Source organism: Plectrocnemia conspersa, unplaced genomic scaffold, assembly GCF_051122295.1.
Source record: "Plectrocnemia conspersa isolate PC_06_02 unplaced genomic scaffold, ASM5112229v1 ptg000004l, whole genome shotgun sequence".
Lineage (NCBI taxonomy): Eukaryota > Metazoa > Arthropoda > Insecta > Trichoptera > Polycentropodidae > Plectrocnemia > Plectrocnemia conspersa.
In genome coordinates this window covers 17,762,843-17,907,021 of record NW_028277168.1, presented here as the reverse complement: position 1 = coordinate 17,907,021, position 144,179 = coordinate 17,762,843, and the positions used below count along the sequence as shown (strand labels likewise).

Below are 144,179 nucleotides of genomic sequence, written 5' to 3'. Positions count from 1 at the left end.
AAATTTTATTTTATGTATTGCTAATAGTGTATGTATGTATGTAATTATTTTTTCAATTTTTTTTTAATTTTGACAATTTTTAATTAGACTGTTTCAGGGTTAACTGATGAAAGTCAAAGTTCGACGCTCTATCGAAAATGTACATAGTATTCATTTCAACAGTGACCACAAAAATCGAAACTTCTGGATTTAGTAGGTTACATTTTTCTTATAAGATTTTATGTAGATTTCGATAGAAATTCAATATATTCTAGAGGTTTCTATGTCATTAATTTATTGCGGTTTCTAGACTCAAACCACTCAAAATTTTAGTTATATTTTTAAAACTCAAACCACTCAAAATGTTAGTTAAATGATGGTTATAGGATCTTCACGAACACTTAAAATATACAGAAATTCGATTTGTAGCTAATGGGGTGTTTAAATATAAGTAATTTTCTGTTATATGGGGCTATTTTTTTTTGCTTGCTTAGGTTTCTTTTCAAATGATCATCTTCAAATTGCCTCGTATCGAAAAATGATTCTTACAATTAATTTTGAAAAAAAAACTACGGTAACTATAATGTCCACAAAAACATTTAATTTTTTTTATGATTTTGACAAAGGGTAGTTTTAGTCTCCCGGTGGTAGTCGGAGTAGCTGCATTGTGAAAGCGCGACATTCGACCCTCGTTTTTTCCAAGTTTCTTCGAGTACTTGCCCGTAACCGCTCAAAATGTTAATTTTTTTATTGAAAAAAAAACTTAAACCGAGATATGTAAAACTTTATTTTTAATAAGAACTTTACAGGGCTTCGAACCGTATTTTTTTAATTTCTGGTTTCTTTCCGGTTCATTTAAAAAAATATATCAGTTCAGGTCCGGAAAATAAATGTTTTTTTTCGGTTTCGGTTCAGCTCCAGTGATTAATTTTTGTAGTTTTCAAATGCTTTTTCGAATTAAAAAAAATTTTCTACCATATTCCTTATTTTGTCATAGGTAGGTTTATCATAATTATAATGCTTTGAACCAGAACAGCTGAAAAAAAGGTCACCTCTAATATTTTTGTTTTTTTTTGAACAAAAATTTCGAAAAAAAGGTCATTCCGGAATTTTTTGTTCATTTAGGGATTGCTGCGGGAGCTAAAAAAAGATTAAATCGAAAAAATTTTAACAAAAGTTTTTTTAGCACCCACCAGCGTTACCCGCAACAACCGGGACGAATGTGTGAAACAGAGACGTATGATAGTCCTACTAATAAGCATACTACTATTAAGGCCTCACATACTAATAAGTATGCGAAGCCCTAAACATGGATTTTATTTTTTACCGCTTATCTAACCTTTTCCTGATCTTCTATAGAGTCAGTTTCTGTACTAAACCTTCCGATAGCTTCGGCCTTGCTGATGATAAAAAATGGTTTAGTGTCTCACAAATGAAGATAATCTATTCTTTAAAAAATACATGAAAATATGCTATAAAAAACAAAACACATTAATTATTCATTTACTTTCATATTGAACTTCCTACACGTTTAGGGCGTACAAAGATCGAGTGAGACATTTGACTGAAATTCTTATTTTTGCATATTAACCAGTTAAATATAGTAATGCCTAAAGTCGTAATTCTGGGTCAAGGTCACGTTTAAAGTTAACAAAAAATACTTAAAAAAGTGTGACATTGGGGGTCACAGGTTTAAACAGAAATATAAGAATATTCACAGTAGTGTGAATATATTACTATTATATATTCATTATTTGTTTACCTAAAAAGTACTAATATCGCGTATGTCCTCCGTTTGCACGTTTATTGCGTGATTATTTTAAAATTGTAAATAGTTCACCCAGAATATATTTTAACTTATTTATTCTATCTTCTAAAAATCGATTTTTTCAATTATCTTTATTTGGAGTAGTTACTGTATTGATATCGGTTTTGCGTTATTCTTTCAAATGTATACTTACCTTTATGTATCATATGTTCCTTCGAATTTTTGATTAAAACATCCACAAATCTATTCACTATGTTTAATTGTTGACTGTAAATGTATTTTATTGAAAGCATTCTTCTGCACAATTATTTTATTAATATAAAACTCAAATTTTGATTCGTTTCTCCATTAGCTCCTTTGCAGTCCAATCTTTATATTTTATAAGTCTGACGCTTTTCCTTACTATTCTTCCGTAGAAGACTTCTTCATGTTTCTTAAATATTTGTCTGTATCTTATTAACTATCTTCGGCCTCCCGCTTATTTTTTTATCTCAAAAAGAAAGTCTTAAAACAGTTGTTTTGATTGTTTGGCAAAATGTCAAATAACACATTGAAAGACAGCGACTATATGTAGACAATACATATGTACATACGATTATAAATTTTGCTAATATGTAATTATTATGTACATCAGGACTGTTAAACATGGTTCATGACATAATATACACGACATAATGTTCACGGACAAAATGTTTAAAAAAATACAGCACACGAAACGATTTTGTTTTAGTGATATTGGAAAATTAATTTATCACATGAAAATTATTTTAGAGAATCGAAAGAATTATTTTACTAACATTTTTACAACCATTTACTAACATTTCCTACAGGTGTGGTTCTTATATTTTTTCTATATTCCCTGTCTGTGAGTTATGTACATAATAATTCTGGAAATATATAATTTTATTTTATAAATTGGAATAAATAAATCAAAAACTCACTATAATATAATTACATATAAATTTTCAAAAACAAGATACACTAACAAAAGAACGTAGTACACTTATTCGAGAAATTTTGGATTCATACATCTCTTCGAGCAGAGCATGCACCTTCGTGATATGGTAAGTAAACAACATTCTAATCGTAGCACCTTCGCAAATCATTATTAAAACAGGGGTAGAAGGATAAGACGTCGACTGATCGAAGGCAAAGCTATTTTAAGTCGCCCGCCAATGGCTGATTATATTTATAAGAGCATCTTCAATGTGTGACCGATTTATCGAAGATTTCTATTGACGCACCGGCACATACGTATGCCACTGCGCCATGGTGTGCACCAGTACCAAGCAAAGTCGCCTTACAAATAAAAATTCGTATGTCACTTTCACGGCTGGATTCAACAGCTTCCAGTCCAATGAATACCATAATTAGCATTAAATCTTTATTTCATGTGTAATAAGAAATAAATTTTGCGAATGGTGCAGAACAATTTTTTTATTATATTTTGTAACGAAATGATATAAAGAGGTCAGTTTCTTTAATAATACAAAATTGTCTGTCTAAAAGTAGTTCTTGTATTCTTATTAAATTAAAATTTATGTATATTATTATTTCGATGAGAACTAAATTTTAAGATTAGCTACCCCTGATTTATAAGTTAAGTAAAATCTTGGTAAAGTTTTAATATAAATTGGCCGACTGCTTGATTTGTGAATTACGTAAAACTGGGGTGGTTAAACGAATGAGGGCGATTATCAGCAACAAATATTTATGGAGGCCATGGCCAAAAATTTGCTCTTTCAAAAAAAGAAAATTATTGGCATTTTATTTAAAAATAATGCCAATCATGAACATTGGAATTGAATGTCGCTCATAATTTTTTATTCAGCGCAGAAATTTGTAGTAGTTTTTGTTTAAATTACGTATATTCACATTGCAGTGTATTTTACTAATCTCTTTATTGGAAATATTCTGTTGTAATATGACAGCCATAGGTCCAATGCGTTAAAATTGATCAATATCGCATTACAGTTTATTTGTAGATTCTTGTATCGTTTTCCAGGTTGAAAGGATAGCCGTATCATTCGCAATTGTTTATCTGTATTTTATTGTATGTATACCGCAGGTAGTGCTCATCAAAAAAAGGCACTACAGCTTGTATTCATTGTAAATCTTATATTGTAACATAACAAACGTTAGCCTAATGCGTCACAACGGGATAAACCCAATAAAAATTACAAAATAGGTAGTGAAACACTAAACTAAAATCAGAGTATGTAAACCAGTGACATATATTTCATTATTTATAAACTATTATCACAACTTACAATCAAAATATATCATTATGTACGACCTAGCTCGATTTATTTTAATTCTACATCCGTGAACTTAAGAAAATCAAATCTGTGATTTCAATCTACATTATTGAAATTAAAAAAACTCGTTACCGAGCGTTCCCACTGTAACGGCGCCAACACGATTTTATTGCTTTTGTCGTGAATTTTTGCCTTCTGAGAAGTGATCATTGTTTTTGCGCTCTCCTATTGACCAAAAGTCGGTTTGAAAATACTTTTACCAATACTCTGATATCAGAAGTCCATAGTAATATTGATAAGGATAGCTATCTTATTTTTAAAATATAGTGTAATATCCAAGTTAGGGTTCTCAATCAATTATTCAAATATTTGATTATTCAATTTATTCACCCGAATATTCGAATAATTGACCGAATATTCGTTTATACTATTATATATAAAATTTCTTAGAATTCAACAATTTGTATACTTTAGACAGTCGTTTTTATCTTAATATATCCGAGTGATTAGTGCCGCTCCAAAATCCATATAACTTTATGCGCCTTTATTTTGTTTCGTAATGAGAGACAATGAAACGTTTATTTTCAACAAAAAAAAATGCTTTTACGCATTAGAAAAACATTTCTGTATAAATTGTTTTTTGGAAGTAGCTACTATGACCGAAATTCGCAGAAATCGTTCGTTGAACGAAACAAAATGTTGGAATGGCCCACCCTTTATTACTGTTTAACGCTTATTTCAAAAACAGCGCCTATCAGTTAAATTATATTTTCGCTATATACATCTATTGGTGAAAATATATTTGGATTTTACTAGTGAAATTATACTTTCAATGAAAAAAATACATTCATTGTAACATTTATGTTATGCATTGCGTGTAAATAAATAACGATAGGTATGTATATAAGTATAGATTCGGGACTGTTTTTTATTAGATTGTTTTTGAGGGATAACCTGAGAATTTCTGGTTTAGAATCAGGGACATAATTTCATTTATATTCAGGAAGTGGAGGGGGGGTCAAATTTTGGCTAGTCAATGGTCGTATTTTTTTATTTCTATTTTATTAAGATTCATAGTATTTCATTTAATGACATGCATTTTTCTGAGCAAATTCTCACCCCCCCCCCCCTTTTTATAGACGTCCCTGATTAGTGCTTGCAGTTAAAAGCAACTATTCTAAATTTAATTACACTTGTCTTTAAATATTATAATATTCCAGATAATCGCCCTCTCTGTTGTTTAAATATACATATTACGTTATTTATGAATATTTCTGACGCATATAATGTGTTCAGTGATCGTAAGAAGAGTAGTAAATAAAAGCATAAATCAAGCTTACTTACAATAAGCTTAGCCAAAATTATGTGTATTCAATTAATTTAATAGCACAGAATAAATAATATATTTATGAGTTCGTAATGCGAGTAATTGAAACACAAATAAACTTGTTTTCCTCAAAGTGATAGGCGGGCGACTTGAAATGATTGTCTTGGCTACCCCTGGTATAGACGTTTTACCTTGTATACCCTCGTCTTCCGCTAATTTATAGTGGTACCCTTATAATCTTGTCGTTCTTGGGGGCGGGTTATACATTACAGAAATATGCAGCATCGTACAAAAAATAAATTTAGATATAAGTTTGGTAAAAATCTCGGCCAAGGTGAGCACATGCAGCCACCGGACGATTTAATCGAAGAAAAAGTCGATTACGGCCACGTAACATTATCAGCTAGTAGCTAATGCGGTCAGGCGAAATCTCTTAATATATTTGGTATCATTAAATAGTCTAAACCTGATTATGGATAAATTAGTCAGTCAATAACGCATCTTTCGTGTTTAGAATTGTATTTAAACTTATGATAATTTATTATAAATATGCTATTTTTAGCTTGGCAATTGACCATTATAACGGTGTTGTTGTCATAATAGTGTCCGTTTGAGGAGCTGCGCAAATTGACTGAAATCGACCGATTTGTGTTTAATATACAAAATAATTCTCTTTGCCAAGGACGATTCGACTGAAAATAGTTTGGCCCGATGTAGCGGTCGACAGTTGCAGTGAATGCAAATTATTCGTTTGACGATAGCGGTGCAGCTTGTTGCATAGTTGCCGGTTTTCAGCTATCAAGTTAGGCATACTTATTGTTTCGATTGCGTTAATGCATCAATTATTATGTTAGGGTTAAACAAAACGAAAAAAATATGTACAATATTTGTACATACAGGTAAGCCAAAAGTCATTTAATTATTTAAAAAATATATTAGCTGCTGTATTCGTATTGTTTTTTTATTTGTATTTTTCACAATATTCTACATTGCATAGTTACTTTATTAACTAAACGAGAAAAATAATATCTTATAAAATATATTCTCCATTAGGCAAAGTACATGATTCCTAACCCTAAAAAATATATATGTATATGTAAGATCAGAATAAAACGCACTGGCCAATGAAGCATAACTGAAAATAAGTATTTATTTTAATATATTTCACTAGCTATTTTTGCTTATCTAGCCGAATAAGCAGCTGATCTTACTGCCACTAAATTCCAAGTGTATTTTCTACAACAATGAGCATAAAATATGGATGTCCCTAATTCTTTATATACGCTGTGTTGTCTGTACACGTTGAATATCTTCCTGGATGCGCCATATCACTGGAGACTTATTTGCTGAACATAGCGCATTTATGTTTCATGGGTAAGAACAACAAAGCGCTGATATTAAAAATAAAATTTAATAAATTTGAAGCACTAAGCCTTCGTTATTTTATCAAATACAATTTTTCTAGGCTATTATTTTTAAAATCTAAAATGGAAATAAAATAATATGTAACCCAGTAAAATATATTTATTTTTAAATGGTATAGTTACTTTTGCCCCACCTTGTGCATTTAATAACGGAAATATGACTATTATAAAATTCAGTCAAAATAAATATGCATCTATGTCTTTGAATATGATAATAGCATTAACAATTTGGGCGTTGCTATACGTTGTGGTATTTAACCTTTAACTACTCGTTTGGGGTCAGCCAACTTTTGATTGCAAATTTGAGATAGTCTCATACATCATAAAACTTAAAGATTCGGTTTTGTGTGATACCATGCAGTTAAATGACGTAGTTGTGATTTTTATTTACTATCACTTAAAACAATTTTAATTTCTAGTATTGTAAATTTTGTTACAATACTATAAATTGAGGAGAGACTATCATTAAATCAAAACCATCATCAGTTAAGATCTTTATCTAGTATATAGATTCATATATATACAATTTCTCTATATATCTGTATAGTTACAGCATTATTTTAGGACAGTATCGTTAAATAATACAGAATTTGAACTAACGATTCAAAAGAAATGATCAGTAGGTGATCTAGCACAAACTAGAGTTGTATAAAGTAAAACAAAAATCGTAAATCATCAACCAGAAAGCGTTCTGCAGAGCTAATCATTACTTGGAGGGCAATGCATATAATTTCAAGTGATTTTAAACTGCTTCCCTATTAACTGCAGTGCAGCAATTGAAACCACAACGCTTAATTATGCTGTTATATTACAAGAATTGGTCAGAAACGAAACTAATTCATTCATTACCTCATAATGGGTGATACTAATATTTTCTCTTGAACGGTTTGCTAAATAGGCAGAACTGCAGATTAAGGCTAACAAATAATTCAATTTACACCTAGCATATGACATTCTTTCATTTAATAACAAAATGTTAATGCTTCTATCCAGTAGTCACTTCAGAAGTATTATTCTAACAAGTTAGAACCACTGCATAAAATTGCCACACAAGGGAAGTAGCATAAATCCAATTCACAGAAATCTTGTAATTTCATTCGTCAGATGTAATTTCAGTCGCTGATTATTTATTTGAAGGAACATCTTTTTTTCTAAGATTTATGTTATCACACTTAGCACTACCGAATAGCTAAAAATATAATCTAGTTAGAGTTTTAATACATTATTTACATATGTTGCGACATACGATAAATATATGTTTTCTCTGAGCGGTGGTGGAGAAGCTGGCGGAGGGATGATGTCATTGGACGATCCTTAGACTTCTGATTAGTGTGGCTGCGACAGTATATTCTCCGAGCAGTGGTGGAGAAGGTGGTGGCGGGATGTGTGCGTCCATGATCGTATGTTATCCGATTGGAACAGAATACTAGCAATACTACCAACGCCATTAATAATGCACACAAGAATCCCAACTTTTTGAGGCTGAAAATTAAAGTTAAAAAATAAGTTATAATTATTTTGAACCACTTCGATACCTTTGGTTTACTCCCTTATTTTATATACATATGAGATGTTCTTTTGCAATCCCAATTACGATGAAAAATAATATTGGATGATACCATGGCTCGCTTATGGCTGTAGCGCTATAGTAGTGAGTGGATATTAAACGTTCTTGACTTGTGTTAAATATGTTTTATTAGTAATAACATATATAATTATCACATAAAATATATAAAATTAAAGTTGAACCATATTATTAAAATAAAGTTATTAATTGGAGTGCAAATGATCCCAAGCGAGTTATTATAATATTATAAAAATACAGTTTTTTAGGGTTAAATCTTTTATTTTTGTATAATTTATATTTGTAAACATATTATATGCTAAATCGTTAAATAAAACTTCATTATACGCAATAGAACAAATTAATTTTAATGACACATAATATTTATTATAATTAAATATAAATCCAATTAAGAAGCGATGTTAAATGCATATTAAGGAATTAAATTACAATTGTTCAATGAAATATAAAAAGAATAACTCATTTACATATATTTTAGTGGTTTGATTAAAACCTGAAATCAAAGATATGAAGATAATATCATGTCAGTTTGGAAGATCTTTTATCATTAAAATGTGTATATTTTACCATTATTTTTACAATATAACATGTTCTACTTTTAATCATATGATAACAACATACTTAAAAACGTTTGTTTAGTATTAAATACTGTTAAATCAGATTTTCATATCAGATTTTCTTCAGACCAGTCTTTATTAATATATTGTTAAGAATATAACGTTAATTTGTATTTTATTAAATTAAGTAAATAATTAAAATTGTTTATAAATAGAAACGGCTGCTATTTTAGTAATATATCATATTGTCGAATTTTGCATCAAAAGCATTGTTGCGAAATGCATTTTTGCAACATTGCCAATACAATAATTTCGAGGAATATTAAGTTGTGGTTTATAGGAAATCGCCTATTGTTGTAGCATAAACAATAAATGATAACAAATACTGTTATTCTAGAATAGTGCATTGTTATTGCTTGCGGAAAACTTGCAAGGTTGCGATACACATAAAGCTTTATGTTTCTAAAAATAAGTTAATTGTTTTTCACGTTATAAACTTACATAGATTATCTTTAATATTTTAAAACACAATATATATTTTATACAATTTAAAGAAACACTGGTGTGCTAGTTTTATTTTTTAAGCGTCCTTTTAGTTGTTCAGTAACGACAGTTTAAATTGACGATAAAGTTAATAGTTTTACTCCAAACCATAATTTTTATTTTGCAGATATTGAATTATATAAATAAGTTTAATGTACGAAGCATTAAAACATATTTTTTAATTATTTTATCAGAAAAATATTATATATATAATTAGAATCTAGGGTGCCGAAAAATCAATAAAACTCGTAAATATAGCACAGTTTTCCATGTTATGAAAACGGTAATTGATTCGGAGTAATGTTTTCGTTTATATCGTCAAAGATTCAGATAAATCTGTATAATAACTGTTTTCTATAATATTAATAAGAATAATAATAATAATGGAGACGAATTACGTAATCATTCACGTACGATCAAATATTTGTTAATAAAAGTTTTATTTGATTTAATGCAGTGTGATAAGAAAGAAATATTGATACATCAACGAGGTCAATACGTCATAACGCTGCACATTTTTTTCTCTCTCTGCAGAGTCAATTTCTAGAGATAACCTTATTATCGTATTAATTAAACTTAAATATTATTGTAAAAGTGTTTTACTTATAAATAATTATGTTGACACTATCGAGTATATTTTTGCTTGGTAACAATTACACGAATAAAACAAAACATATTTATAGTAATTGTGAAAAAATATCAGCAATACATTTAAATTAAAAATTAATATAATCATTTACATTTAAAATAGTACACAGATTGCATAGTAGAAAGTATAAAAATATTTTGTTTTAACTGCAGTAAAATTGCAGTTTTTGTAAAAATATTACAAATCATATATTACGTTTGTGATTAATTGATTAGTTTAAAGGAACATATACATACTTATTATAAGTGTAGGCATACAATATGTACCTAGTTAATAATTACTACTAAATATAACAAATATACATCTTCATGTTTGTTTTATTAACTATCTCCAATTACGCCACAGCTATATCCTACATTGTAGGCAATTGAGACATTGTTGCAGATTATACGCAGTTACGGTGCAAAATAGTGCAATACATACATTTATTACGTTCGAAGAGAAACATTAAACTTATGACGTTGTTGTCAACGTCACGTATTAACTATATAAAATATATGGCGACACTAATTTTTTCTTAACATGTTTTTTTAGCTAAGCAATGATTTATTTGTAAATGTGGCAATAGTATCTAATTATATTTTTGCCCTTGTAACAAATCATATAAAAATAATTATCTTTATATAAAAAAAAGTTTTCCAATTTTAGCTGCGCGGTCTAGTTTTCGTAGAATTTATTTTTATTTAGATACATTTTTTATATATTAAATAATGTATAAATTATTATCCATGGCAATCGTCGCTCCGATTATTAGTTCGCTCATTCAAGGAGTACCACAGGGATCCAATCTGGGTCCTTTACTCTTTATTAACGACATACACGCGGCAATTAATAGCTCTGAATATTTATTACATGTTGAAGACATGGAAGTTTTTCAGAATATTCGCACAGATTCGCAGTGACTCTTTTTACAGTCGCTGTTTGGAGTCGCTGTGAAGGTGGTCGATCGACAATTGACTTCTTTTCAGCATATCCAAGTGTCACGTTGTCATATTTTCTAGATCCCCTTGCTCGGTAGAATTCTCTTACAGTTTAGGCGGAGGTGTTTTAACCAAAAATACTTTAATCGATGGCTTGGGAGTGATGTTTGAGCATGGATGAAGATTTTCTAAGCACATCGCACAAAGTTTGCGATAAGGCGTCGAGGATGCTCGGCTTCATTATGCGGAGCGCGTGTCATTTATTAACGATTCGCGTTCTGTAGTTCGCTAATTTGAAGTGTCCCTGAATATGGCTCCATTGCCTGGAATCCAAGTGAAGTGAATTACTCCTTGTTGTTGAAAAGAATTTCTGAGATATCTCTAAAGGAAGGAGTACGGGTCGCATCCATGTATGTATCCTAGTGCCTATTTGCTAGAACATTGGGATACAAATCATTTCAGTCTCGACGTAGCGTCTACTCAATAATTCACTTTTTTAAGTTGCTAAAGGGCGGTGTCCACTTATAGCTAGCTACCTCTGAGGTACGGGTACCCAACTTTGGAGCGTTCCCACTGCGACGGCGCCGACACGATTTTATTGCTTTTGACGTGAATTTTACGGGGGAGGGGGTAAATACATTCACCTGCCCTCCCTAAATGACGTCCCTAGTACTGGGTTCAGCGGGTATCAGAAGAGGAGACGACCATGACTCTCAAAACTGTTCTGAAACCCAATACTTGAATTTTTCGAGAATAGTTGGATTGTCAACAGCACCCACCGTAAGCTGGAGGCTAGTTACTCCAGCGTGGGAAAGTATAATGAACTTCTTACGAGAAGAAGGGAATCTCTGGGGTTGGCATCCGAGGATAGTGATGACGTCTCTCTCGAATTTGACTAATTCCTTTGTGACGCCATGAGCGTTCCTTGGAGATGGAGCTACAGCCATGACGATAACGCAAGCTAACGAGAACCCGCTTATTAACGCTTAGAAAATATACTACTAAATAGTACTACGGGGAGTGTGACCCTCTATATGGAGGTAAAAATCCAGATGCCTACTCAATGGGATTGACTCGTAGAGTCCCAATACTTTTTTTGATTGAGGAAATCTTCAAAAATACTGCTTTTACACATTCGAAACTTTGGGAAGGCAGCTATCCTAGAGTTATCCACCCGGGAAGGCAGTTACCATTTCGGGGACATAACGCCGGATATGAATTCTTGCCAAGCTGACCACGCATTTTCGTCTCAGCATAGAGAGGACCATGTTTTCTAGGCGACAGTTGTTGTTCGCCTAGAGTTTCTTCAAGGATTTTTCTTCCCACATTACATACGAGGCAGCTAAAAATCACATGGACAGCGTCGTCAGGTTCGTCCGTGTTAGTGGTTGCACCCAGGGATTCTTCTTTATCTATCCTATGTAAGTAAGAGCCGATGCAACCGTGCCATGTGAGTGTCTGAATCAATTCTTGTACTTCAGTCAGCACTCGTATGGTTTGAACTTAAGCTGAAGTACCAGTGCTAGTCCAGCGCTTAAGTGCATGTGTTGGAACTTGTCCTGGGGATTGTACCAGCGCAAGCAGTGGTATCGAAAAGGATTAACTATTAATTCGAATAACCATGGATCGTTTTCACACCACGCATACTCTAATTGATAATACGCATCCGTAGGGACGTCGTACAGTGTGCACCGAAGAAGTTGTTTCTACTGTGAGATTACAAGTAAGTTCGGTGAATGTCCTCTTTGGTGTGCTTTATGTGCTATATATATATATATATATATATATATATATATATATATATATATATATATATATATATATATATATATATATATATATATATATATGTGTATATATATATATATATATATATATATATATATATATATATATATATATATATATATATATATATATATATATATATATATATATATTTCGTTATATATATATAGTATATATAACGAAAATAACCAATATTGGTTCATTGAATTATGTAGTTTTACTTGCAGATTTTCAACTTTTCATCATATTTTAATTTTAATTCTCGCTTATAAATACATAATATGTATAAACATGTTTTTTTTAATTTAAATCGTCGTTCCAACATAAAACGTATTATCTGTAAATGTGTAAGGCCTTGAGGTATTCATATAATATGTATATCAAGAGGTAGGCTTTTTGTTCTGCACGTGGTTGGCTGATTATATTGGGGTGGGAAAAAAATAAAAACGATATATAAACGGTTATTTTGGTATACTTTCGCCCTCGCGACAGTAATAAAAAATTGACGTACAAAATAAATATAGTTATTATGATAATTTCAACATGATTATATTATTTATTGATCGTAGTCCTTTTATACAACATCATTATATAAAACCCCCATAGGTTATTTATTGTGTATGATGCTAATTTAACTATTATCTTGGTTTATAAATTTTATGTAGTCCACATAATGAAGCTAATTCACTCATGCTGTGATTCAAAGATATATAAATACATATTCGCGATGTTTTAGGTCCTTATGGATTATATAAATATAGAGACAAGAATATTACGTGCCGAAATACATGTGTATATATTTATATATCACAATTAATACAATAGAAAATGTATTTTTCGATATTTAAATATTTTCAGATATTTTTTGTTATTGGGAACGTAAATTGACGATCATATCTATTATATAACAAATTATATCAAACTCCTTTGAATTCGTTATCTAACAATAATCTACATTTATTTTCAGTACATGTTGAAGGACATGAATAGGGGAAGAGGGTGAAATAAACAACACGAATTGAAATCTAATAATAATATTTCCAGCGACCGAAGATGTCGACGTATGATATTCAGGGATTTTTTCCGCAAGGACTTTGCATTTAAATGTACACCCCTTGGGACACTCTCAAGGTTGCGCCATCCAAGAACTTCGAATTTATATAATTTTGAGTGACGAAGCCCGTCAAACAACAAATTTATTACGACAAAAAATGGATTATTATATTTTTTTATTGTAGCAAAAATTGTATATATTCATTTTATTTTCACGTACATATAGTATTAGAATTATATTAGGTAAAAATTGCATCGAGCTAGGTTTGGGCTACAGTGAGGTTATGAAAGTGTGGGGATGTTTATGTTCATTAAAAACTTGTTATAGTGGTGTGGTAACATATTATATCTGCAATATTCCTGTGCATACATTAGAAAAAAGTCATAATGGCCAAACACATAAAATATATATATTTTTTTTAAAATACATACAAATATCTATATATATATATATATATATACATATATACGTATACACACATACATACAAATACATACATATAACTAAAAACACGCAAAATGATAAAAGGACAGGCACAAATCACCTCAACAGGCGTGCATTGTCCCATACGAACTGAACCAAATCCCCATATAAGCACAAGAAAATGACAATATCTCGATACATAGTATTAAGCAGAAGGACTGGCAAGTGCTCCAGTCCTAGACTTCACATACAAGAACAGTGGACGCGACCGAAGTTCTTAATGAATACGCATTCAAGACTAAGGAAAGTCACAAAAGCAAATGTTATTTTTATTCAATATATTAAAAAATATTTCCAGCGATGATAGCGACTTTTCGTCAGCCCTACATAATATATTTTTTAATTTTAATTTTGATATTTTTGTAACTGAAAGTTTCTGGATCGTATAAAACGTACAAAATGTACAACACGTGCTTTTTGGGATTTAAGTTAAAATAATATACTCAAATTTCATAAATGCACGCATGACATAACCTCAAATATTTTTATCCTATTATTTATGAAAATATTATGAAAACAAATTCATGTTTTACCTAATTTGTACACAGATTCATGAAACATAACATGTTATCCTTCAAAGCAATAACGCTCTCTAACCTACAGGCATACATATGTAAAAAGCCATTCATAACAAAAACATGTTGATATATCTTATATATGATATGTTTATGGATTTTTATTTATATTTCTCGTTTTACAGAAACATACTTATGCTTAAAATACTGACTATTAATTATAAGATTATTATTATTTACGTAGAAAAAGGGAGCCCAATCAAGAATATGCCAAGGGAGAAAAAAACTTCTTATGCCTGTAGCAATGGCTTCTTTTATCATTTGCTTTTTGCAACTATGTTTGGTGTTAAGCGTGTCTACATTACTTGTCCTACTTCTTTAAATAAAAAATGGTATATTAAGCGTCGATCGACGATTTAATGCCAAGTTAAAAAATCGCATACATTGGTCAGTTCCGTTAGTGCTATTTATATCCTGAATTTACATATTCTACCTGAGATGTATTTTATAATTATTGATTTTTTAGCGATTGATAAATGTTAACTTTCTATTAATAATCTTATTATTTTTTATATTTTCAAATATCCATTATTATACACAAGTGGTGTAGAGTGTATTATAAATGATAAATATTTTATTATTATTATGTTGAACGTATTCATATTTATGATGTAATGATGTTTTCTTCGTTTTACACTCTCACGTTTCAGATAACTCGTATCTATAAGAGATTCATATTTGAAAATATATTGCAGATCAATTTTTTAATATTATTTACATGATAAAAAAATAGCCTGGATATATATTAGAGATCACGTTGTACGTTTATGTTTATTCTAAAGTAATTGTAAACAACTTATTCACCGAGATCTACTTATACACATATCTCAATATATGGTAATTGTACTCTGGGCTCGGAGTGCATTGGAGAATTTGCATTGCAGACCGGATGTTTTGCGTCCGATTTTACTTTTTAAGATTTGAGCTTTTCACAGTGATACTTTTTTATTATGTAAATATAAAATATCTTTTGATTCGTGAAGCTTTCAAGCAACAAGCTTATTTAGATATGCTATGAAATATCATTGCAATAAATGCAAAGCTTTTAAAATCTACTTTTTACGTATACGAAGTGTGATAATTATCATTTATATGAAAAAGTATTTATTTACTCTTTAAAGTAGTCATCATCAGATATAATACACTAATGTCAGCGTTTTCCAATATGTAAACTATTTGTGGAATACACTATTTGGTATAAATTTCAACTCGCTCGTTGATTTTCATATCAACGGTTGCAAAACATTGTATTTTCAAGAATATAAAAAAATCACAGAATTACAAATCTGTTAATCACAGAATATACAGTGTTTACGGCATCACCACAGTGTCTTTTTACAAAATCTTAAGGTTTGCCAGAAGTAAAAGGTGCAAAATTACACATTCATAAAAAATACTTCTCTAAATCATGAGAATTTAAGATATATCCGTATTTCTTGGTTGGATTTCTCAACATTTGGTCGCTCATTGAGGGGTTTGTCTATAATATTTTTGAGTGGTTATCTAGCCAGTTGACCATCAACTGTATTAGTAAAAATATTTTTTATATCTTTAATGCCAAATCGTCCACAATTTAGTTTGAGTAAAAATATGATTGTGTATTCATCAATTAGGTTATCGACAAGACAAATTTTAGTCTGTTGTTTATAACAACAGATAACATCAACAATTTAGACTGGCCGTACAAAATAACTAACCTTGATGAATATCGAGTGATACTATAAACGTTCTTGCATGAGAGAGGTAAAAATAAAAAAGATTAGCAAATTCTTTAATAAAGAAATAATTGTAGACAACCCTTATATGTGGTTTAGAAAAGGTGTAAGCAGTCGTATACTTGGCAAAAATATATTGCTGACCAAAGAAATACATGTAATAGGCTTATAGACATTAAAGCTGGGCTGTTTTAGAAAGAGGAATTGTGAAGAGTAAAATAAATTTATGTGTAAAATGGGGTGCATTACGCCAAGGTGGCAAAATATCTCCAGGAAACCATGCGAAATCTTGAGAGACAAATAATCTGGGGGGTGCTTATTATATTCCTGAATGGAAGGTATTAAATTCATTGACGGATGAGTAAATACAGTGGATTAAAAAACTGTCCTAGAAATTGTTTTCATCCCTTCGATGGAAGAGTAGGTGGGTTCAAGTTTGAACTGCAATTTAATGAATGTTGCAGTTTATTTCAGGCATGGATCGAGTAAAAATAGTTAAATTGATAAATGCAGTAAAGATAAGATAAAAAAATAAATAAAATCAATATTTCAGAACATGTGGAACAAACCTTGTGCTTGCTCTGGAACAGGGTGGATATTTAGGGGGAGGGGGGGTGTAGGTAGGTGCCCCATTGAATTTGTCTAGAAAATGCTTGTCATTTAATTAAATATTATGCATCTTAATGAAATACAAATATTAAAAAAAGGTGAAATGATGTCCCTGATGAACCAGAAATTCTCGGGTTATCCCATAAAGAAAATCTGAAAAAACAGTCTCGAATCTATCTCGAAAATATTTATATTAATACATATCCACTGGTAGATATATATATTTTTCCAGTAAAATATAATTTATCTGGCAGGTGCTAGTAAAACTATATTATTTCATATTTTCTATACGTAGTAATGTATTTTTACATACCTATCATTATTTATTTATACGCGATATAAGGTATATTTTCACTAGTGAAGTCCAAATACATTTTAACCAGTAGATATATACTTCTACTAACGAAATACAATTCAACTGATAGGCGCTAGTTAAATTATATGCAGACCTAAAATGTAAATGAAATTTAATTTGACAGTTGCGAATCGTCCATTTACTGTTTTACCCAAACCTAAACCAATGAAAATCTGAGATGTGACGTTTGTCTGTATTTTTTTCTGATTATTTTCCTCTGAGAAAAAAGTTTACTTATTTTGTATTTTGAACTTGACCTAATGAAAGTTTTCAAACTATAATCAGTTTTTGAACATTTATGAGGTCAAGTTTGGTTTAGTTAATTTGTGTAGGTTAGGTTTCGGTTTGAACAGCAAGTTTATGTTTCGCAATTGTTAAATTGAATTTCATAGACATTTAAAGCAGCATATAATTTCACTAGCGCCTATTAGTTAAATTATATTATATCTACTGGTTCAAATGTATTTGGACTACATAAAAAATATATATTTACTGAAACATTTCTACATTGCATGTAAATAAATAATGATAAATATGTAAATGTATATTACATATGGAAAAGTTGAAATCATGTAATTTTATTAGCACCTGCCAGATATTTTCACTGGTAAAAGTATATGTCTACCGGTGAAAATGTATTCCAATAAGATTTCACTGAAATGACATATTTAAAAAAAGATTTTCGGGATAGGTTCGAGACTTTTTTTAGATTTACTTTGAGGGATAACCCGGGAATTTTAGGTTAAGAATCAAGAACGTCATTTAGCTTCTTCCAGGGGGTGTGGTCTCAAAAGTTGGCCAGTCAGTGGACGTTTTTTTTAATATTTTGATTTCATTAAAATGTATACTATTTCATTAAATACTTTATTTTTTCAGAGTAAATTCAAGCAGGAGAGGGGGGTAATGCCTCCTCCTGCCCCCCCAAATGATGTCCCTGAAGAAGAGGAAAGATTTCTCGAAAATAGAACGGAATATCATAACCTTTGTAATTCGTAGTGTATTATTTTAATAATTTTCATCCATTATATATTGTGTGTTATGTTAGGTTAGGCTATCATATGTTGAGATATATTACTTTTACATGGTTTGTTGTCGGTTTGAAAAACTATCCGTTTATTTTTCAACGGATACTGTGCTAGTTATTGAATATTACTACTTAAATGAAGCATGCATATCGATTTAATCGATATGCTATAAAAATTTCACTTTGAAAAATTTTGCCATTTCTTACTTCATATTTTTTTGCGGACTTACGTATTAGAAAATAAAGTGTATGTAGATGAAATACTGAAAAATTTGCTTGTGAAAAGAACAAGAGTTAAATCTAATATCAGTTAAATCTAGAAGTAACTAGTATTTCTTGCAAAGTTGACAATTATTTGAGTTAGTCAATTTACACCTATGGGCATTAATGTAAATTATCCACAAAATACTGTTTGACTAAATGATAAATATACTACTTATTTCCAACACAATATTGCACACTTAATGATTTTGTCGTGAAAACGTTCTCAAGTGTCATTATGTCATTGAGTCACATTGTCACCGTTCAATCGTCATTCGATAAAATGTACATATTGATAAATAAAGAGTAGTAGAAAAAAATATTTCCGTATCTGCGGGTCGAATTGTTGCATCTGCACGTTGAAAGCGGTCAGATTGCAAAAGTGACGTCACTTGAGATATTTTATATTCCTTCGGCAATGTCAATACATGCGATGGATATTGAAAATTTCCATCTCTTGCCGTATTCATGATCGCATAGTTTTACTTTCGCGATTGGCGCCAATCGACAACAACAAAAGTATGCGACCAAACTGCCGTAAATCGATCATTTTCTTATTTTTCAGATAAAATACAAATTAATGATTACATAAAAGTCTAGATAAGAAAATATGTTATGTTGACAACATTGATTTTTACTATATGACAGCAATAATACTTATTTATAATACTGTTTTTAAAATTAAATTTCATGCTACGAATAAAATTTAATCATACTTTAACGGGTAATAATAGGTATGGAGAATTGTCGCATAAATTAACAGTACAATTTATATTACTTTTATATATATAATTAACAGCTGATTTTTCTATTAATTATAGTAATTTAAATAATAATATTTTTTACTGCTCTAAAAACATACGAGGGATATTCGGAAATAAAATATTCAATATTAGTAACAATTAGGATTCTCAATTGTTTGTAGTTTTCAACTATTCGAATAATGAATAAAAAATGGACGTAGTATTCGAATATTCGAATATATTCATAATTTTTTTCTCGGTCTTTCAGGATATTAAATAAATTATTATCACGAAAAACTTTCATAAACGTTAATTTTTTTGTATATTATAAATAATAATCAATGTTATGCGAATTACTTATCGGTAAGGGCGTCAATTCCTAGATTATTATTTTATTTACTATTTATATATTATATTTTCAAATCAACCGAAATAAACAATTAAGCTGCGATTGAATTAATTCTGTAAAATTTATGGAACATTTTAAATACATAATTGTATCAAATTTATTGTATATACAATAACTAATAACATTTGGAACGAATTTGATACACATAGAGATCGAATTCGCACCAGCGTTTGTTATGTGCAGATTTGCATATAAATTAAATAACTGAAATAAAAGCGTGGGAGCGCTCGGTACCGAGCGTTCCCACTGCAACGGTGCTGACACGTTGTCCTGAAACAACAAATACAAAACACAAACTTTACAAAAATTTGCGCTGCACACCTGTTTTTGAGATAAGCGTTAAACGATAATATAGGGTAGGGCATTCTAAAATTTTGTTTCGTTCGAACGAACTCCGCGAATTTCGGTCTTGGCAGACACGGACAAAAAAATTCCAATCACAAATGTTTTTTGGATTTGTAAAAGTATTATTTTGTTGATGTTTCGCATTTTTAATCAAAATAGAGGTGCATAAAGTAACATGCATTTTGAAGCAGCATTAGTCATCTGTATTGCTTAAGTACACAAATTGTTCCATTCTAAGATTTTTTTTAATTTTCATTCAAGATTGTATAAACGAATATTCGACTAATTATTCGATTATAATTATTAATTAAGAAATTCGATTATAATTATTAATTAAGAAAGGAAAGTTGTCACTGAGGAACTAATTAAACAATATGAAAAATATGTTCCTTATGCGTTTAATTATCAATTAAATTTATGAATAATAGTATTGACAATTGTTTTTTATGAAACGGCTACCAAAATAGAGAATAGAAGAATAAATGGTTGTTACTAGTCAATCAAATGTGTAAGTCAATCCTAAAACATAATTCTATAATTATATTTTATGGACTTTGTAACTTTAAGTATTCAGTATGTAAACGAATATACAGATTTTTCTCATTTTAAATAATATTTACTATGTACCAGGGCTTAAAAATCACAACTCATTGGAAAGGGGGAAGATCAAAAGCCATACTCTCTTTCTCGACTCCTTGACTAATATAAATGATTAGAGATAGATCTGGAATCAGCATTTTTATGATTCTAGCTGCTTTAAGAGGCATCTGTTCAGTAACAATAGAATTTGTAGACCTGATTCCCACACAGCTATTTGTAAAATGAATATAGGTCTGGTTTTTGCGCTAATTGCTTACGGCAAGCAGGTGTATTACTGGCGTTATATTATCTTCAACATTTCTTTTATCCATGCCGCTAAAACGCATTTTCTTTGCTAATGCAAAGAACAAAAAAAGATTTTATGACATTTTAACTGATTTTGCTTATTTCCTTTAATTTAGGTTATAATAAATTATAAATAAAGTATTATAATAATAATTAACTATTTTACTAAAATAATATATTACAATTAAATATAAAAAAACTGATAAAATATGGATAAATTCAAAAGTAAACGGGGGACACCGATAATGTAAACTATAAATAAATTATGTATCTTTATAATTATTTTAAATTAAAATAACTAAATATAGTTACTAAAATAAACGAAATAAAAAAGCGAATGTTCTTGAGATTTCAACATTTAGAAAAGATATCTTTCATCGCATAGAGGCCGGAGAAATATCTTCTTATTAGATAAGATCCCACATTAGCTGCTCAATATATTCAAATGATATTTAACAATTTGGTGAGTTGCAAATACGGAGGTTCAGAAAGCTAAAATCCACGTCAAAAGCAATAAAATCGCGCCGTCGCCGTCAAAATTCGATTTGAATATGCTTTCATCAGCACTCTTATATTGGAAGTCCATAGTAATATCGGTAAAGATAGCTATCATATTTTTAAAACATAGTTTGATATTGAAGTTCGGACAAACTATGAAGCAAATGAAGCGAAATGTGACATCTCTGCTTATTTTCCCCTGAGAGATGAGTTGACTTAATTTATATTTTGGACTTGACCTAATGAAAGTTCTAAAACTATAATTAGTTTTGCAACTTTTATTATGTCAACATGGGTTTGGTTAATTAATGTAGGTTAGGTTTAGGTTTGAACAGTAAATGTACGTTGCGCAACTGTTTAATTGAGTCTCATAGATTTTAGAGCAGCATAATGTCACTAGCACTTTGAATTATATTTTTGCTAGTAAAAATGTATATCTACTGGTTAAAATATATTTGACTAGTGAAATATATAACTTTCATGAATATTAAACATTCACGGTAATATTTATACTTTGCATGTAAATAAATAATTATAACTATGTAAATGTGTATATTACTATTTACTAGCAATACATTTTTGCGATAGATTCGAGACTGTTTTTTTTAGGGATAACCCAACAATTTTGGTTTAGAATCATTTCAGTTTTCTTACCTTTATTAATATTTCCATTTCATTAAAATTTGTAGTGATTATATGTTCTTCTCAAATTCAATTGGGAAAAGGGGGGGGGGGAATGCTCCCACATGCCTCCCCAAATGTCGTCCTTGGCTTTCAGAAAGGAATGTTTCGAAGGCTAAAAAAAAATATTGGTTATTAATCTTAAATTTATATTTTCTCCGATTCTAAGACTCCTGGACTGACACGAGGAACCAGAGACCAGAGAGCAAGAGGTAATATTTATACTTTGCATGTAAATAAATAATTATAAAGATGTAAATGTATATATTACTATTTACTAGCAATATATTTTTGCGATAGATTCGAGACTGTTTTTTTAGGGATAACCCGAGAATTTTGGTTTAGAATCATTGCAATTTCCTTACCTTTTTAATATTTCCATTTCATTAAAATTTGTAGTGATTATATGTTCTTCTCAAATTCAATTGGGAAAGGGGGGGGGGGGAATGCTCCCACATGCCTCCCCAAATGTCGTCCTTGGCTTTCACAAAGGAATGTTTCGAAGGCTAAAAAAATTTATTGGTTATTAATCTTAAATTGACATTTTCTCAAATTCTAATACTCCTGGACTGACACGAGGAACCAGAGACCAGAGAGCAAGAGGCTCTATGACTCTTTCTACACCTCCGATCTATACTAACACCTGAATTTGTATTGTATGTATAAATGCTATATGTGTGTGCAATAAACTGTAAATAAAAATGGCTGTATAAGCATACAAACTCCGAAATCAATATAACATAAAATGTTAAAGTGATAAAAATCACTCGGATAAACAAACAACACTTTTTAATTACTTTTTATTTTTGTATAAAAATATAGGTAATTAATTGTGACGCAAGTCGTGAAATAATTCACGTAAGAATTAATTAATTTAGTAATTTAATTCGATATTTCTCTCCGACGTGTAGGATTTAATTCAGAATCTAAAAATGTTCAGTTTAGATTTACCTGAAAAGGCAATCTTTCTGGTCCTTTGAATTCTTATTACACTTGTGTTACTTACTACGTACTTACTTTACTGTTTATATTACAATGAGTATATATTATATTGCGTACATAGTGATATTAAAATAACGCTTATAAATAATTAACTATTTCGAGGTCATATGAAGTGCGTTTCTTATCTATATTAATTTTTATTGATAATTGTAACGATTTGCAGCTATTGTAATTGAGGTAGGTAGTAAATTTCATATAAAGCATTTAGCATACGAAAGTCTGAGTATAAAATCATTGATTCCAATTTAGCAAAGCTTTAGATCAAGTTACTATGGCGAAAGTGAGTTGGCCTTGATCGTGTCACAATAATCGATGAAATTATTGAAATATGTGATATTTGAGAAATGTCAGCGTCCTCTTTTGGAAACAGATATCGTTAATTTATCTTATATTAAGTATTCACATACAAATTTATATACCTTATTCAATCTTTTGCGATTAAATCGACGCAAGCGATAAAATTAAATCATGTATATGTACGCTCATATTAGTATACATGATTTATATGCATTAAAGCATAAACAGTATAAACAGCCACGATAGAAGAAGATTACCCGAAACAATCTAAGTAACGAAGTGAAAAAGCGTGGGTCTGCAATTTGTGTATTTTTATACATGAAACGACCGTAAATAAACCCGAATTTAGGTCTAATGATAAACAATGTTAATTTGCATTATTATCATTTGTCTTCTTTATCATTGTTATTGAGCCAATTATTATTATCATAATGATAAGCAAAATAAAAACTTTAAGCGGTAAAATATGCGTAAATATTGCAAAGATAAATTTTAACAATAATATTTATCTGGTTGTTTGGGTAATGTACATTGAAAGCAATAGATGGCGTTGGTCTCGCGATATATTAAATAAATATCTAAGCTGTAAACCAAAATGTTTGATACAGAATCAAAATAGTTTCACAAATCGCCAAATAGATGTCTCGCAATGCTCGCGCCACTGTTATTTAAAAACTATTAAAAGAATTTCCTCTGCCATTCAAGTTCCAGATGTAATCGCGTGTGGTCTGTGCTGCGCGGTGTCACTTCTAGACTGTTGTGTATAGTTCAATTCTAATTGTTCTCAAATGTAGCCCCTGGTTTTTCAACGGTCAGAAGTATATTTCTCGATTGTCTTCCCTGACCGTCGTTATCTAGCGAGGTGAGTTTCATTTCATGATTTTCACGCAACGTGGATTTTTGCCATTACGCGGTCGCGTACGTATTTTACGAGTATTTGCATGTGCGAAAACGTGCATATATTAATTTAGTAAAATGGTTTAAATAAATATTATAATATTTTTTCTAGTACGTACCCTAGCTATTGCACAGGTGAATGCATAGTAGACTCGTTCTACCTGCGACTGTATACTATAGAACCAGTGTCTAAAGTCTAGACAAACACCTGAATTGTTTTATTTTCTGAATTTTAATAATGTATCCAATTAATTTCTTATTCATTTATTATATATTATAAAACAGTATAAATGTGATTTGAACAAAAGAAAAAATATTTAAAATAATATCAAAATTATTTTCACAAAAATATAACCGCAATCCAATTAAGATTATGTATAGCAGTTAATTATTAATAATATTACTATAATAAATAGGTTAACATATTTGAGTATCGTAGCTTTATGTATCGTATGATAGATTTCTCATCCAGACCGGTTTCAAAACAGGCGCGTATTGGAGTTTTAAATGTTTCAATTTAAAATTGCGAAAATTTGAGGTCAAGTATTGCAGTTTTAGTTTCCTGACCTTTTCGTCTTCTGGTTTTGCCAAGCCTTCAATCTTCGTACTTGACCTAGTGCATCGAATTAAATGATCTCTTCCTCATATTCATTACAACGCTTTTGTGACCTTAACGGTGCAAAATCTATTTCTATCTTATTATATATATATATGTATATATTTCCTGTCATATTCATGCGCACATCATTTTGGCACATTGGCTTTCAAAATGGCTCGGCTTTGCTTTTACTTTTTAGCTTGTAAAGAACATTGCGATTTTTTCAATAAGCACACAAAGAATTGCTCGTTCCGGTTGCCAAGCTGACGAAACACCTATGCAAATTAAAGAATAAAAGATCTTTTATTTCAATCGTTATTTATTTTTCCCCCTTCGAAATGTGTATTTATAGTTATATTTATAATTATCAAACCCGTGATATGTTTTATCGTGATACATTCGTAAATTATAAATCATATTTGTGGGCATCACAATCAGAGGAGTGGGTTACTTTTTTTATATGATGTTTGATACGTAATAATCATACTAGGAAGTAACAATTACACTGTTATTATAATGGTTTAGGCAGGGCCAGCGCTAAGAAACGCGGGACCTGAGCAAGGACGTAATTTGAGTGGGAGGGCAGGTGGGGGAATTTGCCACCCCTTGAATTTTGTCAGCAAAATAAATCTTTATGAAATCTAAATATTAAGAAAAACGACCACTGACTTGCCATTTTAGCACCCCACCCCCCTTGAAAAAGCACAAATGACAAAACCAGATTATCCTTAGAAGAATCTAAAAAATCAATCTCAAATCTATCTCGAAAATGTGAAATCATATCGGAATATAATATTACCAGTAAAAATATAATTTATCTGGCAGGTGTTAGTAAAATTATATGACTTAAAATTATTCATTTACGTGCGATGTATAAATGTTGCAATGAATGTGTATTTTTCGGTAAAGTTACATTTTCTTTGGTGAAGTCCAAATACATTTTTACCAGTAGATATATATTTCTACTAGCGAAAATATAATTTAACTGATTGGCGCTATTGAAATTTTATACTGCTCTTAAAAGTCGATAAAAAAGGCAATTTGCTGTTGAAACCCAAATATATTATAACCTAAGCGAATTAACCAATTGAACAGGGATGGCATTTCAGATTTTTAAAATGGGGGTAAGCAAAAATTGGTTAGTCAGTAGTTGTTTTTTTAATTTCGATTTCATTAAGATTCATAGTATTTCATTAAATGACATGCATTTTTCTGATAAAATTCTACGTCAAAAGCAATAAAATCGTGCCGTCGCCGTCGCGATGGAAACGCTCGGTTATCTAAGCGTTCATATTAAGACTTTTTATAACAGTATTACTTACAATAACTGAGAATTAAATGAAGCATATCTAAAACTGAATTTTTCACGAGATCCACGACTAAGTACGTCACAGTAGGAACGCTCGGTACGCGATTTTGACGTTTTTAATGTGATTTTTTTTAAATTATCTCGTTTTATTAAAACTTATATCGTTTTATTTTTTCAAAAATAGTTTATGAAAAACTGAACCTCAAAATATGATATTTTTAGTATTAAACAAATACAAAATAATGTATTATTTTATTACATTAATCTAAAACTTTTGAACTATTAGTTATTTTTTATGACTTTTCCCCGTTTCATTCATTGTAGGCAATAAAAAATTAGTTTCAAATAAAATTTCTAAAAATCAATAAGTTGTGTTTTAAAAAAACTATATCGTTTTTGTACTTTGTCCTCATTGAATACTACTCAGTACCTACCCACATACATTTCTTTAAAAAAAGTTGCGTTATCTTATAAGTACCTACCTAGTAAAACGTTTTGAAAAAGTCATGTCGCTAGAGACCATTCGTTTTTAAGGACTAACTTTGAGAATTAATGGTCTTATATCAAAATCGGAGTCACGTTATAATTGTACATTAAAGGATTGTAAATAAAATTGACACGTTAAAATATCTATTAAAACCGACGTTATTATTATGTTTTGCCATTGAAATGTTCAAATTGCTATACTTTAAAATATGAAAAGTATTAAGAATGACCGTAATGGAAAAAGAGGAGACGTGTGTATTGTCAATATTGTACTACTCAAATATCATACACACTATAATGAGCAAATTTATGTTTTGTCGAAAGTCGTGTTTTTTCCATGACAAAATCCAAGAAACGATCAGTGAGTCACGTCACATTGCTAATTTGTTCGCGGTATGGCGAACGCGAATGACGCATTTGTCTTATATTTTTTACGCTAATATATCTAATCGCAACGATTTTATCGCTTACAGTAACTTTAAAAAATGCGATTAATTAACAGCGAAAGGGGATAAACCGCTTTAACGAACAGTGGGTAAAAAGTGACATCCCTTGAGCGGCGCGATTTTTTCCTTAATTTGAACATAAAACTCTCACCAAGCACAAATTTAATTTGTTATGCTATTATTTGCAATACAATTTTATTGAAATTGATTTGTTATTATTGGCATTGTAAGGCAATTAGTGTGACGTTCAATACAAATATGTTTATTGTGTATCGACGAAATAGAGACAGGATAAACAATTGTATTTTGTGGAATCGGAAAATTCATGAAAATTCCGATGGAAATTTTAAGAGGATAAATAGATTTTTTCTAATTTTCCGGGTTTTTTCCCTCTTTAGTTACCATTTCTAGTATACATTCATTAATATACATTTATGAAAACATTTACTCGATAAATTAACATACATATAGGCATAGTATGAATTTGCTGATCAATGTGATCATGAGAGTATTTTTAATTTAAACACAAGTTTAGTATGCAAATATTCTATATTTTATGTATATAATTTATTATTGATGTATTATAGTTATCACATATTTTCTAAAGGTCGAGGTTAGGTTATTGTATCGCACATCTTTTTTGGTCAAATGCGAACTAGCATTTGAGAAATTTATATAAAATATAAAACCAAACTGACATAGTAACAGCGACATATACTTATGTTCTAATCTAAATCTGTTCAATTGATCAGACTAAATAGTCAGCAGTAGATATGAGCTATACGTAGCTTTTCATTAAAGTTAATATTTATTTATTTACTAGTATTACAGTATTAGAGCCTTTTTACACAAAATAAAAGACATACGTATAATACATATATGTACATATATACTATATACATATTATTAAAACATTAAGTTAAAAAAATAAATAATTAAAATTCAAAATAGCGTAAAAAAGAAAAGAAAACTACTTAAATTATATAGCATAAACATGTACTTGCAATAAATAATAATTACATACGCTATTCAACAATGTGTATGCTAATAACAGCATCGATAATCAATCCAATAAAAATGAATACTGTCCATCATAGCAATGTCAGTACAAAGTCAACAATGTACTGTATATTAGTAGTTAAGTTTAGAAATAATAAAATACAATATTTGTTTTTATGTATATAAATTATCTAATATTTTTTTAAATTTTATAAATTATTTTTATTTATCTCTATCTACATTTTTGCATGTGTATAATATAGTAATTATAAATAATGTAAATATCTGAAGTTGATTTTTAACTTTATATAATTATAAAGATAAATAATTGTATGAATAATAATAATTTTACATTATTGGCCGAGTCAGTCTGAGTAATTATTTACACTTGAAAAATAGATTAGAAGTTTAACATGGTTGTTATACAGATAAAAATCCTGTGGTTTTACTTTTGTATGAAATCGTATTTTTTTCTGCGTTTTTTTATATAATTTTAATTAAATTAATGAAGATATTTTATCGCAGCTAATTCGTTGTACATATACCGTTGTACCTAAGCTTTAAGTAATTCAATATTATTTATATATAGTAATCTTTATTTTTTAAGCAACCATATAATTTTTCGCTCACGTGGCTCTTTCTTGTGAAATTCTTTACAGTGGATAACGTGCAAATTTGTTCTATAAACACAAACAATCAATCATATTCGGTAGCGTGAAAAGTGGGTTTTTCTGACATATTTCAATATATTAGTTCCGAAAACTATTGCGATTTTTTGTATTTGCGGATCTCACGCCGTCCAAGCGTGAATGACAATGGTGTCAAAATTCACCGAACTATAGATGTACTTTCCAAACAGTGTGTCTAATTTAAAAATATATCGTTTCGGTGACCTGTCAATTTATTTTAATAAGGCTTTGTCACTCCTGACATATTGACTTATTATTTCAGAGTAAAGTATTACACCATTTTATGCCTTTTTAAAAAAGGAATTTTCCTCTCGTTAAACTATGTATTTTGTTATGAAATAAAAAACTTTCTTTAAACTATTGTATATAGTAAGCAAAAATAAGTTGATAATTAGTATTTTGATATGCAAGACTCCTTTAAAAAGGCAAACGAAAATTATTTGAGTATTTTTAGCTTAAGTTAGGCTACAAAAGCGCACATTTCGTAGTTTAAAATGACTTTTGTTAGGGCCAACTAGCAAAGTGACGCAGCAGAAAGCTCATAGCCATTGGTTTCTGAGCGTGGCGCCGACATTCTTAACAAGTAGAAAAAATATCACAATAGATGTGGTTGCGAATTTTCAGAAGGGGAGGGGGGCAAAAATTGGTTAATCAGTAGTTGTTTTTTTAATATTTCTATTTAATTAAGATTCAAAGTATTCCATTAAATGACATGCATTTTTCTGGTCAAATTTTACGTCAAAAGCAATAATATCGTGTCGTAGCCGCGATTAAAACGCTCCTTATTTAGCACGGCGCTGACACGATTTTATTGCTTTTGACTTCTTAGAAGTGATAATTGTTTTTGTGTTCTCCTCTAGACCAAAATTCGGTTTGAATATACTTTGACCAATACTCTTATATCAGAAGTCCGTAGTAATATCGGTAAAGATATCTATCCTATTTTAAAAACATTTGTCTCTCTTTGTAAGTGAGGGATCGAAATTATAAAACCTTTGTTACACAATTAGTTATTGCTTTTTAAGAAATAAAATATTTTATATTTTTTCAGAATTTTAATAAGAGCTGGATAAGCCGAGTTGGTCCTGCTTGCTGTTTCCTGATGGGTTGAGACGCGCTGAATTAAAATAAACGTGGGAGAACCACTGGATCTGTAAGTATATTATATATTTAATTATTTATAATATTGATCTTTATCAATTCTTGGAAAGGTGTTCATAATCATATTCACTCTCATATTTTTTGCCAGTATCAGTTTACTTAGAAATATGGTGTGTAAGATCCACTATCTTAAAAACCATATGATGTCAGTTTTTGGCGATCGAATTTCTGTATACTTATTGTGAAAAAAAATGATTCCGTTACCCAGTGCAGAACTGTGTCACGACAGCATAGTAATATTCATTTTAACCGAGTGCATTATGGTGGACGCTCAGATCCTTACCCCATACGAATTCCAAAAGGATCGTTGACCTCCTGTAACATGTCGTGCTTTCCGCAATGCTTCTTGGGCTAGCCTTTTTAGGCAAGTTTAATAAAGCTTCTAACCACAACAGTGAAGATTAAAATTAAAACGGAAACTAGCGGCATGCCATAAAACGACATACCGTCAAGGTTGACTGGTTTTGTTATAAAATATGATATGGTAATTATCGTTTCCTATTGTAGCAAAAAATGATTAACTGTTTTATTTATTAAATAACAACTCTCACTTTAAGTCACTCAAGAGCAATTAAAAAATATTTTTTAATATTGTAAAGATGTGACAACCCTATTAAATTGAGTGTAGGGTTGCCACTTGATGTTTAAATATTATTATTTGTGTAGTAAATCTACATAGCGATCTTTATCTAGTTCTAGTGTATGTGTGCGGCGCCTGATTTATTTATTCATCTGTGTGATCTTGCACTTGTTGCTTTGACCTTAATGTTTTATGTAAACGATAGTGCAATTAATATTGTGAAATGGGATGTAGTTACTTCAAGTCTAGAAATATTTATTTACATGCTACTCGGTATAAGCTTTTAAGTATCATCTATTGTATTTTGAAGTTATTATTGTATATTGATAATTTTTTTTAATACACATGTAATGGTAATTTTCCTGCACCTGTCAAAATTAAAAATCTTTAAATGCATATAATTCGTACGAAGGTTTATCGCTGGTAATATTTTTATATCAATCAACGCAAATGTAGATGAAAAATTGTTTTTTTTTTAATTAATGGATCAATCAAAATAGCACTGTAGTAGATAAGCAGCAGGTAAAAACGCACGCAGTCCAATGACTAAAGAAATAGATAAATCTGTTTCTCAAGTCATTGGTGCAGACGAGCTCGGGTAGAGATACAGTTCAGTTCTGGTTTTGTTAAGTGACCCCATCTCGTTTGGATGTAGTACTTAAATATTTTTAACGAGTGAGAAAATCTGTAAGTGTAGTTTATGACGGGTGCGTAATAAAAAGCAAGTACCTTTTCCACATTATCACATGACATTTCGAATATTAATCGGGCGCGATAGTGTTTCAATTTCAACTATTTTAAATTAGTAAAACATAAATTAAATTCTTTTGTTTGCATAATATGTTTTATTCTTAAAAATATTTAGACTGTTAAAAAATATTCGTCACGCAATTACCAAACAATTATAAGTAGTTCCCGGCGTCAAAATCACACACAGATGCCTTTTTCACGGCAAACAGATAAGAAAATTATTTTTATGCTGAAAACAACGCAAAACCGAGTAAGACGATTCATTCCACTGTGAAGTCTCGTAGGCGTATGACAGTGGAAAGATTTTACTTGTTAAAAATAAAAGGGGATAAACTAAATTAATAACTGAATTAAGTCATTTATAACTAAAATGTGAAGCAAAAACTGTTGTGTTTAAATATTCATTGATTAAATTATAAATAAAATTTACAAAAAAATGTGTGTTAGTGTTGAATATTGAAAAACTGGCGTACGTTTTCAAACACAGTGCTAATGATAGTTCATATACGTTTTACAAAAGAAACCATGAAACGTGCAATCTTGCAAAGAACTAGAAAGATTTACAAGTATCAGTGTTTTATAGCAGTCAGCCAAGTATCCTGATGAACGTTTAATCTAGATTTCTGTCGAGTACCTGATTTAATCGAGCTGCTTCCGTGACTCGCCTGCTGATCTTCATATTTATATAGCATAATTTTACATCATCATAATAGGTATTTATATTTTAATTATTCACACAAAGCAAACGTAGACGCGTGTAGAAGATAAATGCAATTCTAACTAGTTTTTGTGCCTGAAAAACAGAAGGTCAGTACGTAATCTCTACTCAAACAGCATTCTCGCTGCAAAGAAAATTTTCTCGGTGAACAGTCAATGTTTGTGTGCTAATTATAAACTTCATGCGTTAAAATGTACGATTGTGTAAATACGCTTATTTGTGTTGTATTATAAATGAGAGTTTGTGAAGAGAATGTCTGAAAAATATCTCAATTCCACTAATATTAACTAAGGGTCAAAGAACCATGAACCGTTTTTGTGGAATTTCCGGGCATTATTTTTTTGTAGCAAAACTCATATTTGATTGGCTTTTCGTGTTGTTTTTATTTAGTTGTTGTTTTTTTGTGGTTCCAGAGATAGATTGTTTCGTTTATAAATGCAACCGATAAACGAAATATTGTATAATGATTATACAACTTTTAGAATACACGATCTAAATATTATTAAAATAATAAAAACATGTTATACTTCTAGATATCTCTCTCTACTAATAAGTCGCCTTGAGTATAATTTACAAACAAACTATAACATCAAACGTATGAGATAGGAAGTAAAATACTTACATAAATGTCAATGCGAGTTTCCTTTGCCCACAATATTATCATATAGACTCACTGCTAATCGTTGTATATTAAATGTTTGTAAAAATAATTTAACATATTACATCTGTAAATGCCTAAATCTATGCACGTGTTTACGTATATATATATTTATATATGATATTAATGTACAGCACTTGGCAGGAGCTAGTGGACCAACAACATAGTTTTCGACCGCTCGTTCTATCTTCGTCAAAGTTTTTAATGAACTTATTTTTCATAAATTAACCAACTTGGTTTATTAAGCGGCATTGTTAGCTTTTTTTTAGAGTAACTTAAAGTGAGCTATTCAAATCGTCGCTCTGACGAATATTCTGGATTACCACAAAGATCCAATTTAGATCCTCTGTTCCTTCTTTTCTTTGTCAACGAGATACCTGCAGTAATCGAGAACTCAGAATATTTATTGAATGCTAATAATCTGAAAGTGTCTTTATAAAAATACCCGGAGTCCCCACGAGGTTATGGAGATTTAGTAAGCAAATCGCTGAAGTTTAAAATAAGGCGTCGTTATGCGAAGCGCGTATCATTTTAACATTTTATGACGATTCACATTCTGTACCATATTGTAGCATCCTCGAATATGGCTCCATTGTATATATTTCTTGCTGTCGGAGAAGGTACAGAAAAAAATCTCAGAGTATTTACATGTATCCTGATTCCTTTTTGCTAGGGGCGCTAGTATACAATTCATTGCGTTATTAGGGTAGCGTCTATTCAATGAATCACTTTTTGAAGTTACCGAAGAGCGTTGTCGACATTTTTAGCTACGAGCTATAGTCGCGATTGCGTCCCTTATTGATAATTGTCGCAGCCAGGACGTCAGCGCTCGTGAAAGCTTCACTTACACGAGCCATCCTACTGTTTCTAAACGAGCTTGTCTTAAAAATTGTCTATTTAATAAGCATAACGAGTTTCGTTTAGCTTCGTACTGAGAAACTTTGATGTGTTATTAAAAATTTAATTTTACATGAGTATTATGGGGTTCATGCGGTTTCATTTTCTTTAGAATAAAGCTATATAATTTACAATTATTATATTAGCAGTGCAGAAAAAAAATACTGGAAGAATATAACGCGATTTACTCAGCTGCGCAGCAGGAAATTTTTGATAAAATTGAGGGAAGGGGACATTAAAACATATCAAAGGAAGTTTAGTAAGCCAATATTTTTTCATATGAAAGGCTGAATTTTAGGGTTCTATAAATAGTTTCAGGTAATAGATACATAATTTAGCTGAAATTTGAATGAATAATTAATTATAAAATGCTTATACTATACAATATATAATGTTTTAATATTATTATTTCAGTACTTGAGTAACAGTTATAGTACTTAATATTATCACCATCATTTGCTTATATAATAATTACATTACGGAAAGTACTGATAAGAATAGATATCATATTAAACTAGACAATACAATATTACAAATAGCAAACAATCATTTTTATATAATTGCATTGAAACATAATAATTAAAATTTTACTTATTTTTTTCAAATTACGTTATCTTAACCACTCTAATTAAGATTTATTATCAAATTACAAAGTTAGGGCTAAGTACTGTAACATGAGCATTATTATGGAAATAGTCGTTATACTAATTTGACTATTTTCTAGTTTACTTATCTTAACTATTTTAAATTGTACTAAAACTAATGGGTATTTTTAATAAATGTGATGTTTTTATTTGTTTCAGGATCTGAAAATAAACTATACTATAAGATAGTAAAAATATAATATTTTTTGTATTTTCGACGTCCGGCTTCCGAATGAGAAAGCCTCCGTAATTTTCTTCAGCCTTTTGGCGCCACAGGGCGACCGAAAGTCAACTTGAATCAAACATATATATTTTTAAACATTATTTTATCGTCCTCTTTAGAAAGACTATATTTTTTCCCTTTATTATTGTATTTATTTTCGATGGTGTTCTTTATCTTTGAGAAAGTCAAATATTCTCACTGTCACTTCAAGGCAATCAAATTCCTTTACACTTTCTTCATCTTGTAGATTGAAAAGATAAACGATATCTTTCCAAGTATCGTTTCTTATTAAAATAATATTGAATGTAATTCTTTTATTTGTATTCTGTGGCATTCAAAAATTAACTTAACGTATCATTGTAACGTCTATTTAAAATATATATTATTAATAATGTTAAAAGTAGTAGGAGCGTCATGGCTTCAGACCAAAATAAGTACTTATATCATAGTAGGAATGGGTATTCTCGGTATTGTGTCTCTCTTCATTGGTGAAATTGAAAGGTTAGTTTATATTTGTTATAACAATATTATAAGCGGCAATTTAAAATGTATATACATATTTTAGAATTGATGATGATGGCAATTTTGCTGCTACTGTTTACTGGTCGGTAAAGGGTGGCTTCCGTATTGAGTTTTGGGGTCAAGGAAATGAACTGGAAGAAGTGCCTCGCGGAGCTTCAAGAGGTTATTACCGCTCTGATGTGAAAGAAACGGGGTAGATATAGCATTTATATTTTATTTATAATAATATATTCATAATTGATTTTATTAATTCATGCTTTCTTTTGAATATGAAGGGTATGTGTATGGTTGGAACAAATTTAGTTTTGTATATTATATCATAATTAATTAATACATATCTTTTTAGATGGTCTCAACTGGAAATAGAATCTGATTTTACTTCTCCGGATTGGGTACAAGCATACGCTTCCGGTTTATTGGAAGGTGCTTTAACTTGGCAAATGATCCATTGGCAATGGCAAAACACAATTGGTATTTCATATATCTATTAATACATTTATATTAATGCATATGTGTGTTTATATTGCAATGTAATGTTACAGAATCTCGTTGTTTAAAGTATCCAAATGACTGTAAGAAAATTAGAGATCTTTTAAAGAGCAACATGAAATCTGTCCGTGCAAGAAGCATTTCCATTGAAGATACATTTTGGCACCAAGTATGTATTTTTTTTATTTATTTTAGTATAATAAGATGTTTGCCAGCAATTAATATGTTACTATGTAATAATAAATCATTTTCAGATCAATTTGTTCTATCATCAATTAGAGGGCTTATCGACCGGTTATAATTATATTGTTAAACGTAACCATAACGAGGACTTTGAAATATCTCTCGAAGATATTGTTTGGATGAATTCATTCACTGATGTCTCCACTATCGAAAAAGTGCATAACATAACAAACGGAGCACGTTCAGGCGGAGATCTTCCCGGTTTAGCCGCAGCTTTCATAAGACTGGTGCCAGATCAACCGGCAAATAAAGGTCCAACCAAAGAGGGAGTTATCGTAGGACACAACAGCGCTGGAAGGTATTAAAGCATAATAAATAAATAATAAAAGTCCATTAAATAAATAATAATAATATATTTTAGTTACAACACAATGCTGCGGATTATGAAACGCTATAAATTTCATTATCATAAAAATGTATTGCCGACGTCCGCATTAGTTCCTGGTAATACTGTCATGTTTGCTGGATATCCTGCCGCCATTTCATCTTCAGACGATCTCTATTCTGTTACCGGTAGAAGCGACCATCGCCTTACAATAACGGGAACGGCTATAAATAATTTCAATTCTGAACTATGGGCGAAAGTGAATTTAGCCGATCATGTACTATACATAAATACAGGCTTGACCATAATAATGGGGCACCCAATAAATGTGTTATATCTTAAAAATCGTGAAAATATAACTAAAAAACCTATCAAGGTTGTTTAAAAGTATTTATTTTCAGATTATTTTCAATATTTAGTAGGCTCACCCTTAGTTTTAATTACAGCTGCAATCCTTTTTGTCAATTAATGACTTGCAGGTGGACGGAGATAATTTTCTCCATTCCATCTGCAATTTTTCTCGCAACTCAATTTTGGATTTGCAGTTCTGTTGGATAACGTTTCCTTTTAATTTTGTGCATAAATGCTCTATAGGATTTAGGTCTGGTGTTTGTGCAGACCATTTTAAAAGCGTCAAACCCTTTGACGCAAACTAATCCCTGCTTTTTAGAGAATTATGGCACGGAGCTTTGTCTTGTTGGAATCGGATGATAGTGTGGTCTGTGTTTGGAAATATTTTCCAGTAGGAATCCATTAAAGTGGATTCCAACAGTGAAATATAAATGTCACTATTCATACTACCCTCGTAAGTGTACAGGTTTCTTACCTCTGCCACTGCCATGCAACCCCAGACACTAACGCTTCCGCCATAATATTTGACTTTGGGTACTATACAATCAGATAGATATTCTTCTTCGACTCTTTGACGCACATGTACTATATAAAAGGTCCCAAAAACTTAAAAAATATGATTATTTAAAAAATATTACTTAAATATTTAAAAAAAAATTATGTTTTCAATATTTTTTATATTAACCAATTTTAGTTTAAAATTATCTTTATCTTTCAAAGTTGGATTCATCAGAGAAATGACTGTCGCCCAACCTTCAGATGTCCAATCTCAGTGTTTTCAGGCCCACTCCAGCCTTCGAGTATTATATATTTCTGAAAGCCACGGTATGTGTCAGGCTTTACAACCTCTGAGTTCAACATCATTAAGCCTTCTTCTCACTGTCCGTTAAAAATGGATGGCCCTTCGCGTGCAAAAACTTCATCAGACAACTTTAAAGACGTTTTTTGAGTTGCAAACCAGCATTCGATCTTCCTGGGCAGTTGTCTTTTGTTTTCTTCCAGTTCTTGACTTTAATTTGAAAGAACCACATTCGTTGAACTGTTTCAAAGCATTAATGACAGTGTGTCGTGAACAATTAATGTGTTTACTAATTTCCGATGTATTCAGTCAATAATATGCAATGTTCTAATGCAATAAAATTTTATTCGCTTAATTCTCATTTCAAAATAAATTATTAAATAAAAAAAATTAAAACGACAAAGGCCGAAATCACTTAACTGAACATAATGGTCACCTAAGTGAGACTGAACAATTAGATCTGCAATCCCTTTTTAAAACTCAAATGAGCAATTAAAAACGACAAGTTCCTTTGTAGAGCTCCAAAAATTACGGATAAAACTACCTGCTAAAATATTTCGGTCAGACTATGCATTTGTAAAGTGTTACCCACCATTTTAAGGGGGGCCCCATTATTATGGCCAAGACTGTGTATAAACTGTGTTTTAGTATCTTATATGTAAATATATAAATGTCTTTTTTAATTAGGCGTTAATCGGTCCTCGGGTGATGGCTGCGAATCGCTTGGCAAACAACGGAATAGAATGGGTGAGGTTCATAGCTCGTGTCAATTCTGGTACGGCACCGGCTCAATGGAGTATTCTCAATCTTGCTAAATTGACGCATCTTAATGCGTCTACCGCTCCTGCTCCTCCAGTTCCTTCACCGACACCGGAACATTCTCTACACAGATTCATATTTAGTACAATAAATGGAGAATTGAAGTATATATTATTCATTATGTCAATATAAATGAATATTATTATATTTAAGTTTAATTTTATTTGTGTTAAAAGGAGCTTAAACTTCAGTTTATGGCGAACTTTGCGTCGTAGGATTTTAACTCAAAGCGCACCAGGATTACTGTGGACTGCCGAACAACTTCCAGGTCTAACGCACGCTGCCGATCAGTCAATTGTGCTTCGAGCAAAAGGTTATTGGGCTGATTATGGAATACCTCATTATCAGGTATTTAAAAAAATAAAATATGTATATACTGAAAATATTTAATAATTCTATATATGCAGGATATGAGAGAATTATCAGGAATTAAGAAAATGGAAGCAAAATATGGAGAAACTTATTCTTTACTATCATCACCAAGAGCTCTTCTCTTCAAAAATGGCTTTGAAACGGCAAATGACGTAGAGACTGTCATGTATCTAATGAGAAGTAATCATTATGTCAATAGCAATGTGGTCAATAACGATGATGTAATACCTTTTAAATCAGAGGAAATCACAGAAGAAATTGAGCCGGACGATATTGTTTCAAATTCAAGAGAAGTAAATCAAATCATTCAATCGCTGAAAACAGTTAAGAGCCATGTAGAATCTAAGGACGCTGACAGTGTAGCGTCGATATTGACACTTCAAGAACAAGAAGCGATTACTGCTCAAGTTAACGAGATATTGAAACAGCTCGAAAGCTCGGAAGATTCAAGCGAAGAGTCGGAAAGTGAATCAAGGGAAAATTTGAACTTGGATTCTAATAGTGTTGAAGAAATCGACGATAAAGAAGTCGATGAGGGTTCTTGGCATGGTTTGGGAGCTAGGGGCGATCTGCGAGGATGGCTCGGAGAAGAAAGGTATGGCTTGCTGCCATTGGGAGTCATAGACACAAAAGTGTTCAATAGTAAGCATTTCTATTTATTATTGTAATACACAAATATATGTTAAAATATATATATTATTATTGCAGCTACCATCGGAGGATCCAGCGATTTTATTGCAATATCGGGACCAGCGTATACTCAAACCTTAGAAAAACCCATTCAATCGCTTTTAACACCAGTCACTAGAAATAAAGCACAATTTGGATTGTCAGAGCTACTTCAAAAATTCAGACAGAGCAATCTTAGATTCGTTTCAGACGAGGAGTCCGAAGAGAAAGAAGTTGAAATATTCGGCGAAGAAGAGCCACTCGATTTTGAAGAAGCGCTTTACAGCGTCGTTAATAAGACTATTCAAATATACGCTCCAAACGCCGTTCCACCGTTCGAATGGGGTAGCAGCAATTTTACTAACATCACACACATAGGCCATCCGGATAAATGGAGATTTGATCCAATAAAACCATCGTGGGTATGGTAGTTCTCTGGCTACAAATATTTAATAATCTTGAATATTTTTTGCAATATAATTGATATTACATTAACTTTATATGTATTTAATGACTCAATTTGCATATGCATATATATATATTTATTCTTGTAATATTTTTTAGGTATTATATTAGATTTTGTAATTCGATAACAATTTTATTATTTATATGATATTTTTGTATTTTTATTTTGAGTTTTTTGAATGCCATTAAATACATTGGAAACTTACGGATTATATAATTTTTTATTTATAATTTTAATAAAAATAAAACTGGTGTTTTATGTTGTTGAATATTTTAATAAATAAATAACATTTTAAATCATCCATAATAATTTATATATTTAATATATTATAGAAAATAAATAGTCCTATTATTATTGCATCAGCTACAAAATACAATATAGAAGTACCAACTCATTATCACTAATAGTAACCAAATTATATAAATAATAATTTTAAATATCATTTTTAATACTTATGCACTTATAACATATCGGAGTTAACTAGACAGTATTATTTAAGTAAATATATATTCTACAAGTTTTTGGAATGTCAAGATTACTTTTAATGCAGATAAAATTGTTTAAATTGTGCCGAGAACAATTTTCAATTTTTTACATTGTCAGATTATTGACAAATAATTAATATACAAAAGATTACAGGAACATTCAGTTGCCATATACACACATGGTAACTATTTCGCACAATTCACAGTATCAAAATGGAAGTATTTATTAATAATAAATTTCAACAGAAAAAATGGATAGTATTTAATACTGTTTTACACTAATTACAATATAATATACAAATGGTGCCATAAAGTTTTAAATTTTAAGGAATAGGCATAAAAATATGCTTATAAAATAAACATAACCGTTAATAAAGCACACGAGTTGTTTTTTAAGATAGGATTCATTGGCACCTTTAAATAAATAATATTAAAAAGAAATTTGAAATACAACATATTACCTATAATAATAAGTACATATTAAGAGTACAAAGTTGTACGTTATTGTATAAATTTAAGAAATATTACTAGAAGGTAAGTAAGTCTAATTTTGCTATTTAATTTGAAAGTTGTACGTTAAGAAGTACTATGAGACAAAATATAACACAATAAGTTCGTTGAGTTAAGAGTATGATACATTTAACAATTAAGATATTTACATTAACATAATAATACTAACGATTAAACAAAATATTATTTAACTGCTGTTTGTGATAATAATATTTTTACAATGTAAGTTTATACATTTCGTTATTTAAGATTGGTAAAAATTTCCTATACAGAGTAAAAACATTTTATAAAATAAATACGTGTTTAATCATTTGACTAGGGATTCGTTTTTTCAAGTTATTAAATTCATTTAATATATATTCGTTACGGCAGGATTTCTTATTGTTACATAATATAGTGCTTTATTAATATACACTTGAAAAATTAATAATTTGCTACAAATTCTGATAATATACCCTGGAAATAAGTCTTACAAGTGGTTATTAAAAATGAATTAACATTAATAATACTTAGAATATTTTTCAATCTTTATAGAACAATTTTGGCCAGTATTAATAAGTAGGTACTGAAGTTATTCATAAGTGTAACATTCTCAATGGCAATAATAATAACTGCAATATTTAACTTTTATGATATTAAAGAATATTTTACATATTACGTTATCTAGAATCTTCGTTAACTCAGATTATATAATGTAATACATATGGCAGTGGACAATAACAATACATCTGTAACTTTAATAATCAATTACGAATCATATGAGTACAATAAATTTTTCTATATATTTTCTTCGAATTAATAATAATAATAAAAATTTAACATAAATATTTTCGTAATAATTAAATGCATTTTTGGTTTTAATCATTATTAAATTATTAATATCGTATTTCCAATTCATGGAAGACCATTAAATGCGTTTAAATGATATTTATGCTATCTTTTAATCAATTATTTCAATAAATATGATAAACTACAGTATAATCTATATTTTAAACTTGAAAGTAGTCTCCAACAGATGCGTTCTCTTGCGTGTAGCTAAGAGAAGGTCCGCTTGTTCTGTTGTCGTTTTTATCGTCAACATCCGACTTCAGAGCCGGTTTTACTCTTTCATAACTCGAAGAAGAGTTGGTTCGTTGAACAGAATTTTTATCACTTTTAACGCGTTCATACGGAGGTTCGTTTCTGGATACGTCGAAATATTTCACACTCTCGTAATTCGGATCTTTAGGCCCTACAGATTCGTAATTTGGATCGGACTCACTGCCTGTATTATACATAGCTTCGTGAGGCATCGATTCGTAGTTCGGTTCGGAAGAAAAATCGTTGTTATTTGACATCCAATTAGATTCCGATGCTTTACTTTTTTTGCTAATCACCGAATAAGTCGGAATACTATTTTGAGGTTTATTTCTAATCGATGCATAAGGAGGAGTCGGGTTACGCGAACGAAGCACTTCGTAGTTTGGGTCGGAGTCGGAAGCATACTTTTCTAATCGATTGATGTGTTCATATCCTGGATCGTTGCTTATTAAGCTTTCAGGACCGCTCGGCACTGTTTCGTAACCCGGTTCGTTCGACGGACTTCCTCTTCCGTCGTTGGAATTATTTTGTAGCATAAGACTGCCAGATACGGTTGGAATAGCTTTATTTTTTTTACCGTCACCATTCTTAACAAATTCTTTGACAGTTTCATATCCGGGATCAGAATTTCTGTCCTTATGCGGTCTACCGTTCTTTTCGATTGTTTCATATCCATGAGACTTAATTCTCATTTTATCAATTGTTTCATACCCTGGATCTTCTTTGTCAGCAGTCTTAGCAGATTTGGCGTTGTTTTTTATGGCATCCTGAGATATGTTAGTTGGACTATTCCCAGAGTATCTCTTGGTCTCGTTAGACCACGATAATCTATCACTGTCTTGCTGTAAACTCTTTTTCCTCATTTGTGGATTGTTATAGTTTTGTTCGATTTTAACGGAGTTTAAATCGTCATAGTTTGATAATCTGGACGACGGCTGAGAACGATGATCGGGTGTGGAATGTTTAGATTTTTTGATTACTTTTGCGTACATTTCTTCTACGTTTTTTATCGGACTGCCCATTACATTGGGCTGACTCTTTGCCAGATTTTTTATCGACGGTTCTTGATCGATGGCCGCGTAAATGTCGTTCGAACCGTCGATCGTGTTGTATATTGCATCCGAGTTTTTAGGATTATATTGAGTATCGAAAGAGAAACTGAGTTCTTTAGCCACGAGGGGTCTCACCAGATCACCTGAACTAAATCTATGCTTATCGACAGGATAATTGCATCCATAAAAATCGGAAGAGCTCACGCAGCTGTTGTTTCTTTGATGCTTTTCGTTGAGGCTTCGTCGTAATTTGTCATGATCGTGGAGATTACCCGTGCTTGATATTTTATGATGTTTACTAGGCTTGTGATGATGAGGACTTTCTTGAGATTTTCTGTGAGGTACGATGTTACTTGTCGACGGTTCTATCGTTGAACTTGGAGGCGGGGGTGGCAGAGGAGAATTTGCTTGTCTTTTTTCAGGTTTTGGTGATCCAAGCGTAGCGATTAAATCAGAATTACTCGAATTTGAATCTATTAGACAAAATTAAATTTAAGTATTCATAAATATATTTATTGAAAAATCATAAACTTACGTTGTCGAATATGTTTTTGAGAGGTATGACCACTCGTAGATGATTCTTGTACAGAATGTCTACAATAAAACAGTAAATTTTATAAAAAAATCTCAACAAAATATTAATGTGTAATTGAAATTATATTTTACTTAGGAATTGGATCTTTTGCTTCAATTTGTGCATTGTTAGATTTTTCAACTGTAGGTGCAGTTATGATTGGATTGATTTGTGTAGTCGTAATAGCAGTCGACGTAGATTCAACAACGGCTGGTGATGGCTGAATATTTGGTTGGATTTGTGCATATGTTTCAGATCCACTCGTATACAATTGACTAGCAGGTTCTTCGATTGCAGCATACATCTCATCTTGATTAAATAAATAATATAAATATCAATATATGAATTATATATTAAAATATATCAGATAAATAAGTATACCTGAATCATCAGAAACGGTTGCATAATGTGGTTGCGGTTGAATAATTGGCAGATTAGTACGAATCGTACTTAAAGGTTCGAGTACACTAATGCTAGTATAACCCTCTGTAAGAACATTTTTTGATTATAGTTTTTTTATATTTTTTATACGAAATTTATTCAATAGCTTACTACTAGCTGAGTCGACTGAATCGCCACTGAAGTGCTGATTAGGTTGGCGCTGCACAGGTTCTTCACTTCCGGCGGTAACTGGAGCTACAGTCACAACAGGAGGGGTCATATATGGTAAATCTCGGCTCGAGGAGACTTGTCCGCTAATGGCATTGCTAGCTGTTATAATAACAGCACCATCTAAAACAATATGTATTAATCACTTATATTGACATAATGATATATCCATAGATGAGACCAAATATACCAGAATTCGATTGTGATTCTTCGATGATGCTTAATGGAAGACCACCGTTTGCATTTCCAATTTCGTTTTCCAAAATAGGTTGATCAATTCTGAAATATATCTGAGTGTTATTAATCATTAACACTTAATCGACGGGATGTTTCTTCACCGCCAATGGGCATGAATGACAATGGGCAGTTTTACAAGAATTTCACACAACGCAGTTGAAAGAAAAAATATGAACTTTTGAATTAGACGGAATAAAAAAAATTGGTATTGTTAAATTTGTTAAAATGATTTTATCAAGTTTTCAATTTATTGGTTGCGTAAAATGAAAATTAAAAACTAACTCATTTACGTCTAAAATATTTTTAATTTTTATTTAAAAAATATATTTACAAAGAAATTTAATAGCATTTTAACCCTTTCATTTTTGCGCGCCATTTCGAAATTTACTAATATGTAGGAGAGCACCTATTTATACCATAAGTTATTTAAATAAATTAAAGTGTTTTTCAACAGTAAATTATACAAAAAAAAAAAAAACATATTACAAAGCTTAAAGGTTCATGACACATTTAGGTATCCAATGCATACTGGTGATTTTCTTGATGACTTCTACAGGTGTCATCCGAGGTCTAAGGGTTAAACTTCAGTCGTCAGTGGGTTATAACAGCTAATGTGGGTCAAATTAAATTTATTACTGTCACGCCGAAAAAATTACAGTGTCATTTTATGATCTCCGTGTGTGTACAAAAAATGTTTTGATCTCTATTCAAGGGGAAAAACAGTTGTAATATTTTTTTTCATGTATTACATTCATTTTGTAGATGGTATGCAAACATGACAGGTAGGTACTATCTAACTCGTCGGATAAGTGTTAAGATATTTAAAAAGTATTATATAAATATAATACCTAAGACCGTCTTGGAGTCGTGCATATGCATGTTCATAAGGATGATCCGATCTCCGAGCAATAATTGGTGAATTTTGCTCTGATACTCCTGTCAATCAAATAATTTATTTATTTAATGTATAAATATAATAGTATTTCTAAATTGTACAATAATTTACGTTGATTAGCACCAACAGTAGCATACAGTCCTGAAGCTGTATCGCCACTGTCTTGTCTTGGTACTGACGGAGGAGGAATCTCCGGAAGACTTCGATGACTGTTCTGACTAGATACTCTAAAAAATAATAAGCAATTAAAAATATATAAATGCACATAGTGTATTCATCAATTGTATAGTTATAATAATAAATATTTTAAGATAAATATCTAATAAGTACCTCTTAGCAGATAAAGGTGATATTTGAGTAGGCGATTCAATCTCTTCCTCTAAATGCAGAGTTAAAATACCAGCTGTTCCTACTAATTCATTCCTACATAAACAAATAGACAAAAACAAACATTTACGTAAAACAAAACAAAAAAATAAAGCAAAAACATGAAGCATAAAATAAATAAAGCATGATAAATCTACCTACACAAATAATTCACTTTGACGATGATAATATTTAAATGTTGCAATTTTAATTTGCACAAACATTGAAAATATAATAGTTTAGCTGTACGTACTTGTGAGGATCTTTCCGACAGTCGCAAATACATCCTGCAACGACGACAACGATCGATATGCATCCAGCGACGGCTAATATTACGTTCAGCGGTTCCAACATCTTTGAAAGGCTCGATTGTCGACGATGCGTTCACTTTAAACCTTTTCCTTACATTTTTTCATCTGCAAAAAAATAAACATTCAAGCACGACTAAAAACATAGTTTATTAATTGCAACAAGATAAAATTTCAATATAACTACAAGTCAATCACTATATACCTATTAGTATGACAATTAGTATGTGACATTAATATTGATAGATGACAATATGTCGAGTATTTTACGCATGAAACTAATATTAGCATTCAAAAGGCATCAAATGCGAAATAATTAGATTGCACAATCGACATAAATAAGGATGTGTGCATAATAATGGATTATAATCTAAAGTTCAACCAAAATTGTGTCAGAAGTATTAAACACTCCGCATTAACCTTTGAGAGCCATCCGGAGGAGAATTTGCACATCGATTCTTCACCATCGCATACTTTTCAAGGTTAATAATAAATACGCATTCTTAGCGACACTTATTCCAAAAGAAACGACCAAAGAACACCGTAAATAGAAGAATGTAAGTGCGCATGCGCAGTGCGACCTGTCAAATGCTTCAAGGCACGCCTCTTGCCGCTAATCTTGGCTGCTGAGTGATTTGACTTTTCGGTTAATTATATTTTAACGATTATTAAAATAAAGTTAATTATTTACTGAAAATATCTTAAACTGCAAAAATTGCAAAAAAATTATAACAAATTTTGAACATAAATTAAGAAATATTAAATTACTAATACACGGATTTTAAATTCTTAATACATAACAGCTTAATACATATGTAATATTAATTATAAATGAAAAGCATGTTACTGTAATTTAATTATCAATTGACAAATTTCACGTTAATAATGGTTTACCGGTAATTTTTCAGAAGATGAATTAAAGTGAGGTTTTTGGAAAACATAATATGTTTAACGTGTCATCATTTAGACTGGGTCAAATTATTTTAGTACATATTATACTTTTTGAAGAAATATTTCTCTCTGATTCTATATTAGTTAGCTGAATTGTTGCAAGATAATTAAATGCTTATTGTCAATATTTCTATTGATTCTTATTGACTGAAGACATTATTTATTTTCTTACTGCCTTTGCGATATCATGTGATATGTTGTTTGATACTACTTTCTATTACATTTTTGTTTATAATTTTCGTAATTTTACCCTTTAATAATACTTCAGCAACTGGCGATTTATCGAAGCTAATAAATTGTACATTTTTATTTTAACTAAAATTAACTATCTATTCATCTTGATTCCTGTGACCGCGGATGGCATCTATAGATGCCACCAATAAAAGTTCCAGTATGCATTAGACACCTAAATGTGCAATAAACCTTTGAGCTGTGTAATATGGTTATATTATATAATTTAAAGCTGAAAATTATTTTAATTTATTGAAATATAATATTTATAGAATTTACGGTATAAATACCTAGGTACCTACTGTATATAAGCAAAGTGAAAAACGGCGTGCAAAAATAACAGAAATGGTCTAAGGGCTATAAACCAATTGTTTTATAAGCTTGATAATTTATTTCATAATTTTATTCTTACTTTGTTGGTTAAATATGTCATACATGTTGCTCCAATTTGCGATTTTTTATGTTGGCAGCACTGTTACAAACAGCTGTCAACGGAGGCGTACCGATGGGAGTGGGGGTACCCAGGCGCCGAATAAGGGGGGAAGCAAATAGGCGGCAAATATTTTTCGAAAAATCAATTTGTTGATGAACAGTTATATATGTAATTATATTCTTATACTACGATATATAATTTCGATATTTACAATAATTGTAAATATCGAGATAAAATATCGTAGTGTAAAAATTAAATGATATAAAATATTTCTGCTAGTTTAGGACGCCGGTTTCAAACAAAAGACGAAACACGTGCTCTCTTTGTTAGTGAATGGGACACATTTCTACGAAATTTTAGATAAATGAACCTTACAATGAAATACTTGGGTTTTTAATTTAAAATTAATTTCTTGGTGAAATGGCATTAAATGTTTCTTGTTAAAGTCCTTTTCCTTTTAAAATGCTTTAAAACACATCGGTAACACTATTTATACCATCTCGTGAGTACTGCTTGTTTTAGCGTATTAGCGCCTTTAACCTAGGTCATATAATAACAAATGTATCAGTCATATATGTATGTATTTTTAGGGCAAGTTCAAGACTTTTTATTTAAAATTCAGTTAGAACGGTGACATTCCATCGCTTTTGAAAGCTTTGTTAAGTCCGGCAAGTAGCTACTTGTTTTCAATTTTAGGCAGGCTTGTAAATTATCGCCTATTAAATTGCTTCTTAGCTTTTTTTTATTTGATTCAAAGAATATAATAATTGTTCGCATATATGTATATGTAGAATTAAAGATTGTGAAAACAGCAAATGCTAGATATTTTAATGCGTCATACTTTTCAAGCCAACTATTCTATGTATCAAATAGTATCGTTTCTATTTTAGGCAGTTGTTTCATAGCTGTCCACTTGGGCTGAGAAATTAAATTGGATTTTTATTTTTCGAGTTCTTCCAAGCGGCTGGTCAGATATGTGAATTTTTTACTCCACAGTTCCTTGCCTTGTCATATATATATATATATATATATATATATATATATATATATATATATATATATATATATATATATATATATATATATATATATATATATATATATATATATATATATATATATATATATATATATATATATATATATATATATATATATATATATATATATATATATATATATATATATATATATATATATATATATATATATATATATATATATATATATATATATATATATATATATATATATATATATATATATATATATATATATATATATATATATATATATATATATATATATATATATATATATATATATATATATATATATATATATATATATATCTATTAACTGCATCTGAAGTGAAGCAATATCCGTGTCGAACGGTGCCAAGTTAAGTTCGTTGACATTTATTTTAAGAGGACGTACGATGAAAGCTAATGTAGCATTATTTGCTCTGAATTGCTGAAAACTAAATACTGTGCCAAAATAATTTGCATAAAAATGAACGTTTTTCGTCGCGATACTATTTGAAATAATTAAAGGAAATTAATACACTTTTTTTTATTTCTTCGGCGAGAAATGGTAGTTATTTACAAAATTTGAATTTTTAAAAATTAATTTGTATAGCCCGTAGTTTGTTTGTGCGTTTCTTTTTTATAATTTTTGTTCAATGCTTACTGCAAATATATTTAAATATACTGCAAAATATAGTTTACAACGAACTTAAATAACAAATTTAAAACACCTGTCAGAAAAATATGGTAGTGCGTAGGCGTGGAAGATAACTTCAGGTCTGTCATAATAACCGTGTCTATGAGAACGAACTCCTTCGATTGAGCAGCACCAGTTAGCGGTTGCTGCGCTTGTGCGAACCTCCTCTTCCTAGACTCTTCTAAACCGAAGATCGTTCGCCCTCCCGCTTCACTCGTAATGAACGAGTTGCGGGTGAGCGAAGCATTTTTATGTTGCTCTTACGTCCAATTGCGCAACCTTAGAGCCTGAGACAGTACACTGCTGAATTTGTCGATGTTTAAGGTGAGCAAATCGAAATCTAAAGTGATTTGTGTAAAATTTAAAAATGTATTTACCGTGGTCTTGGCTTTGCGGCTAGAATGTTTAAACAGTTGCAAAACAATGTGATTCGTATGAAGAAGAGATCGAGACACGATAAGCATCGACTAAGCTCGAAGCTTAACTGCTTGATCGACCGAACGAACGGCGATGGAGTGCGTGAAGCAGAAGGTGGACGGAGAGAGAAAAAGCAGCACGTGTGAGCACGTGTGAGATATGCATGTGTGAGATATGCTGTTCGAGTCTAAGTTTGTTCGGCGGCTCCATATTATAAGGCTGGTTGAATGGATGTGAAATAGGAGGACGCAAACGCGTGTGCAAAAAGTTACATGCGGTTCGCGAGCTGCCATATGCTGAAACCTGATCTAGGCTTCCAACATTTATGTACAAAACTCTAAACCAGGACAGCTTAAAAAAGGTCATTTCGGAAATTTTTACATTTTGGGATGCTGAGATATGCTAGGTTAGATGAGATGCTGGTGAGAGGTAAAAAATATAATATACAATATATTTGAATATTTATTTGCTTTAATAATTCATAATGGGTAACCAATTCATTTATTTTATCAATATCGTCAGCAATGTATTCTCTAGTGTGTTGCTTTGATTCAGTTTTTATTGATTTGTAAAACAGAGAAGTTGTTATTTTTAGAATATACAAAAAGCAAATAAACAAATAAATAAAAAACATATGGACAATTTATTGCGCGTTATGAGTGAAAAAATGTTAGTCATCGTCGGGTGACAGACAGTCCGCGACGTATCGACTACGAAAGTGAAATGTCTCGATCCGGGGCTCCGCCTTGGTCGGGATGGCAAGAAGCGGCGGGGGTGGTCGCTACCGCCGTGGGGGCAAGCGTGACCACCTCGAAGGATATCGGCCCAGCCGATCTGCAGCGTTTACTCACCCGAGTCGCTGAAAGGTGCATGTCTATTTTTGCCCCCCTTATTTTCAACTCGTGCCTACGACTGCTAATATAATCTTTACTTATATTTTACAGCGAATCCGAGTTTGAAAAATGCGACGACACTACGGATTACTTTTATACACCTATGGCGATTTTATCAGCGCATTGTATCGCAGCGAACGCATCTACCCGTGAGTATTGCGCAATGCGAATACTACAGTTTAGATCCATTGAGCTAACTTTGCCTTGGTTATAGTGACTCCGGATTTGTTTGGATATGTTCGCGATTCGTGCCGTATTTTGATGCGGCATATTATAAAGAAGCTATCGGAGGAATCGATTATGAAGAAAGTCTTGGAAGAATCCGGATCTTCGAGTGATGGTTCGCAGACAACCACGTACTCGCTCACACAGGTATGTTTGTACCATATCAACTAATTTATTGACAAATATATAATGACATGTATTTTACAGCTATTGTCATCTTTGGTTGAAATGTGCAATCCAGACAATGCGCTCACCTCGCATTCAAACTACTCAGCTTTGGGTGTATATATTAAAAATATATTCCCAGTCAACTCGAGCTTATGTATGATTGTTATTTATACATATTACTTATTACATCCGTTAAAACAATATCTTTGATTTTAGACACGGAGATGACTAAAAGCAGTCAATCATCGATAATAATCGATAAAAGTATATCTCAGGGACGAATGGAAGGATATGCCGAAATTCTGACGAGTCCTCTTCGTCCTTTTCCATCTGCCATGACAATTATGACTTCGACCAATCAAACGTCGGCTAGTGTGACAGAATCGACTACTACAATTGTACCGCCGACTGATAATGTAGCCGTTGAATCCACTACGGCTACCCCTACTCCAGCAATAAATATACCCACCTTAGACACAAAGGTAAATATTTATTCAATTTTTACTGTCTCAAATAATTAAATTTATTTTATTGCATATTTTAGAAATGGCTAAGTGAACTGTGTACATCTTTACTTGGAAAATTGCAAGCTGGAATAGTGCTTTTGTCTCTATGCTCTCGTCTGCCGAGTCTTCAGAGATACATTACTCGCGTAAGAGCTGCTCAAGAGAGCAACGCTGCAGTTTGTCAATACAACTGCTATGCTGATTCGACAGCGTAAGAATATGATTATTTGCTTTGTATACAAATATAAACGTTATAATACATTGGTTATTACTTTCAGGATTAATTCGTATATAGTAGAGGTCAACATTTGCCGGACTGCTTTATCGTTGCCTTGTTTAGAATTACTGACTGCTGGTCGTATAAATACTTTATGCCAAATTAGCGCTGCTTGGCTGTTGTGTGCTACGATTCAGGTGATTATTTTGTTATTAATTATATTTCAATAAAACTATTACTCTAAGAAATACATTTTTAATGAATTTTTAGGCATCGTCACATCTAAAAGACGAAGATGAAAGTCAAACGGCAACTCTTGTTGAAGGGGCGCTCTGTTTATTCAACAGTATTGGTGAAATATTCATGAATTCTACGTGGGCTGGTGGTTTTGTAAGTGAATACAGTAATTTTCAAAAGTCTTCGATACACAAAAAAGCATTTATTTGCTGTTATCGCGAACAAAAATATATTTTGATTTGAGATTCGTCAGTATAAACTGTGCGAAATTATTTTTTCTCACGTTCCCTAGTTTGGGGCAGGCCATGAAACATCATCTTTATATAATTATAATAGTAATAATAGCTCGATTATTATTCTCTAAATGTGTTTTTTTTTCTTTATAATTCGCAATTATAGGTCATATTTAATTTCTGGCTACTTTTTGGGTTGAATATGTATTAAAAAATCTTGGCAGGATATTAGACGATGCATAGAGTAATAAGTTAAATTAGATCTTTAAATAACAGTAGTTGTACTAAAGACTCGCATAGTACTGTATTTAATTTTATTTTCTTATGTCTTTTATTATGATATTTTTATAGGTCTATAAAAATCATTTAATGATCGGTACATGGATACTGCTCGGTGGTCTGCATCAAATTTTAATGGGAGGCGGAGTCGTACAACCATCTTCTCAACAAACAGTAGGAAAAAGTCCTGCAAAAGGTTCTCACAGATCTTACAATATATGCAGAATGTGAGTATTTTCATTATATAATATTTCTGTACAAGAAAAACAATCTTATATATATGTATTTAAATTATAGTATACAAGGAATGCACGTACTTTGGGTCGCCCTCGGTACAAGATGTCTCGATGGAACAAGGATGCTCTTGACAGATGCTCGTTTAGAAGATCAAATCGAAACTATGAAAACTGAAAACGATAATACGTTTGTTGTCACTCCGGGATCTTTGGATCCGTTGCATTTGAATACGGCAGCTCAGCGAGTCTCTAGATTGACAGCTTGCGTTCCACTTCATCAGGTTTGTTTAATAAACAGGTTCATATATTTTATTTGGATTCTATCATATTTTTTAATTTAGATGTTAGTCGTTCTTGGAGCTGCTTGTTACCGTAAAGCTACCGGTTTGAAGAGAGCTATTATTCAAAAACACGAACAAGATGCTGATCATTCAGATTCGACTGTTTATTATCAAGACATGATTATGTGCTCTGAAGATTCCGAAACTGATGAGGGTAAATCTATACAATATATTGAATTAAATTAGAATTTGTTTTATTACAATAAATTTTTATTTATAGAAGACAGTGAGCCGCTATTGGGTCTATGGTTTGAATCTACACTTGTCGCTCCGGACGGAATAGACAATTGTAATTCTGGTAATGTCGGCGGTGATGTACAAGATCTTCCGCGAGTTGCGGGTTCCGGATTGGTACCTGATAAAGCAGAACCATATTCGGTACGATTATATACTATTGCTAAATTTTATATTTATATTTTATATCATAATATATTTTTAGTACATAACTTTGGCGACGGAAGTATTTTCACTGTTGGATAGTGAAATCATAAATTCGGGAAAATATCTCAGCGCCAATTCGTGTCAACTTCAAGAAGCCGCCGTAGTCTTGTTGTCAGTCGTAATCAGAGATTTGGATAGAGAAACCGCCAAGACTGATACAGGAACTATATCGCAATGTTACGGAGTCAGACTGGGAAATGTTTACGGAGAGTTCAGTTCGGTGTTGGTGCGCTATCTCCATTCTTTGACGAGCTCAGTGCAATATGTCGATCAAAGACAGATGTTACTCGAACAATTCGATGCTGTACCACCTTCGCCTTTGGATCAGACAGGAATGGTTCCTTTGCAGGTGCTTATTCTTATGTTTATTTTAATGGTATCTTAATTTAGTGTAAATTAAATAGTGTAAATTAAATAAAACATATTATTTATTCGTAATATATAATTAAAATTTAAAAATAATAATCTAATCCTAAACATTTATGAAAAACTAGAAAACATTGTTTTATATAAAATCAATAGTAAACTATTTATTATTTGACTAATGGATGTAGTTTTATATTAATTATTTGGTTTATATTATATGATTTTTTAGATTGGATGTCGAGTTCTTAAGTTGATGGGTGCAACGATCCTCAGTAAACCAATAAATGATCGGGAACTTACTATACTAGGCCTTTGGACGAAAACTGTTACAACTCTAGTTGAATTGGCTTCAGAACTGATACCTTCACAAGACTATGAATATGAAGGTACTATATCTTATCTTATAGGTTTATTTGTTTATTATAATAATATAACAAACATTATTTTAATTTACAGATATGAATGTGGAGCATGCCCAGTTATTAGTGTATCTATTCCATTCGTCAAGTCTGATGATGAAAAAATCAGTCCTTCTTTTAACAGCCAATTCCATCATAAAGGTACATATGTCCTTAGTAATTAAATCTTATTCCTTTGACACAATCCATCCTATTTCATAGTTTAGTTTCCTATAATTACATAAATTTTTACTTAAAAATGGAGAAAAATATTAAGCAGTTGAAATTAAAAGTGAAATATATTTGACAAACAGTGACCTATATTCAGAATTTTGTGGAATTTTTGCGGCACAATTTTCGTTTGCGTAATCATCCGGTCACCCTATCTCATATGGTTCTGACCAGGGCCAACCTGAGGATATTCAGCGCCCCGGGCAAGAACTAAAATTTGTCCTTCCCCCTGTTTTCATTGACACATGCGACACAAAATGATTTAAAAAACGGATTACACATAAAAAACAATACATATTTCCCGTTGTTAAATAAAAACTTGGAATTTTGAAAAATCAACTACAAAATTGTTATTTAATTAATAATCTAATTTTTTTTAAAATGATCGATTTGCTGAAATATTCTAGTAAATGTAAGAGAGACTAATATATTATCTAAAACTATGTTAAATATCTTATTTTTGATTTTTTATTCCAGTCCATTGCTACATTTATATACTCATTCATAATCAAACATTCCTTTCTTTCTACGTGTCATTTTTTTTACAAATATTTTCTGCAAACTTACATCAGTGACTCACGAGCTTCTGGTCTGCTGATCTGTGGGTTCATGTGCATCCATTCATTGCGTTTTTTCCATCTAGCCTTTAGAAATCCATTTTGTTATTAGCCCAGGCGGGCTAAATGAACAATCACTTCACCTTTCCATTCTAGTAATTAACATTTTTGACAGTTTTTTTTAACGTTTCTTTGAAATATTATTAATTTTTATAGGTTACGTCTATTTTGGGAACGGGTGAACAAACATCTTATGCACAAATAGCGCCTCATCAGCTTTTATTGATAACGAGATTGTTGCTGTTGTTGGAGTACATAATGAAGCATTTGTATGATCCACCTTCATGTTTGCTTCAGCAGGTATTGTATTATGATTAAAGGTATTTAAATGATTATATATTGTACGAATAATATGTTTAATTTAATAGATTAAATGGAATTTGGTGATGCTGCCTGGAGTCGTTTCGAGCGAAGTGCAGGGATCATCTGTTGCGACGAGATTGTTTTATACAGTTCCGCACGTCGAACAAGCGTATAGGCGTTGCATGAATCAAGACGTCGATTTTTTCATGAGACCCAAGTTTTACGCCCTCACCAACAGCGATATTAACAATCAGGAAACACCGAAGTTGGACGGATTAGCGTGCAATTTCATTCTCGGTACACCCGATAAATTGAAGTATCCGATGCTATTGGACGCTCTGTTGGATTTGATGGGATGTATAAGCATATGCGATTGGTGTCCGGGTCCGTCGAAGCAAACTTTGTGTGCTGCTCATTATTGCTTCCAAACTGTTTGGAGGTATCTAATAGTTTTATTCGTTTTTATTTTATGTGTAGCTTTTATGGTAAAATTAATATTGATCATATTTATAGACTTTTAATATCTATGCCGCCTTCGACTCCGCACATTGAACAAGCGGCGATGGGATCTTCGATTACGCCTGAACAGGAAGGGCCTAAAGCGTCTCCTTTGCACACTTTGATTTGGGCGCCGAGAGCCAACAACCAAAAAACATTTGGTCCTTGGTTGAAAGATGCACTTGTAAAACAAGGCATGTATACACAGGTATGTATCTGCTATAAAATATAATAATTGACTTACTTATTTATATAATTATAATATAACATAAATAATGTTTCAATTGCAGGACGCTGAAAATCTTTTAGGTAGCATTAGCAGTGCCTGCGATAACATTACTTATACTGTGTGGCTAGCAACTAAGACTATCAAAAATTTGAAAGATAATATTCCTGGTATGTATATTTTGAGACAAATTACTTAAAATTAGCAATCGATTGTTTATTTTGTTGAAAATAATTGTAGAAAAAGGCTTACCACATCTACTCGATGTCATCATAGTTGATTGTGTCTTAATGAGATTGCGAGTGTCCCTTTGCGATGAATCGCAAGTCGCAGCCTTAGCCGCTGCTCACGCCGATACTCAGCTCACGAACCAATTTATGCCGCACTTACTTTATCTTATTGATACACTTTTTAATCATTGCCGGTGAGTAATATTTTGTGTAATTGTTAAACATTGCATTATTTTTATTGTTAATTTAAATTTTTAGTGAGTGCGTTTTGCGCGAAGCTGTAGCTGCTTGCACCCTAAGCAACGAAGACGCTGCTAACAGCTTGGAAGCAGTATCGGAACTTGCAATTGAAGCAGTGTTCCAATGTTGTGGACCACGCGGAGCTACATGGCTTCGTACCCATTTGCCGCAAGCGGCAAAGTCCATTCTCGAGAAAGCAGCAACGGCGCCCACTTGTACTAAACAACCAGTATGTTTTTAATTTTAATATTAATATAATATACATCATTATTTTAATTTTACATCTTATGCTTTTCATCTAGAATGAATTTTTGACCGATATTATACCATCGGAAAGTGCCGTACTTCAATTGATAATGTTGCATAGTCAGCTTATGAGCGGCAGTGGAGGTATTGCTCCCGCTCTGAGATTACTAGCTACCAGTGCTGTGGAACTGCTAACGACACAGGTCGTTTCATTGTTGGAGCCTGGAAATGAATCCGATAAAGAGAAAGCCATCTCGTTGCTACTCTCGGCTGTGGTAATTATTCTTTATTTGTAGAAGTAATTACAAAAGTAATAAATTACATACGTACATATACTTTTAGGTTGACGGTAGATTGCAATTCTTGCAAGAAAGTGCTTCCACGGCTTTGGCAACTTTATTACCGACAGTTCAGAAAGTCGAACAAATACAACACGAACAAGTGTTGAAGAATTCTTATCCGATTATGGTCAGTACTTTATCGCCAGCGAACGATAAAATATTGAGAGGAATGGTCAGTATCAAATATTTTATATTCTTTATTTAACTTAGATATATTCTCTATAAAAATAATAAATATTGTAGGTTAAATGCTGGGAGAAAATAATGGAACGCCCCACTGGTCGTTTAGCATTCGATGAAGTATTCGGACCTTATAAAAGATGTCTCGGCGAGGTGTTGATTAGAGCGCCCAACAGTAGACAGCCTTGCTGCTCACGCATTATAAGGTAAGTTTTTATACTGTTTTGTTCCCATTTATATTGAATCTTTCAGCAGTTTTTATTAAATTATCATGACATTGCAACATAAAATTGACCATGAAAGAGGCATTCATATCAAATTAATTTCTGTTACATTGACTGACTTATTTATTGTCATTGCGGAATTGAAACCGCTGATGAAAAAAAGCAAATCATAGAGCACATGATAGAGCTACTAACCTTAAGCGTTACTTTGTGGTGTGATAATTAATCCACTTGAATCCAAGGAATTTAATAACTCAACTGAATAACTAAGAATTATGGTACAGATATGTAAAATTTGAAATACATTTATAAATTGCAGGCTTTTCAACAAGTTTTTCATGGGTTGTGAATCAACCGATGGAGCTCCTTCACCGTTGTGTGTTTCTGTTTGTCAATACATTGGTTCTTCATTGGGAACCACTTTGACGCCTTGGTTCAGTCATATTTGCCTTGGAGCCATCGTTCCGCCTCAAGCTGCGTCAACACCTTCCGATAGCGATGCGGCTACTCCTACAGTACCTCCTACAATTGCTCCATCTGGATCGGTGACCATTCCCACTTCTTCAAAACCGGAGAGTGGAAACGAGGGATCAAACAATTCGTAAATATCTTTTAAAAATATATTACTTTCTTTATGTATGGTTCTAAATAAAAACAAAAAATTATAGATCACCAGCACCAAGAAACGGACAGTCAGAAAATGCTCAACAGTCAGGTAATAAAATTATATAAAAAAAAAAAAACACTTAAATTCTTACCTTAAATATAATGAATATCTTTTATCTTCAGATAGTTACAGTTGGTGCGGAGGAGGCAGTAAAGAAAGCGTAGCGAATCCTTTGCTCTCTGAATCCGTTGATAATACCGATAATGCCACATTATTATCAAACTTGACTAAGCACATAATTATGCATTGGTAATTTACTAATTTATTTTATGCTATAAATTTTATCCCATACTAATTCGTTCTATTATATTTGTAGTGATGAAGAAGCGAGTACAAATTTACTTAAAGCAGTAGTGTCTTTAGTTTCTGAATCACTCGCACCATCTTACGCTGGACTGCCTTTACCTCATCTTTTGAGAGAAGCCGCTCATCTAGCTGATGCTCATAAGGGAGAAGGCCATAAGATACTTTTCCCTGCGGCTATGCAATGGTTGAACACTTGGTATTTATATTATAATAAAATATACGTTTATTAATAAATTTATATTTCACTTATAATGTGTATTATAGCGTCGAAGCTTTGTGTCATGTTGACGTAATTGAAAGATTTGAAGAACCTCGTCGGCGGCCTCAATTAGAAGCAGCTTGTCACCTTTTAGCTTATGTAACCGATGCATTACACGCAGGAGCTAGCGAAGATATTAAACCCACCGGTGGATTGTTACCGCTATCTTGGGATGCGCCGGCTGATTTATCTTTGGATGCCGAATGGCCCGAAGATCAGCAAGATGAAGGAGATACAAGCGCCGATGATTCTGTTAATATTTAATATGATATATGATATAATAAGAATATATAGTTTATCTTTATATCTGATTATTTTTTTTAATAGGATGAAGACTCAATGTTGCATTTGAAATTGTGCACATTTATGACGACTGCCCGCGAATTTATGAATCAGCATTGGTATCATTGCCACACTTGCAAAATGGTAGACGGTATTGGCGTGTGTACTGTTTGCGCTCTGGTGTGCCACCGTAATCACGACGTTACCTACGCCAAGTTCGGAAATTTCTTTTGCGATTGTGGCGCTAAAGAAGAATCGACGTGAGTTTAGAGTGTAATTTTAGGAGAAAGTATGTATTTAATGTTAATTTATTTTGTAGATGTCAAGCTTTAGTAAAGCGTAGTTCGTCACAATCGCACATACTGAGCAAACGATCAATGAACGAAGGAGAACAACCGCCTCCTCCGTCTCTGCGACGTCGTCCCTCTAGCCCGTTGAGAGCTGTGACTCCGCCGCCTCTTCGACGTCCTTCATATGCCACTAATCTTTCCGGTGATTGTTTATTGAATAATATTGCTATTAGTATTTTTGCAATGAAATAATTACTATTTTAATTATAGGTGTTCGAGATTGGATTTTCACGTTTGATGGATGGCAAGATTGTCTACAACGTCTTCAGAGCCTCTTGGAATTGTTGCCAAGACCTGTCCGTGCAGCTTGCGAGAGAAGTGCTCCTGTCGGTCGACATGGTCGTGCACGACGTGCTCTCTCTCAATTACATCACGGCGATAAGAGATTCCATATTACTGACCAATTGATGGTGCCCACACTAGGTATGAATATTTTGTTTACGCAATTTATGGGTATGTGTATAATGTTAAATTATATTGAAGGATCTCAAGAAGGAGCGTTTGAGAATGTCAGAATGTCTTATACTGGTGAGCAAGGACAGACTATCCGTCAGCTTATCAGTGCTCATATTTTACGTCGAGTCGCCATGTGCTGTTTGGCTTTGCCGCACGGCCGACGCCAACATTTAGTTGTTTCACATGAAAAAGGTATGTATTATATATAACTTTTATTCATAATTATTCTGCAACGAAAGGTTGAGGCATGATAGGAGATGATCGAAATATAAGGCATTGCGCCAAAAGATGTTACTTTTGAATTCAGACACAGCTTTTAACCAGAATTGGTTAAAAGCTGTGTCTGAATAAATGAAAATATAACCATACTAGTGTTTAAATCTACACCACTTTACAACTTAAATCCGTAGAATCCCAATGAAAATTCTACATATGTATATATTTTGATAAAACGGTTTCATCTTAATATCTCTGGTTTATGTATCGTATAAGTGAATAAAATGTTTGTTTTTAAGATATTTACTTTAGACTAAACTAAAAACAACAATTACATTTTAGGTAAAATTACAATCTATCAGTTGTCTGCGTTGTTGAAGCAAGCTGATTCTTCTAAACGCAAATTAACACTAACGAGACTCAATTCTATACCGATACCATTCACTGTGCTCTCGTTGAGTGGTAATCCTTGGAACGAAGATTTATTAGCCGTGTGCGGTCTCAGAGAATGTCATATTATTACTTTTACTGTAACTGGTGAGTGTTTTCTTCTAAAATCGATCTATTCCATACTACAGAATTATAAATGTTAATGTATTTTATGAATTATTTTAGGTTCTATTTATGAAAGACTGGTTTTGCAACCATCTCTCGATACCGGTAACTTCATAATCAGAAGCATTTGGTTGCCGGGTACTCAGACACAATTAGCTCTTGTCACGGCTGATTTCATAAAAATTTATGATCTTTCCAAAGACGTGCTGCTCCCGCAGTACCACTTCCTGGTGCCCAGTGGAAAGGTACAATATATTATTATTTTTTAAAAAGGCAATTATTTTTATACAAGAATAATTATTATAGGTTCGTGACGTTACATTCGTCACTCAAGAAAACGCAACATATATGCTTTGCATGGGTAGTGCTGGTCATATCTATTGGCAGCCCATGAATGAAGAATCACATGTATCTAATGGACCATTTTATGTAACCAACACACTTGAGGTGTTCCACAATGATATAAAGGTATATATCTAAATACTTTAATTCTATTCTTCTTTATATTAATATTGATCAATTTAATTATTTTAGGACGTAACCGGACAAGTTGGCGGCGGTGGAGTGTCTATTTATTATTCACACACTCTTAAGATCCTATTCTTCTCCTACGCCCAAGGAAAGAGCTTTTTAGCTCCACTGATATCTGTTGAAGAAACACTCAAAGGAATTTCATTAATTACCGTTGGATCTGCGAGTGGAAGTCAGAAAGAAGGCGCCCGAAGCAAAGGAACCCAGTCTCTGTGCCAATGGCAAGAAGTACCCGCTCATCCTGGACTTGTAACGGCTGTTCTACAAGCCTCAAACAATCCCGTCGTTTTAATGTTGAAGCCTGGCTGTATCGCAGTTCAAGAGATTAAAGTGAGCGTCTTGTGTTATTTAATTTTAATTTCACCATGTTATATTACGTAATGCATATTATATTAGGTGGTGCCCGCAAAAGCCAAGATTACGGATATGGTCACAGTGAGACACACGGCTGGGCAACAAGAATTGAAGACGACTCTCATTCTCTTGTGTGAAGACGGTAGTCTGAGAATTTATGCAGCTTCACCAGACCGCACCGGCTATTGGCTGTCTCCCGCTATAGCTGCTCCGTTTGCATCGCCGTTCTCCGAACGTACCCGTCGTCCAAGAAACAGCACACGTAATAAGGTTGCTCAGGTAATTTTTGAGATGAAATATAAATTAAAACGATGATTTATTGCTTTATAAAATATTGTCGCAATATAGACATCTGGTAAAAATAATGGTGCTCCAATGTTCCCGATTGACTTTTTCGAAAATTGTGCTCAACTCGATGATGTTGAATTTGGTGGAAATGATCTACTACAAGTTTATCACACCAATCAAATAAAACACAGACTCAACGCAAACGGTATGTATTTTTTTATAATACTAACATTTATATTGCTGTATTATAAATATATTCTTTATATTCTAGGATTGTTCGTTGTGTCAACTAAATTGAATGGATTTACTTTAGAAATTACCAATTCTGATTCCAGCACTGTTATTACAGGCATTAGAGTGTTGCTTGGTAATCAGGATGTTGCACGAGCACCTTCGTTTATTGAGGTATTATTTGTTGATTTTGTAATGATATTGATCATGTAATATGACTAATTCATTCATGTTTAGGTGTGTGGTAGAAGAATACAAACACTCGGTCAACGTAACAGATGGTATGACATACCATTAAGTCGCGAAGAATCTTTGCAAGCCGATAAAAAAATATCAGTTTCATTCAGTAGCTCACAAGATCCTGAGGGGGTCATTATGGTCGATTCAGTAAAGGTATATATTTATTTATTTATATAAAAATACAGTTTTATTTCACGTTAAATTAATCGATTGAGTTCATAGGTTTATGGCAGAAACAAAGAAGCATTTGGTTGGCCTGAAGAAAACGAAGAAAACGGTGCTTGTACCTCGACTAATAAGAATTCACAAGTATTGTTTTTTTTTATTATAGATATCTATTGTAGATAAAACATAACTAATATCCATTTAATTGTAGGAATTGGACGTTCAATCAAAATCTTGGAAGACAGCAGGTGTTGAGAGATTGGCTTGCGCTCTTTTGGAAGTCTTGGAATTAGCTCTGGCAACGGATGGACCTGGAGTTGGATCTATCAGTTCTCGCCAAGTTGCGACTCGTTTATTATGCTTACCATCTCCGCCTCTATTGCACACTCGGTGCAAAGCTCTTTTGAAATCGCTTCTGGGTCCACAATATCATCAGCATAAGGATCAAGCCATAATAACTTACGTTACTGAAGAACTAACTGAATTGCGACAAACGGAGGATGCTCGCAACATTGATCCTGAAAATTACTTCCGACTTTTGCTATTAGTTCGCGCTGTAGCAGTTTCGAGGCCGTTGAATCTTGTCAAATATGCTGGTCCATTGCCAGTTATACAGCCAACTCCAAGTATATATTGTAAAAACATATATTTTTAATATTGTTAGCGAAAATTTTAATCAACGATTATTTTAGGTGATTCTATTGTAACTATGGAAAACATTTTGACTAAATCCGAAGCAACTCAACACTTGGCTCCATTACTTGCGAGTGTCTTATGGTCTTTGGCTTGCGTGCGTCAACCTGATACTCCACTCGCTCTATCTCCAGTCGATCGATGTGGATTAAGACACGCGTCTCATGCCCTGCATGCGTTGGTCGATGTTCTTCACGCCTTTATGATGAATTCTGATCAGGTTTACTATTCTACATTTATCGATGTAATATTAATCAGTAATTTATATTTTTTTTTTTAAAAATCCTTATAGGTTAATTTAGGCAATTGGATTTATTTATCGCTACTATTAGCCGAAGATCAAGCTATAAGTTTTGGCGCTAAATCGGCAATTGTTCGAGTGCTGCGTCCGCGAAGTAAGAGACGCCGAGTCTATATTCCATCCCCGCCTACAACTCCTGGTTTGTATAAATCTTAAGTACAAATACACTTTAAAAATATGTCTATTAAAAATTTGGATATTATTATATTAGGTGGCATTGTTCCGCCGCCAATGGATACGTCACAAGCCACAACACCTCCACCTGAACACATGGCGGAACAGACCGATCACAGTGATTCTGAAGTAGGACATTATGGAGATGTTGACCAAGTTGTTGATATGAGTCGAATATTGATGTCGGGATCAGGTATGTATCAAAAGTAATATGTGGCGTAGCTGGGGGGGGGGGGGGAGACCGCCCCGGGAGGCACTTGCTTGGGGGCGACATTTTCACGATGAGAGGATAGTTCGTGTAGTGTGGAATACTAAATACGCTAAAAACGTTCTTCAATAATTCTATTTCACTAAACTTGGCGTAACGAATAATAAATGTCGTTTGTTTCTTATGGATCTGGAGTTGCATCAGCAACAATGGCAAAATATTTAGCCTTCTTAACTCTTCAATAATCGCATTTTGAACAAATGAGCCGTAAATATTAATAAACTCGTTTTTTATTCTGAACATGTAGTGATAAAAATGTGAAACCGTATGATTATACGACATTCCTGTCCTGTGGTGCTCGTATTTTTCCAGACACGAATTATGTTTTATAAAGATTCTTTCGAAGGGATTTAGACAATTGAGTTGCCTAATATTGCGAGGCCTGGGGCAGCTGCTCCTCCTGTGCCCCCCTTCTGATTGGCCCTGCCCACCATGCATATTTTTCGGACATTCATTTTGTTGGCCGCAAATCGAAACTGAGCTATAATTTTAAAAGGTCATTATAGTAAGGTGACCAGACATCCTCCTCAAAAATGTTGTTCTTTTGACCTTTTTTGTTCTCCTTGAACAAAAATTTTCTAAAAGACCGTTTTTTTTTGAGCTCAAGTAGAAATTTCTCCTCAAATAAAATATCTAAGATGGTTTTTGAACAAAAAATTCCATGAAGACCTTTTTTTTGGTCCTATAGCAATTTGTCCTCTTAGAAAAATTCTGAGGTGGGCCTTTTTAGTTTTAGTGTTCTTTGTTATTTTCAAAATCTGATCACCTTAGTTATAGGGAAAAGCCATGTAGAGAGGTATGGGTGTACTATTATATAATTTAATAATATAAAAAAATAGTTTTTTTAAATAACATTTAAAATAATCCAGGAAGTGGTTAAGTTACAGATTTTTAGGAATATCAGATTTTATATTAGATAATTGTATGAGAGGGGGGAAGGAGTTAAGAAACGAGCGGTACAAACCCTATGGTAGTTTTATAAATTATTATCCATTTACAGGACGCTTAGAAGCTCTCTTAGATATTCCACCGGATGCTGATGATGAAACAATGGTCGAGCTTGCCATTGCCTTGTCGCTCCAAGAGAGATCCACAGGAACAAGCGTATCAGTTGCAGCTGGTAGTGGAGCTCCATCTGATATAACCGCATCTGCTGCGGCTTCGGACGATGACGAGACTAGTGGTGTTGTCGGAGCTCCGCCGGCAGCCAGTCCCGCAGATTTGCCTACGAGCGAAAGTGGCTCAGGGGCTGACAGCATCGGAGGCATTTCGGGACGAAGTTCAACATACGGTAAATAGTTTTATTTTTAAATATCTATAAAATTTATCCATACTTATAAAAATAAATTTTCAGGAGAGGCGGGCGTTAGAGCTGCTACTGAATCATCAGTTGGCACTCGCTGGGCCCAAGATGCTATAATAGGTGCTGAAACAGCGCCAAGACTGCGTGCATTACGTTTATCATTACTTCATCTATTGCTCGATGAATTACCCCAATTGCGAAATATTCGTGGACATAGATCCATACCTTTCATGCAGGTACTATTGATAGAAGAATGCATATTTATTATGATATTAATCAACATATTTTTTATATATATATATTTTTAGGTTTTATTAATGCTTGCTAGTGCATTAGATGCCAATATTGAAACTGATCGTTTGGCTTTGCATAAATTCTTGACTATTATAATAGCAGAGTTGCAACTCGATAACGTCGACGAGCTAACATCACCAGAGTGCCGCACCGCATTCAAAGAAATGCAGTTGCTCATAATGCGACTCTTGAGTGTTCTTATGTCTCGAATGAAGCTTACTGGCACGCCGACAATTCCGTCGACAACACCTTCGACTTCACGCGGACCGAATGTATCTAGTAGTGGAGGAGATTGGCATGCCGCTAAGGCGGCCGCTGGTGCGTTGCTAAGCGGTGGTGCTGTAGAACGTTGTCGCGTATTATTGAAGGCACTATTGCCATATTGGAGAGAGCAAGGAGCTCGTTCAGCCACTGATAATGCTGCTTCTACTACTCAACTGCTTCGTCCGCAGCCACCGTACCCGTTACCTGATATGACACCATTCTTCTTGAGACATTACGTTAAAGGTAACTAATACCAGCATAATACTCATTGAAAGATAACCTAACTGAAAATATACATAGTTAATAATTATATTACATACATATTATACATACTAGTATACTATAGATATAAATTAAGTGTTGAGAGTGACATCATCACACTAAATAAATAATGATTAATTACAAAAAATTTTGCATGGAAAAATATGAAATAATGATTTGGAAAATATATATTATTTTATAATAGGTCATGCTTGGGATGTTATGGAAAATTATCCATATCTACTCACTGAAATGGCACTTCGTTTGCCATATAAAATACATAAGCATTGTGATCCACCTGCACCGCCATTCAGTGATCATTGGCATCCATTGCTGTGCGAATATATGATGAATCAACAAACTCCATTCTTGAGGTAGTATTTGTTATAAGCCATATATTTTCATATTGAGATCATCTGTTTAATTTTTACGTACATTTCAGAAAGCAAGTTCGTAAATTACTCTTAATGATGTGCGGCACCAAAGAACGTTACAGACAATTGAGAGATGTGCACGCACTCAATACTCATATGGAAGGAGTTCACGAATTTGTTGAATCTCAAGATTTGTCATATGATAGTAATGTTCAATTGATTGATCATTTGAAGGTGAAGTTTAAGCTTTAAAATAACTATTTTGTTATATTATTTATTATGTTTTTTTTTTCTTAAACAGGCATGTGTCGAAATTGTCGTCGCTCGTACTGGAAATTGGCAGCATTTGTGTTCGGTGCACTCACCAAACACACTATCATATTTGATGGTAGCTGCGTGTATATTGGAGGAAGGTGTAGCACCGACAGTGTTACAGCTGCTCCAGTGTGCTTTGTGTCCTCCTCAACCTGCCACTAATGCGAACAATGCTAAAACTTCCGCTCAACCTAACGAAAGGACAGATCGGGAACGTAGCGCCGATAGTGAAACTTCGTTAACTGTGAATTCGAAGTTCCAAGAGCAAATGGTGCCACAGCTGGTGTTGCAGATACAACAAAAGGTTGTATGAGATACATTCATACATAATTTAATTTAATTTTGTTTTGTAACATTTGAAATATCATATAGGTGACTTTGGATGAGTTTCGACACTTTATTCGTACGTTCCTCTTGGAAACCAATTCAACTTCCGTTCGTTGGCAAGCTCATTCGCTGCTACTTGCTGTTTACGAGTAAGTTATTAAATAAAAAAATTATACTACAAGAATTTGCACTTTTTAAAGACTTGATTTATATGTAAATTTATGCCTTTTTTCTGTTATATCATGAGTGATACAAAAAAAAATATTTTAAATAAAAGGATATTTTGAAGGAGTAGAAAGTTTTGTCAAAAAAAATCTACATATAAATAAAATCTTATCTTGGTGAATAAAAGTTGCTGCAAAATAATAATATAATGTTTATGTATGAATAGAAATTCTACACCTACTGAGCAAGTGCGTTTAGTGGAATTGATTTGGGGATTGTGGCCGACGTTACCACAATATGGACGTAAAGCCGCTCAATTTGTGGACCTTCTTGGTTATTTCTCACTTAAAACGCCCAATATAAAAATGGAGGTTAGTATTAACTATTTTTTAATTAATAATTTAGTTATGTAATATTACATTATATTATTTTTATTTCAGGAATATTTGGCCTCAACTGTTAAATTATTGCAAACTCAAAATAACATTTTGGTATGTCACGGTAATGCTCCCATTTATTCGGCTCTTTCAAATTACGTAGAGCTTGAAGGATATTTTCTCGAGTCAGAGCCGTGTCTTGTGTGTAACAATCCAGAAGTTCCAATGACCACAATTAAGCTGTCCACTATAAGGGTTTGTTTTATTTACGCTTCTAGTTGACATACGTTAATATGATATTTATTATTATTAATATTTACTTTTTAAAGATTGATTCGAAATATACCACAACCACTCAAATTGTAAAACTCATCGGAAGTCATACAATCAGTCACATTGGATTGCGTATCAGCGATCTAAAGCGCAGTAAAATGGTACGGGCCATAAATGTATTTTATAACAACAGAACTGTTGCCGTTCAAGAACTCAAAAATAAACCAGGTATGTAAAATGAATACATTTATAAATATACAATATGTACTGAATTATTGAGTTTAATTTTTCAATATCTAGGAATGTGGCATAAGGCTAAACAAGTGGTTTTACAATCGGGTCAGACTGAAGTTCGCATCGATTTTCCACTTCCCATCGTCGCTTGCAATTTAATGATGGAGTATGCCGACTTTTATGAAAATACTCAAACTACGGGTGAATCTTTGCAATGTCCGCGTTGCTCGACGGCTGTTCCTGCCAACCCTGGAGTGTGCGCGAATTGCGGAGAAAATGTGTTCCAATGCCATAGATGCCGGTGATTATATTATTGTTATTTTATCTATAAGTGTTGATTGTTATTAATGTAATAATATATTTAGGGCTATTAACTACGACGAGAAAGATCCTTTCTTATGTCATTCTTGTGGTTTTTGCAAGTATGCTAAATTTGACTATTCGTTGACGGCTCGTGGTTGCTGTGCAGTTGATACGATCGATAACGATGAAGACAGAAAAAAAATGGTAGCTACAATCAGAACTCTTCTCGACAAAGCCGATCGAGTGTATCGCCAGCTGGTAGCCAGTAAGCCGGCTTTGGAGGTATGTATATATTTAAGTTTGGTATATTATTATGTATTGAATGACTTTATTTGTATATTTATATTGTAGGGACTATTGCATAAGATCAGCGAGCAACGCACTGAGGGAAGTCCCAGAAGCATGGTCGAGGAGTGTACTACTGTAACAACAACGACAGCTGCCACTAGCGGAATTACTATTGGAAGCACTCAAGTGAATCGTGTAATACAAAATCTCGCTCATAAATATTGCGTCGAGACTAGATTGCATTTCGACGAATTATCGAAAGTTATTCAGCGTGTTCTCACTTGCAGGTAAACATTAAGAGTTTCGAGACTGAGAGAAAAATTTTATTTATCTTTTATAATTCAATTTTCAGACGTGAACTCGTATCTTACGATAAACTGCAAAGCGAGCAGTTGAAGGGTGATGTTCAACCAGCTTACACGATTTTGTTACAAAATGAATCGAGTAAAAAACGAAGTATAACATTTTTTTGTATTGAGTATGACAAGTATAAGCTATAGAATAATTTTATTCTTATACACAGAAGGTTCCAAGAATAACTGTTACGGATGCGCATTAGCAGCTGCATCGCATTGTTTAACTTTATTGCGAGCTCTGGCTTCATCTTCTGAACACAGACAACAACTTTGTCAATTGGGTCTCGTTGAAGAATTGGTTCAACACAATCTAAGGAGAGGAACTCTACAGGTTTATTTTTATTCTCATCATGATAATAATATTGTAAAACATTTGACTGTTCTTGAACATATTACATACTAATTTCAAGGTTTTACTTGTTCCTTTTAAGGTCTTGTTTTTTATTTTATATAATTCTTACTAAAATTATCTTTGTGTAATATTTTTTGATAAATTCAACAGAGTCAAGAAGAAGTGAGACAATTGATATGTGTGGTGACCAGAGATAATCTTCCGGCAACAAAAGCTCTTTGCAAACTTCTTACGCAAAGGATAACTTTAGGCCTTATCGGGCATGCAGCTGCTCAAGATCATACAAATGCTGTAATTTTTGTTTTATCTTTTATTATTTATGTTAATACCATGATGTTTATTTTTATATATAAATTTTCAGGTACGTCCTTTGGTATTGTTATTGGGTGGATTAGTAAAAGTTCACGATTCAGTAGAATGTTGGGAAGTGCGATTAAAGTGTGTTGTACGATTGTGGATCTGGTTAGTATTTTTTTTTCATAATAGTTTTTTATAGTATATATTAATTTATAAATGTGGTTATTTTAGGTGTTGCCCGTACTTATCGAATATCATCGGTGGAGTATTACCGATTGAATCAGACGATGCTTCAATGCCTAATCCGCTGCCTTTACCACCGAGCGCAGCACAAGACTCGCACGCATTACAACAAGTGGCTCTCCCTTGTCTACAATATCTTCACCATCTGATGCAATTGAGTTCAAATACAAAGGTATTTTGTGTTTGTATCATCGAACGAATTTTCAATTGTAATAATCACTATTTGGTTGTTACAGGATAAGCCTGCAACTGACACGAATAACGATACAGTCTTGAATCCACCTCTATCGGGCGCCGTGCTCGATTTAGCCGCTTGGCTATCGGGAAAAGTGTCGTTTGCAGACTGGAAAAAGGTGGCGGCTCCTCGTGCGACTGCCGCAACACAAGCGCAGCAAGCAGTTCAAAATCAGCCACAGCAACCACCAGGAGCCGTTCCAATGCTTGCAATGATCAAAGTAAATTCTAATAATGCCGAAATTAAAGACAATCAATTGGCACAGAAGTATACTACATACTGGCGTGAAAAGGTAATATAATATTTTATATTTGTATATATATATTTGTAAACTAACGATGTATATTCCTTTCAGACTCTTCGCATTTACGGTCTTAAAAAGTTGTGCCTCGGTGACGGTGGCTGGTTAAGACCTGTGATGTTTAATAATAGCAGTAAAATGGCCAGGGATACAGCGTGTCAAATGGTCAAAGCTTTGTGCACTGGATATGAAAGGACGAAAGCTGTAATTGTTCATTTTTATATGAATATTATACATAATATAGAATCGTTGATAATTAATGTGTTGTATTTTAGATTTTGGTTCAATTAACAATTTTTCTACCAGAGATTGGTAACGCTGGTGAGTCAAGCGAGCAATTTTTGCAATTGTATCAGAGTATTGCATCTGATGCACCTTGGAAGCAATTTTTGGCTCTTCGCGGCGTGCTTACGCTACTAGCAGACTTCCTCACTAAAGAAATTCAATATTTACATAAATTAGAAGAGACGACTCTTACTTCGGATTTAGCTCAAGGTTTGTCTATTATCAATATATTTATTTGTGTGATTGTTTTTAATAATGTTTTGTTACTCATGTAGGTTATGCACTTAAGAGACTCACAGAGCTGCTATCGATGTTTTTGGAAGATGCAGGCATTCGTAGGGCATATAAAGGTCGATTAATGGGAGCCGTGTTGGGCGGTTATTTATCTCTGAGGCGTCTCGTGGTTCAGAGGACCCGCTTAATTGACGACACTCAAGAGAAGCTCTTAGAACTTCTTGAAGAAATGACAACTGGAACTGAAGCCGAGACCGCCGAGTTCATGGCCGTCTGTATTGAAACAGTGAAGAAATATCCACTTCACGATTTCCTCACGCCTGTTTTTATATTTGAACGATTGTGCTCTATCATATATCCTGAAGAAAATGATGTGAGAGAATTTTTCTTGACGTTAGAAAAAGATCCTCAGCAAGAAGATTTCTTACAGGTGTGTAATAATCGATTTGTAATGGTTTATTATTTTATGTGTGGTGTTAATTGATTTTTTGTATAGGGCCGAATGCTGGGAAATCCTTACTCGTCTCTTGAAGCCGGCATGGGACCGCTCATGCGAGATGTTAAAAATAAAATATGCGCTGATTGCGAGCTTGTTGCTTTATTGGAAGACGACACCGGAATGGAGCTGCTTGTGAACAATAAAATCATGTCTTTAGATTTGCCAGTGAAAGATGTTTATAAGAAAGTAATATTACCATTTATCATGCGTATTTTATTATGTTTATTATTGAATTAGTTGTATTAAATATTGATTATTTAAGGTGTGGGCTGTATCTGGCGAAGGCGACGCGATGAGAGTAGTGTATCGCATGCGTGGTCTATTGGGTGATGCTACTGAAGAATTTGTGGAAACATTAAGTGTACCAAACGTTGAGGCAGTTGACGATGAACAGCTTTATAAAATGGCGAACGTATTAGCCGATTGCGGTATGTATCAATTGTTACGACTCAAGTTATCATATTCTAGTTTTAATCTCATATTTATTATCAGGCGGTATGGAAGTAATGCTGGAAAGATTGGCAGCTGCTGGAGGCGCAGGAGGAGCAGCTAGACCCTTAGCTCGCACTTTACTCAGATTGCTATCGCTTTGTGTTCGCGCACGCCGCTGTGTTGCCGTTCTGACACGTCCCACTACTGGCTCTTTACCGGCTTTGTTGAGAGCTTTACAATTGGTCGCTACCGATGAAACTTCACGTCCGAGACTCGAACTCACTTATCAACTATTAGAGGTTATTATCAATATCATCAGCGTCTCTGGAATGTTCTCACAGTATCGATGATAAATTTAATATATATTTTGTATAGATCATGGATCGTATCCTATCTGTTGCGGCCAGTGAGTCGCTCGAGTCATTTTTACAATTTTCATTGACGTTTGGAGGACCAGAGTTTGTGCAAGCGCTCCTCAATTGCACCGAGTGTCAAGGTGTGTATTTATTTAGTTATGCATTTGATATGTAAGATTATAATTTATATGTTCCTTTAAGGTATGCGAAATAATCAAGAAGCTTTAAGTCATCTAACGCGCGTTTTAGCTGCACTTGTGTACGGAAATGAATTAAAGATGGCTCATCTTTGCCAACACTTTAAACAAGTAACATTATTTTTATATTTCATCTTAATATTATATTGATCTAGTTAATTAAACTATTTGTAAATTTAAGGTTTTGGACTTTAATAAATTTGATGCCGAGCGTTGGGCTGAAGATGAATTCAGAATGGAGTTATTCTGCGTTCTTTGTAGTGGTATTGAAAGAAATGCGATTGGAGGCACACTGAAAGATTACTTCATCTCTTTGGGCATTGTTCAAGATGCTCTCAACTACATTATGGTGAGTAAACTATATTATTAACCAGGGCTGTGGAGTCGCTAAAAAAAAAACACAACTCCGATTCCGATATTTACCAATAACACGACTCCACTCCGACTCCGACTCAAAAAAGTTTAATTTTATCAGATATTTTTGGTGTTCTTATACACGTTTAATATTCATACGCTACACACATTCATTATTACGCAATTAAAATTTCATAAATTTCGTAATTTAAAAAATGCATTTTATAAAAAAAATGGTCGGAGTCGCTCACGACTCCGCAACTCCAACTCCGACTCCGACTCCACAGCCCTGATATAAACACTAAACCGGTAGATCAGGTAGTATCTACACGTCATGTTTGCTGATGGTAATCCGCAGGAATGATAGAATCTACCTTTTTTAATTTCTAATGTTTAACGAAGGGTTCGACGAGTCAGTACTTACCCTCAAAAAGTTTTAAATACTATTAAATTTCTTTTGTTCATATTTTTTTAAATAAATATAAAAGCTATTTTAAATGTAAATTAATTAGGTTTTAATTTTGCTTTTAGTGACCCACATATTGAAAATGTTCATTTTTATTTATTATTATTTTTAATTTAAAAGCTTTCATATTTTTTCTTTTAATTTTATGTTGTGCAAAATTCTTGTGAAACTGCCTGTTGTCATGCAGCAGGCGGCGAAAAAACGATCCGTCGATTAAGTGTTACTATTTTTATTATGATTAGATGCACGCTCCATGTGTGAAGCCAACTCTGCTACGTACTGATTCCGATGAGCTTAAAGAATTTATAGCGAAACCTGCTCTTAAATATATTTTGAGATTCCTCACTGGATTGGCCGCTGATCATCAACCCACTCAAGTATATCATATCAAATCTATTTATAAATATAGAATATATTATTATTTATTATGAACTTGTCATTAATAGATGGCCGTGTGTGAGAAAGTGATTCCTATTGTGCATTGTTTGGAGCAAGTTTCTTCCGATGAACATGTCGGTAGTCTTGCTGAAAATTTGCTAGAGGCTCTGATGTCTGAACCTGAAGCGGCGAAGAAAGTACAAGAAGCGAGGGATTATACTAGACAGGTTATTTGTTTAACTGTATATTGATTATTTGTTAATTGTACGCATGCATATTAATACAATATTTTTTTTATAATAGGAGAAAAAGCGGTTGGCTATGGCTATGCGTGAAAAACAATTGGGCGCTTTAGGTATGCGTACAAACGACAAAGGTCAAGTCACCGCTCATTGCAGTCTGACTCAGCAAGTACAAGAACTAGGCGAAGAAGCTGGTGCCGTTTGTTGCATTTGTCGCGAGGGTTATAAGTATCAACCGACTAAAGTGCTCGGTATATATACATTTACCAAACGATGCGCCGTTGAAGAGTACGAGGTGAAGACTAGAAAGACTTTAGGTTACACCACTGTAACTCATTTCAACGTCGTTCATGTCGAGTGCCACATGGCTGCTGTTCGCTTGGCTCGTACAAGGTATAATTTGAAAAGCTTATCTTTATTTAAGCAAAATTATTACACATATGTTTTAACAATATTTTAGAGATGAATGGGAAAGTGCGGCGTTACAAAATGCTTCCACTAAATGCAACGGATTGTTGCCGTTGTGGGGACCTCACGTTCCTGAATCTGCTTTTGCCGGATGTCTGGCTCGTCACAATACATATTTACAAGTATGATTTTCAATATAGTATATGAATATAAACAAAAATATTTTGTTTAAATTTATTGTTAATAACAGGAAAGTACTGGCCATCGCGATATAGGATATCAATGCACGATTCACGATCTGAAATTGTTGCTATTAAGATTTGCTAGGGAGAAGCAATTCCATGAAGATACTGGTGGCGGCGGACCTCTCTCTAATATGCAGTTAGTGCCGTGCCTAATGCATATGGCTCTTTACGTCATCAATACGTATGTTTAATAAAAATAATATTTTGCTAATTTTGATATATTTTAATATTAAATTGTATTTATTTTAGTACAAGGGTTGCTGCAAGAGAAGTAACAGCAATTCAGACTTATTTGGAATGGCCCACGGCTCGTCAAATTGAATCTGCTCATGATGCTGAAGGTCCTCTGTATTACGCTGTATTGGCGCTACTCTTACATCCTCCGCAGAAGTATGTTGTATATTTGTTTTACAAGAAAAAAATAAAACATTAATTATATAATTTTATTTTAAAGGTGGAAGGAAGAACGATTAGATCATTTAAAACGTCTGCTGATCATAGCACAGGTTCGATCTTTGATACCATCGGGTCCTTCGATTCGTCAGTTGGAATCAGATCAAAGAGATCCTCGTTCATACGAAGATTTCAAACCATATCTGATATTCTTCTCTCTTATACAACTCATTTACGATGTGATGCTTAAGGTAATGCTACATTTTATATTATACATTTTTATAGTAAACATAATTATATAATTTATTATTATTTTCATAGAATATACCAACAACCACGACGGATCAATGGCCCATAAAACTCGCTGAAACTATTCGCCATAGTGACGAGACAATCCTCAGGAGTTCGGAACGTATATTGTCAACTTTATCCGAACAGTTGCTGCCGTGCACCAGCTTCGGCGAATGGTGTGATGCTGCGGAGCTTTTGGAATTCATTACGGATCCCGATGAATTCTTGACCTCTGCGTTGAATCAGTAGAATTGCTTAAATGTGGCGTTTAATACGTATGATGAAACTAAATTGTATTTTTCAAATTCAAATTTAACGTTAAAAATTTCATATTAATTAGTAGCCCAATTAAAAACTATTGCTAGTCAGTGTTTTATATGCATTTAGTTTCATTATAATATGAAAACTGCCATGTTCATTCTCAATCTTAATCATATAATTGATATTGCTTTTCGTTAACATTTATAATATATTAAAATCGTATAATTAATGTGCTTAATTTATAGTACGTGTTTGTATTGCACGGTAGAATTTTTCGGAAATTTTGATGTTTAGTGTAGTAATGCTAATATGTAATCAACATATTTGTGGTTAAAATAAATTTTTGCCTTTAAATAAAATTGTACTTTAATTATCCTATCAATTTATTTATTGAGAATCTATAAATTTGGTTATTAGAAAATTTCTAGTATTTCTTAATAAGGACCGGAAGGAGGAATCGGCTGGACGAACGATTTGCTAAAATGAGCACTTTTGTATTGGCTCTGGCTGTCACTGTCTCTCCGAGTTCAAGATCAAGTGCTATCTCTTTATTTCCTTCCCATATACCTGTGACGCATTTCCTTATGACACATTCCATAAGGTAACAAGTACACCATTGATTCGTCGCTTCGATCTATGATAAAATACTATGAATCTTAATGACATGAAAATATTGAATAAACGACCACTGACGGCTAACTTTTGCCCCACCCCCTCCCTGGAAAATGCTGAAATGATGTCTCTGTCTTCTTGGAAGAAAAATAATTTTCCAATATACTGAAACGCGATATTGACAAAATCAACAAATGGGCTAAGATATGGCGTATCAAACTTAATCTCAGCATATCAATTTAACAAGTATTTGTACCATATTCTAATATCACAAATTATTTTGACGTGAGATTGGATACGAAGTTGCGATCGAACGAACACGCATAAACTAAACGTAAGAACTAAATTACTCATTTAACGAATTGTACTGGTGTCTCGGAAGATACTTTGAATTGTTAATATACGATTTACCAGCGAGCTATAAAACCTATTTGGATATATGGTATTCGCTTATGGGGATGTGCGAATAAATTACACATTGAATCTATACAGAAATTCAAGAACATAGTGTTGCGTTATGTGGTGAAAGTACCGTGATACTATAGAACAGATACTACTGTCTTAAGTTGCATTTGCTTCAGCATAGGAATGCTGAATGCTGAAGATCATTTATGGATGACACTGGTAAGAAAAGAATATTGATTGTTACAAATTATATGTATTTTAATAGTTTCATCTGAAAGACTTCCACTGCGGAGTATATTAAAATATATGTTTTTGAAGCATTCATTTTTGTTGGTTCGCAAGACTAGCCATTCTGCTTTAACCGCAAAAGTCTTAATCAATGTTATCTTCGAAAAACTCTTCGCAATTCACATGCGTTGGCAGTGACTCAAAACGTCCCACTTAACAATGAACTTCAACATCTCAACAATTATTTTTTGTTGCATTCACTCTTTGGTTGAATTGCTGCAAAAATGGAAACAGTATTATCCATTGTTTTGGAACTTGAATTGTTGATCTAGCTCTTGATAAAATCGGTTGAGACATTCGAACATATGAATACGGCCTGAAATTTTGGGTCATATCGCCAGGCAATGTTAATTTATTATTCGTTCTTCATCGTTTCTCAATCTAACGTCCAGGTCGTTGCACGTTTCGATTGCATAATGAAACACTCTCTCCATTATTTTGCCCCGTTCGTTTTAAAAAAATGTTTTGCCCGCTTGATTTTTCCAACGCAATTGAGTCTAAATGCGTTTCTGTAAGGTTCAGTTCATTTAAGATTTCACAACAGAAAGTAAGATAATAAAAATGTAAAATCACACAAACTAGCTACAAGTACGTAGGAATATTCTAATAAGAAATGAGATCGGGAAAATGACATAATATGGCATTTTTTGACATTAAGGGCAGACGGTCGATGAAAGCCCATTTCTATAAAGAATTTAAATCACTACGTAGAGAGAAAAAGTTCGTAGCAGATCAAATACATTCAAGCAATTTTAAATCATTGGCATATGAAAGAAAATTGGAACCCGTAACTGTCGTATTTGTCATTAATGAATAATGAGAAAAGCAGAGGGATCAGGTTGGATGCTTGAGGAAAATATTCTTTCGACAATCGTCCACAATAGGTTACTGTCCCTATCTTCGATGGTTCAAATAATTCATTTCTGATAACCCATATCAAACTGTCGAAAATTTTTTCAAAATCAATACATACGACTTAATGGAATTCGCTGAAATATCTCACCGTACGCGCCTGAACGATTTATTGCAATAATTTACTATTTTAGCAAAATTATTACTGATTGTATAGTATTCGAAGCACCTGTGGCTGAGTTTTGTTGTCCCAGTAAAACTTACGTCACATTTAATTTATCGGTGAATTTAATAAATTAAATTCATTACTGACATATTTTCTAAATAAATTAAGCATCTTGATTTGCCTTTATGTAATGAAAAAATAATCGCTAATCATTGAAAGATTGATACTTTGTCCCTATTTTTTTATCTTTTAAATTTCAATAATGGCATTTTATATATTTTTTAAAGTGCTATTTAACTAGTAATTATTTTGAGAAATATGTGCATTTAAATAAATACTTTGTTCCATAAAACGAATTTTTTATGCATTTATGTAAGGTACATCTTCGGATTTTTTCTTTTGAAAAGGATTTGTTGCAGAGAGTAATTCATAAGGTGTTCACTGTTTTAATCAATGCTCGTTCGCACCTAATCTGTCCAACATTAATGCACAAGTAATTCGTTTTATGGAACAATTATTTTATACATTGCTCATTTAAATTATCCTCTTTTTTAAATATATATTGTTATTATTAATATTATAAATATATAATAATGACGATAATACTGATACATTCATTGGTCACAATATGAAGATGTGAATAATAAATTCGACTTCGATGTTAAAAACTTTTTAGATGCCTAAAACAATAGTAAAAATAAGATTGAAATGGCGTTTTTTAAAAATAAGTGCAAGTAGTTGAATAAAGGAGTTATCGCTGATTTTGGATTGCAAAACGGATACATGTAAAATGATCTGAATATCGACAATATGTGGAATAAATAATTTGTTAAAAACGCTGAAATTTTAATTGTAGCGTTACAATCCGTTAGAATATCTATTGAATATTTAAGCAGAGAAGGTTCGATACTGTTAACTGTAACATATTTTTATTGTCTAAAAATTTACGAAATATTAATAGTGAATTGTATTAGAATTATAAATGAAATAAACAATGCCGTCATATCACCTTATATTATAGATTTCTTTGTCATCGAGAAAGATGACAATAGCAAAAAATAAATACATAAGTAATATACAAAATAGCCAGAACAGACTTTTTATAAGTAGCTAAAATATTTCTGATTCTGACGAAGATTGTATAGAATAAATTACAATTCATCTAAGAAAATATATCTCTCTTGCAGATCAGTTAAATTTGTTTTATAACAGAAAGCTTAAGGAAGTAAATTTCAGAGATGATGGTGTTAAACAACACTTTTGGCGTTAATCAGCAGCTTAAGCTCTCGAGTCAATGCGACTCGAGAGAATCATATCCCGGCATAAATTATAATATTTATATTCTTATGGTATTTGATAAACCGTTCATGTACATTTTCTATTAACAGTGAGTCGGTTGCATTATTTTAACAATTAGATCAGAGAAGCATGCTTAAGGGTACTAGGTGATTGTACAAAGTACACAGTTCCCTCGAGCCCGTTAATTGATGGCAAAACGAATCTCAACATTTTAGAGGAGCTACTGCATACGTTTTTTATATGCTGATAAAATCTGTAGTTCGCTTGAAATAGGACACCACTTCTGTGCGATGAAGCATCCATTTCATAATCAAAATTAATTGGTGTTCTTGTTCTAGAAAAAGTCATGAAATACTATTTTTTTATGCTCAACGGTAATCTATTAACGGATGACAACGCATATAGATTTTTGACATCAAATTTAAATTTTCTACAATTCTCAATGGAATATATTTTAAAGAGTACTTTAAGGCAGTGGAGTTAAACACGCGGCCTGCTTCTCAAAGACAGAAGCTGCTTTTACAAAAATACTTTTTCTGTAATTATTATTAATTTAAAGAATTTAAAACAATATATAAAAAAGATATTGCATCAAATCATGCCAGTATATTGTAAATGTGTACACTTTTTTCGGTCATTTGTATACTATATATTCGCCATTTTATGCTTTTTTACTACTAAAAGCTATAATAAAAAGAAGAGCCATAAAGCCATTGTTTTAACCTTATTTTTACAATTTTATTTGTAAATTAACTAATTTTTTGAACTCATACTCCGTTCCTAAACTAACATATTTTATGTTTTGTTTAAACATTATAAAGAAAAGAAAAAACTGTTTTTTACCTTCGTTAAAAACACTACTTATTGCTAAGCTTCAAGGACATTTCAGCTTTTTACAGGGAGGAGGGCAAAAGTTGGGCAGTCATTGGTAATTTTTTTGTATTTGCCATGTATTTTTATTTATTTTTATGGCCAAATTTAAGGTGGCCTACCCTCTTTCTATTTATTTTTAATGAAACGTTGAAAACAAATAACAATGAATGTGCAATAAAGTCCTGAATTTGGTTAAGCTGGAATAAAATCAGGTTCTGTCAATTTTTTTGCCTAAAATTTCCAAAACCACCGATCCATAGACATCCTGGTGTATAATATATATTTTCAAAAAGTTGTCGTCTTACTCTGAACTTGTTGGATTGCGTCGAATGAATTATATATATTGAATATCATATTAATCAGAAATTTGAACCGAATTCGTTAAATTGATTGTTTGATTCATGCGATAATAAGCTAGTAATACATATTTACCGTTTGCTCGTCGATTCGTTGAACTTTCAGTTCAGAACGTTCGAATTGTGCGAGTGATCATTCGATCCGACGACATTTGATCGCGTATATGACCGTGACCATGGCCGATAAAAGCCTTCAAAGTGAACTTCATATCCATGACCTAATCAATCCATGGCTATTCAGGCGAACGCCCACCGTCGTAATGTGCAAGAATCGCTAACGGATCTCGTTTTCGCAAATAGCGGAAGAAAGTCGCGTTGCCGCAATCAACCTTTAGTCCGTTGACCTTGACTCGAGTCTAAGCGACCTTGACGGTGTGTACCGTACAAATTAAGTCTTGACGAGGGTGCGAAAGATAATTATGAGCGTAAGGACCGAAGCGCGGGTACTGTTACTTGCCTTGCACACTCGGAAGTGAACTCCTTCCGGAAATGAAGAAGATGTCACATGCCGATCTGCTGCCGACAACGGTATGCGCAATTAAATCGAAATCTTACACAGCTAGATGACACCGTGGCTTCGGATGAGCATGGATGAAATTACACGGCTGCTGAAGCGATCGTTTGATAAGCTGTTATTAAAAGCGTCTTGTTAGTTAAAAAATACAACGCGACAATCAGAGCCAACTTAAGACATTCGTAGATTACAGATTTTGCCATCCCAGAACTTTTCCAAAAAGAAAATACGATTACCCACTCAGAGTGAAAATTCGGCTTATTTCACTTAAAAATTGCTACCACAATATAAAATAAACATGTTTAAACGTTTTATTTTTATTCTTTTATTATGAAATTAATAAAATATAACAAATACAAATTATATTTTGAAATAAATGAAGTTTCATTTGTTATTTTTTCCGTTAACGCAAAGACTGTCAAACATTTACTCCATTTGCAACAAGGGGTAAGTTACTAATTATTTTTGTAAAATCATCATCTTCGTCCGCCTTTTTCTACTCTTTTCTGACGAAACATTTACATGTCATATTTATGTTTTGTAAAAAGTAAATATTCTTAAGAAACGTTAGGTCAGCCATAAAAACGTAATTTTAATAATTTATAAATTGTATTTATGAATTTAAATAAAATATTTTTATGTATTTTGTGTTAGGCGCGGTAGATTTATCGATCTTTTATTTTTTCTCGCCCACAAAATTTTTACCAATTAGCGAAAAGCGCTCGATGTAGCGGTGGTTGGAGTGCTTGCCTTTAAATTGATGGTCGTGGGTTCAAATCTCAAATAGACCCACTATTTTTTATTTTTCTTGCTTGTAGTAAATAATTATTATTAATTATAATTCCGATCGATCGCCCAGATCGAGATCAATAAGTGTAATACATATCTTATAATGCATATTTATTAATTTGGTCAGTTCTCACTTTGTGAGAACTTACCCAATTCTGGTGACGAAAAAAATAAAATTGTGACACATCTATTAAGAACTTAGTATATATAGAATTTTCAAAAATATCATTTTAGGGTTGACATCTCAGTGTTGGACGTGGACGCTGGTTATTAAAAATTTTCGATATTGTCTTATGTAGAACTGCAAAGCACAGCATAGAATTCATAAATATTGTCAATTGCAAATTTGTGATTCCTTGTCGGTGGAATGTTTACGTATTATGTTCAGAGTTTGTAAACAGTTGTTATCAAACTTTATTCGAGAAGTATGTGAAGAATAAAAATAATTGACGTTGAGTTGATTTCATAGTCTTGATGCTGGGGGTGCGCGTAGTTATTAAATTCGTAATCAAAAGTACTAAGCCGATCAGATTGATTAGCCATATGCAGTTGTGTAACGTAGTGTTCCATTTGCATTATATTAAATAATTATCATTATCGCTCCATTTGCGGTTTATGGCTACTTCGTAGTGAAGCACACACACACTTTCACCAAAAATGGGATCTTCGTATTTTAGTACCTTATCCGTTTTCGAACGTTGGTAATAGTTATGGTCATATTTATATTGTTTATTCATGTCCCAAATGAAGAGGTAATACACTTTCCAAACTAATTCCGCAGGTTCTTCAGCCAAGCTGTTTTTACCTTTCCTTGTAGATTGACTTGTTCAACTACGACATCACAGAGCATGCATATTTCGAAAGAGCTTAATCGTCTTCATTATGAGCTCCTTATATTGCACTATTAAAAGCAAGCTCAAGTTAGGTCCTCAAATAACATTATTCATTTGTGTAAATGTTTTTCTGGTTTTCTCGTTCGGGAATTTGGTGTGTTTTCCAGTTACAAGTAGATGTATTTTATTGTATTATATATAGGAACTCGTCTACATGCCAAATTAAGTCATTTGTGTTATGTTTGCATATGCTTATTAATTTAATTTTTATACCGTATAATGACATACTATACTCAGTGCCGGCGCTAGATTTTATTCCGCACTAGTGAAATTTGTAAGTGATTTTTAGCAAATAAATTATTTAGTTTACTTAGAGCTAATCTAAAATAAAAATTTCGGAAAATTTTCAATGCACAAACTCTTTTTAGATGATATATATTTTTTTATTTTAATTTAGCAAATAATCAGCACGATATACGAGTGGCATAAGTTTCCGACTATTGACCTGTAATACCTGGATTTTAATCCGATTTGGATTTTTAATTTTTTATATGCTCTTTTTATTCCAGATATAGTTAATATCTATTTTTGCTATTTTAGGATAAAAATATGCTTGATACTATCAACAACCTTTTTGAAAAAGTTTTAGATCTTTCCAGTGAGTGTTGTGCCAAACAACTATTTCCACAGTTGAAAATAGTAATAATATTATTATTAAGTACAATTAAATCTAAAATATGAGCACCATTAATATATTAAAGTAACTCACTCGCCGCAGCAACGGTGAGACAAAGATATATTTTTCTGTTAATTTTAGGGACATTTACATTTAAACCATTTCCACTTTAATTGTTTAAGAAAAATGTAATATTTTTTGTCCAACGACTGAATCAATCAAAATTATCCTGGGACACGACATTCTCCCAAAATAGAAAAAGGTTTTTTCACTCGGACATCGTGACAATACCTTGACGAATAAATTCCGATCTTCAGATAAATTTTCAAGTGTGGTTATGTCATCAATAGCAAGTCGAGTACCACGAATCGCATTCATTTTTTATAGAGCATCTTATTGAACAGCGCGTTCGTTGTTATTTCTTTCGAGCACATATATTTTTATTGAACATATTCCGACGACCCCAGGATCTTCGCGGCGAATTCACCGGATAGATATGCCATTAACAGTTGTTCTTCCGAATACGCGGCTGATAACAGTTCTTTAATTGGTTACGAGCGAGTAGTAATAAAGCGTGAATAATGCTGGTAGTTCGTCTCGACGAAAGAAATTAAACTGCTGGCTCAAAAGTACGCGACAAAAACTTAATCCATATCCGACAACTTTTCACCGTGAAATTTTCAAGGCGCTCGACTCGTTAATTGTTTGCGTTTTGATTTTTAGATAATATTAGACAATGAGCATTCTTTTTCTAAATGTACAGTAAATTATTTTTAATTGAAAAAATGCTATTTTATATCAATAAAAAACAATTTTAATGTTACTATTATTTTCACACGTCTTAAGCTTCTCGATATGGTGTGAAATTTTAAATTGTTGTACGTCATTTCAATAGAATACTTTATGGATCATTTTTCTCAAATGAAAACACAGTTAGTTTTGGAATTTATGATTTATATGATGAATCGTTGTCTTATAAGTCTGGGCGTATATTTTAATATACATAGTTTCACAGTTATCCATGTAGTATAAACAATTAAAAATATATATGTACATTTAATTGTGTACTATAGAGCTTAATTTGCGTGAGGTAGGACGTTAAGCCATAAAAAAGTTCAATGTTAAAATTACCAGTAAGGTTAATACTGTACTGCGCGTTGAGGTCTCCGGGAAACTAATATATTTATGATTTTCAGTTTTAAGATTTTTTATTATTATGATAAATTTGCATTATTATATAACGTTATTATATATAAATAATGTTTACTATTATTATATAATTTTAATACATGTGTATTTAAAAAATATGCAACAATCGGTTAGAATCTCACGATTAGCGATTTTTTCCTTAGAGAATTCGTATCAAAGTTCGTTTAAAATTGTTGCGTGACAATGATAAATACATTGCTAGCTTAATAGCTTTAACTAACACAAAAATTGCTTCTACTTATTATAAACTCTTCCTTTCTGGTTATTACGTGTTTTCTTCTTTCTACGTGAAGATAAGTGGACAATATAATAAATAATAAAATAGGACTAACATTACTTTTCCTCATTAAGGTATTGTTTTGAGAAATAAGCGAACATATTTTTTAATTGATTATTGTAAATTATAATAATTGTACACATTGAATTTATTAAGAGCTAAGCTATAATAACTTATGATTTTATGGAGATTTTCAGTATAAAAAATCAAAAACTTAACTTTATAAAAAAATATAATTAACATACGTATTTTCATTCGGCTAATATAAAAGCAAAAGAGTTAATATATGATTTAAATTTACCTATATATTTTTTTTAATATTCTACAATATCTAAAAAATGGGAGAAATCGCTGTGTATTATATTTTTTTAAATATGTTATTGTAATAAATAAATAAAATATAATCTTGATGACTGAGTGAAAGCAAAGGCTTTATTATACATATGCCTAATATTAAAATATTAATAACATTTATGTTTTTACTCTACTGGTTGATCAATTTTTATATATTAGTGAAAGCCATGACCTTGACGTGGTTGCGGTCGCGAAAGTCATATTCGACAAATCCATTTTTAATGATCTAGTCTAGAGATGATTGTAATAATAATTGCAAACAATTCTGACTTCACATTAAACTGCAGCACCCGCAGCATTAGATCGCATTCTAAACATTTTAGATGCAAGCGCCCCTCGCTCATATATTGCATGATAACAGAATCTGCTTAACACAATGGCCAGTTGTTCTTTATTAATTAGCAATCTTGCCCCGTTACTTTATCACTAGTCGCTGTGCTTTGTTTATTAGTATTTTTTTCGCCCGTTCAGGTTCACGTATAAATAATTATATTTTTTAGCGTCATGTCTGAAAAAATATGCTCTTCTGTTAAATTCAACTAAAATTTGATTACCATAGCATTATATAGCATGTTTCTTTTGACGTTCGTAATGTAATTGTTCGGAGCTATTTTGTGAATTAAGATAAGTGTCTTTTAAAACCGTGGGTACGACGTGCATTGCGGATGGCTTACTGTAATATTATAATAATATGAAAATAAATCATAAGATGTATGTATATTTAATACTGATTTCACATCAATTATTGTTTTTATTTAACGTAACTTAAAACTTTGCTTTATAAAGCAAAATAAAATAATAATAAATAGTAATAGATTGATCCTACATGTGCCGTTTTAATAAGCAATTAGCGATATATTTGCAAATTAATAAATATTTTTTAGTGAACAATTCAATAAGAAATCATAAAATACACTATTGTGTGATTAATTGGAAAATAATAAACGTACTGTTACGAGTGTTACATAACAGTACGCATGAGATTGAGAAACATTTCTTCAAGTTTACTGTATGTAGTGCAGACTTGTATTAATTCGTTTACATCTACTTATATTGTAAAAATAGTCTGTATAGTAATTTATTATTTATTGCAAAAACTCTTATAATAAAAAAGTTGTTTTAAAAATATTTTAAGCCACATACATACATAAACCATACGTTTTTCAGAAAACATAAGGGTATGATTGAACTTTGAGTACTTGACTATACTTAATACACTTTATGTTAATAGTAAATAAATTTTAATTGAAATTTTAAATACAAATAAAAAATATATTGTACTAAATAATTTGCTTAAGTAAAATTTTATTGTTTCTTATTGAAATTTATAATATTTTAGTCTATTTACTAGTTTTAGAATTCTATTTTAAAACATGCTAATTATGACTTATATCTCATGAATAAAATCTCAAATTAAGAACCTTATTTTTATGTATGAGCTCAACGTCATAGTATCAGTGTAATCGGTAAACTAATTGTTGTACTTCTGAGATGTCTTGTTGATATTTTTGCTGGTTTTTGATGATAAGCCGCAGTCATTTTTTTCCAAATATATTTATAGCTAGTGCTTATTCTTGATAATTATTTCTCGATTTTTTTTCAGAAAATATGATTCTTTTTTGAGAATTCTCATAGAATGTTTCATTTTAGTGAAAAATATTTTCTTATGAATATGTTTAAGTGGTTTATAAGTATTGGTTGAAATCTGATAAATTTTCAGTTGCATTCAGAGCAGGTAGTATCAAAAGGGACAGGAATCTTTGATTAACACACAATCTATTGAACCTCCAAAATTTGCCAACAAAACATTACGAATGCAAAGTATAAATATCAATATTAATAATTAGGTATCAATGAGTTGTGAAAATGATAGTAAAAGTGACCATTATTAACCTTCTCTACCCTGAATTTTAATTTTTTGTAGAAAAAACATTTCTTGTAAATTCGTTTATGTATTATACATTAAAAATATTTATTAATTTTTTTTTGTATTTTAAAATAATATGGTGAGTTTTTAAATAATATAGTGTACACTATGATGTACAAAATGTCTCGGTAAAATAAATCGAAAATGGCTTCAAAAACAAGCAATAAATTATTGTGCTTTAAGCTTTGAGAACTCTAGGGAGTGATAACTTCGTAGCCAGTGATACTCGGGGTGGAATCTAATTTTATTACATTATATTTACTTATGTTGCGACAGACGATAAATGGCGAAATGTTTTCTCCAAGCGGTGGTAGAGAAGCTGGCGGAGGAATGACGTCTGCGGGAGTTCCTTAGAGGTATAGCATGTGGCGTGGCAGCGAGTGTACAGCGGAAGTTGATTCCTCTCTGCTATGGTGGTGCTCGGTATGGAGGAGTTCATCTCGGGATATGAGCGCCCATGACAGTATTTTGTCCGCGGACGGCGTGCATCTAGTGGTGACTGTAAATGCAGCGATCATCCAGCCAATTAATGCAGTCGCTTCTTAGAACGGCGAAATAGGTATACGCTCTTAGAAAGCGACGTTCGCTTGATGGACATTGTCCAAGGTCGTATTGCATTGCAACCTAAATCTTGAGGATCGGTGATTTATCATATCCGTGATCGTTTTGTAATAAAGAAATATTATTTCAACGACGGAGAATATTTACAGTAAAAACAAGTAATGTGATTTTTTTTGGTCGTAACGAGGGATGTGTGGGGTCCCAATTCTTTACGCTATTCTCTTGGTTCCTTGTTGATGGGTGATCATTTTGGTCACAGACAAAGACCATTTCAAACGTGGTCATCTGTGTGATCGCCACAGTACACTGCAATGTGTACTAGGTCTGACGAGGTTAATCTAAAACTATTGGTATGTGTTTAAATAAACATACACACATCTCACTGTTTTAAATTCACAACAATTTGTCAATTTTTGAATATTTATAATCTCATCGACATAAACAAAATCAAGTTGGTAATTTATGATTTTCAAAGGTAGTTTCTCATTTGCCATACTTTTAACTGGGTTTAAAAATTGCTACGGTTATTTTTAACATACAGCTACTACTAATTCTTTTTCGTCAGAAAATAATAGAAAAACACTATATTTCCGTTTTTATTTTTTTTATGTGAAATATCTGAGATTATTCTGTAGATTTAAGATTTTGTTTTTTATAATATGCTTTACAATATTATTATAATTATGATGTTATTATTATTACAGTGCATCCGCGAAAGCTATCGTGCAAAAGCTCATCAAAAACGGTCTATGAATTTTACTTTCGTACGTTTTTCGCCCGGCGCTTGAAGCGGGCGCTCGCTACAAAACTTGAAGAAGTCCAGGCAGTGTAGTTCTGTGTAGTTCTGGGCTGGTGATTCCGTTAGGTCTGGTTTTATAAAGAGCTTCGCGAACGTTGGGCTCCGCACTTGCCGCGGAACGTCGCGACGCGTACCACACACGGCCGCAGCACACAATAACGGAATTTTCGTTATACGCGATCAGTGTCGACTAAAACTGTGACCGAGTGCTAGCACGAGGAACATTTGGAAACCAATATCAGACGTGAGTACAATTATATTTATCGAATTATAAAAAATTAAACAAGATCGGTTATAAAATATTTGCGGCTTATTTAAAGGTCGTACATCTCCATGGGTTGCAGCCCTTAATTTTTAACCTCATTATAGATAATTTTTGATTTTTGATAGTAAAGAATAATTGTTGTAATACAATCTATTCTAAACTAAATAATCTATGAAGACAATCGTATGAGTTTGAATTGAAATATATACATATATGCAAATCTATCTCTCTGCGTATAAATACTTTATTGAAGTCCAGAATATTAAATTATTTCAAAGAGTAGTAAAAAATTGACCAAAATTCAAAAGGCAAAAAATATATCAATCTAACAATTAATGCGTACATTCTCATTCTCCAACCATTCAATAAAAAACATTCGATGGTTTGAGTTTCCCTTAATATTATATGGCACTTAATAACTTTGTAGCAGATTATCTCAAACATGCATTTTTTGAGTTCGCCTAAGCCAGTATATCAGTTTTTTTAGATAATAAATTTTATGCGTTAATTTATTTCTATTTTATATAATTTTTGCTATTCATTTTTATTAGAAATTATAAGACAGTTTATTTCACGTAACCACAAAAATTTGATTAAAATTAAGAAATTGTATAAAATTTTCACGCCCATGTATATACGTACTTAGCAAGTTTTTGCGCTGTCATTTCTCCCTTATTTATTATTTTTTTTAAGTTGCATATACCACTATATAATATATTATATATTTATGATTGTACTTAATTTATAACACATTTATAGGTAGTTTAAATTTATTGTGCAATCATGTTAAGCTGTCTTACATATAGGCCTTAAAATAGCAAAATATTTGTTTTATCATTAGTTATGGATTATAAATTATTTTAATGCTATATTCGTTTCGTTAACATCGACATAAATAAAATTAAAGAAGCGCGAGTCCAGTTACTGGTTCAGCCTCATCTCGTCCGTATTTTATCGAACGTTTTAAAACTCATCGCTTACCGCATTTTATTACTGTTAAAACACCGTTAAGAGTTTAGTGTATTTAACGATCGATAAGTTTTAACGATCGCCCGTGCGTTTTCGCCCAATTTCCACCTAATAATACTCGTCCGGTTAAATTTAACTGGTGCGATAGCACCGAGAGTTTATTCGAAGTTGCATCTGAGTCAAATGAGACTCCGACAAATAGTTCCCATCAAAGAGGTTAATTAATTGCATCGAACAATCGTTGCATAACTGGCCGTTTTTTTCTCTCACGTACCGGGTAATTTTCGACGCGAATATATTAATCGGTTTGTTTATATTGTTGTAAATAATTATTTTCACACGGCGCGTTAGATAATAATTCCGATTGAACATTGAACTCGCCGGTTAAGTTTAAGGTTAAATCGCTTAATTTATTATAATCGTATGCATACGTGTTGTTGCGAACGGTTTCTCTCTTTCTAACTTAACTGGCGAACAAAAAGCATACTTTTGTAACACAAAACTTTTGTGCATAACGCTCGGCTTATTGTTCTGAAATTGAATATGGAATTACGGAATTTACACAAGCGATAGTTATGCGTAGATTACATACGAATGTAAATTATACGAATCTCTTCTGAAGATAATGGCATTGAAACCGAATCTTAGATATATTCTTATTATAGCTCGTTTTGCCATATTTGAATAACATGCCTCAATCCTCATACATATGGTTTATATATCTTATTTTGGTGTCATGTTCGATTCTAGACCTGGTTGATTAGTTTATAAGGCTGTCATCCTCGTCCATAAGCATATATTTCGCGACCATTTTTACCTTCCCATTATTAAGGTGTGAAGAAGCTCAGATTTCGAATATCGAATATGTGGCAGAGATACTCCATCTTCTTTCATTTGATGCTTGAAAGCGGTCCTCGATCGTGTCCAATCATAAAGTCCAGGTCTCGCATCAGCACTGAACGAATTTAAGTGCTTATTTGTGAGACGGACTTTAGACTCTTACATCTCTACGTCGGGATCCATTTTATCGTTTACTCAAATACCCATGTATTTAAAATGCTTCACCCTCTCACTTTTATCTCAATATAATAATAAGTTTACCAGGCCCATGAGAATGCTTGCTTATAACAATAAATTTTATTTTGTCGATGTTTATTTGTAGGCTCTTTTTAAATACTATCTTGGGATTTTTGAAGCTCGTCTAAGGTCTCAGCAAGCATTGCCGTGTCATCAGTATATTGATCAAAAATTATAATTTTTTATTTCTTTTTGTCATTGGAATGCAAGTTTAAATTTAAAAGCGTAGGAGAAAGAACACTTACATGTCTGAAACCTATCTGTTTTGGAATATTTTTGGTTTGATCTCCTTCAACGCTTATTACTGTTGATTATTATTACTTATTACTTATACTTATTACTGAACAAAACTTACGAGGTCTCACATATCTATTATCTATCCCGATATAATTTAGGCCGTCTATCAGTCGAATGCTTTTAACCAAACGTAAGCAGGTTTATGCACTTCATAACATCTCCGAAGTAGCGTTTGGATGCAGAAAAGCGCTTCTCGTGTACATATACCTTTTTAAATCAAAACTGTTCCTTGCTAATAGGTTTTTCGCAACGTGTGTGAATTCTTTCTTGTATGGTTTTAAATCGCTGCACACGTTCGAATTGTTGATTTTAATTACGGAATAAATATCTATCGCAACCGGTTATGGGGTATTTTTCCAGAGACGTATATTTTATTGGGGAATTATCTTCTTAGAATTTCAAAAATATGCATTTTTAGTCAAGAGCTTTTTTTAGGTATAAGTAGTTGTTAGACTATGATGTTACATTTTTGCTATTAAGTTTCGAGTATCTTATATGGATTTGTATTATTTTAATATGATGATTAGACTATGAATAGTGAACTTCATTTTTTAACAGAAGTAATGGAAGCAAAAGTACAATTACAGTGTTTAAATCGGATGCCATACTAGTGGTCAAATTAGCTAAATATATATAAAGGAAAATTTAGTTTATGTATAATACAATACATTTTAAAATATTAACATTATTCCTAATACATACATATATAAACTGGTATGTTTTTATATAATCAATTCAATTGATTATGAATTATGATATTATTATAGATTTTGATTACTTGTGTTAATATGAATATTTAAAATATTATTTCAATCGAGTAACTTCAGAGCTTTTTACATTGATCTGGGTATATTTAAAGGTTAAAAATATTAGCTATAATATTTTGATAAAATTATGGAATAATACAAATTATATCATTTTTTAAATTATGTTTCTTAACTATATGTATTAAGTAGCTTTCATCATAACTAGATTGTTTATATTGTATATTCCGAAAGACCTGTATCAAAAAAATATTAGCAGTCATTAAAAAAGCACATTTTTAATGTTATTGTCTATCGCAGATTAATATGCGTTAGCCTAAAATGTTATTGAGAGGGTAAAAATACTTAAAATTAACAATTAAAACTTAGCGACTTGTAAGCTAATTTAAATTGACAAATGACTTCTGTATATGTTCGGGTAAGCCCGGCACGCTACTGTTACGCTATCACAATTACCAAATATAATATCATATATATCTATTGGTCTTAAGTTAACAATAAAATACAATAAATTGTAGAAAAAAACATATAATTATATTATTTGTAAAAATGATGAAGTAAATATTAATTCACCAATGACATTAAATAGTTAAGTTAAAAAATCCAACTACTACATAGTTATTTTGCACAAAGCATTTAAAAACTACTACGTAATAATAAAATATATTTGTATTCCTTTTTATATTTCTTTCTTCATCATTTACTTTAAATATACTAAATATATTCCCATAACAAATGATTAGTAAAAAATATACGTATATTTTTATATTTCTTAATATTAAAATTTATAATAATATATTTTTATGTATTAATTATTTATATCAGAATCACTGCTCAATGAAATATTTTTATTTTCGTAGAACTTTAAGTAGGAAACTATCTATACTTCTTTTTGAGGATTTGCCGAAAATGTGACATTGCATTGACATTGAATAGATGAATGGCTCGCAATTCTATAGCTTTTTTCAGGTGGTGATTTTCCACGAAATTTTTCCCATATTTTACTGATATCCTTAATCTCATTTAAAGTAAGGGGCTTCTCAGCCTCTTTCTCCCCATCTTCAAATGAGATCTCTTCTGTAGCCACGTGCTATTGCTCACGAGTCAGATCTATCAATTCTTCGGTGGATGTCTGATTTATCAATTCTTCGGTGGATGTCAGATCTATCAATTTTTAAATATGTCCTCGTTCACCAGCAATTTCATATTCTTCCCAAGGACACAATTTCGTCGACAATTGGCGGCTTCCGTTCAACGCAATTAAAGCACAGTTTCTTTAAGCATAATTAAGGGAATTTCTTTAGCATGCTTTATCGATGATCTTAGGGCAGCTCACATTGTGTAAATGATTTTTACAAAAGTCCCCGAGCGTAAGATTTATTCCTTTGGTCACTTTGAAGCATCGCTGAAATTGTGATCTGGTGTAAAAGTTTTTGAAGATTAGAATGACCTGCTGATCCATAGGTTGTAATTGAGTGGTATTGAAAAAAAAAATTGACCTTAATGAACTCGTATTCTTTCAGTAATTATCAATAAGTAGTTGCATTATCTATAACCAACAAGACTTTTGTGATTTTCGCTCGTTTTTTGACACTCGTCAAACTAAGTTACTCGCAATCAAAGGTATATCATGAAATAACCTCATGATGAATAAATATTTTTCCTATCACTATAATTTATGTGTTTCTGTATTGCTTGAAAACTTTTTTTGTGATTTTAATGTGCAAGCCAAATCTTTATTTTAATTTAAAAATGTTTTTTTATGATTGATAATTTTTGAATGAATTCATTCATCATGTTTTTGTGAACCTTTCACATGGGATACGCGTTAACGGTAATAATTTAACCCACTGGCGCTGTCCATTTATTTTTTGACGTAATTTTCAACTGGCACATTTTTTCCCGAAACAATAACTCCACATTCCGTATACGGACCATACGCATCAACAGACATCGCCTCTTCGCAATTACACCATTCGAAAGAAAACGATCGTGGGTCGACTTTTTTTCGCTTCGTACGTAAATTCACGGATAATTGCCGGGTCAGATTGTACCGTTCGTTTGTCGGATGTCTCGTTTCGAGAGCAATCTCCCATAAACGATCGGAAAACGAGTGACTTTGGCACGCACGGGTGCGGAGCCAAGGAGAGGAGAGCTTTTTGATTTGGTCACGCGCATAGGAAGTCGCTCGATCTGCACTGGAAGCAATTATTTGAACTGTTCTTGGAGAACTCACTGACACTTCCCTACTATGTAACGCAAGGTTTCGTCATACTCGGCTTGGTTTCCCACTGGACGCGGACAATGCTATGTTTTACGCTTCCACACCAAATTATATGGTTACACAAAGGATGCATGAAATGAAATTATTATTTAAAACTGTGATAGATTGTTGAACTTACAGACAAGAGTTAAGATTTTTCATATTTCTTAGTTCTCGTTTATTTTTAATTAAATCATATTTATTTATAGCTTTGAACTAGTTTTAAATTTTAAAATAAATGTCGCGAATTTTGTACATTGATAGATTTAGATAGATATATTGTAGAAAAAAAACATTCAACGTTCTAAAAATATTATTTGATAATTTTAAGTTCAATGAACATTCTTTTGTTTTAAATGGAAGTTTGTTTTAAATCATACCATATATTAGGTAGATCATTATCAAATATCGGCCAATTTTAAGGTATGTATTATATGTAAATATATAATAATATATGAATAATCTTACCATTAAAATCAAAACATGTAACTTTCACAGAATTGATTCACTAAATTTAACGTTTCACATGCTTTAATATACTATAGATAAATATATAAATCCATTATAAAATTTAATAGTATTCCATAAAATTTATTGTTGGATCATTAATTATTTTTAACAATTGCATAATAAATATATTAGCAATACAAGAGCTATACTTAACATTTAAATTAACAATAGACAATGCTACTTACATTATTATAAATATAAAACATATTGTTGGGCTTTTGGTGCACTATTGTTAACTGGCTGGTATATTCAAATATTTTTTTAGAAGTGCAGAATCGTGCGAAAGCTCTAGCAAATCAATTTCCATGATCGTGATTCGCTCCATTGAATGCAAAACCTGCATCCGATGCAAAGATGGCGATCGTAAAAGACATTATCCGTAAAGTTGTAATATATAACGCAATAAAATATCACTCTTTCATAAAACATCTTCGAGATAATGGCATTCTATAAATATAAACATGTAATCTGCGAGAAAACAAAACGCGATCGAGATGACTAATACATATATTTAATGTGACGTATTTTTATACGTGTACTATCAATATAGAAATTTAATTGAGAATGACTTAATTTGATCGATGGTGTTTTAATAAAAAATATATGCTAAATATAATAATAGATACTTCTCAGTGAACTAAATGATTGATCGTATCAGCTAGATTCATAGATAAAAAACGAGCACAAAGCAGCATAAAAAAATAATAATTTATCAAATTATTTTTAGCGTTGGCGTGCTTTTTATAATAAGCTTCTTTGATTTGTGTTACTTTACAAAATATACAGCTGTTCATTGTTGACAAGATGCCTGTGGTCATCTAGGTCACGATTGACGGTATGGCTATTGTCATCGATTTTGGGCATAGGTCTGAAACGCGACCATTTCGAATGCACGATTTAGATAAATCTGTAATTATAGAAAAATAAATAAAATTAATATTAGGTTAGGTTAGTTTTACTAGATTGACTATAAAAAAAAATACTTTTTTCTCGGTACCATTTAATTGTAATGGATTATAATTCAAGAAAATTTAACATTTACCTTCTGGTTATAAAAAAATAACCTTATGGATTTTGCTATAGATATATTATTTATAAGCATTTCATAACATTAATAAAAGGGCATTTGCTTAATAATTTTCATTATTTAGGTCAGATATACATAAAGTGATAAATTTGATGACCTCAGTGCATTCTTTGAAAGTATTCAATGCTAGAAACGAATAGTTGTTTCAATACATTTTTTACTCTTTCTATTGAAAAATCGGATAAAATTGATTCGAACGTGACCCATCGTTGTGGGTCTCGCTTTTTCGGCAATAGCTCCCAATTTTACGGGTCGTCGGAAAAAGCTCAGATGCGAGCGTGAAATATGTTTTCCGCACGAGGGACGCGAGCGCCGCAACAACCGGAACCCAAATTATGTCAACGCTCAAGAGGTCCGTTACCGGAGCGGCGCACAACCGGCGGCACGCGGGCCGAGCATAATGCGATTCGCCGTGAAATGCCCTTTTGTACTCGTAAAACGAAAATAAAAAATAACAACGTGATACCGTCAAAAGCTGATGTATTGGCGAAAAAACGTATCGAGGTTGTAGCGTATCAAATATTCTCGATTCGTGCGATGCTGTTGTATTGTATTATATAGATATCATTTTTTATCTCATTTCGTCAGACATTAGTTACGTTTGAAGAAACCTTTCTCGTGATTATTTGTAATAAATATATTTTTTAGATGCAACAGGAATAAACCACTGGCAATTTCAACAAACAAAAAGATAAAAAAAATGATTAAAAATAGAAATTTAAAGAAATATATTTTTTTGCTCGTTTTCGTCATTTGTGTTGATTTTTGAGGATAATATAACTACCGCAGTTTTAATATTATTGCCATAGAACTTCTTTTTAAAATAGATTTTGATTTTAGGAAAAAACCTAATCTCTCCAACTCTAACTGTTATAAAAAATCCTAGGGAAAAAATACGGTAAAAAAAATTATGTACTGGAAATTAAAATGTTTTTTTGTCAACAATGTGAGATACAACAAATTTAAAGACACGCCATATTTTTAATTACCTATTATTTATAACTCATCTATATGAAACTTATTCTAAAAATAGATCTTGTAAATATCTCAAATTAGTTTGTTAGTCAGCCTGATCCATCTTATATACTAGTTTAAAAATTGCGACTACAAGCATTTTCAACAAGGTTTGCTTAATTTTTTTGAGACAAAGACTTTATTAGTTTAATTGTCGCGATATTAGGATCTTTAGGCAGTTAATATATAATATTTATGTTGCAGTGAATGTGTATTTTGCAGTGAAGGTATATTTGCACTAGTATTAATTCAAATTCACTAACTATTTCATTGAAATGATTTTCATTAATATTTCTAGCTAAAATATAATTCAACTAATAGGTTTTTGTGAAATTATATGCTGCGCTAAAATTCAATGACATTAGAGAAACGTCTATTTACTGTTTAAACCCAAACATAACCTGAACGAATTAACCACACCAAGCTTGACCTAAGAAAAGTAATAAAACTTTTGTTATAATTTTTGAACTTTTGCCAATATAAATATATATCTCAAGTATTCGGATATAATTAAACTAAAACGTCAGTTTTATGCGGATATATTTAAACTAAACTTTACTATTGACACATATTCAATGTTATAGTTTTTTTACAGCAGTAAATATATAAATCATCACAATAATAAGAATATGTTGTTTTTTAAAGTGTCAAGCTATTTTATTTTTACTATTTCTTTATTGTTTAAAAACAACAAATTTAGTCAATAATGTTTATTTAGTAAGTCTGCTGTAATCAGTATGACCTTTTATTGAGTGTAGCAAAGTATGGTTTTCAAAATTATTTAATTTAAAGTAAAAAAGTTTGTAAGACACTGTATAATAAAAATTCATCATAATTTTGAAGACGTTGAGTTGGAAATTATGTTTAAATACAATTGCCTACAATCTAATAAGTATACTAATGTATTTAAATTACACAGAGTAAACATACTATTATATAATTTGACTCGAATGGGCCTTTAAAACATAACAGTCATATAATTTAACCACGTAACGATTCACGATCTTGACACGATAGGCGGCATTTAGGCTCAAAATTCGCACTAACAGTAAATTGCCAAATGACTCATTTATAATATCTAATATCACCCGCATGAGCTTGTTCTTTTTTTAAAAGTTGACTATCCCTGTTTTGTGTCACATTCTCGTCGGTTGCAGCCCGAAGGCATCTGACCGTAAAGTGTTTGCGTCATCTTACGAAATACGTAATATATCACTTACGATATGCGTATAAAATAAATGATATAAGTTAATAAGTTTCGTGGTCATGGCCTTACCGGTCTGTGACCTCACTGGCGCGGCCTTAACAATGTACTTTGACACACTTTTTCAACTCTATCTCTCTCTCTGGTCGTTATGCCCATTCTACCAAACTACTCACTAATTTCATCTCGTACAGACGCGATTTTTTTACCTAAGCAAAATAAAACACAATGAGCGTGTGTGGCGAAAAAAAAACAATGGCGAAAAGTTGTCTGACGATTTATGTCCGCTAATGGTGGCGGGCTAGCTAAATAACTAATTGTTAGATGAATGTATTATCTTTTTATAGTGCACAGGTTAAAACATGAGCTTAACGAGAATTGTTTCAACGCACGGGAAATTCTTAGCGTTCCTACATGAATAATTTCGGATGAAACAAGACAATGATAATAAAACGCACGAGCTGTTCACTCTGAATTAAATGCGATATAATCTTTATGTTGTGTCTATGTGTGTTTAAAACTATGATTGGGATGTTATAAATGCGCAGATTACTTTGATGAGAAATCACAGTTAGTAGGAAACACTTAACAAAAGTTTTCGCCGAATATGCCCCCTTCATACACCTAAAACTATATTATTGTTTTAACGATTTTCTTAAAATGTATTTTTTTTAAATACAGATTCTTTTGACTGTGTAATGCATTGTTTCCAGATATGTTTTTATTGCTGTGTTATTCTTTTTAAAAATAATATAAAATGCAATAAACGCGATTTAGTATGGTAGTAGTTTTGATGATTAAAAAATATTATAATTTGTGTGTTTCTATTATTTTATATGCATACATGTATAAAAAATACGAATATATAAGAATATTGTTTTAAAATAAAACACATTTTACTTTTTCTTAAAAAAAAAGCGTTGTAAAACTTTGCTTTACAAGAAACAGACACAACTTAATTGCTTGTTAGTTTTTCTTCATATATGTCATCTCATCTGTTTTCAATTTTATGTGGATTTTATCACTATTTTTAGTATTATTATTATTTACATTTACGATTTAACATGTATCTTTGAGAAATTGAGATATTCACAACACCTTTTCGTCAATCATTCAACTCGCTCCACAGCTTCCGGCGCGCGTTACATAACCCCAATCTTCTCGGGTTTTTTCTCTCAGACGTTCGTCTCATTGTTTATTTTTTTTCACCCATTGTCGTGCGAAATCGAACTCCGATACTTTCACGTGTTGTTGGATGACGGATCGTAACGGTTTACTGCATTATAATATTTTTTCGGGTCAGCGCGCCATGACGATCGTGCGGCGATCACGTTTCTGGCCATCGCCGAGTGTGCTCCTTGGAGCATTCGAAATATGTACACAGACACTTTGTTCGGCCAGAGGGCCCTGCCTGTCTTATGGACCTTGAAGAGGTCCACCGTCCACACTTAGGCGCCGTTATTGCATGCATCATTTAAACCGTCCAAGTCGTGAGAACGCGGCGGGCTCTTTGACCAGAAGCCTTTATCGGCATGTTTCCTTGTCATCTGCATGCTGGCACACATATGAATGAGATTAGCATTATATATTAAATATATAACAATAAGCCACCCATAAACATAGATACATTTGATTGAAGCAAGAATTTTGGTCAAATTCAGAATATATTATTAAAATATTTTAATCAGATGCCATGATGTCAGTGAAAATGATCACATAATCGAGAATGTATCAGATTTTCTTGTAATTTTATTTAAAAATATGCCCAACGCATTTTTTCTCACCCATATACTTAAATATGCAATATGATATTTCCATACCTAATTTTAAACGCCGTTAGTTATGTACATTATGTATTCATATGCTTGAGTAAAATATATATAAAAACTAGAATCGATTCAGAATATATCAAATTCACATTATTTTGAGTAAATGCAAAAATGCATCAATAAATGAAACCATCTTTAGAGCTTGATTTTATGTCGTTGTGGCTCTCCTTTATTTGATAAAACATACGGTTATAAAATGTTTTTTTAAAGAAAATGTATTGTTTGATTTCACATTTAATTTTATAACTACACATATGCACGACTTTTGCATATGAATAGATGAATCTTAATAACTGTAAAATATGATCTAAAATGGCATATTATATATACATTTTGGGTGCATGAAAAGAAATATTGTAATTATTATTTAATATAAATATATTTAAATAAAATATTAACCATAGACTATAAATATATTTATGTATTTAATGGAAATGTTATTGTTCTGTTAATATTTTTTTCTAATACTTTTCTTATCGTGTCGTTCAAAGTGTAAACTAAAATTTACACTTAAGAAATGTTATTTGATTGTTGACACACAGCAAACAAAAATCGTTAACATATTCCAAATATTGACAATATTATTTGTGCATGTAGCTTTAAAAGGTGTATATTATACATTTAAGGTCGTATATCTGTAAATCGCCATATTTAGCGGTTCATTTGAATAACTGTCTTCCGTTAGCCCGAAAGTTAGACAAACACTAATGCGGAAACGTCATCGATTTGCAATCGAATTTAAAGGAGGTTAACTTTAACATAAAAATCTTATTTCGGCTAAAAAGCGAAAACGACACCCTGATTAAATCGTAGACGGACAAAGATTCTTCTAAATTTACATATTGGATATATAAAAAAAATATTATACAACAAATGACCCACGCGATAATGGATTGTGTCAGTGGGTCGGTAGCCGATCGTAAAATCGTGACAAAAATTTATATTAGGTCCATATAGTATATCCAGTTTTTGTACATTTACTACTTAATCTAGAATATTTCTTCACATCAAGCGTGACTAATCCACAAAAATATTACACCGTGTACATTTCCATCTAATCTACCACTACCAAATTTAATTTAATTATATTATCGAACGTACCGGTGCTGCTATTGTTGTTGCTATATGCATTATTTTCTACTTTTTTTTAATGTATAAAAAGGCTAGGATCGGAATGATCGCACGTAGCAATCTTGATAAAAGTACCATACTTTCGTACGGTATTTTCCTCTTAGATGAACAAACACAATACGGGGTCACGGGACGGAGAAAAAGCACTTTGAACGTCTCTCGACAATTAGATCGGAAAACGTTTTCGCGGATCGACTATACCAAGTTTTCCGAAGAGTCGGATATTTTTTTTGCCGATTAGCTACACCGATTCTCTGTTAATGAAATTCGACGAATAAATTATTTTATTCCTTGGTGTACTTTTCGTGAAGATGGTGACTTGCACGATGTACGTGTATCTAATGTTACCATTAGTTTAACATCCGTGGAATTGATTTTTATGTGCGTCTCTTTGTGTGAAGAAATTTTCAGAACCTAATCATTTTAATGACGTTTTTTTATATATTAAGATTAAATGCGTTTTAATTAAAATAAATTACTTGTGAATGACAGTATAATTAGATAGTAATATACAGTAGATAAAACCAATCATAATATTGTTATATATACTTTTGAATGTTTGTTAATGTTAAAGTAATATTGTAGATACAATCGTACAGGTTAAAAAGGTTCTTCTTAACGAAATCTTTATGGCAGCATCACACGCAACTTTGCAAAACTTCCGGAAATAAAGTTCTTAGGATTGCGTTGGAGTGATGTGAAACACGCGATTAACTAAATTAAGTATTTAAAATATAAAAATATTAAATTTATCAAAAAATATATTGTAAATTGCAATAATGTATGTCATCGTTTATTTAAATATTATACTGTACTAATATAAAATAGTAGCATCTAAATTAGTTCCTATACTGGTTTTTAAAAACAGTTATTTTCTGTTGGATTGACATTGACAAGACTAACAAAAATTATATGACAGATGCTTACCATTGCTTTAAATTAACTGTAAATAATTAATGCGCTATTTTATCATATATCTTAATTCGCTGTATCGCATTTTTCAAGATTATGATTACGATCTTGGATTGTAAAAAAATCGGCGTTATCAATGCATCTATAAATGCATACATTTTAAACTGATTGGGTTCCTATCATAAGCTTTTAGACGCAATTTGATATTTTTTTATCCGTATATTAATTAAAATAAGTAGTATAATCTAAGTATGTAAAAATAATGGCTTAAAAAATTTCGCAGATTTAAAATAAGATATTAATTGCAGTAACTTAATTTTATTTAATTGTCAAGATGAGCTCTTAAATTCCAGGAATTCTAGTAAATAAAATAAAATTAAACTGCGCATTGTAATCTCGTTGATTATATAGATATTACATGCATATGCGATTAATACAGTGCTATTTTATTTTCAATTAGATTTAATTTACAATACCACATAATAATTTATCAGTCACAAATATAATTTGATGTAACAGGAATTGACTTCTCTCGTGTTGAATTTTATGTCAGATTAAAATAATTCGATTTTAACATTCTCTGAAGGATACGATCTAGTTGAGAACGGAATGCGAACGAAGCCGGATGCGAAAACCATCAACGTCAAAAAAGATCATCCTTTAAAATTGTACCCGTGTTCAATATCACGTAAATTGTGCACGTTCTGAGTTGAAAAAAAAAACAATTACTGAAGTCGACACGACAGTTTTGCATTTCAGCGCGATTATCAGTGTCGCGGGCCGTGTCAACAGTAGAAATGTATTTTTAATGCTTCGGTTCGAATGCGGGACGGATGCCGGGAGTTTGCCGTACCGGAACGATTACTTCCACGGTGTAAAGCTGTTAAATATAACGGATTCGCCGCGGAACTGCTCACCATGTGCAATCTTGTGTGCAGTTCTAATAGCGGTGGGTGACGCGGAAAATGCCCCCCAAGAGACGCAGAATAGGTGGATCAACTTGTCGTGTACGGTCTAAAGGCGCTTGCGACGTTTTCCCACTGGCTAATGGATCTAAGTTGACAGCTTTTGACGTGGAAATTGTCTGTGGTTAGTTGTTGGGAAATTTATTTCGTTGCGACTCACGACTCGAGAGATATGAATCATATTTAAACATATAAAAGATTGGCTGCTAGACGTTTGAGCTTCGTTGGAAAATCGATCTTGTTTTGTAGATGTTTATGAGAAAATGGGTTTCAATTTAAATCATAATTCTCAAGACTAGTAAACAGTCATTTCTAGATGAATCGGGATATTTTTTTAAAATAAAAAATCATCTTCAGTGTCAATGTAGCAATTTTATAGCAAAAGTCTGTGGATATATTGTCTGGATTCAGACAATTGAGCCATATTCGAGAACGCTACGAACTACGTGTATCATACAGAACGTGATTCGGCAATAAATTAGTGAAGCAACACGCGCTCCGCATAACAAAGCCGAGCATCTACGACGCCTTATCGCAAATTTTGTTGATGTGCATAGAAAATCTCAATCCCTGCTCAAACGTCATTCCCAAGTAGGACTTCCAAAAAAAAGTCCGAAATGGTTTTCGTTTTTTTTACAAATCAAAAATCGGTTAACCGACTTCATGTAGGGGGAGGGGTAGGTGGAAGCATTTGCATGAAATACTATCTTAATATCTTAACGAAATACTAAATATCTTAACGAAATCGAAATTTAAAAAAAATAACCACTGACTGGCCAACTTTTGCCCCCACTCTAGAAAGAGTTGAAAATACGATCCTGATTCTAAACCAAAAATTCTTGGGTTATTCCTTAAAAAAAGGTCTCGAATCTTTTCCGAAAATATTTTTTTAAATATGTTATTTCAGTAAATTCATAGCGGAATATATTTTCACCGGTAGATATTTATATTTTTACCAGTGAAAATATAATTTATCTAGCACGTGCTAGTAAAATTATATGATTTCAACTTTTACATATGTAATAATATATACATGTACATACTTCTCATTATTTATTTAAATGTTACATAAGTTAATGTGTATTTTTCAGTGAAGTTATATTTTAATACGTTTTCACAAGTAAATATATATTTCTACTAGCAAAAATATGATTTAACTTCCGCTGGGCATTTGGAAAATGCGACAACTTAGCGATGCTAAAAGATTGTCGATTTTCAATCGAACACCTCCACAGCGACTATATAATATAAAATTTGTTTTAAAAAATCCAAACTTATGCAAATATTAAAATAAATTATTGATTTAAAAAAACTTAATTCATCTATACCAGTCATTGAGAGTCCACAGCTGCATAATTTTAGCTCGTAAATATGAGTAATTTTTGGAATTTCGGCAATTACAAAAGGTTATTTCTTGTTTATTATTTTGTTTAAAGGCTATGTCTGATGTACATTTTTAAATTCCGCATTTCAAAAACGCGCATATTAGGGATGTAGAAAAATTATTATCTGTGTTGCTATAATAGAAAACTGTATTATATGCATTTTTATGATTGTTGTTATTAAGACGGTGATTGGATATTCTGTTGTTAAACGCTCGTCTGATCTATAATTATTTATTTTTACTTTTATTCTTTTTTGCGGCTATTTCAAAAGACTTTTAATTTGTAATAGTATTGCTCCCGTAATTATTTTTTTAGTAAAATAATAACTGAAAATGTTGTTTTAAAACATTTAAAATCGATTTTAATCTCTAAATTTATCGTTATTATTTCATAGAAATTACCAACAGTGAAATCGCCTAGGTTACATTTTTTTTATCGTGTCTGCCAAATATGAATTAGTTATTATTGTATTAATATACATATAATTATAATTACTAAAGATCATTACAGATTATGGTTTTTCTAAATTTACTTATTATTATGGTTTTTCTAAAAATACTTATTATTTTAAGATATATTATATTGGTGCAGAAATAATTAATATTTCAACGCCATAAAATACGCGGTTGTCATTCACATAGTCGTAAAAATAAAATAAAATAAATAAAAAACAAGGAAATACACACACCATGCGGGTATAAGATAAAAGCGACGGGTGTTTGCATTATATGCCTTTTCAGACTTGATTCGCTAAAAGTATCGTGTAGAAATGCAAAAGTTGACAAATTAGCACCTAGGTGATTTTTTAATAAATGCAAATTATTATTATTATACATTATAATGCATTCTTGTGCTAAAATAATTTCAGTTATTTCCAGTCATAACGGTAATAATATTGCGAAATGAGTCGTAGAGCGATTCAATTACCCGTCTCTTATATTGATCTGAACAATTTACAACGGTCACGATCTCGAGCGAATCGTAAATGTGTATGTACGCAAATTTTTATGCGATTTTTAGATATACAATAATGAGTAAACGCCTCTTTGATCCGCCGTGGAGGGTGCTCCAGCGAAAAATATTATTTATATCTTAAACTACAGTTAGCAAACCGATTCGGCATCCGGATCAAAGAACCGGTCGTATGCATTAATTTTTTTTAAGAAAAGTACATCTTTCGCGTGTCACTCAATTATTAAGGCATTTTTCATCTTGCGCATCCTGTCGAAATGTAAAGTTTGTTCCACTTTTGAAAATATTTTTTTAATTTTATCTTTATCACACAAATCTTTTTTGTCTTCCCGTATTTTATCACAAAAGCATAGAATGTGTGCTTAAGGTGTTAACAAACAATCTTGAATGTTTGACGTCTGCAATCAAAACGTTGAATTTACTTCGGTCTAAATTTACTTTTGTACTGTTTGTTTAGGACAAAGGGAATTGAAATATTGAATTAGTTATGGTCTTTCTCTTGCGATTTGCTAGACACGAACTGTGTCTATTGATCTTGAAATGGAACACCTTTTCAGTATTTTTGGGGCGATATCAAATATCTAGATCGTTTAGATTGAATCTTCAATGGCATATACGAAGATAATACAATTATTGATGTCTATTGAAATGTACATATATAATACTATTGCATTAAAAAGCTTCTGTTTTTCTTGCTGTTTTTTTTTAAATCACGATTCAAATTTAATCACATTAGGTAGAAACTCAGCATGTAATTTCATTATATAAATACAATACATGCTTAACATCGATTACTTGAACCTAGCCTCCGCATTATTCATTGATTTAACAGCGCAAACTTAAGCTTTAAAGCTCTTAGTCGTGTTCGAGTTTTATTGTTTGACCTACGACCGCGCAGGAATTCGCACGGGGAAATTGCACAATCATATCACGTACAATAGATTAGGTACAATATTATCGTTATATTATTTTTTGTCCATTTTGGTCACATTTCGGCCGCGGCATAGTGACCCAAATGAGCCGTGAACACGAATCGGGATCGCAATGAACGAATGGTCATGTTATTTTAGGAAAGACTGTGATAAAGTCACATCTATTTTTTAGTGAAATATTACACGCGTAATTTCTGACGTTAGATGATTGATGAATGAAAATATGAATGTGTTTGGTTGTATGTAATATATTATACAAATAATACGCTCGGAGCGATTGAACAATGACGTGGCTTTTTTCTTAAATTAATTTTGACGTTAAAGGAAACAGTGCCTGTGGGTAATTAACAGGTGAACATTCTCAGGTACACAATTACGTGCCGAAAATTCACCACGCTTTTGAACACGACATTAGCTTATGTTAATTATTGTCCAAATTGCTGTGTATTTGATTATACAATACAAATAATTTAGTAAGCTTTTTGGTTAATTATCAATGGTATAAAAATATGGGATAAATATATAAGTTAGAGAGAATATCATTACATTTTTATTAGTTTACTGAAAAATTATTAAGAATCTGACATTATTCTATGAATATATTTATATAATACTGTGCTATTAAGTATCTTAAGAGTTTTCGATTTAGACTGCGCGTTGAAGTCTCTTATAAAAATATTTAATTTAATCAATTTGTGTAGATTTCATGTGTGAACAATATTAAATTAAACTTCTACATTAACATCATATTGTAAAAAATATTTTTCCACAAAGATAAGAATTATTTATATGTATACTAACAAGCTGATTTAAAATCTCAGGTTTTTCTTATCTTTTTTTTTATTATAATTGTAATTTAGTATATGATACTAAGAAACATACTACTCACATAAAAAATCTTAAATTTATGGCTTTTGATTTTTATTATATTTTTTATATAAAAGTTTTTGTTATTAAAATAATGAATTTTTATAGCACGTGTAGTTTTATTTATTATATTTATTAAACTGAACTTACATTTATAAATATCAATTTTATGTTGATTTAAATATTGATTTTATATATATTTTTTTGATATATATGATTTCATTAAATTAAAAAAAATATAGTACCGCATAACAGTAGTATAACTAAAATAAAACAATACCATAAAAAACTAATGACATTATTTTGTGGCAAAAAATAAATTAAGCTCTCAGCTAAGCTAAGCATTTTTTTATAGTATCTATAGAACTGCTAAATTATTTAATGCTGTTGAGAAAAATAATTAAAGAATATATAGTTAATATGTTTTACCATACATATTTTTCATAACTATTATAAAATAATATTATTTTTACAATAAGGCAGGTTGCGTATGTCATTCTTTTTCATATATAATAATAATAAAAAACTTTGATTTGTAAACTAGTCTTGACATCTAAACAATCGCATGTTTGCCAAACTCACGTCTCATAAACGCCTCTAGCATTGTTAATACATACCAAACACGATAATTGTTCTAAAAAAACAATAATAAATAAGAAAGCTCACGTTATATTACATAACGGCGCGTTTGCAAGAGCGAGCCGAGTCGGGGAAATTGCATATTATGAATTCAAATTTTCAGTTTGAACGTACATTGTTGTTCGTGAGAAAGAACAGCCGTCCCTAACGGTGCTACGAGCCAGAGAGTCAGTATCATTGTCGGATGCTTAACACGCGACCTTATCTACTGGCCGAGGTCTAGGCTAGGGTCATTCGGTGCACTTAATTCGCTCGTTTGCATTAGGGAACAAACACACAATTTCGCCGTTACTGCAATATTTCACGTTTTGACGTTGCGTGATGAGAGTGGGTATTCGATTTTTTTCGGCGGATCAATTTTTCAAAACACTCGTATACCGTTTCGTTATTAACTCACTTTGATGATTCTGTGATGACCGTTGGAATAATGGGTCATTTTTTCCGCATAGACACACAAAATTCGGCTGAGAATAATAATTCGTTAAAAATGACCTTTCTGGCATCTAAAAGTATAGTGATATAATTAAAATTATATATGCTGGCAAGGCACATATAATTGAGTCAAAATAATAAGGCATTGTACTCAAATTACTGTTTACTCATATCAGACATAATACTTAACGTAACAATAGAGAGATGCGTCAGATAACTATTATTTTTAGGAGCGCTCCAAATTTTGGCCTCGAATGCGCACCATTATAATAAAACATTACTGGCCTTTGAACTCTACAACCTAGATAGAAATAAACTTGCAAATAAGCAAAGGAAAAATGGCATAGAAACCCGTTATTCTTACGAGATTTAATACGGCACAAAATATTTTTTCTTAGTGTCATACTTTAAAACCGCAACTATTTATGCGCAATAATATTTTTTTGTACATCTATATAGTTTTACTTTTAAATAATATGTATAGAATTAAATGGTTTTGTTCTCTCCCATGCGTTAAAGTCTTTTCAATATTTTTCAATAAATGTGTAGCTTAGTATATATTGATTTTTAAAACACATGATTTTAATTAAATCTAACATTATAATTACTGTTTTTACTATTTATCTAATTATTGTACGTATTTTTACATAGCAATATCAATACGTACAAACCTTCGAAATCAGCATTCATTTTACGTATAAATCAGATCATCGTATCTTTGAGGCAAGACGATTACTATCAAGTGTAATTTGCTTCACACGTAGTTGTTCATTAAAATTGTCTATAACAAAAATAATTAACATGACACTAAAGGTTGTAATTTTACATATAATTTTAAATATATTTTCTTTGTGGCAAAAATACACATTTTTTTTACTTTTTAAAACAAATCAAAAATAGTTCTTAATATATTGTAATTATAGTGAATAATATGTTCACTATTTTATTACGTAAATAAATATGTTATATGTGAAGAAAGGTTTGGCGCTTATCAGCGTCGATGTCTATTCGATATATTGACACAGAATTCTCAATTTTGTATATTTGTATCCCTTTTGTATGTTTCTTAGGCACGTATAAAATATTTGAAGTGCTCCGTATTACTCTATGATTGCTACTAGGCTGCTTAACGGTCCTCTGGTTAAAGAAACTCGCTCCTATTGCAAAGCTCGCTCCAATCCAAAGGTTGACATTAGTCGATGGTATTATTTGTTCAGCGGTCGCTTAACCGCTCTCTGTGCAGAACAGAACGCCTACCGCAACACTGCACCGAAGCGTCTATCGTTTCTTACGGTAAATCTCACAGCCGGAAGGTATATGGCCGGATGATAATCTGATAATAAATCGATTATTGATTTGACATACCAGGTCGATAGCTTTTATTAACAAATTGTACGGAGAGCTAATGTGTCCTGCAATTTCAAGTTCCCATCATAATTCAAACACCGTCAGTGTTATGAATTTCATCTTGTGGGAAATCCAATTTTTGCATCCTGACCGGGCTCGATGGATAATTACTGTGGCGGAGGAAGCATATTATACGCACAAAGGAAGTCTTTGATTATAATACTGAAAATATTCATAGTTTAACTTGCGTATAATAAACTGGCAGCAACGTGTTATGAGGAAAACAATTAAAAAATTTTTATTGTTTAAGATAATACAATACTATACGATTCTGCTTATTTTAATTTTAAAATTACATTACGGAACTTTTCTTTATTGATTACAGATTACATTGTATACTTTTACACTCAAAAAAAGGATCGATGCCTTAAGAATGATTGTATTATTAAAAATATTCAGCAGCAGTGATTTCTTTGTCGGCTAAATTAAAAAAGTGTTAATGGTTTCATATACATGCTATAAATCGTACGATTAGATTTTTGATAAAATTAAAGGGAAAATGTTATGGGATGGAATGTGACTAAAAGCATTAAATATCTTAGTCAGAATTATAATAATATCTGTTTACATATAATATATGCACATATTTTGATACATATTGTACTAAATGAAATCAGTAAAAAGATTTTCCATATATTGTAATAATACAAAATATACTGCATATTACAAATATTTTATCTCATTTCTTAATTGATTAATCTATTTATAATACATTATGTTTTATTATAGAGCAATAAAATACACTATGTCATGAAAAATACATATATATGAAGAATATCGTGTATTTTATATTTTAAAAAGTGACACACTTCATAATTTATTTTTAAGTAGAAGAAAAAATGTGTGACAATGCGCTGTTTCGCCTACTTTTTCATGCTTTTTTTAACACTGATGCGCCTTGTCAAATTTTTAATTTCATTGTTTCTACTCATAATTACTAAAGTCGGCGTTTCATTGTTGCATTATGTCCGTGGGAAATAGCCAAAAATTATATGTATTTTCATGATCTCGCACAATTATTTAACGGTAAAGTATAATTTTGACACGGCCAATGTCTCTCGTGTCCGCATACCTTTAGACGATTGTCTTCGTATCGTTATGTGTAATTTCACATACTCTCGATAAATAATTTTTCGTCAAATTTAGTTTATCTTCAAATATAATATTTGGGCTAATGACTGAGTTAATGATCAGTAGTAGTTTCTGCTTTTAAAGAGTGACGAAATGTCTGTATTAAAATACCCAAGAGGTAATAACTAATTCACCTTTCAAAGCAAACCATTTGTACAATTACAAGCGCTCACTGTGTAACATCTTGTATTACACGATGTGTTTTTGATTTTTCTTTTACGGAACGCTTCTGTAGTAATCAATTTTCATTCAACGCTCGCTTTGGTAAGATTCAATGAAAAAAAACACACGCCCTCGGTTATTTGGTAAATTAGACACGGCCTAATGACATCTCGCACCTGAAAGGGATCGTCTGTTCGATCAGCGTCACGTCTGACGAGCACGTCCGTCGCATGCCACGTCGAACCGTGTACCTCTGGTGCCGTTATATCAAATGCAACAATCGACTACTGTAAAACTCGGTGCATTCTTCCACCTCGTCCACCATCTCCACCTTATACGGAATACTGATGATGAATTCGTGGGAACGGAAAAATGTATCATAGATGGAAAAGTCAAGCGATCTCACCTTGACTTTTCACGCTCCAAATGCGATTCGATAGATTCGACGATCGTCGAAATGAAATTCCGATTGAGTTTGCGATTCGCTGAATCGGCTTTTATCGATTCCCATCACAGCACAGCGCAATGGAAGAGACGGTGCAAATGAGCCCACATTGTGCGATTGGAATTTTAATCGTGTCCATTCAGCGGTCCGTCTTGTCATTTTTGAGTTCTTACACGACCCATGTACATAATTGGCGTGCGTTAACACACATTACTGGCCAAAAGTGAGTGTTTACATGCCCTGTAATCGATATGGCCAAAACCATTTTTTGAAGACGTTTAACACGTGTTAATGTTATCGATTTTGACACAAATTTTATTGAATTTTTTCATTTTATAAGCTCAAAAGTTATGATTCAAACCACAAATGTATGTGTAGTATTGAATAAAATAGTACAGTTTTATCTGTATGCACATGTAACGTTAGACTGGATGAAAAAAATGTAACCATCAGTCTTCAGTCGGTGTATAACAGTGCTACGAGTCAGACGTGCTTGTGCGTTCAATAACTTGATTTGACCGAGCAGCAAATAGGCATGTTTTATATTTTATTTATTATTGAATTGAGTTAATAATATTTTATAAAAATATTAAGTTATTCTATTTATTAAAAAAAACAATTATTGTTACGCCTTAATACTTATTTTTATATCGTAATAAATTTCAGGAAATTATATTAAATTTTTTCTTAGGCATTTAAGATATAGTTATATATATATGTATGTTCATGTTATATTTATTAATTACTACTATATGGCTATTAATTTACTATAAGGATTATATCTAAATTAACATCGCTTTTTTACAAGTTCACTTTTAGAAAATGTATATTTAGGTACATAGCTCACTTAAAGATGAGTTTTTGGTTCTAGAATATAAATAACAAATGGGTTTTAGGTTATTATAATAATGTGTAAGTGTACTGATATGTATTTTTATTAGTTTTTATAGTTTATTCGACACAGTGGGTCTATCTATATTATTTTCTACTATTGTTTTATAAAAAATCAATATTTTTAACTAGGATCTTATTAAATAATTAAATGGGCTTTATCAAAAATATATTTATTTATATTGTAAAAGAAGTGCTAACTTTAATGTAGACTACAAATCTCAAAAGTATGTTTATTAATTAGAGACTCTAATCGAAATATCCTAATATTCCAAAACCATATTTGTGTAAATATTCGTTTATTTTTAAAAACACCAAAAGCTAACAACTTCTAACACACAGTTGTGTAATATCTGTAATTAGATGTATTAACAAAGCAGGTATTGTTTTATCTTCGATGTATTGCTGCATCAAGTATTTTTTTAATGTTATTTATAAGTCATAATCATAACAACTAACTGCCGTTAAACATAATAATGAAAAAAAAGTATTATGTAATTGCAGAAATTCTAGAAATTACTCATATTTTAGAGTATAATTAAATTTTCTATCTCTTTTAAATAAATATATATGTCTGTATATGGAAATATTTTTTTACTGATATAAAGTTTGAAACATCTATTTTTATAATTAAAATAAATAGTCTTAATTCATATAGTTAACTATTCCATATTTAAATATGTTACAAACTCTAGTTGTAAATAATTTAATATTCTATATTTAATTAAATACATGTCACCGATTCCCATACTTTTAATTTAATCTGAATATTTGTGTAAACACAATTGATTTTAAGACTTATAACATAACTTCACGAATATATTAAAATATTGGAATATTTTATCGCTTATTATTCGATATTCGAATAATTGTTGAATCTAGTCTAAATATATTATATAAAGTAATAAAAATACAATTAAATTAATATTTAACAATAATTAATATTTTATCGAAGTACAAGTGTTTAAAAAGAATTGAGAAAATCTATATTTATAATCAGAATTTATTAAAGGCTTACGGAATTAAATTAATCGAGAGCAAAGCAGATGTGTCAATTTAATAAGTGGACATTTTATGTGTATGTCATCCGGTGTTTTGAACAAAATTGATTCTTGAAAGTATACCGGAATTAATTAGCACATTCTATAACAGCTCAATTGATTGCGTATAAATGCCTAATTTAGAAACAAATATATTTACCGTAAATAGTAAAATTTATCTAAGATTTTGATCTGAATACCGATTGAATGCAAATAGATAACGGCTTTCTTAAATTATCGCATTGGATTAGTTCATAATTTAATATCTATATAATAACTTAACAAAATAAATAATCCGTAATAACCGTTAACGTAAAATTCATACTATGTTTAACATAATGTGAAATATAAATAATGGGTTCGTTGATCACGCTGCGTCACGGCCACTTTAATTTTATTTGACACACCCGCGATGACTTAATCTTACATATTTTCATGAACGTGTCTTTAAAGAACGTCCAGTATTTGCTGTGTAATTATTTTACAAATCGCATCAACTTTTTTTGCGCAATACTGTACGGTACCCGCAGTTCCGAAGATTACCTCAGGGAAGCAAACGTTCGATTTTTTCAACATTTTTATCTTAAGTTAATTTATATGGATAGTTCAGTTTAATATTACCGTTCTTGGATATGATTTTTCCCATTGCTCATTGCATAATCGAGTTATCTTCGTGCGACGGCAAGTTCCGTTCCATTGTCACGTGATTATCAGAAGTGAATGAGCGTATAATTAATTTTATGTGAACTATATTAGCACGCAACGACGGTTTATTTTAAGAAAAAATCTATTATTTATATGATAATGTATTCAAGCAGTACCGTTTGTGGGTTAATATGGCTTTAACAGTTCATTTGATGAGTTCATATATCGGTATCAATATTGAAAAGAAATGTACGCACACAATGGATTGCATGTAACGTAATGAGATTATTATTATTTTTCTGTATATGTATTCATCACAATGATGACTTTTCTTTCAAAATGATATAACGATCGAAACAACGGCGCCTCGTGGAAACATTACACGCGTACACCGTTATCGTCAATTTAAGAATTAAAACGCCTCATACATCACATCAATTCGTTGGTAAATTACGACCGTTAGCGTGGGATAACGAAGCAAAATCGCTACACAGTCGTTATGCATTCGATTCGCTGAAAACTGTCGTCGAGTTCCGGTGAACAATTTTACTAGGAAGCCGTCTCGGTGCTTGATCGAAAATCTCTTTGAACTTAACAGTAAACCTCATTGATTAAAACGACAAACATGTAAGGGATTTCCTCGACATGTCAGAGATTATTTCACGTCCAAATGAGACAACCGGAAAATCGATCTTTGAAAGCAATTCGTGCGGAAGATGTTAAACGAGTTTTTTCATTCTGGAACATTAAATTCACGCGTGATCCATTTGGACACTGGAAATTATAAGGAGCTGATTTTATGAGTGTTTCTGCGCGAATATATTTTATTATTATTATTAATTTAACGTGTTTGGAGATGTGTTGATTCCGCGTAATTTGGGTAGAGTTTCTAAGAATGTGTATAGTAATGCTGATTGACGGTTATAAACCCTCACGATCCTATCTACCATGTGTGATAATAGTGTATTTTATGTATTCATGCTTTGAAATATGTATGCTCATATAAATTGTAACAAAAAATATGTTATGTGGTAGTATGCCTGAGAATTTTCAGTCAATATAGAATATAAACAATTTTAGAACCAGCTAAAATTTTAATGTCTTTATTATTCGTTAGTCAAAAATAATTATTAAAAATTAATTAATAAAATTCAATTTAATTGTTAAATTTCTAAATTATTTATTTAGTTGAAAGTAATTTTCCTCATTAGCCTAGACCTAGACGATTAGAATGGAAAGCAGTAATGTTTATAATGAGATCTACAATATTGTAAATGCATTTATTATTTTCTAAATAGCTTCTTAATACTACTCATTTTACTATGAGATAAATAAAGGAAAAAGCAAAGAAATAAAGTACTTAATCAGAGTATTTATAAACCACATTTTGCTCAATATGCATAGAAAACGCGACTAATTATCAGCTAAATAATATGAGTAGAAATTTTTAATAATTTTTAATGCCTAATTAAAAAATATGTCGCAATGGTATCTAATTTTTATATTTATTTGTAGCATAGGTTAACTCGTACATATTATTATTTATTTAAAAAATTATATTACGATGTTAAAAAATATATGAAATGCCATTTTTTGTCATGAGGTCCGGAATCATTGTTTTCACATGGCCCAGGTTCGCTTTCGGCGGCCCTGCATATATGTATACATTTCATTGACAAGAAACTATATGTTGTTACATTGGTCAATATATATCTATGATTATAATTATTTATTCATAGCATATGCTTTTTAAGGCTTAAGTTATGGCAGTTAAAGTGACTTATTTATATAATTTAACTACGTTACTTTTCAATTTATGCGCTACATAAAAATGTACTGTATATTGAATGGAGGCTTGATGACTTCGACGTGATTTATTAATGAAATCAACACAGGCGACTATCCAACGCGTAACATATAATTACGAAGATGATGATGATGAACTATGGACACCTTTTGATGTTCTGCAATCGACGATTTGTATTCGTTATAGGAACATTCATTCGTCTGCATTTTATTACATTTATTTTTCTTCGAATCGTAGGTGTTTTTTGGTTCATTCTTATGCAAAGTGTCGCGGAATGAAAGTGTGTCAAAGGGCCGCAGTACATTGGAGCGACAAATGTGTGTCGATTGTGTGTGTGTGTGACTTGTGAAGATGAGGCTTCGATATTCTAATCGCAAGTCGAGTTAGTTGGCTCACCTAACGGGCCACGGCTCACTGCCGCCGGTACAGTTAACGTTCCGACGGTTAAAAGCTTGATCTGGTTTGAAAACGGCAAAGCAAATCGCCCAAAGACCCACGCACGCTTTTAATATTAAAAATTAACTGTTGGGTGCATCTTTAGCATAGTTCAGGTTTAACCCTTAGTACACTAGAAATATTTTTTTAACATAATAATTATGAAAAAATATAATTTAAGCACTGAAATATTAACTAGCGATTTATTTTAAATAATTATTGGAACTCGTAGTAATGTATGTAAATTGTACGTACCAGAAAAAATCTTGTAACTAAAAAATAAGCACACAAAAACACATAGTTGACGACACTGCTTATTGAAAAAACTAAAAATGGTTGAACAAGTGTTCATATTCTTCTCTTTTCCGCAAACATGTGTATTTGAAAGGAAAAGACTTTCATCTATATCCGTTTGTCTTGATTCAACAATAAGTTGAGCAACTGTGCGTCAAAATAAAAACATACACACAGAGAGCTAAAATGGTATAGGCTCGATCATTGGATCAAGGACTTCTGACTAATAAAATTATGACTAAACAATACAAATTTGAGATTTTGACCGCAAAGATAAAATTTATAATTAAAACTAAGTCGTTTTTTTTATATCGTCGATTTTATTTTAAAAAAAATTTTTTCGACACTTTTACCTTGACAAAATTTTATGATTGATTGTAGAAGGCTATAAAATATTGTATATTTTAATTCATTTATGGCTTTAATTAAGTATTGTTCTTTACAATATTGTTATATTTTTTTATGTTGATAACGTAAAAATTAATTTTATTAAGCTACAGAATTTTTTTATTATGTGTAGATGATTTATTAAGTGTTTATAGCTGTAATTAAAATTATGTTAAAGTTTTTTTTTTATTTTTCAAAAAGGGTGTAAAATCGGAATATGTAGGGTACTATTAATTTCTATTAATTTAATTTGTATCTAGATATGATTGTATATACTCAAGTATTAATCTAGTACATAAGAAACTAGAATGAAACCGATGACCGTGTCGATCGAATTATACAAATTATAAACTAAAGATTCGCACTCATTTTATTTGAGCTAATAAAATACAACATCGTTAAAGCAGCTATATATTATTAATATAAATAGTAACAAGAATAAGTAAACGTTTAAAATAATCGACAGATAATTTTATGGTATTACTAGGGTTAAATCTTAACTGCGCTTTCTGACTCAAACGTGAAGAATTTATGGTAGTCAGTATGAACTTATACCGGCATAGAGACAGTACGTACACACTTAACTCTGTTAAATCTTTTATTGGTATAGGGCCTTAAGTTAAATGATCATCTCAAGCGTAACAAACTCGTTTGGCGATTAGGACCGCATTAAAAATATATTCTTTACATATAAAAAAAATTATGTTTATTTTCTGCATAAGATTGAGTGATTATATGCATACGTATTTATGCGGTCATGCTTCTTCAACCTGGTTAATGTTTGTACGTATTCTCGTCGCTTATTCTGGTTTTAAGTTCTTATGCGAATATCATAAATAAACCTCCTCGTCCTGATGATATCTCAGACGAGAATTTGTCAGATTATGCGAACGCATAAAGTTACATAATAATCTTGCAAATTGCAGGTTGTTCGTTGCTCAAAATCGATGCAACGTCGAGAGATGATTGTCCGCTAATCTGTGGGAAAATATTTTCTTAATTGAGAAAATTACCCTCGGAGAATGCTATCGTAACACTTTTGATACGATTTAACGTATATGTTTTTATTGTTACAGAATTTATAATACAAAATGAGGGAATCAATCCAGAGGATATCTTTATTCTTCCTGATGACGGCCGTAGCAGTTCACGGTGAGTTTTAACTCTTATTATATACAGAGCTACTTTTGAGCTCGTAAGAAAACCACTACTGTTGTAAATTACGTTATTAGTTATGTCCCACATGTAGGTGGGTCAATAGGCAATAGTACACTTTCGAAGCGCTATTGTGGCAACAGCGAATGATTTTTGTTTTATACCTTATGGCTTTCAGGTCGCATAGCTTTCGAGAAGCTCACAGACTACGACTTTCCCGGCACCACGTACTACACGGTGAAGAATTTGTCATTATACGAATGTCAAGGATGGTGTAGGGAAGAACCTGATTGTCAAGCGGCCGCCTTCAGGTATTATTCAACTACATCTTGTACATATTCTTGGATGAAATATTTTTCTGCGGCACAGTTTATATAGACGTATAATTTAGATTAATCAATAGGCGCCAGCATGCGTGTAACTGGTTTAGGCTACCGTTTGTTGACGAAACGAGAGCACCTCTCACTTATAACGTACATGATCGTAAATTATATAATTTTATTATTCTTCCATTACATATATTGTATTTAAAGAATGCTCTTGTACCTATATACGGACATTATGATTTTTTATAAAAGGACTTTAAGTCGCTTATAAGCTCGTTTAAGGACCTAGACATGGACTAGTTACCAAATACGGTATTTTAGCAGACACGTTGTATTATTTGTTGTGTATCGTAAATGATTAATTAGTTTTATTTCGCAATATATTGATGTAACATATTTTCATGTCACTTAAACGTAACGGTTACGTAGTATTTTAATTGTAGAGATCTACAATATAACTATATCTAATTAATTAACTTGAATATTATTTTTGCACTTTATAATATCTATTTTTATATTCGATATAAAAATATGAAAATATTAATATATTATTATGATTTATTTTACACTAACAGTCAGGATTAAGGTTTTACACAAGTAAACCATTGTATAGTTTTACATTTAAAATTATAGGTTAAAATACAGATCTTTAGAAAGAGTAGACATACATTATGTGAAAATAAAAATACTTTAGGTGACAATTTTTTAAATATATTGCACATTTACATCAGCTTTATGATATTTATTTACAATTTTATATACATTGGTAAAAAGCTATTTTTAAAATCTCAATATTAGAGGCGTGAACCCAATGTTTTACAATGGGGTAATCGATCAATACATACAAGTATTAATTAAGACATCAGACTAAAATAGAATTCTTGGCATTGTTGATATCTATTTTATTAATTATAAACTATTATCATAATTTACAACTAGAATTTCTGAACTATTTAAATATTGAATAGTCAACGATAAGTATCAACATTATTTATTTTAATTTAAAAATTATAGAGAATTGGGTATTTCAAAATATAACAATAACATTAATTATTCCTGTTGACAAAAACACTACAATTCCAAATGATAAAAAAAATATTACCACAATAAATTATTTTAGAAAAATAGTATTCTTATTGATTTAAAAAAATTGTCATTAAAAAAGTCCACAGCTGCAAATTACTAACTGGTAAATATGTGTAATTTCTGGAGTTTCGAGTATTACAATTTTAACGAATATATTCAATAGTCGACTGTTCATATTGGAGTCTCTATTTACAATAAATTCATTTTGCAGTTTAAAAATCGAGTCTACTGCGAGATTCGAACCTGCGAAATTTTAACCATGTTTAATGCATAATTAAAATATTTCGCATAAAATAAGTTTTCAGAAAATTTTTATTATTATTTGTAGCATAGAAATGTTTAACTCGTACCTATTATTATTTATTCAAGAAATTATATTACGATGCTAAAAAATATATAAAATGGCATATTTGTCATAAGGATCAGAATCATTGTTTTCCCAGGGCCAGGGCTCGCTCTTGGCGGCCCTGTTGACCATACTGTAATATTTGGTACGATAGTCAATAATTAATACCTGAAATACCTAGGTGCAAATTTCATATAAAACTCTGTGTTTTTCAATTTAATCGGAATTAGTGCTTATTATGTAATTGTAATAAATTCTGACGATACTCACAGATTAGGTTTCCCTAGATTTTCCTAATATCACGGATGAATATGACTATTATCAAATCGATCTAGGTTGTACATATTAGGTATTATAAATTAATAATTAAATAATGTGCTATTTTAGCTCATATAGAATATAATATATGTAAAAAATAATGAATACATTGACATTTGAATAAATTTGACGTACTTTTTTCCTTTTTTTTAAAGCGTTTTTATTGAAAAGATTAGATCTTCATATTCATAGATCAATGATTCGCCCCTTTAGCAATTTTTGTTTATGGTGTTGTTTATGTTAAAAAATTAAAAACAGTTATGAAACAAACTTATTTTATACTCGTTTTGTGTATAAGTTGATACTCGTTTTGTGTGGTATAAGGTGGTATAAAAAGCGCCAATGTTCTAAGTTGCTCATCTCTCTTGTTATCTAATATGTCTTTTTAAAATTTTTCATTTTGATGTAGCATCCTCAGCAAAAGCACTACTCGTTGTATTTTATTACATTTTTTTAAATTTAAAATTAAATGCAAGTTCTTGTTTAGCCATTTTTAAAATAAATTAATCGCTGAGCGTGATAAAATGCGTTGTAAATACTTGGCTATCAAACACAAACTACGTGTCTTATAATATTACGTAAAATACAAAAATTGTCGTTATTTCTTAATCACACTTCGTATTTATTTCTTTACATATCATAAAAAAAGTAATTTCATGTATAATAAGTATTTAATCTTTATACATTATTATGCACAATTGTGTAAAGTTTGGCCTTATATTGATTTTTAATTGAAATAATTAGAATGATAATGTTTACTAAGTATTACATAGGCAATATTTCCTATTGTACACCCTGTATATATGTATATACCTTCATTTATACCGCGAAGGCATTTGCTGATGTGCAGGGATGATTGTGTGGAGAATGCACTTGCATTAACAATAATAGACCGCTAGTGGTTGCTGAGGCCGAAGACCTCAGAGGCCGTGGACCTCAGGCCAACAACGTTGGTTCACCACGAGAGGAACACCTCTAGACGACCTTGCCTCGCGTATTCCTTCCGGCGATACAATATCAACAATCGAAAGCGATACATCAAACTAAAAAATTATCATCGACGACATCGTTACATCATCTGTTAGCGCCCTTTGATTTCCTTTTCGGTACAGCACATAAGCTCTATTTCTCTCTTTTGACTGACGCATTAGGTGACGATCATTTTATCTTTTTCTTTCGTTGGCTTTTGCTTTTTTTTTCTCAGAAAATTCACGGTGAGTCGTTGCGTTAAAATCGTGATGGTGCATCTCGCTGCAACCGCAAGGGAAAATAATAATAAAAAAGGGTATTCGCACATCCATAAGCCAAGCTCGCCTTTTACGAAACGGTCGACTCGGAACCGGTTTTAATAACATAGGAACCCTTTGATAGATTTTAAATCGCAGCTAAGTTTAATCTCGTTAATACTCTATTGATCGTCAGCGATGTTTAAAATTACTATAATTTATACATGCTAATCTAATTGATTTTAATGCACTATAAACGCTAAATTTGAGGTTAATCAATCAATTTACTGTTAAATAACACTATAATTTACAACAACAGCATTCAGAGTTAAATTTTAATTTATTACTCCGAGCAAGTTATACAAATAGTTTTTTTAATTTTTACACGACTATGTATCGATATTCTCACGAGAAATCTATAAAACGCGATAAAATCAAAATGGATAGCACGATCTTCAACATTTTTTGTTTGTCTCCGAGTTGTGTTGCGTATATGGAAATCTATTTTATTTGTATACAGAGGATCTTCTTTGTCCAATCTTGGAGAATAAAAAGTATATGATGAACGATGGTGCAGAACCGGTGCAAATTCTCCAATTACTTTGCTCATCATTATCAAAGGCTCTTTGCTGTACCATTTTTCACCTCGAAGAACGTTCTCACGGGTCAGAGAGTAAATGACCAAAACACGATCGATATTTTACCGATTCGACAGAAATTTAACCGTTAGCGATGTGTTGTGCAATCGGAAGCGGTTCTTCATAAAAACGCGTATGAATCTGGATCTCACCACGAGATCATATCTAGAAAGTGCACCGCAATAAATTGCATTGCGGTAAACGATCGTTTAACTCGAAATTTAATATTTATACTTGAATAATGTTAATATAAAAACTTCATTTATGGTATTTTCATTAACGCAACGCTTTAGTTAATTGCTCGGTAAATTCATTAAATTATTAGGTTAATACTGGTATGTAGTCGTATGTTAAAGAAAAACATAATGAATACTTTCATTCAAGGAGGAAAATTATATATAAAATATAATACTGTATTTTTTAAATAGTTATTTTATCAAAATTTAACTTTAAAATAAATTAACTGTAAGATTAAGTGTTAATTAACTAGATAATGTGGGAATTAAGCGTTCAACGTTTAAATTGGTAGCAAAGGTATATTTTGTAATCAAGTTTATGGCTATTGCCAAACGGTAAATTATTAATACATAGTAAAAGATATTATTAAAGAACATATTTCATGCTTTAAAAGTGATAAATAAGGAAATACGCTATAATTTTATGACGTTATTTTAGGTTGTTAGTTAGGCATATATAATTTTAAAAGATACAACTCATTTTGTATGAAAAAAATATTGGTATTAAATATAGCTACTTTTATAGAAAACATGCTAGCCCTTAAGGGCGATGTAAATATTATACAACGCAAATGATAAAATTAAATTTGCAATTTAAATTTTAAAACTAGTTCTATAAACGTGACAATGTTTCGATTACACGTACAGAATAATATAACCGGGAGCTGAACATATTACATTAAATAGTATACTCATGTATTTAACATAAGTTAAGATCGTTTTATTTACGATGCAATATATGTATATAAGTAACACTTTTATTGGGAATTACTTAAACATTTTTACTACTTACATAGTTCATCCGCGAAGCGATACAACGGCTTTGATGGTATCGATTTCACGGTGGTTTGTTGCGGTTCAGTGCAAAAAAATAACAACAGCTTCTACAAAAAAGTGCCTCAAAACACAATTTACGACATCGTCGTCGACAGCGTTTGCGTTACATATTTATGGCTCCGGATGAACTACAAACATGGGATGTGTGTGCTGTATCTAATTTATTGTGTATACGGTGGTGAACCAGGAAGATTTGCCCCATGGCTGGCTCTGTCGGCACAGATACCTCTCTGTTACACCACAGGAGGTAATTACATGGAATGCCTATAATAGGATAACGCCTAGAGTAATTTCTGGTCTTCGGAGGTAACTAATCATTACGCGGCTTGAACGCCGTTTCAGTGCGCGTAAACGCGATTTTTGAGTGCCGGAAATTGTCCGTGACCAACTTATTACTATCCTCAACGATTTTACGACCGGACTAAAGCACATGATGGTGCTGTTTGAGATTTGCTCTTAAACGAATAGAGAAAAACTATTCTTTAACTCTTGTTTAAGAGAAAAAACACTACTGAACTTAATCTAATCAAAACAGATTATATTTAACAAGTGTTTCTAATACTTTTCATATTCCTTCTAATGTATGTGTAGCAAAAACGTATAATAAAGTCAGTCATATGAGTAAAAATACCCATAAATATAAATAGCTATCAATAATAAAAATATAAATGAAGAGCATAAATATATTAAAAATATCACTGTACAAGATTCTAATCATAAACATAAAATTATTCGCTGCTTTATTTGTATCATTACTTTTTTTCTTATTTAATATACATATGTATGTAGATGTTCTTAATTTTTTTATTTTTAAAAAAAATTTTTGATTTTCGTTTTATTTTAAAATACACAAAAAGCATTTGTAATTATATGTTTAAACTTTCAAACAGTACTTATAAAACGTTCAGTTTTAAACAAGTTTTATTTTATGAATCACTGTTGACAAAAATAACAATTCGTTATGCTCAAAAATATATTATCATAATAAATAACTTTAGACAATCTTAGATTTAAAAGAGGTAAAAAAAAGTCCATAGTTGCCAATATTAACTAACAAATATAAGTAATTTCAGAAATATCGGCAATTAAAAAGTATTATTTCTTTATTGTATTGTACGCCAGTTATTACTTATTATGTCTATATCTGTTATTAATAACATAAATATAATTAGATAAATTTCGCGCATCAAAAAAGGCCATACTTGAGCTGTTGAAATTGACCTTTAATACTACCGATATTATAAAATGAAATACCGGTATTACTGAAAAATATCAATTTTTTTCAAATTCGTACATTTTATTCGTTAAAACTATATCTCCATGGGTTAGAAGTACAAAAACGGCCATGCACAAAAAATTATAAAACATTTTTTTATATATTTTTAAATTTGCCGTTGTAACCTGACAGGTGTAAGCCCAATGCGTTACAACGGAGTAAATCTGTATCAACTGGGTAAGGTAATCCAACATAACGAATACCTATAAAATAAGTATTGTTAATTATATATTATTATATGTAATATAATTAAACTAAATTGTTACTTTGCAGTTAGGACCGATTTTTATTAATAGTGCATTTTTATAAATAAAAATTCCAGTCGCTGCTGGGGCTTGAGACTTTGGAAAAAGTTGGCTTAAAATATACTAACGAGTGAAATGTATCTATTTACAGTATTTTCTCACATATTATTAATAACTAGAAGCTTCTATAACACGTCATTATAATCCACCTTAAGCCTTTACATTTTCATCTTAAGCAGGATACATCAGAAATGTATTCTCTTACTTAAAAAATAACATTTTACAAATATTTCAACTATAACATTCCATTTCCTGCAGCAGCATCTGCTTTTGTGGAATCTGTGTGGTTTAACGAAAAAACAAGCAAGCAATTTCTCAGGACATGTTAAGATATTATGTTACACACAAAAATTAAATAATATAAAAGCAACAGAAAACCGGCACTGCTCTTTCGAAGCACGTACTAGCTGTATAAATACTATTTTCAGCTTTCATCATAATCAAAGAGTACTTTCAAATGCAAATCGCACATAAATAAATTATTTACGCATTCATACTTAATGTGACGATCAAAACCTGATATGTTATATACCTCAATTATATAGTAATTTGTTGCAATAAATTAACCGTAGCAAAATAATTGTGATATTAAACCTTGTTGATGTTAGTGGTTAAATTAGCGATCGTGTTTAATATTAATGCCATTATTTAAGAACGACGCCCAGTTAGAATTTATAATATTTTGATAACCATTAGAAATATTATTGTAACTAAAATATTATTTATTGTATTATATTATTTTTAAATCAATAATACAATTTAAAATCTAAAAGGGGTTTCTATTAAGCTCAACTAAGTTGGCAGCACTGTTCCTTTTAAATTGTACTTTTCGTCACGCTCAATAGATTTGCGCAACCGTGTTCGAAATTAAAGATGTTTCCGACACTTAAACACGCCATTTAGCTAAACACCCGACAACAATCGCTCTCCTAAAACCAACAGCCATGGGAATATGGTTTGTGACATAACCTAAAATGGTGTCGATTATCTCACATACACCGGATACGGTGCATTTTCGTCCCTTGGACCTAGTGTCGTTAAATACGCATTTGCACCGCTCCAAATCAAGATGTCAATGTGGCGTTGGGAAAATAAACAGTGGCATTAATAATATAAAAAACGCTCGATCGTGGTGAGGTATGCCATTTATTTGCCATCAATCAAGTTTGCGACGAGGAGGCGCGTTTAAATATTTACAATGTCGTTTATCGGCGTGTCGTGTGTCATGTCAGGCTTGCAATTTATTTCGTCTCACTGTCACCGCTATAAATTGTCATTTTAATGCGAGCGCTCGTTACAGAGGGTCGTTTGCTTGTAGATAGATGAGCGAGATTCGGACGCTCTTGGCCAAATCTCGATTATTAAGCTAGACGTTTCTCTACCTAACGATATTCGGTGTTACCAACATTAAATAATTAATGTAATTCATTTATTCCAAATGAGAGTTTGACAGCTCGCCACAAAATCGCTGTCATAGTTGAAATTATTATTATGTTTTTTTTATGTAACGATTTTCACGATTTTGTGGTTAGTCATTCTGTCTTGCAAATTTGCTCGGTTCGTTGAGTGAGTCTAAATTTCGCTTAACCTCGTTAGCAGGTGAACTTTACGCATTTGACAGACTCCAATAATTTCGGCCTTTTGGCATATTTCAATAACGAAATCATCTGGAAAATGTAGAAAAATAACAGCTCTTTTTTGGTATTGACCTGGTAACGTATGAAAAGTGAATGTTTTGTGTAGAGTGATAAATATTTGACATAAATGTATTTGAAAATAATACTTACAATATTTTGTATGATGATAATTCGAAGGTGAGCCAAAAACTTACATTAGAACTCTGTGAAATTACAACAAAATTACATATATAGCGACAATTAGTAATACGACAGCAGTAGCTTAAAATAGCCGCCGCAGTTAAAACACTGTAATTTAACAGTAAATACCGTAAAAAATCTATATATACAAATATTATTAAAAACTAATCCAAAATTCAGGGTCCTTTATGCGCCTTAATTTTGTTTCGATTTGCGACACAATAAAACGCTTTTACTCAACAAAAAAAATTTGAGTCTTGGAACTTCGCAATTTCTTGTGAAGTTCCAAGACTCAAATATTTTCTTTCAAATAGTCCAATAATTATACTTCATATTTTTTTATTCAATATTCGAATATAAAAAGTAAAAAGTAGTTTAAAAGTAGCTTCTTGAATAATCACAAACCATTACACGTATCAACATATAATGTTGCACCATTGAATGATCAATAAAATCTATCTGACATTCCAGTTTTCAATATTGTTCATGAATTTATCCGTATGTGTTGTTGCCTCACATCACGTCCGCACTTCACAAAATTGAAAAACGACTCGATGGACATAATGCATGTCGAAGATGTCTCATAAGTATCACCGGGTGGCACGCACGACTTCCGATTGTTTTCAGAATTGATTCATCAAAATCCGCGTTTCGAAACGTGACAATGGCGTCAGATGGCGACCGCGATCCGCAGATCGTTGATCTACCTCGGATGGATCATTGATCCTAAGTCGGCGGCTAGATCGGCGCACCGGGCACTCGGAAAGCTCCGATCCATTATCGTTATACACATTGTGATTATTCGGCCATTTTCTTTTAGCAGATCGATCGGAAACCTCTTTGCCTGGACGGATGGATAGTCTCGGATCGATCACGTTTTATTATATCGCGCACCGGACCCCGTAACTTTCGCCGGTTCAATTATTTTATATATTATTAGACCATAATAAAAGGCAACGTGAATATGGTAATCGCCATTGTAGAGCGCATTTTTATCTAATTTCATCGCTCATCCATTGTGTAGATGCGCTACGTACAACGAACGAAATAGATAGAAATCTCAGTTTATCAAAGATTTGCTCGAAATACTAACTCATTATTTCGATATATTTATTTATAAATTGCAAAGAATTTTATGAATATACAAATTCATGGTCGAACTTGGGAGCCTCTGCAATTAAATGTTTTCTCATGCATAAGGTAATTGCTTTATCGGTGAAGAAAATTGAAATGCAGCTAATAAAAAATACTTTTATTTCTTTACATAATTAAAATACTGTCTATATAAGGGTTTATTATGGAATTTATGATTTATTTTAAAAGCCATAATATGTATACGTGTACAAATACATTATTTAAATATATATCTACCCTGTTTGAGACAAAACTAATTACAAATATTAATTTAAAGTAACCTTAAACACATTTAGTTAGACATTAAGACATTAAAACATAAAAAAATATTGACACATAGGCGTTCGTTATTGTGTGGTCCAACTTCCTTATTGTTTAGCCTCTGTTTTATATAGACAGCGTAATTTGTTTAGCTCCGACGGAGGTCTTATTGGTATTCTGCATTGGAAATAGCTCATCTCCGATAAATCTTCCACTTTCTCATCCAAACACGAACGGCATAAATTTAAATAAAATAAATATGTATCGCCACTATTAACGTTAAATCGTTTCATGTTACAGTTTCGTCGTCAACCCTCTGACTCCCGTGCAAGAGACGAGATGTCAACTTCAAAACGACACGCAAGCCAACAACCCCAATATTACGCCACAGGTAAAATTTTACGGTGTAATGTGTGTTATTATCAGTAATGATGTTATTTTTATTCCAATTTTAGCGATCGGTCAGCATGTATTACATGGTGAAGCTGCAGGTGAGGTCCGAAAGCGTCTGCTTGAGGCCGTGGGCGTTCGAAAGGGTCCCGGGAAAGGCACTCAGGGGTCTCGATAATGTCCTCATCTACACGTCCACAAAAGAAGCCTGCTTGGCCGCCTGCTTGAATGAGGTAAATTGATTATACACACACACTCCATTACGATTATGAGCGCTTCGATCAGCTTTGTGTGAGTTTAACGATTATATTATATTAAATTCTTGGAATCCATTATTCACAGTCCTTAAAATTATTCAGCATTTATAATGAATATAGTACATAAAAGCAGGGCTTTTTTAAACATAAAAGATGTCGGAACTCACTTCTTGTCAAGAATTTTACTAAATAAAATTATATTAAATCTCATTTTAATTAAATTTAAAGCAGCTTTTCATATGCCACTAAGTGCATAAAAAAATAAACAAAATTTATATTAGAGATTTATTTATTTCAAAAACTATTGGTCAAAGTTTATTCAAATCGAATTTTGCTCAATAGGAGGGTGCAAAAACAATTATCACTTCTCAGAAGTCAAAAATTTACGTCAAAAGCAATAAAATTGTGTCGGCGCTGTCGCAGTTGGAACGCTCGTAACCGAGTACTATAAAACCTAAATTAAATTATTATTTAGTTTTATATTTGTATCGTATTTTATCTGTATGTTTTAATTTTTTTATTATATTTTACAATTAACTATTATATACTACAAATTAATACATATAAACATGTATAGTAGCATATGAGCATCAAGACAATATTTTAATTAATATCATTATCTTTCGCTATATTTTAGATATTTTCCAAGATATTTTCTCCAAAAAATGTAATTGTCTTAACATTGAAATTGATTTGATAAAATTTTCTCTGGTTGTCGATCTTGCAAAATAAGCTTTTTTATGATAATCTCTCTTCTGTTCTGAAAAATTACATACTAACAATCTATTCATATATTAATGATTAAATTTAAACATAGTCACACTTATTAAAAAAATATTATTTCTTTAAAAGAATTATTTCTTTATTTTAACCTTTTACTTTTTAGATCTATATGGTTCGTTGCTATGTCATATAGCCAGTTATTATTTTATTACTTTGCACAGTTATATCAGATTATGTAATGAAGTTGCGTTGAAATGTTAAATGCATATTTTGGAACAATTATTCCGTTAAAATACCTCGACGATCGAGAGGCCGCTTCATTAATCTCCATCGCGTATAATCAATTCAGCAACGGTATCACATTGCACATATTTAATAGACGAATTTTTCAAACGCTCTATTAAACGTACAATAATTGTGAATGGTATTGAACTTCGTTCTGAGCACGTGCTGATTCATCTTTGCAGAAACGATTCACGTGTCGGTCGGCCGAATACGAATACAGCACGATGAGATGCGCTCTGAGCGACGCTGATCGTCGCACAGGAGGAGGTCCAGGACCAGCGTCTGCCCCTAGATTATCAGACGCTCCAGGAACAGACTACTTTGAGAATCTCTGCTTGAGAGCCGGACAAGCCTGTAAAGATAATCGAGGTTTTAACACGCCAAGACTGGGAGTCGCCGAAGACAAGGTGGCTCAATACGCCGGACTGCATTACTACACAGATAAGGAATTACAGGTGATGATGCGCTTTAACCAAACCCGATGAATATGATATGGAGTGATTTTATAATGTTAAACACCATTCAAATTACAGGTTACATCAGAATCGGCATGCCGGTTGGCCTGCGAAATAGAAACGGAATTCTTGTGCAGATCCTTCCTCTACCTCGGGGCGGCCAACGCAGCCGGCACGTATAATTGCAGATTGTACCATCTCGATCATAGATCTCTTCCCGATGGACCGTCCACTTACTTGACAGCCGAGAGACCGCTCATCGACGACGGTGACATCACCGGAACGTATTTTGAGAACTATTGCGATAGTGAGTATCTATTATATAATTTTTTTACTCGCCTTCTAATATATACATATATATTCACAGATATAAAATATTCTCATTATTATACTGATATAAAATATTCTCATTATTATACTGATACAAACAAGTTCAACGTACGAAATCATAAGACCGAATTTAATTAATATCCGTTTAACACTCGCTCGGATATAACGGTGTAAATTCGCAACGATGATGTAATAATCACAACTCAATCTCAATAGAGTCGTTTTAATTAATCATGTCTCTTGAGAGTAACTGTTGTAAGAAATGTAAATATTATATAATACAATTTAATTCGCAACATCAATGCAGCTAACAATTGTCAGTTTGTAGCAGACGTTGACCTTGAAGTTAACCTCACGTCTTGCCTATCTCATTATTATACCATTTCAACTCTCGTGATTTTATATTCATCAAATTATATTGGACATACTCGCGATTTATGCGGTTAAGGCGTTGCTCTTGTGGCCTTAGCAATGCTCATCATAGTATGACATTTTTTGCGGTATTAGAAAAGAAGCTGCTGTCTGTTTTTTCAAGGTCAAATATTAATTTCGATTTTTTTTTAAAACAATCTAATTCTCTGCATAGCAATTTTGCAATTTGCGATTATTCAATGTATATTTAAATTAGACATTGATTTGAGCTGTATCATTAAAATATCTATCGATTTTATAAAAAAACATTAATATATTATTTAGCAAAATAATGACAAATATTTTTTAACTAACTAATATCTCATTGGGGTTAATTTGTACCCCGTTTCGGCGACTGCATTATTTTTTTGTTCCGTTCGAAGGATAAAGTAAAAAAGGTACAATTTTCCGTATAAAATTGCTACAAAATATTGTAAATAATATTGTAGCGATGTGTGGAATCTATCGAGGCAAATCTAATTTATTTTTAATAGCTGTATGTAAGCTATGTATTATAGTTATTACCAGGGCCACCAAGAGCGAACCCGGGCCCCGGGAAAACAATGATTCCGGGCCTTCATTAGGTTAGGTTTGGGTTTGAACTGCAAATGGACGTTTCGCAACCGCCAAATTTAGTTTCATACATTTTATAGCAGCATATATCAGTTAAATTATATTTTCGCTAAAAATATATATCTACTGGTGAAAATGTATTAAGACTCTACTAGTGAAAAGTTTTTTACATCGGATGTAAATAAATAATAAATATGTAAATATATACAGATAACAAAGTTGAAATCATATAATTGTAGTAGCACCAGCCAGATAATTTATATTTTCACTGGTAAAAATGTATTTCGATATGATTTTACTGAAATGACATGTATTAAAAAAAAATTCAGGATAGATTCGAGACTGTTTTTTTCTAGATTTTCTTTTAGGAATAATCACATGAAACTTAATGTTGTATTTATTTATTTTGCTGCATTAAATCCAGTTGTCAAATTACTGATCCCCTTGAGTAATAATGTTTATTGTGAAAATACTACCTAGAAAGTGGGTACTTTAGAAGGCAATGTTCCGATCCTTTTATTTCTTGTATGTATAAAAAGAGCTGAAGGAATTTATACCTTAAATATATCAGTACATACATTTCAAACAACTGTAATTTAGTTCAGATTCATTACTTGAGGTCGGTTTTTTTCTTTTTTTATATATATATTTTTGCTATGATTTTTTCCAGAGTCGGGCCTCTGGAATTTGTCCCCTCTACCCCCTCTGGTTATTACCAATTTATTATTAGTTTTAGCATATGTAGTTTTTATTTATTATAAATAAATTAATCAAATTTCATACTTGATGGAAAAAATACATGCTAAATAAAAACAATGGAAATTTTTAAATAAGCGCATAACATATATCAAGCTAATGGAATTTTATGGCAAAATATTGATTTTCACTATCAAAAATTTCAATGTTTTTATTTAAAAAATATTATTGTAATCTAGCGCTGGAAACTCAGCTTTAAACGAATTTTAAATGAATTTTCTTCTCAAGATCGGACTAATTAGTAATCTTTCTAAACAAAGCAGAAATTTAATTACATGGTATACATTTCAAGCTATACTTAAATTGATTGAAAACGTATTCATACATTTTAAAACATGCAAGTAAAATTAAATCCACTCACAAGATGTTCATTTTCATCATGTCAACGACACGTAAATGAATGTGGTGAGTTTTTTTTGTAATATAACAATGTCGCACATTTATCGCGGTAAATTCGCCTTTATTATACATCATACATACATATATGAAGTTACTCACAATAAAATTTATATGGCAGAAAATCTTTAGAGCATCAGACATTCAATCAAAAACGAATGGCGAATTCGCACATAACACGATTGCAATTTCGCTTCTGGCGTAGTAAGTGTGAAGAATTGTTCGCTTCCTCAATTTTAGTTTTTTCCATTCTTCGGAACTAATAAAAGGACGCGCTTCAGACACGTTTCGTTCTTCTTTTCGTTTTTAAGCCGATCGTGACCGGTATCATCACGATTCGATCGGAAGTATCTGTGTAGTGTATCCAACTCTGCGGTCTATCGCAGCATTCTTGTTAACGCTGTCGCCATTATTACACTGATTGGAAATATGACTTGGCTAAAATAAAAAAACACATATTTTTTAGGTGTACTTACTCTCGTTGTGGCGTAACCGGCGGTTAAACAGTGTCGTAGATATTCGGCGACAAACATCCGACGGCAATCAAAAAGCTCATCAGTGGAATGCCGCTTTACGAAACACGCGATTCTCAAAAGTCAATATTAAAATATTTATTCTCACATAATAAACACGTCAGCCTTTTGTGGTCATTGATAAAAAGCGAGCTTTAAATTAGTAGCCGTAATGGTAGCTTTATTTACTGCCACACACTGAATATATTAATTTGATTTTTTATTCAACCTCTACAATAAATCTCGTTCAAATTGGTCGATTCGGACTGACCAATATTTTTTGCGTCGATAGAGGCGACGTAATTGATGATCCTCGTGTACTCTCCAAGCCGCAGATATAGTTATTTATCATCGATCATGTGTAAAAAATATTATAAATGAAATTAATATGTCACGACGCGGGTTTGATTGACTATCGTGCGTCGATGTCTATTGCTCGAGTGACATAGACGCGCGATATAAAAACACATTTTTTTAAACAATCATTTAAAAGTGCTTAGGATAAAGAATCATTTTAAAAACTGTTTATGAGTTGTTCGACGTTTCACTGAGATCAAAAGCGAGCGATGGACGCACCTCCAACAGAGATGTGTCAAGAGAGGAATTTCGAACAGTCTTTTGTCTACGAAATCGGCCTTTTGTATGAAAAAGGGCCCTCAAGTTCGATGACCTCCTCTTTAGAACAAAAACTAGAGTCGCGGTGTTTCAGCGCAAGTAGTTAGCGCCGTTAAGTATATGGTTCAACTTTAATCTAACGAGAACGTTCGTTAAAGTGGAAACGTTTTTCCGCAAAAACAGTTAGCCATTTGTATACACATATTCAATTATTGATTTCGCTAATAGAACATTAACCTTTCGCAGAAACGTTTACGCGTAGTAAATCGCCTCTAACTTATTTGAACTTCGCCTAATGCCGATAATAATACAAATTAATTTAACGACATAAGTGGAGCACTACAGTATACGTTTAAAAATCACGTTTTATTCCTAGAAAAACAATAGAAGAGTTCAAGCATGAAAGCTTCGATGCACCTCAATTACTATATCGACACAATAAAAACGCACAGTTATCATAATGACCAATTAAAATGACCATTGCATTGAGGTTACAAAATATAGGTTACTTTCTTTATTACCTTGACTTAATAGGGCATTGTTAACATTACAGTTGATTTGCAACAAGTATATTAATGTGTTGTTTTAAAATATAATACGTGTTATAATTGTTTTAATAGTACAAATGAGTTTTAGTATTTATTTATCTTTTTTGATCATAGGATCGTTTCGTGATGTTATATGTTTTCTGCTACATAAACCACGCATCTGAATGTTTTATAAAGTCAACTTTAGCTATAAAAAATCATATATTTTTTTTATTGCTGATTAAAATATATAGATAGTTAATATAGAATTTAATTAAATAATTTTGGGCTCCAAATTTTAATTAAAAAAAGTATTTCTTATAAAGCTTCTTATTGTGGAGTTTTACGGTTACACGTTTTTCATTTCTCGAGAAATGAAATACACGTAATATACAATATTATTATATTTTTAAAATAAATATTTTTTTACTGATTTCATTGTCAATAATTTGACTCAATGCGTGTAAATTATATAATAGTTAGAAATTAAAATAAAAATGCAAGTGAAAAATGGTAGAGCATTTAAGTATATAATTATTGCATTAAAACTTTATTTAAAACTTTTATATGAGATATTATTATAATTCGAATATTTAATGCATATTTAATTAAATTTCTATCACGTGATATTTTTCAAATAACATTTACATTGAAATATTAACTCTTGTTTTATTTAGCCGGCGAACGAATCTATGGCAAAGACTTTATAATTTCTTATTCTTAAGTCAATGATCTTTGTATTCTTAATTTTTTGTTGATCGGCAAATGTTCGAGGTTTGCTAATCGTAATTCCTAGAGTCGGTCATAAAACTATTGGCAAGCATTTTTATCAGAGCGTTAATTTGCTATATCGATCCTTTTCCATAGAATAAAAATTAAAATAAATTTAGCAGAAAAACAGTAATTGTTTTTTAAATTGCAGAGGTCGCAAACTATTTAAAAATATTTGTATAAATATTTTTTTAACAAAAATCATTGCATGGCAAATCTTATCTTGCATTTTTCTTTTACTGATTTTTATTATTGTCATTGTGAGTGGTGTATATAATAAAGTCATTGATAATAAAATATTACATTTGCTATGAAAAATGAATGAAACAATCAATCAAAATGCAATTGAGATATATTTTTGAGTGTTGAAAAACTAAGAGTTTATTGTCCTTTTTGTTATCAAAAATCAGATGATATATATCTGATATCAGAGTATAACTATACGTATAAATCGAGTAATGGTTGTAACTTATTCAAATTTTTGCCGGTAAACCCACATAAGTATCGTATTTGATCTACCTTGAAATCATTCTAAAATATCAAAGAGTCATTTTTATATTATATTATATTGTATAACAGCTACCGAATTTATGGAATAAAAATCGTGATGTTAATTTGCAACTATAAAAATCACTACCGGTTCAAAATATACATCATAATCGTTGTTTTTTACCTTAAATCTCGTACCGTAATGTAAGTAAGTACGATTATCCAACAACAGTCACGACTTTCTGTGCGAGCGGTGGCTAACCACCCGAGTTCATTTCGCCGGGCAAAAAATCTTATAATTGAATTAAATAACTGTCTTTACCCTCTAACAGAAACCCCATCCGGATCTCCGTCAGAGAACAGCCTGCCCATCACCATAGAGACCCAAGAGGACCCGACCCTGAACAATCTAACGAGATCGGACGTAAACTGCGACAAAACCGGAACATGCTACGACGGTAAAATTCGACCTAAAGTGCAATTCTAATTCGAGACCAGTCCGGTTTTAACAGTTAATTCACTTTACAGTTACTGTAAATTGCAAGGATACTCGAATCGCCGTTCAGGTGCGTACCAACAAGCCCTTCAACGGAAGAATCTACGCCCTGGGCCGATCCGAGACTTGCAACATCGACGTCATCAACAGCGACCTCTTCCGCTTGGACCTCACCATGGCCGGACAGGACTGCAACACGCAGAGTATGGTTAGTGGAAATCGATTGAAATTATTCCGGAAGTCCTGGTTAATTAATTGGCGATGTTAATGTGATCGGATTTGATTAATCGACCGACGATTACGTCGACCGCCAACGAGCTATTGCCCAACACCTGTCACGATTTAATTATTAAGTCTTTCTGATTCAATTTCACGGCTTTGTTAATATTGATGACAATCTAAAAGCGCTGCGAGTTAATTCGTTCTCCGTGACTGGCAAGAATAAAAAATATAACAATTTAATTATGGAGAAAAAAAAATAGGAAAAAATGTCGAGTGTCCATCCAATAACCGAATCCAATTAATAACAATAGTTTTTCTAAGAAAATTAAGCTTTAAATAAAAAGAAGCTTTAAATTATCCTTAATCTTCTTAGATGCGGTTTAAATAATGGTATCGATAGTTTACAATAGCTCATCGAAATTAAGCAATGTTAAGGAAAATCGTTTATTTGGTCGCGCAGTGAATAGTTTTTCATATATTTTTTTTAAGAAATCGTGAAGGTAGATTTGTCAGTTTTTTCATAATTGTTTTTGTAAATGTAGCGTAAGGTTTTAATAAACTAAATCCAATTCATTTTCTGTGTATCGCTTCTTAGAAAAAAATATTTATAATAAAAACAAATATAAAAAAATGTTTTGGACATCCGTAAGTGATAAGAAATTTAACACAAAAAGTTCTCTATTATGGTTTAAATAAACTGACATAAGTTTTAAATAGTCTTTTTTCAATTGTTCCACCATATAATAAAATGCAGACTCTTAAGTACTTATTGGTTTATTGATTGAGTCCATATGTTTTAAAACATATATATTGCTGTATGAATTAATTTATTGTAAATTCACACAAAATATTATGTACACTTCTGTTCTACAATATTTTGATTTGACCGGAAATTTGATTATTTCTGAATATTATAAAATCTTGATTCGATGTAAAAAAATATTAAATGTTATATTGTTTCATATGAAGTGTCTGATTTTTTAGTGAGATATAATACGATATAGATTTTTTACTACAGTTTTATTAATTAAAATTTTCTTTATCAACAGAAATGATCTTTTGACAACAATTTTATATGTTTATTTAAAAATCTTCACAAATCGCTTAAAATTTTTATAGTATCACTTTAATTATTAATTATCGTAGTACTAACAATTAAGTCTAAATGTTTTAAAAGGGGAAATGTCAAAGGACTTGAGTTAAACTATCCTATACTAATTCGATTAATTTTATAACATTAATTAATGAAGTATAAGTTTTCGCATTATCATGGAACAATATTGTTTTAAGTCTGTTTCTAAGATCGAATGTCTCAGGGTTAATTTACTATCCACGGTTTAAATTTACATACAATTTGACTCTGCTGTAATACTCTCGTTTGATTTAAAAAACATTTAATGAATTATTTCCCCAAAATATCACCATATCATTACCATAATTTTTTTGCGTCTATAGCAAAAAATATATAATAAAAACAGACAGCGAATAGAAAAAAAATGGACTGAAAAAAAGTATTTTGCCGAAATTAAATTAATAAAAAATTTAACTTGAAATTTAGTTGCATATTATGAATTAAATAAACTGCCACAAGTTTTATGATTTAAAAATATATATTTCTGTATGAATTTATTTATGGTAGACGCACCAAAATAATATGCACGATTCTTGATTACTTCTGAATATTAAAACAATTTTATTTTTAAATGCTAGATGATTTTCTATTAATGTGCACCGATATAAAAAAATATTAAATATTTTATTGTTTCATATGAAGTATTCAATTTTTCTAAACTTTCTTCATTAGCAGAAGATAGAAATCTTTTACTGGGCTCAAGTTCCAGGGTAATTTAACCATTACAAAATTTTTCAAACAGTTCTCTAATTGTACCTTAATCTTTCGTTGACACTATAATGCACACGAGCTTAAAAATATCTGAAAGCAAATAATTAAAAGCACAACACCAGTTATTGAATACAAATGTTTTGTTCCAATCAACATGAAACAATATGATATGTCAGTAGTTCAGTTAGAAAAAAACATAATTTTAATGTTTTTAAATTATTTTTTACAGTAATAATTAATTAAAAATATTTGTTATTGTTAACGATTATAAATTTACGGTGAAAACAATTATCTTTTGCAAACATGTCCAGCGGGGAAATTCGTGAACCTGTTGCGAAACGATTCCGTCACAGATTTTCATATCGATCACGACGGACGGTAGCTTTTTTCTCGAGCTGAACGCATGATCGAAGATTTCAGGTATCAGACAGACTCTGACGAATCTAAACCATGATTCGCTTTAGATATATAATATATTACTTGAGCGATCTAAGCCCGCCTTTAACGACGTGGAAAAATAATGAAAAGCATGGCAAATCGCAAATGAGCGGCGACTCGCATTGTGCTTATGTACGCAGGCATGTGCAAATTACATGGAAGCACTTTGTTAATGATCGATTTGGTCATTTTTTCCATATGAGATGGGAAGCATCTTATTATGCGATTTTTCAAAACGAAAAAACGAAGGCCGTTCGTTCATAGCCCGGAGAAACATTTAAAATAAATATGTTGATGTTGCTTTATATTGCGGTAAATTTAGTTTATGGGCTTATGAACTTTTATGGCATAATATAAATAAATTGATAAAAACCTGCTACTATATAATATCGTTCAAGTTTCGCTGCAAAAATATTTTATTACCAAAATGGTAAATATTCAGTATGCAGGCAATAAAAAATAACACGAAGAGCAAAACAGTCTCACACATTAGCGCCGAAAATAGTGGTACTTTCATTGAACGGTACTTAATTATCAAATAGATGTTTCACTACCAATTATACAACTCAACACGAGTTTGATTCGAAAAAGGTGTTCTATTTTAGTGCAATGCGTCGATATTCTTTATTCGACATAACTGTCGATCGCAATTGAAATAAACAAAAAAAAATAAGATCAGAGCCATAAAGATACATATAGACCGTTATACGTGAGAAGGGAAGGTTTATACGTTTGACTTATTTATTAAATAATTTTTTAGTTAATGCAATTTGTTAGATGGAAATATTAGGCGCATTTCAATGGTACATTCTTCGCTGTAATTGCGTTTCGTGATCGAAAATTCCGTTAAAAATTTTGCCGATCGCTGTCGGCGATCGTTAATATGATCATTTGATACCGGCTCGACTAATTCTCACATGTAATACGAATCAAATCATCAACAATCCGCTATTGGTAATTACTGATGAAGGATGGAATCGTTTCATTGAATTTCGATTTGCGATTGTAAGTAAAAAAAATAGTAATTGACGTACGTGATGTAAATTGGGCAAGAAAAAAAGTAATTATGATACTAGATCTGATCGAAATATCTTTTTACTTAATAATATACTTAAAATATCCTGAGCAATATTAATATTTTATTTTTAGATTATATATTACTACACGATCCCTTGAGTTACTTTATCGTTAAAAATTTTAACATATTTTTTAATCATATCTTTAATTCAGAAAAATATTACGAAAAAACTTGCATAGCATCAGGGTTCATTGTTCTAACACAGAAAGCATACCTATACCTATTACCATGTCAGGTATTAATGATTGATTAGAACAATATTAGTTGAATGCATTTGAGCATATTGAAATATTATTTACTATTATCTGAATTCTAGTAAGTAAATGATCTTTCTATCTTCTCATTTTCGAAGCAAGCTGATTTTAGCATTATGTTTTGTTTAACCATTATAAAAAGGGTGGAAGCTGAATATTTTACCTTATTTAAAAGCACTATTTAAAGCTAAGCTTCAATGATGTCATTTGAGATTTTTACAGGGAAGGGGTCAAAGGTTGGGCAGTCAGTGGTCGTTTTTTTTATAGTATTTCATTAAATAACATGTATTTTTCTGGCCTAATTTAAGGAGGACCCAGTTTAGAATCCACGTCAAAAGCAATAAAATCGTGCCGTTGCAGTGGAAACGCACGGCAACGAGAGTTCCCATAGCAATGGCACCGAAACAGCTTTATTGCTTTTGATGTAAATTTTTGACTTCTGAGAAGTGATAATTGTTTTTGCGCCCGGTTTGAATATACTTGACCAATACTCTCATATCATAAATCCGTAGTAATATTGGTAAGGATAGCTATCATATTTTTAAAAACTAGTATAATATCAACTGCAGATAAACTATGGAGCAATATGTGAGATGGGACGACTCAATCTAATGAAAGTCCTAAGACTATAATTATTTTTAGAACTTTCATTAGATCAAGTTGAGTTTGGTTAATCCGTGTAGGTTAGGTTTGGGTTTGCACAACAAATAGTCGTTTCGCAACTGCCAAATTAAGTTTTATAGACATTTTAGAGCAGCATATTTTTGCTAGTAAAAATATATATCTACTAGTGAAAATTTATTTGGACTTAAGGAGAACATTATCCGAGGGCACGAAACCTTAGCGACACGCATATAAAATCGTCGTTACCAGTAAGACGAAGCGGCGTTCTATTTAATACTAAATTTTATTTAAACTATGGTTTCTTTTTTATAGGTCGGCGTGTATTCGAATACAGTAGTATTACAACATCACAGTGTGGTCATGACAAAGGCAGATAAAATTTACAAAGTCAAGTGTACATACGACATGTCTCCCAGGAATATCACATTTGGAATGATGCCAATCAGGTAATTTATCAAGAAAATAATTTAAACATATATAACATATCATATTAAATCTAAATTGAAATCAACAGAGATCCTGAGATGATTTCAATCACATCAGCACCAGAAGCTCCGCCACCAAGAATCCGCATTTTGGATTCTCGTGCCAAAGAAGTCGAAACCGTCCGCATTGGAGATAAGCTCACGTTCAGAATTGAAATTCCTGACGACAGTATGTTATCATTACTATTGAAAAATATTAAATTAAAAATAGTTTGGCAATATTACAATATTAAATTTGTTTTACAGCTCCTTATGGCATCTTCGCCCGTAGTTGCGTCGCAATGGCTAAGGATTCAAAGAGTACCTTTGAAATCATTGACGATGATGGGTAATTTAACTTGCTTTTAACGCAAGGTAGAATTGTATTAATATTGATTTATTTTTATAGATGTCCAGTCGATCCTTCAATCTTCCCGGCGTTTATTCCAGATGGAAATGCACTTCAATCTGTGTACGAAGCTTTCCGCTTTACAGAATCTTATGGTGTGATCTTCCAATGCAATGTTAAATATTGCCTCGGACAATGCGAACCGGTAGGTGTTTTTATAATATTATAAAATTAATGTAATGCAAGATTAAATAATATATTTCTTTATTAGGCTGTCTGCGATTGGGGTAGAGATTCACTCGAGTCGTACGGACGTCGCAAGAGATCTTTGAATGGAAATAATACCGAAGAAGCTAACGAAGAAGAAGAAGATATGAACATTTCTCAAGAGATCTTAGTTTTGGACTTCGGAGATGAAAGGCAGTCGGCTGATTTCTTACGTAGTGATCAAATTGGTGGTCTCGCTGCCGAAGCCGATTTCAATAGAGGTTTGCTTATAAAATAGAATGTTATTTTATATAAACATTGAGTAAATATATTAATGAGTTTTCTTTATTACAGATAAGACAGTTACAATCGTAGAGCCTTGTCCTACCAGTAATTCTGTGCTGGCGTTGAACATCGCTTGCGGTTTACTTCTGTTACTCTATGTCTGCACACTGTTCTGTTACTTTATGAAAAAATGGCTCGTCCCTGCCAAACGGCTGCCATAGACAATTTATTTAAGTAGTTTCTCATACATAAGAACAAATAATAGCAATTTTAAGGACATTTTCTGATATTTTCCACGAATAGTGTAAAATTACAGAAAGTTTCACAAATCAATTTATCACATTGTGATATATCAATATAATAGATTTTCTTTGAAAATGATAGGTTTTATACTTAAATATATATTTTTATATGATATATAAAATTATACAAAACGACTTTAGATCTCTATATAAATAAATTAATTCATATTATACAGCGAAGAATGAAATTAAATATTATATAAACTGATAAAATAATGCATTTATTACCGTGTAAGTTGAAGAACGTGTGTGTGAGTTGCGTTTGAGAATATAGAATGTATATTTTGAACATTTTTACACGAGCGTCTCGTATCATTCAATTCAGTAGGCGTAAGTTTAATATCGCTCTCTTTCGCATATGTATATATTTATATGACAATTATATATGATTAGATAATAAGGTTATTTATTACACCTGTTGTTAACTTTCAATTGGGTTTGATCAATGTTTATATAGTGCAAAAAATAGTTAGATGCTGATTATACGCTAAGACAATATTTCCGTTTCCCAATCAGACAAACCAATCGCTTCTATAATGCTTATGGATTATAATTGGTTAATAATGGGTTGTTGCACATTTTAATTAATGTAAAATATTTATTTATTTATTATATTTGTAAGCTATATATCTACATCTTAACCCAATTAGAGACTTAATCAACAGGTTATGTATTAGTTTAAAAATGAATACAAGGTGCTGTCATTCATGGTATTTAATATGAACATTAAATATTGCTTAGAAATTTAATTAGTAGCATTCAGATTAATCTGAGATCTTATAAATCTCAGGATTTGCATTATTCATATTGATAGTTCCTTGTAAATCATTTACTAGCTTGAAATAATGTACGTTCAATGAATAATAATTAACACAATCATTTACTATTGATTGATTTATTTTTACTTACCTCTGCAGAAAAAATGTATTTTTTTAGAATATGTATTAATAAAATTAATATTTTTACACAACAAAATATTTTATTGAACTCATGTATATAAAAATTTTAAGCTAAAAACAAAAACTCAACACTATAAAATAAACATAAAATACATCTTCATAGAAGTAATACTCATGTAATAATATCTCAATAAATAAATCATATATTTGTTCGCTAAATTACTTAAAAAATCAAGAATCTGAAATTAATTGTTTTTCTTTATCTGGGAACAATACTAATTTACTATCGAAAACATCTTCAAAGCTTTTATAAAACAACGGAAGTATTTCATCAATCGAAATATTTTTACCAATTTCTTTTGATAATGAAGTTATTCCTTTACCTTCAATGCCACATGGTACAATATGTTCGAACCATTTTAAGTCTGTACAACAATTCAAAGCAATCCCATGCGTAGTGACACCTCGAGAAATATGAACACCGATTGCACATATTTTATTATCTCCTACCCAAACTCCAGTTTTAGGAGACCTTTCCGATTTTATTCCTATAAAATAAAATAAATTTTAAATATAAAATATTATTCTTTAAAAATTATATAGATTTACTTACCCATTTTATTACAAGTCTCAATCACAATTTGCTCAAGTCGACACACGTACCACTTTACGCTTGGTTTGAAATGCCTAAGATTTAGAACTGGATACGCAGTTAACTGTCCAGGTCCATGAAACGTTATTAAGCCACCTCTATCAGACCTATAAAATTGAGCTCCTAAGGCTATTAATTTATTTTGTTCTTCTTGTGAAATATAATCGCGTAAACCTTTAAATATCAATGCAATAAATTTATATAAATCTAGATTTTTAAAATTATTTAACATTACCTGTTGTATAAATTGGTTCATGTTCCATTACTAATAGTGTGTTATGTGTATTATTATCAAAATTAGTACTATTCTCTTTCCATATCAAAGGAACATCATTGATAGTATGCAACTTTGCTAATTTTCGTTGTATCATATTTGATTTTTCATACAAGATTTTTCCAAGATTCCATTTCTTTACGACTTTGCCCATTTTTATTTAAGTTTCCTCAAATATAAATGTGTTTTTTTGAGGTTATGTTTATATTTTTTGCCTCATAATAGCTAGAAGAGAATAGTAAAAACATAATGATCAATAAAAGTAAGTAAATAATGTATTAAATTGTTCATAAACGTGTTTTAAACGTACTTTACATAATATCACCATATAGACACTATCCAAATTAAACGTCAGGAAATGTCAAAATCGGTCGGTAATGTAGCTATCTTAAATATCGACGTTAATATAAGTTATTTTTTAAATTACAAAAATAAAACAAATTTGAATAAATAAAGTAAGTAATACATTACATAGTAAAAATAAATGTATATCATCATAAAATAAAATATTTACATTTCAGTTGCGGTAATCTGTAAATGATAATGATGGCTGAAAAAATAGACCATGGTTTAGTAAGGTTATAAACCACAATAAGTTTAAACATCTGATCATAGATGACGTTGTAAAATAAAAACAGCGTGAAAGTTTTAAGGGTGTGTAACATTGAACTTCTACAATTCAAGGGGTGGTAATTCAAGGATACTGTAAAGCACCTGTACACTTTCAGCAAAAAATTGCTCTATATGTGCAATATTGATTTATTTTAATGAAAAATCCTATTCATTTATCTTATAATTTCAGCTTAAATCTATTTTTCATATTAAATTCACATTATAAACATTAATATATTTATTTAAATGTCG

The 144,179-nt window shown here is 31.6% G+C and overlaps 5 protein-coding genes across 9 annotated transcripts; 3 read left to right on the top strand and 2 right to left on the bottom strand.

The window, feature by feature from the left end:
* Nucleotides 1–24,432: 24,432 nt before the first annotated feature.
* On the top strand, nucleotides 24,433–40,055 carry LOC148236100 (putative phospholipase B-like lamina ancestor). 2 transcript variants are annotated; one of them, XM_088183961.1, is made up of 12 exons: nucleotides 24,433–24,596; nucleotides 30,210–30,311; nucleotides 34,726–35,290; nucleotides 35,355–35,504; nucleotides 35,658–35,782; nucleotides 35,854–35,969; nucleotides 36,055–36,341; nucleotides 36,405–36,645; nucleotides 38,206–38,441; nucleotides 38,514–38,685; nucleotides 38,745–39,351; nucleotides 39,418–40,055. In XM_088183961.1, exons 3-12 carry the CDS (start codon nucleotides 35,181–35,183, stop codon nucleotides 39,807–39,809), a joined length of 2,436 nt encoding a protein of 811 aa, XP_088040087.1. In that variant the 5' UTR covers nucleotides 24,433–24,596; nucleotides 30,210–30,311; nucleotides 34,726–35,180; the 3' UTR covers nucleotides 39,810–40,055. The 2 variants fall into 2 exon arrangements, with proteins under 2 accessions (XP_088040087.1, XP_088040088.1); XM_088183962.1 differs by lacking the exons at nucleotides 24,433–24,596; nucleotides 30,210–30,311 and adding an exon at nucleotides 31,833–32,362.
* An 822-nt stretch (nucleotides 40,056–40,877) lies between these two features.
* LOC148236099 (uncharacterized) lies at nucleotides 40,878–46,592 on the bottom strand. Of its 2 annotated transcripts, XM_088183959.1 has the most exons (11): nucleotides 46,381–46,592; nucleotides 45,906–46,068; nucleotides 45,617–45,709; nucleotides 45,398–45,513; nucleotides 45,240–45,327; nucleotides 44,345–44,433; nucleotides 44,098–44,277; nucleotides 43,927–44,031; nucleotides 43,638–43,854; nucleotides 43,507–43,565; nucleotides 40,878–43,444 (listed from the first exon to the last, which is right to left on the bottom strand). In XM_088183959.1, exons 2-11 carry the CDS (start codon nucleotides 46,004–46,006, stop codon nucleotides 41,829–41,831), a joined length of 2,664 nt encoding a protein of 887 aa, XP_088040085.1. In that variant the 5' UTR covers nucleotides 46,007–46,068; nucleotides 46,381–46,592; the 3' UTR covers nucleotides 40,878–41,828. The 2 variants fall into 2 exon arrangements, with proteins under 2 accessions (XP_088040085.1, XP_088040086.1); XM_088183960.1 differs by lacking the exon at nucleotides 45,617–45,709 and having other exon boundaries at nucleotides 46,381–46,552.
* Nucleotides 46,593–50,386: 3,794 nt separating this feature from the next.
* poe (E3 ubiquitin-protein ligase-like protein poe) lies at nucleotides 50,387–75,888 on the top strand. 3 transcript variants are annotated; one of them, XM_088185081.1, is made up of 82 exons: nucleotides 50,387–50,580; nucleotides 50,659–50,756; nucleotides 50,822–50,979; nucleotides 51,040–51,154; nucleotides 51,217–51,482; nucleotides 51,545–51,717; nucleotides 51,785–51,920; nucleotides 51,994–52,113; nucleotides 52,545–52,699; nucleotides 52,770–52,989; nucleotides 53,050–53,203; nucleotides 53,270–53,427; nucleotides 53,489–53,839; nucleotides 54,086–54,242; nucleotides 54,313–54,416; nucleotides 55,259–55,402; nucleotides 55,471–55,844; nucleotides 55,919–56,111; nucleotides 56,194–56,299; nucleotides 56,370–56,553; nucleotides 56,618–56,828; nucleotides 56,902–57,120; nucleotides 57,188–57,358; nucleotides 57,430–57,572; nucleotides 57,910–58,191; nucleotides 58,259–58,305; nucleotides 58,380–58,506; nucleotides 58,574–58,759; nucleotides 58,828–59,074; nucleotides 59,150–59,364; nucleotides 59,424–59,596; nucleotides 59,665–59,877; nucleotides 59,938–60,102; nucleotides 60,469–60,663; nucleotides 60,742–60,926; nucleotides 60,988–61,149; nucleotides 61,216–61,542; nucleotides 61,609–61,845; nucleotides 61,915–62,059; nucleotides 62,126–62,259; nucleotides 62,323–62,478; nucleotides 62,548–62,634; nucleotides 62,702–63,116; nucleotides 63,183–63,403; nucleotides 63,476–63,623; nucleotides 63,696–63,851; nucleotides 64,927–65,217; nucleotides 65,281–65,465; nucleotides 65,538–66,030; nucleotides 66,254–66,422; nucleotides 66,491–66,656; nucleotides 66,724–67,041; nucleotides 67,110–67,213; nucleotides 67,456–67,600; nucleotides 67,670–67,861; nucleotides 67,936–68,107; nucleotides 68,180–68,414; nucleotides 68,479–68,698; nucleotides 68,768–68,991; nucleotides 69,057–69,160; nucleotides 69,228–69,391; nucleotides 69,563–69,703; nucleotides 69,774–69,874; nucleotides 69,941–70,124; nucleotides 70,189–70,479; nucleotides 70,543–70,692; nucleotides 70,764–70,983; nucleotides 71,049–71,437; nucleotides 71,504–71,692; nucleotides 71,769–71,934; nucleotides 71,999–72,237; nucleotides 72,314–72,434; nucleotides 72,496–72,602; nucleotides 72,673–72,840; nucleotides 73,554–73,688; nucleotides 73,758–73,916; nucleotides 73,993–74,324; nucleotides 74,392–74,521; nucleotides 74,590–74,765; nucleotides 74,834–74,974; nucleotides 75,039–75,228; nucleotides 75,299–75,888. In XM_088185081.1, exons 1-82 carry the CDS (start codon nucleotides 50,438–50,440, stop codon nucleotides 75,515–75,517), a joined length of 15,606 nt encoding a protein of 5,201 aa, XP_088041207.1. In that variant the 5' UTR covers nucleotides 50,387–50,437; the 3' UTR covers nucleotides 75,518–75,888. The 3 variants fall into 3 exon arrangements, with proteins under 3 accessions (XP_088041207.1, XP_088041204.1, XP_088041206.1); XM_088185078.1 differs by having other exon boundaries at nucleotides 63,476–63,851; XM_088185080.1 differs by having other exon boundaries at nucleotides 53,050–53,427; nucleotides 69,057–69,148.
* Nucleotides 75,889–88,358: 12,470 nt separating this feature from the next.
* tyn (trynity) lies at nucleotides 88,359–142,465 on the top strand. Its single transcript, XM_088184252.1, has 15 exons — nucleotides 88,359–88,563; nucleotides 117,554–117,629; nucleotides 117,811–117,943; nucleotides 127,739–127,829; nucleotides 127,894–128,061; nucleotides 129,276–129,548; nucleotides 129,627–129,855; nucleotides 135,261–135,386; nucleotides 135,457–135,632; nucleotides 140,196–140,329; nucleotides 140,398–140,537; nucleotides 140,615–140,696; nucleotides 140,757–140,901; nucleotides 140,968–141,184; nucleotides 141,258–142,465. The coding sequence occupies exons 2-15, from the start codon at nucleotides 117,569–117,571 to the stop codon at nucleotides 141,407–141,409; spliced, it is 2,127 nt and encodes a 708-aa protein (XP_088040378.1). The 5' UTR covers nucleotides 88,359–88,563; nucleotides 117,554–117,568; the 3' UTR covers nucleotides 141,410–142,465.
* On the bottom strand, nucleotides 142,450–143,724 carry Lipt2 (Lipoyl(octanoyl) transferase 2). The gene is made up of 4 exons (XM_088184253.1): nucleotides 143,626–143,724; nucleotides 143,277–143,540; nucleotides 143,003–143,215; nucleotides 142,450–142,937 (listed from the first exon to the last, which is right to left on the bottom strand). Exons 2-4 carry the CDS (start codon nucleotides 143,467–143,469, stop codon nucleotides 142,621–142,623), a joined length of 723 nt encoding a protein of 240 aa, XP_088040379.1. The 5' UTR covers nucleotides 143,470–143,540; nucleotides 143,626–143,724; the 3' UTR covers nucleotides 142,450–142,620.
* Nucleotides 143,725–144,179: the final 455 nt, after the last annotated feature.

Bases quoted from the DNA above. Each gene is read 5' to 3' on its own strand.
- LOC148236100 (XM_088183961.1), top strand. From the start codon at position 35,181: ATGTTAAAAGTAGTAGGAGCGTCATGGCTTCAGACCAAAATAAGTACT. The intron at 36,342-36,404 runs GTATTAAAGCAT...AATATATTTTAG, and splicing joins GGACACAACAGCGCTGGAAG to TTACAACACAATGCTGCGGA. The intron at 39,352-39,417 runs GTAAGCATTTCT...TTATTATTGCAG, and splicing joins AGACACAAAAGTGTTCAATA to CTACCATCGGAGGATCCAGC.
- LOC148236099 (XM_088183959.1), bottom strand. From the start codon at position 46,006: ATGTTGGAACCGCTGAACGTAATATTAGCCGTCGCTGGATGCATATCG. The intron at 45,514-45,616 runs GTACTTATTAGA...ATTATTTTTTAG, and splicing joins TCACCTTTATCTGCTAAGAG to AGTATCTAGTCAGAACAGTC. The intron at 44,032-44,097 runs GTAAGCTATTGA...ATGTTCTTACAG, and splicing joins TTCAGTCGACTCAGCTAGTA to AGGGTTATACTAGCATTAGT.
- poe (XM_088185081.1), top strand. From the start codon at position 50,438: ATGTCTCGATCCGGGGCTCCGCCTTGGTCGGGATGGCAAGAAGCGGCG. The intron at 57,359-57,429 runs GTCAGTATCAAA...TAAATATTGTAG, and splicing joins ATAAAATATTGAGAGGAATG to GTTAAATGCTGGGAGAAAAT. The intron at 75,229-75,298 runs GTAATGCTACAT...TTATTTTCATAG, and splicing joins TTTACGATGTGATGCTTAAG to AATATACCAACAACCACGAC.
- tyn (XM_088184252.1), top strand. From the start codon at position 117,569: ATGAGGGAATCAATCCAGAGGATATCTTTATTCTTCCTGATGACGGCC. The intron at 117,944-127,738 runs GTATTATTCAAC...TTCATGTTACAG, and splicing joins TGTCAAGCGGCCGCCTTCAG to TTTCGTCGTCAACCCTCTGA. The intron at 140,538-140,614 runs GTATGTTATCAT...TTTGTTTTACAG, and splicing joins AATTGAAATTCCTGACGACA to CTCCTTATGGCATCTTCGCC.
- Lipt2 (XM_088184253.1), bottom strand. From the start codon at position 143,469: ATGGGCAAAGTCGTAAAGAAATGGAATCTTGGAAAAATCTTGTATGAA. The intron at 143,216-143,276 runs GTAATGTTAAAT...TGATATTTAAAG, and splicing joins TGAACCAATTTATACAACAG to GTTTACGCGATTATATTTCA. The intron at 142,938-143,002 runs GTAAGTAAATCT...TTTATTTTATAG, and splicing joins TGAGACTTGTAATAAAATGG to GAATAAAATCGGAAAGGTCT.